Below are 140,938 nucleotides of genomic sequence, written 5' to 3' on the forward strand. Positions count from 1 at the left end.
TTTTTTTTCTAGGGTTTATCGGCTTGATATTTGCACTCTCTTTCAATGTCTGGGCTTCGTTAATTTACAATTAAGGATAAGAAGCAAAATTTTATGTTAAAGATAGCAATCAAACATCCAGATTTTAGTATAAGTAATTTTTCAATTTTTATAATCAATTGTTTGTTGGTATTAAATTTTGATTTCTATACAAGTATGTCATTTTAATTTATCTACTACTAAAATTTTTGAATGATCATATTTTTGTGATTTTGTATATGATTTGATGTTGGGTGCGTGAAATTATAATGGAATGAAGTCTAATTTATGTTGTACTTATGAAAAATTGCTAAATTGAGTGAAAAAGTGAGTAGTTTTATGAATTAGATCTTCAAAGATGAAGACACTTGAGCAATGGCAATCTGACTTGCATTTTTCTAGCTGCAGTTTCTGTTACATTAGTCTTTTAATCATATTCTTAGGTCAAAGGAACATTGTGTAATGGAATTTGACGAATGATTTCAAATAACAATATCATGTTTTTGAAATTTGGACCTTGTATTTGCATATTATGCGAAGAGAGATTAAAGAGGTTGTGATGAAATCCGAACGAGGTACAAGCAATGAAGACAATTTAATATTTTATCATTGCAAATTCCTATCTCTAATGTGAAGGATGAAGTTAAACTAACCTCCCCTGCTACACCTGTTTGATTGTTGGTCTTTTTGTCTTTTCAAATATCTAACTTGACTAATACATGGAGTAATATGTCCATTTAATGTGTAAGTTTGCTAACCTTCTTTGTTTATTATAATCACATCAGTAATTTTCTGTCATGGTTTTGTTATGCTCAGTGCCTGTATTTCCTTATTTAGGCTGTATACACTCAATTTTATAAACAAAAATGCATATGTGCCATGCTTTTGGGATTAAGAAACAAATCTCATTGATTTTTATAAGTTATAAGTTGACCTTTGTCTTGTTTAAATCTTTATGTTATATTGTTGAGAATCTAAGTCATCTCTATATTTCTATTTTTTATTTGTTTATCTTTGTCTTATGCCTTCCTTTGTTGTGTTTATATATATCTGATCAGTTCATATTTTGTCTACTAGTTAGGTAAGCTTGCTAAGCTATAAGTGGAATTAGATTTTTAGTAATTTACTCATCTAGATAATCATCAACTTAAAGAGGTCTGTAAACAAAGATTAGAATTTTCTCATTACTCTCTCGTATTGAAGTTTAGGCATCTAGATTCTAGAACATTAGAATGAGTCATAATAATACTCCGTATAATATAAGAGATTATTTATTTGGTAAAATTAAAGTCCTAAAACCTTAATAGTATAGCATGTCTAAAGCATTAATGTTTTCATCTCTAATTGAAAATCCAACGTCCATGTTGAATCAAACCTCCCACTACTAAGCATTTATTTTTCAAGGTTAGCATAGAGGATAGAAATATGATATAGCTTAGTGAAAGAGCTTGTTTCTACTCTATGTATATCCATTTCTGTCAAATTAAAATGATTAAGATTAATATAATTAATATAACAAAGTTAGTTAAAGAGCATGTTCTCACTCTACTATGCATTAAGTTATTAAATTGTTTGCCTACGACTCAACAAGTATGATAATTGCTAAATTTGTCAACAATAGTTTCATATTTTCTAACTGACTTTTAAACTAATAATGAAAGCTCATTTGATGTCCCAATTTAAAGTATTTATAGGGAACTGAGTCTCTAGTGTCTCCTTGTTCTTACTAACCAAAGATTGCTTTGATGTTGAACATACATTGCATAATAACTGGATTATGCGGTTTCTTCCTTCCTTTGTGTTGCTGCTTCAACTACTCTTACATTAGGCCACATGTCATACTGCATTGAATTAAGCATAGTTTTAGATGCAATTGTGGAGCTGCAAAGCTGGTGGAAATACATTTTGGAGTACGAAAGGAGAAAGAAGCAGCAGTTATTCATCATCATATTCATAAATTTATCTGTTGCCAAATAGCAAATAGCAATTAAAGAGAGATAGGATGCCATTACTATTCAAGATTAAATCCTTCACGGGTCATCTGTTGCTCTACGAAGAAGCTTTTAACTACTTATAATAGTTTAACGAGTTTAGTTTATATATTTTGGGGGGAAATTAGAGTATTTTTAGTTATTTTTGTATAGTATTTATGAGGGTTACATTTGAATTATTATTAATGAATGTTTGTAAAAGTGTTTATCAACTTTTGTTTAATAATATAATTTCATGAACATTATATGATTATGGAGTAAATATTTAGAGTATATAGCATTGCAAATACAGGTACAGAAAAAAAATATTGTATAGGTACCCTACATAAACAAATACCGTAGGGTATCAAATTTAGGTATTTTTTTTAAAAAAAATAGAGATAAGAGACCTGGTACCTCTCATAACAGGTGTCTTAGATGTACTTAAGAAACCTGTTGGGAAAGATAACAGGTCTCTTAGACTTCATCAATTTAAAAACTACTATGGCCAAAGAGACCTGTTATCTCACTTATAAGGTCTATTAAAAAATGCAAAGAAACCTGATCTATAGAATAGGTCTCTTTGCCAAAGAGACATGTGAGCTAGAAACCTCCTCTAATAAGGTCTCTTAGGCCTATTATGACATGTCTCTTTGGGCATTTTTGTAGTAGTGCGGCCCTCACCTGGGCCGCCGTGCCAGCACAGGGTGGCACAACCCATGCCCACCTTTATGTACAATCTATTATGTATAATATTTTTAATAGGCAAAGAAATATTACTATCAATAATAAGTCACATATCACCTCCTCTATACAAAGTGCAAAGACATTCATACAAATGAAGCTCTTCATATGCAAAATGTGTCCAAGCTATTAATTTAATTAATACATAAAATTTAGTTGTTCATTATTATTTCAGATATTAACTAGTATTTGAGTCTAGATAATGCTTCATTGGGGTCATTACATAGGGTTAACAATTAGTAAAAACTTAATTTATGGCTCAATTTATAATTCTTATAATTAAATTTGTTATTTATATTGTCATTCATTACTTATAATATATTTTTTCAAACTAGAATATAGAGTATAACATAATTTGATGGTAAGCCATTTATTGTTTGAAAGAAAAGTTACCTGTTCAAGTCTTGTATGAATAACTTTTATAAATAAGTTGATGAGATTCATGAAATGACAAATAAAAGGTGAAGTAGTGTGCCTTGTGGCAACATATATAGACTTCATAAAGGCTTTTTAATATAGGAATTTTTTCATAAAACCACCTTTTATTTTTATTTTATTTATTTATTTATTTATTTTTCATATAACCACTTTTTTAAAAAAAAGTTACAAAAGACCACCAATTTTAAATTTCTTTTTGCAACTTACCACTCTTTTTAGCCAAGTTCATCAACTGTTCTACATTGAATTGGTGGTAAGTTGCAACAAAATTTTTAAAATTGGTAGTCTTTTGCAACATTTTTTTAAAAGGTAGTTATATGCAAAAAAAAAAATAAAAAAATAAATTAAAAGGTGGTTTTATGCAAAATTTCCTTTAATATATACTGGTATTAGTAAGATTTATAATGGTAACTTTGTGTATTGCATATTTGCACTCCGGGCAAAGGGCCTGTTCACATTTACTTAATTTCAGTTCAGTTCAGCTCCAATAAGTTCAGTTCAGTTCAGCTCGGCTCTTAATTTCCATCTCTCATAAAATATTCATTTCAGTTCAATTCAGTTTAGTTCTGTTCAGTTCAGCTCCAATCAGTTCAGTTCAACTCACTTCAGTAAATGTGAACAGGCCCAAAAACATTATATTTATTACCATCATTGTGAGAAAATTATCATTATTGTATTAAATAAATAAACATGTGCATACATAGATTTCTTAATATATACGATTTGATATATTATATACTCTTAATTATACTGTATATAATAGTTATAAATTAAGTAATGGTTGTTCCTTATTAGTAGGAAGCCATGCATATATGAAATTTCTAGAATTTTTTCATTTAACAAACAATATTGACATGGCCTGGTATACTATCAATGAAATTAATCAAAACGGCAACAACTCCATAAAACAATATTGACATGAAACATATCTTAGCTAATAATTGAGATCACTGTATTTAATAGTATATCATTTTATAACATAACACATAAAATGCACATGGGTTCAATATAAATTTTAATTAAAAACTACAATAAAAAATGGAAAAAAAAAATGTTTCAACTTCCAAAGCACAAATTTTATTCCTACATGTAAATCTTAGAACCGAAAAAATATATACGATCACAAAATTAAAATTATGTATATGTAATCATATATACAAAAATCAAACTACTACTAGTATACATTAGCTTATTGTTTCTAGTTGAACGAACTACTTATTAAAGGTTATGGAATTTAAATTAAATGGACCGACATGGGAACATTTATAATTAAGCTTAAAATTTTTTGGTTCATGTTTATACTACAAATCGTATTAATTAGGTATATGAATTATAACTTTAGTGTATGATTTTCCTGGTTTTGCATGTGCAATCATAAGAAAATATCAGCCATTTGTATGATTTAAGTAGGTACGGAGTATATCATCTATTCATTTTGATCATTGACTTAAAACCGTTAAAGCTGATTAGTTTGTTAATTAATTACTAATTAGTGAATCATTAATTAGTTACGACTTAAAAAAATATACATGTAACAACTTATCTAAAGTTGTTGATTATTCATCTAGATAGTCATTGTGCCCTCGTAATACAATGGAACTGCATGTTGTGCTTTAACAATTTTTATTTTATTTTTTTATTTTATTTTTTTCTTATAGATAAATTAATTTATTAGTCTTTGTATATTTATGTACTTCCCTAATTCTAATCTATATGAAGGTATAATTGAGCTATTGCCCTTTTTTTCCTATTACATATTTTTTTTTTGTTTACAACATACATATGCTTAAAGAGAATAAAAGGCAAAATTAGTGAATAGCTTAAACTTCTTTCCCTAGTTCATGGCCTACCCTAAAGAATAAGAGGAAGGATGATTAACATATACTTCGTAGTTTGGTAGACTTGGGCCCTGTTCTTTAGAGCTGCTCTGCTCTGCTCTATCTTGCTCTGTTCTGCTTCGCTCCGCAGTGTGTGGAAGTCTAGTCTTGCTATGCTTTGCTCTGCAACAATCTGCTCGATCTGCTCTGCTCTGCGTGCTCGGCTTTACTCTGTCCAGAAGGTCAAAATAACGGGGCCTTGGTACTTTAGTAGACTACTCCACTATTTGTTACTAATTAGTTTTAGAAGGGAACCATGCTTTAGTAGATTTGTATGCAATGTAGGTTTAAAAATTCTAAAGTAAAAGATATACATTAACTAGTACTATCGCTTAATTAGGTCATTATTGTCTTGTTTAGGGATATACATCACTTAATTTGGTATCATTTCAAAGTAACTATCAATCTACAATCATATCTAATTGTATATTATAGCTACTTATACTATTGAGTTAACTAGGCTCCTAATCATGAACAGGAATATATTGTCATATATCGTTATATCAAACATTACATAAGCAATAATTAATCATATCCAAATTAGAATCTATAAGCCGATAACATCTAACCGATTGAAGGTATATGTTCATCGGAAACAATTAATTTGATTAAGCATCTATTATATCTAATTACTAATTACTAATAAATTGACTACAAATAATGAAATTCCCATTTTAATTATGAAACGGAGTAATATTCTTGTAAAATGCCTCTTTCCTACCGAACATATGTTCCCGTTGAGTAGACATGGCATAGAAATTAGAAATACAAATAATTTGACCCTACAATATGGTTGCACGTGATATAACCCATGATTCTCCGGTCTCCCCCCTTGGATTTATATTTTTGATCGATTTTTTTTTTTTTCTAATACAAAAAAATAAAATAACATACTTGTAAATAAGTAATTAATAAAAAAGACAACAATATGATGTATTGATGCCCCATAAGATTAAGAAGCATCCATATAGACCATATTAAGAACAATATGACAATAAAATCCCATGCATAAGATCTTGCTAGCCCTCTAAAATTTGTTTTGTTCCTTTATCGTCCTCTTTGTAATCACTAGGTCATTTTAAGTTTGTTAGTTTGGGGTTAAGTTAGAAGACCCTACAATATATTTGGTCTGACCCAATATTAGTAATTGTGGCCGGTACTCATTGCTTGGCTAAGATATTAAAATTGTGGTTATGGTTGGTCTATATGATTTTCGCTTGTATGTTTATTTGTTAAAGTTCAAATTACGGGATAATAACTAAAAATGTTAAATACAGGTCTAGGCTGTACGCATCCGCGAACCAAGAGAGAGTCCACTTCACAAGTTCAAAGAAGGTTCAAGTCCAAAATCATATGACAACAGGAGCAGTAAGCCGGCACCAAGCCCCTTAGGCCTTAGCCTTATAAAGTGATAAAATCTCTCTTCTTCAATCAATGTGGGCTAAGAGTTTGTGACACTTACATGTGGTGATACTTGAGACTTAAAGAGGCCTATTCTTCAACACTCCCCTTCACATGTAAGGTTCCTTTTTCACTTTGTCTCTTGTGATTTTTCGAGCTAGAGTGCTTCTTCACTCCGCCTCACATGGACCTGCTCTTGGCCTAGTAAACTTTAGCCATTTAGGGTCCCACATTGTGGGTCTAGCTTTGATACCAGATTAAATACGGGTTTGGGCTGCACCCGCAAACCAAATGAGGTTGTATTCCAGAACCATATAAGCAAATAGCCCCTTAGCCTTATAAAGTGATCAACTCTCTCTTTTTGAACCAATGTGAGACACTTACATGTAGTGATATTTAAGAGGTCTATTCTTCAACAAAAAATAAATTCAAAAAGATATGTATATGAAAAATAAGTTCAGATAATATATAAAGGATACTCGTGATCAATTTAAAACTAAACTAAGTTTAGATAAGTGGTAAATCTGAAGTAGAATTTTATATTCAGGGTTTTATTTTTACTTATTTTGAGAAAATGTGTTCAGATAAGAACTAATTAATAAGTTGAAATAATTAAGATAAGATCTACTATAGGTTGATAAGATTTGTTAATTCAATTATTACCTAAGTAGGCGAGGTTCTAATAAGTTCATCATGTAAGTTCAGTCAAGTTCAGAATAGTACGGGCCTGTTCTCATTGACTGAACTGAGCTAAATTAAATTGAACTGAACTGAACTGAACTGAATTGAAATGAATATTTTATAAGAGAATGAAATTAGGAGCTGAGCTGAACTGAACTGAGCTGAACTAAACTAAACTAAACTGAATTGAAATGAATTTCAACGTATGAGAACAAGCCCTACAAAGTATAATTTTGTGCAAATTAATGAAAATCAGTTGAATTAAACAAACCCCGAGCTATTAAAATTCCCGATTGGAAGTTTTGATACACCTACTACAACTTTCCAAATCCTCAACTTTTAATGTCTATTACTCATTCTTTAATTATGCTTTGGATATATTTTGTTTATTAGCACGATTACTCTAACATTTCACAATTCGATCAATTGTACTCCAGCACGAAACTGAAAAACGACTTTCTTCATTTAAATTTTTTTTTTTTTTTTCATAATATTAATCACAAAAATCATTATTGTTATGTAATAGTGTCAAAGTCAAAACCTATCAGCTAATATAAACGGGATTCTACCACAAATTAAAAGAGAAAATAGTGAAAAACAAGAGTCTATAAATGGGGATATAGTAATTTGAACGTGTCATATATGATGACCATTGATTGAGATATAAAATGGGTGGTTCGGGTTGAGAAGTTTACGGTCAATTTTTGGTCCCCGGTGCATGTGAAACCCTCGTGGTCCTATATACTAATTTTGCATGAGAATACTTCATAATTTATATGCCCATTTGCCTACCTATTCAATGTTTCAATCGTGCCTACTTAGCTAACTAGCTTAACTACAAATTTTCAATAGTCACAAATTTTGTTTCCATTTTCAGCAAAAATTGCTAATTAGTTTGATGATTGATACATGATGTGATGTCATTATAAATTAATACATAAACATATACTTTGTACAATGTAAGGTCAAATTTATAAATCTATAATGCACTATATTCTTCTAGAACATCCTTTCCTAAGAAGGCATATTTTTATTTGCATTTTTTCTTCATCTTTAATTTATAAAATGGAGTGATTTACACCTTGTTTCTACCCAAAAAACATCTTATTATGAAATTACTTAACATTTACGTTTACTAACAAATTATAAGTTAATTAAAGAGATAATTCTAATGTGGTTACTTATATGGTATAATATAGGGTACGAAAATAATTGCACGTTTAAAGTAAAAGGACATGAGTGAAAAGATGCACCACTTACATATTATGGGATAAAAAAATTAAGAGATGGAGAGAAACGAAAAATGTAAAGAATTTTCAGAAATAGAGTTAGTATATATTATTGTTTGTATTATTTTTCATTTATTAATTTGTTTATGGATCATATATAATCACTCTACAAAGGAAATAAAAGTTGATAGATATATAGGTAAAAATAAGCCATAAAAACAAAGCAATGTAGCAACACAAAAAGTTTATGGTTGAAGAAAGTTAAAAGATAAAACCAAAAAAAGTAGAAATTAGAAAGCATCTTCACGTTAGTTTGCATGGCAAACTTATCATCAATTTTGCCATTGTTGTACGTACGGATATTTTTGTGGCTTTTATCTTGGTGTAGAATCTTCCATAAGTAGCATCATGCAATAGCAAAAATTTTCATCACAAAAAATATAAAGAAAAGAAAGAAAAAAAAACAAAAGCAAATAATAACCATAATTTAATCCATCATGTCACCATATTTTATGGTTCTTTGTTTATTTACGTGGGCTTTGCAATGCGGAATTTGTGGCAAGTTTTACCACCTTCTATTTTTTTAGAAAAAAAAAAATTAAATATAAAATCTTTTTTGGCATTTATATTTTGGTGCAAATCTTATTTTGTCATTTGTAATGATGATATATAGGTTGAATCGCCATGAACGGAGGAGAGTGAGAGAGTAAGGAGTATGTCTCCAATTTAGCCTTTTGTAACCCAAAAGAGAAATGATAAAAATCATATAAGAAACAAAAAGGCTAAGAAAATGGCATTATTACGTTTCTTTTGATTGGTATATAACTATATATACTTGATTTGAAGATTTTTATTTTTTAGCTTTTAAGATGTAAAATGTTCATGTAAATTAATAAGCATAGTTATTTCTTATAATTGTACGTACTACAATTGATTTTTATATTATGTGACTTTATATTGTGTGGTTATTAATTAAATAGATCGAGCTGAGGTGATCCGATTTCTTGAACGAGTACATTATTTAGCTTGAGAGATGTTTAGATATTCGGTATAATCTAGATACGAAAGAAGAGAGTTTCAATTCAATTCGTAATTAAGACAATTTAAATAAAGCTTAAAACTTGTTCAAATTGGTTCAGTGTGATAAGGATTATGTATATAGCACGCTAACAAAACACAATATTTGTTTAATTTTCTTAAAACATAGATACAAATGTACTTTTAAAACGAAATTTTCAACTAATTAAAAGTCGAGGACAAACTACTGTCTCCCTGTTTTAAAAAAAATAATGGATAATTTTATGGTAGTCAACCTACCATTATACTAATTTTTATAGGTTGATTTTGATTATTTTAAATACTAAATTAATTATAAATCATTTATCTATTTTTTAATTTCATTTATCTATTTTGTAATAATTATGAAAATATATATATATATATATATTTTTTGTGTGTGTGTTTAAGAAATTTGAACACTATAGTATTTTCTTTGTAAAAATGTATTAAAAAAAACATGTATGAACACCAAATTATTAATTAAAATTTTATCACAATTAAATTTATGTCGATGTCTTAAAAAAATAATAATAATAAAAAAACCTTTACCTCTTGGTCTCTTGCTCTAAGGTATTATATATATATATATATATATATATATATATATATATATATATATATATATATATATATATATATATATATATATATATATATATATATATATATATATATATATATATATATATTTCATGTGAATTATAAATCATTTTCTTTTGCTTTCTTCTCGACTCAATATATAACGGTAAAAAATGTTCATGATTGTTAGACCGATACTTTCAAAATTTTATTGTATAATTTGGTACATGTTACTTTATTTTTTGTTGAGAGGATAGTTATTATTCAAATTGGACTACTAATCCTATTAAAGACTTTCAATAAATATATATTGTGGAGTATATATAGTTCATTCATTCAACACTATTTTACAAATTAGCTATTCATTACTATTTTAATAGTTTAGAAGCGATATAGTTCATATTTTACAAAATATAAAAATATATATAATGTAAAATACTATTGGGGATTGTCCTGCTTCCAGCTCTGCTTTCAGCACAACTCAGCAGAACAGTCAACAACTTACAACTCTGTAGAACAGTCAGCAACTTACAGGAGCAGCATTAGCAGCAATCATCAAATCAGTATTTCAGGATTTTGATGATGAGAAGCTTCTGGAGGAATCTGGATGAAAGTTAGTTATAACTTACTTCCTGAAATCACGGGATGACGTGGCAACGAATTTGTTATTAGTTTTGTTTTTCAGCTTCTTGTAATAACAGACTATATATAGTCCTATTATAGTTAAAAAGTCAATGTAATGAATCACAACTTTTGTGTGGTCAATTCTTCTCTTATTTTTCTTCTCTATTTTTCTATTGAAAGTTTTTCCTCAAAATATCTTCTTCTGTAAGAAACTCCATTGTAAGAATTTTCAATTTGATTCAATGAATGAAGAAGCTATTGGAGCAATTTTACTATTTCATTGAAGTTTGATTAAACTGTTGATTGATTTCAATATGGTATCAGAGCAGGTTTGAATCTGCTATTCATTTGATTCGTTGATTGATTAAGTTTCTTTGATTTGATTGAGGTTTTCTTGCTGCTTGAAGTTTCTTTTGATTGTTGTTGCTGTTTATATTTCTGGAAATCTATTGATTGTTGAGATTCTTGAGTATACCTATTTTTTTTTTTTTGGAAATTGTTGCTTGTTCCTCATCTTCTTTCTGGAATCATGGCTGCTGGAACACCTGTTGTTTTGACTAGTGATCCTTCGAGTGTATATTTCATTCATCCTTCTGAAAATCCTACTAATTCACTTGTTACTGAGAAATTTGCTGGAAATTGTTATAATGAATGGAAACTGGGTATGACTATTGCTTTGTCTGCTAAAAACAAATTGTGTTTTGTTGATGGAAGTCTATCTAGACCTATTTCTGGATCTGAGATCCATGCATGGGATAGATGCAATGCTATGATTACTAGCTATATTTTGCATTCAATCGATCATAATATAGCTCGGAGTGTACTGTATTTTACTTCTGCAAGAGAAATCTGGAAGGACTTGGAGGATAGATATTCTCAAAGTTCTAGTCCTCAATTGTATAATCTACAGCAGAATTTACATGATCTTTCTCAAGGTTCAACTCCTATAGCAGAATTTTTCACCAAAATTAAAGCAATTTGGGATGAGATTAATGGTGTTAATCCTATTCCAGTTTGCTCATGTACTGGTTGTACTTGTGGTATTTCTCAGAAAATCATTCAACGGTAGCAAGAAGAAAGATTAATTCGGCTTTTAATGAAGCTTGATGAGAAGTATGCTGGTGTAAGGACTAATATCTTGATGATGCAGCCTTTGCCAAATGTGTCTATGGCTTATAGACTTTTGATGCAAGAAGAGAAGCAAAGGCAGGTCAGCATGATTGATTCTGGTACTGGTCAATCCATGGCATTTGTAGCATCTGAGCAAAAGAGAAATATGCAGCATTATTCTGGACCTTCAAGGTTTCAGCAGGGACAGCAGTTTCCCAGGGGCAATTTTGTTCCTAATTACAGGAAAATTTCATGATTGTTTTGTGATCACTGCAAAATGGCAGGTCATACTAAGGACAGATGCTTCAAGATCATTGGGTATCCACCTAATTTTGGCCAGAACAAGTTTAAGGGCAAGAAAATAGTAGATAGAGTTTATGGAGATGATAGTATAGCTGATACTGAAGATAATGAGCCGGCTCATATTTCTATGGGACAGTATAATCAGTTCTTGGAGTATATGCATCAAGATAGCAATCAACATTCTCTTGCTTCAGGATTGGAGAGCAGTTCAGCAGGAACAGGACAAGTGCATGCTGCAAGTCCTTCAGCATATGTGGCAGGTACTTGTCTTATGTCCTGTTTTAATAGCAAGTGGATTATTGACAGTGGAGAAACATACCATATGTGTTCTGCATTGGATTTATTTGATTCTTATGTCAATATACTAAGATTCCTAATACAATAACTGTTGCTAATGGTAAACAAGTCAGCATTGAGCATATTGGGAATTTGAAATTCTAGAATGGGATTGAACTTAAGAATGTCTTACATGTTCCTGGTTTCCAGTTCAATTTGATTTCCACACACAAACTTTGCAAAGATCTTGGTTGTGATATTAAATTCACTCATGATACATGCATCCTTCAGGATCAAACCAAGAATACTTCCCTAGTTCTTGGTAAACTGGAATCAGGTCTATATGCAGTAGCAGATTCAGCAGGATCCAGGACAGAAGCAAAGGTGGGATCAGTTTGTTTAGCTAGTTCAGAAGAGGCTAAATTGTGGCACTTGAGGTTAGGACACATTCCTTTTAATAAGCTGCATCATTTTAATGATGTCTTTTCTTCTACAATTGGCAGTGATTGCATATGTCAAGTTTGTCCTAGAGTTAGACAAACAAGATTATCTTTTCCTAAGAGTTGCATTAAAACTTCACATAGTTTTGATTTGTTGCACATAGATACTTGGGGTCCCTATAAAACATCTACTCATGATGGTTTTAGTTGGTTCTTGACCATAGTTGATGATTTTACAAGGCATACCTGGACTTATTTGATGAAACACAAAAGTGATGCTGTAAAAATAATTGAGAACTTTGCTGTTTTTGTTCAAACTCAGTTCAATACAAGCATTAAATGCATTAGATCTGATAATGCTAAAGAGTTGTGTGAAGGTGAAATGCTTGTTTTCTATAATTCTCATGGCATTGTACATCAAAAGAGTTGTGTAGAAACACCTCAGCAAAATGGTGTTGTGGAGAGGAAACATAGGCATTTACTTGAAACAGCAAGGGCTCTTTACTTCCAATCTAAAGTGTCTGTTTCTTTTGGGGGGGAATGTCTCCTATGTGCAACTCATATCATTAACAGAATGCCTCTGAGTAATGCTGGTTTTGTCTCACCTTATCAGAAATTAATGGGTTCTAAGCCTATTCTTGATCATCTCAGAATTTTTGGTTGTCGATCTTTGTTATGCTTCTACACTGAAATCTAGCAGGAGCAAGTTTGATACAAGGGTTGTTCCTTGTGTGTTCATTGGATATCCCCCTGATCAAAAGGCTTATAAGCTCTGGGATCTTGATAACAAAAAGGTGATCATTTCCAGAGATGTGAAGTTTCATGAAAATCACCTACCTTTTCATCATACACAACCTACACAACAATTCCCTATTTTCCTTCCAGCCTATACACCTTTCACTTTTGATGATAACATAGAAATTCCTGAGCCTTTTGTGTTAGAATCAGACACTGGTATTTCTAGCACTTCAGATTCAATCTCATTTGACACGGAAAACACTCAAACTCCACAAAATATTACCTCACCATCATTTTCTACCCAAACTCCACAAAATTCCAGCACACCACCACCCATTTATACCCAAACTCCTCAAATTTCCCAAACTAACCTTGTTTCAAACCCAAAATCTGTTAGACAATCTAGCAGACCTCATAAATCTCCTTTTTGGATGAGAGATTATATTGGTATTTCTATTAATGATCAGCATTGGTGCAATATAGTAAAATTTTATGAGATGCCATCACCCTTCAGAGCTCTAGTCTGTCATGCTAGTCAAATTTCGAAACCCTGCAGCTATTTGGAAGCTTCACAGGATGAGAGATGGGTTGAAGCTATGAGGAAAGATATAAATGCTCTTGTATCTAATGGAACTTGGGAGCTTGTGAAACTTCCTAAAGAGAAGAAAGCCATAGGATGCAAGTGGGTGTTCAAGGTAAAATTGAAAGCAGATGGTTCAGTAGAGAGATTCAAGGCAAGATTAGTTGCCAAAGGATTTACACAGAGGTATGGCATCGATTTTGAAGAGACATTTTCTCCAGTTGTTAAAATGGCAACTGTCAGATGTCTTTTATCTCTTGCAGCAAGTAAAGGGTGGAATTTGCATCAGCTTGACATAAATAATGCATTTCTGCATGGTAATCTCTCTGAAGAAGTACATATGAGAGTTCCTGAGGGTGTTCCAAATCCACACTTGTTTGCAGATTGAGAAGATCCTTATATGGTTTAAAACAAGCTTCCAGGTAGTGGTTTTCTAGTTTGAATGCTGAGTTGCTAGCAAAGGGTTTTGTTCAGTCTAAGAATGACTATTCCTTGTTCATTCACAAGACTGACATTGATATAACAATTGTTGTTGTGTATGTTGATGACATAATAGTAACTGGTTCTAATACAACCACTATTTTGGATCTAAAGGCTCATTTACACAAGGTCTTCAGCATCAAAAACTTGGGGCAATTACATTTCTTCCTTTGCATTGAAGTTTGTTATATCAATCAGGGGATTGTCCTGTCTCAAAGAAAGTTCACCAAGGAACTTTTGCAAGATTGCAATTTGGATTTGTCTAAGCAAGCTAAGACACCTCTCCCTCCAAATTTCAAGCTGTTCACTAATGTTGGTGATTTCTATCTTGATCCCTTATTTTACAGATGTTTGGTTGGGAAACTCAATTTCCTTACAAACACTAGATCTAATTTGTCCTTTGCTGTGCAAACTCTTAGTCAATTCTTACAGCAGCCTCGGGTTCCTCATTTTCAAGCTCTTCATCATGTATTAAGATATGTTGCTGGTACAATAGGACAAGGCATCTTGTTGTATGCTACAGATCAGTTAACCTTACAGGGTTATTCTGATTCAGATTGGGCTTCCTGTCCCAATTCTAGAAGATCAGTAACTGGCTATGTTATGCTGCTTGGGAATTCCCCAATTTCTTGGAAATCTAAAAAACAAGGCACTGTTTCTAAGTCTTCTTCTGAGGCTGAGTATAGAGCAATGGCAGCAGCTTCTTCTGAGATTACATGGCTAGTAAGGTTGTTGCAGGAACTTGGTGTGTTAAACTTAAAGCTTGTAAAGCTTAACTGTGATGATCAAGTTGCGATTCATATTGGGAAGAATCCAGTCTTCCATGAACGCACCAAACATATTGAGCTGGGCTGTCATTTCACTAGGGACAAAGTCTTGGAAGGGTTGATTCAACTCAGTTTTGTGCCAAGTACCAATCAGTTAGATGATATTTTTACTAAATCTCTTTGCTCTCCCCAGCATTTTGATCTTTGTTCTAAGCTAGGTCTGATTGATACTCAATCATCCTCTAGCTTGAGGGGGGGTATTGGGGATTGTCCTGCTTCCAGCTCTGCTTTCAGCACAACTCAGCAGAACAGTCAACAACTTACAGCTTAGCAGAACAGTCAGCAACTTACATGAGCAACATTAGCAGCAATCATCAAATCAACACTTCAGGATTTTGATGATGAGAAGCTTCTGGAGGAATCTGGATGAAAGTTAGTTATAACTAACTTCCTGAAATCACGGGATGACGTGGCAACAAATTTGTTATTAGTTTTGTTTTTCAGCTGCTTGTAATAACAGAATAAATATAGTCATATTATAGTCAAAAAGTCAATATAATGAATCACAACTTTCGTGTGATCAATTCTTCTCTTATTTTTCCTCTCTATTTTTCTATTGAAAGTTTTTCCTCAAAATATCTTCTTCTGTAAGAAACTCCATTGTAAGAATTTTCAATTTGATTCAATGAATGAAGAAGCTATTGGAGCAATTTTACTGTTTCATTGAAGTTTGATTAAACTGTTGACCGATTTCAATAAATACAAAGACTAGAATAGACTCGGTCTACAATAATTTATTGTAGACCCAACCTTCTTGTATACCATACGAATGTGATTATATCATACGAGATGTGATTATATTACTACAAAAGTGATTATATCATTTTGAAACTGTTATGTAAATGTATAACTCAAAAAGTAAATTTATCATTATAAAAAGTATCAAATAGTAAATTACATCATTTCAAAACATGATTTTTAAATTTTATCATCCTAAAGATAATTATATAATCTCATTAAATGGTTTAATATGAAATTATATAATTCAAAATATGACTCACAAAAATATAATTATATCATCTAAAAAAGTGATTATATCATCCAAAATGTGATTATATTATTTGAAAGTGTCAAATTTTGGGTCTATGATGAATCACATTTATATAGGATTTATAGGCACGTTTATGCTAAGTTTATAGTTGCTTTTTAGGTCTTTTAGTCGCTTTTTAGGTCGTAAATACATAAGTTATTTGTTTTGTACTCTATTACGTTCCGTTTGTGTTTTTCTTAATGATTCAGGTGATTTGATAGACATTTGGACGCTTTCGTAGTGTTTGGAGTTGATTCGGATGATATTTGGATGGAAGCCGATGAATTGAGTTTATTAATTGGAGATCCCATGTTTGTGGATGTTGATTTTGATTAATATGTGCATGAGACATGAATATAGCATTCACAAGGGTCTTTATGTACTTTACGGAAATGAATTTGAGTTAGAATAGAAGAAAAACGAAGGTTTGTAAAGTGGCAAAACAGACCTTTGATCACTCTTTTGATCATAACTTGAGTTCTAAAGATTGGATTGAAGCGATTCAAATTGCGTTGTAAACTAGACTTGAAGAGCTTTCCAATGATAGGTCACATAACCAAAGAAGCTTCCTAGAACAGAAGATATGGCCATTTCAAGCTGAGAAATGCAATCAGCGACGAGGTGTAACACCGCAGGGCTGGCTGCGCCTCTGCCCCGCGCCCAATCGAGGCCACCTGATGCTACTGCCAGGCCGCGGCTAGGCCTGCGCCCGCAGGTCTGGTCGAGCAGCCCTCGAAGCCTTGAGTAGCTTCGTCGTCCCACATCGTACTTAGTCTTCGTGCCACGTCATCCTTTATCATCCAATAATATTGCAACTTATGTATATATTATTTTCTTATTTCTTTTCTTTAATTATTTTTAGATTAGAATTTAGGAAGTTTATAAATACTCAAGGGATTATTATTTTCCCTTATGCCTTTTATATCTTCTATTATTTTACGTTCTTTTTAGTTTTCTCTTTTGAACCCTAGTTTCTCATGGCATCTCCATGGATGATTCTTGAGTTTATTATTTCAATTCATTGAGGTATTTTATTTCTATCTCTTATTTTTAATTATGTTTTATTCCTTAGATCTAGTTTTAATTATTTCTTCCATGTTTGAGTAGTTTATTTCTAGGGTTTGGGAATCCATATTTATATTATGAATCTTGATTGATGTTTTTAATATTTTGATTATTAATTTCTCTAATTGATAGAGTTTTATTGTTAATCTTGCAACCTGATCAATTGTTTGATTAATTCATGTTAATAAGAGTTTGAATCGAAAGATCTTACTTTTAGAGGCTTCCCTACAATTAGCAATTCTGATTATGTTAGCGACCGTACTGCATATGTTGAATTGAGAGCGTTAAGACCCGACCGTAGGCTTAGCAATTGCTCTAGATAATTGATTGATTGAATTGTTATTGATATTTGATAGATTTAGAACTATAAACATGGAAAACCATAACCCTAGGTCTTTTTATTAATTATTTTATCCCTCTTTTAATTTAGACTATTTTTCTATCTCAATTTCGTGACATAGTTGAGTTTCTTCATACCTTAGAAGTTAGATTAAATAACCATCTCTTTGTGGATTCGATCCTACTTACCCTACTACATTGTTAGTTGGTTTTGTTAGGAATTTATTTTTGACAGGTGTCCGACAACCTAATCAGTCTACAATAATTTATTGTAGACCGGGTCCATACAAGACCAATTGAATATAAAAACTATATAATAAATAGAAAAAAGGAAAAATTGCTAAAAATAATACAACCTTTGTCCCATTCTTTTTTAATAATGCAACCTTTTGATTATTTTGTAATAATACAACCTTAAGGGGGTATTCATTTTAAGCAAGATAAAATCGAATTTTCGGTGAGTTTTGAGGTAGGAGAAGGGGAGGGGATATTCCATCCTTCCTCATCCCCACCATGAAAACTCACCCGTCCCCTTTCTTAACCTCAATGTCCACCGAAAATTTGATTTTATCTTGTTTAAAATGAACACCCCCTAAAGGTTGTATTATTACAAAATAATCCAAAGGTTGTATTATTAAAAAAGAATGGGCCAAAGGTTGTATTATTTTTAGCAATAGTTCCTAGAAAAAAATATTAAATACTCTTCCATTTTTTTCTAATCTTTTTATTTACAATTTAGGTATCAAACATATGCAATAAATATATTTTGCAATTTGTAGATGATTAAAACGTGTTATAATGCTATAAATTATCATAAATGTTATTTGCAAATTGGATAAATCTCGTGTGTAAACAAATATTTAGCCTACTTTTTAAATACAAAATCATGACCTTAAAATCAACATAGGTAATAGAAATAATTCCTCAAAGGATTGCTATTGACTTTCCGTGAATATATATATATATATATATATAATACAATATGCTGTTAGACTAAAACTAAGGAGTACAATATTATATTCAACGCCTAATTCTAAGGAACATAAACTATGGGCGTGTTCGGCAAAATATAGTTGTGAAGGTAGCTGTAGCTGTGGAGGTAGTTGTTAGATGTGTAGGTAACTGCTAGCTGTCAATAAGCTATTAGTTGTGAAGATAAATAATTTAGATATGCGTGTTCGGTAAAGTAGCGGTTGACTAGCTGTTACATATAAAAATCAATATTTTATTTTTAAAATTATAGATTAAATTTTCAACAGCCACCTTAAAAGCTACCTCTAATTTCAAAAGCTAATTTATCTAACTTTTCATTAAATCTACCTCCACCACTAAAAGCTACCCTAACCACTACTTTACCACCAAACACTCACTATGCTTATCTAATGTACAAAACATTAGGAATAAAAAAATATATTCACATAACCAAAAGATATATTCACATATATCACATATATTTGACAATGGGTTCAAATTTGACTTGGATTTACCGTCTAACCTTAATCAATACTCTCCAATGTTAGTTGATCCAACCTTAGTTTTAGTTACATAGTTTAAATGTGAAGAATGTTGGAGATTTGAATTTCATGAACGCAGATCCAAAACGAGAACGGGTTTAGTCGAACGATAAATTTTGTAAAAAAATACAAACATAATTTTTATGTTTGATATTATTTTACTATAGGTGTGTAATTTAATCCACAATTTTCAAATGTATCATATTATTCAATTTGTCCAATGTGCTATTAATTTTCAATATTAAATTCAATTCAAATTTCGCACGAACAATTTTACTTGTTGATTTAAGATGCATTACATATATAATTGTTTCATATAAAAAAATCAACATATATATTGTTTTTCTTATATAATTTGCTCTAAAATTGATAATTGGTGGTTAATTGCACATTATTTAACGTTATATTTCATAATAGAAATATCACTTATATTGTAAATATATAAGTATTAATCAATGAAAATCAATTTGCTTCAAATAAATATTTTGAATAAACGTGCGAGTATGGATGATGAATAGGACAGAACATTATAATCTAGTAGCTAAAAACTATGAAGTAACATGAAATGGAAACCCTAAAACATCCCAAATAATTTGTTCATATGTTGGGAGTGATTCCATTTAATGGTAGGGTGTTCGAAGGAGACAACGGAACAAAAGCTCAAGTCTTTTTCCCACGCAATTAAGGGCCACTTATCAGGTGGTTTTATAGCTTTTATTTGTCTTTATTGATATGCCAATGTGTTCTAATATTGTTTGTTCCAACTTAGATTTTTTATTAGTGGGCAAATTTTATGACAAATGGTTGAATATCAACCCATGATGCTATATCAATGGCAAATATACTAATTGGTATCAATAATGAAATAAAAAACGATAACAAGCAAGTATGTGTGTCACGTGTGACCTTACCCTAAAACAGTTTTAACATATTACATCATTCGGGCCAATTTCATATATTGTAGACGCTCAACAAAATCTGTATAACCATTTACGAATAAAAATTGCATCTAACCATTTCAAATTTTCGTCAGCTTCGTTTTCCTACTCCATTTAAATAAGTCAGCTTTTTTTTTTTTTTTTAATTCGGTACTACTTTCGTAGTTTTTTTAGTTGTGAAACTTTTATTTTCATAGACTCCTAGACAATTTTTAAGAGGAGAGAGATAGAGAGAAGAATAAGAAGAACCTATGTGGGTAAGAGAGAGATAGAGAGAAAGAAAAGTAAAAAATGAAAGTATTGCAACTAATTAAAAATTTCCAAAATAGAAAAGTGTAGGAACTAAAAAGAAACAGAGAAAGTATTAAAACCCATTTGGTTGTTTAACGGTTATAAATCAAGAGAATGGTAATATATTTGTGGGTATTGGGTATGTGTTACTCATACTCAATATCATGGTAATGAAATCCATTACATATGGTAATGGATAGTAATGAAATTTTGTGAGGAACATGAGAGCTTAAAAATGACCTCACACACCACTGATATACTGTACAATTTTCTCTACAAATTTGCAAATTGATGCATTACCATTTTCACTATCTATAACCGCTCACCAAACGCGTCGTTATGTTTCACTTATTTGCTGATTTCCTTGATGACAAGTTAAAGTCTTGAGACAAAATACTCTAATGACATTATAATTTCAAACAATTAAGCATTTACTTTAGATTTAGCTTACTTCTTCCATTTTCTTTTTATTACATTTATTATTTTCAAATTGCGAATTTATAGAGAAAAAAAATAATAAAATAAAGCGGGCTCATATGATATGAGAAAAAAGATAAAGAGAATTTATTGATAAAAAGGAAAAGTGATGTATCTAAATTGAAACTTTCATGTATAGATTGTAATGCATCTATAAAAAAAGGGAGAAAGTAGAATACTGTCTTTTTTTTTCTTTTCAATAATATTGTTCGAATCAAAACATATTAAGATATTCCCTCTATTTTTAAATACTTGCTCCACTTTTCTTTTTCGGCTTCTTTTTAAATACTTGCTTGATTTCCTTTCATTTGGAAAGCTTTTACAATATTTAATTTATTTCTCTCACTAAGTAGAGCCAAAATAAATTATATTTTATAAATTTCATATTCTATAACCTCCCATTTTCTCAACTACTTTTGCTTTTTGCAATTTTTTATTCTTTCGCACATGGAAAAGTAGAGCAAGTATACAATTTAAAATATAACTCAGCCATCAATCATGTAATATGAGGAGCATCATTTGAACTAAACACTAGTTTTCGATGATAAATAATATTTAGGGCTATCAGGCTATGGAAGGTATGTCGTTGCAAATGTATAGGTTTTGTGGGTCAATATGTTTTTGTCACTTAAATTTGTATTTGGGCAATAAATTTCGTTTTCATGGCACAATCACAAGTATGGGCTACACGTTACAGCTATGTTGCACTAAGTTTTAATTGGGCTACAAAGCTTGTATATGCGTATTTCTTTATATACGAGGACAATGAAGTATATCACTATCACTAAGCTTGATTCACTTGATAAGTTTTCGGATTCTAAAGGTTCCAGGTTTGAATTTTTTTGATCGGGGGTTCTTGATTCTTTGCCCTGGATCGAAGGCGATGAGTTTGTTTGACACTCAAATTGTGGGTTGAGCAAAGAAACATTTGCTCAGTACACAACATAGAAAGGTTGTCTACCATTGTGCTGGCTGTCTATTGTAGAAGGGTTGTTGAAAATTACAATTTTTTCGCGCTGTAAAGTGAATGAATCAATAGGGAAGGAAGAGTTGGCTTCTGTAAAGGATAAAAACAAAGACACCATGTTTCTTAACACGAAGTATACATGAAGAAAATTTTTTAATTAGAGATTATTGGATTTAAATACAAAAATGGCAAAAGATATCTCATGAATTCAAGGTAAGCCTAAACCAGTTTATGATCATCGGAAGGCAAAACCATATACAGAAAAAATGATGTCACTGCTCACTATAAACTAGATAAGTTTGAAAGAGCAGAATTATACTGATGTTAGTCAGTTAATGCTCATTGTGCCAAGGCTAAACCAAGTCTGAGATAGAGAAGATACAATTACAGCTCACCCCCCTGAAACATGGATTGGGGGCAAGAATACGGAAAAAGGGAGGGGGGGGGGGGGGGAAGTGATGGGAGAGTGAAGCAGCACTCGCTATACCATCACCGCTTTCCCTGCATACATACAACTATACAAGATTACACCAAGAATTTTCATGAACTGCAGCTTCACCTACAAAATGCCTGATATGTCCCTCTACTAGAAGAGTGGACGAATGACCAGCCAAAAGTTCTGACGAGGACAGTGCTTCCTGTTAGCCAAAAAAGCTGGGAATGAGTAAGGTGACCATCTAATTTCCTTTGACGAAAAATAGGGAGATTGGGACTTGAGCAGCTAAATTTAGGTTTATATTATAGAATACAACTAAAAAATTTATTAAATCCCCCAAGAAAAAGTTCGCAATCTTAGCAGTGATATTTTTTGCTCATGGATCTGTAAAGAAAGGTCCTAAAAACAATAGTGACGTATGAAAGAAAAAAAAGATGCAAATGACATGAATGCTTACAATGGAGCCATACTCCCTTATCACTTCAGTTACTCAGGCTTTTTAATCAAACTCAGAAGCACACCGGTGGAAAGGCTTGTAGCCAAAAAACCAAGAGATACTTCTGTTCCGACATGGAACCCTGAAAGAAAAGAAAAGTAAGAGAGAGAAATTAAACCATTCCTGATCAAACAATAAACATAGACAAATAATAAAAACCAGGAGACATTAGTGTTAAAACACCCACCAAAGTAATCAAGGATCATCTTCAGCCCAATGAAGCCTAGTACAACAGCTATGGAGGGCTGAACAAAAGAAATTGTAGCGTTAATTAGTATTTTAGATAGTCATAGGGAATGACTCCCTCCCAAATAAAAAATAAAAGAAAAGAAGATGATGCTCCACAGGAGCTTGGAGCCACGGAGGGGAAAGCAACAAACAATGAAAATATCCAGGGAAATAGAAATACATATGAAGTAGAAACCAAGCCAATAGTATCCTTTAATTACTAATGATATATCCATAGACCGCATTTCTATTGGCAAACATTATTCAAACTGCACAAAAGGTGAAAGAATACTTTGAATTCCTTGAGTTGACATATTTTGTTCCAAGCCTTCATCGGTTTTTTAGTATTTTATTTCCCTAATGAAAAAGCATTATGGTTATCAACATGCAGCAGATTACTAAAACAGCAAAACATAAGTCTGTATAATTCACAATAAAACAGGTCTACTGATGACAGGAAAGTTAATTCACCTGCAGGTACTCCAAATTGGCCATGCTTTCAGAAATAAGAGTATATAGCGATCTTAAACCTGTATTAAAATTAGAAGCATCAGTCATACTACTACTTTATAATTATAAAATAAATTAAAAATGTTAGCCACTCAATACACTTGGATCTTTGCATTGCATTTATTTTAGGAAATTTTAGAAAATAACACCACAAAAATAAATTAAAAAGATATAAAAGTGACACGTGTATTTGCTGGGGCCTACAAACGGTTTTTTGGACGGCATCCACTAAGTGGCGGTAAAAGCAAAATTTTGGGATTTTTGGTGGTGTAATAGTAAAAGTTTTTTTTTTGGTGGTGTTATGATTAAAATCGTGTGTTTTTTGTGGTGTTATTTTCTAAAATTTCCATTATTTTATGGTCAAATAAAGTTTCAGAGAAATTATCTACTTTGTATTATCTTTTAAACCTAGTTTGTGTTCCTCCTCTCTCAGCCAAAATTTCCTATCCCTGTATATTTTTCTTAATTTTAGTTCAATCAAAATATCAAGAAATGTCTCTTTCTTTGTCCACCCTGAGCCCAAATTTTTAATTAGCATCTTTTTTTTCCCTTCCCTTGGCTGGGATTGAAGAAGCTTTTGACTCATTCATTTATAAGTTCAAAAATTATCTCAGATTATGTAGTCCAATGACTACCTATTTTTTTGTCCATTTAGGTTCGTAGTCTTCGGACTTAAAAGCTATAGATAATTTTCTCACTTTGGAAATGATTATTCTGTCACTTAGAGTCTAATAGAAAGGTTTGATTTATTCAGACATAGCTTCCAGCAGGACCAGCACCATAGTTGCAACTCTAGTTACCATTCTAACAGACAGACACACACATACCTCAAAACCTTAGACTAACGTTGTTAAAATAGGTGGTAACCAAGGAAACATAATCTAAGCCAAGACTATATCTATATATCATCAGGTGTTCAGCACTAAATGTGCTTCTTAAGCATTCCAAGTTAAAAGTGTAGCAGAAAATTTTTAATGTCTTTAGTTTCAAGTTAATATTACTTCTTCCATTATGCTATCACAATGTTTATGTTCCAACAAAATGTTCTGCCACCTAGATAGTATAATACTCCACGGGTAAGATTCTCATGTTTCATATAATAATGAAGAAGAACCAGTAAGTGATACCTAAACAGTACATTCAAATTTTCACCAGCATAGTAAGTGGAATATTCAATGTTTTGTCTAGAAAACTAACACCAATAAATTGTTGGTTTAGCTTAATTACTGAACTAGTGAAGGACTGAAAACAAAATATCACCTAAGATAGCAAAGAGATTGGATGAAAATACTATGAAAGGATCTCGTGTTACACCAAACACAGCCGGTATTGAGTCGACCTGCGTGTAATAGATATAGGCAAACAAAATACTGATTAATTTGTTCATGATCTAAGCATACTTAACCATGAAGTTTATATGAAATTTAAAGCCAAGAGATAAAAGAAAACTTACAGCAAATGCAATATCACTCAATTCAATAACTGCTACAGTGAGGAGTAAAGGTGTGGCCTGCCCAAAATGTTTTATGCCTGTTAGAAGCCAAGTACAAATGTACAATTACTGTAACAATACAAGATAGAGACACCAAAGGAAACATATGTGCACACATTGATTAGGAATTTTTTTACTAATTATCAAGTCATCAGAACAAAATATAAGGTGAAGTGATGGGCTGAAATCTGTTCAAACAGCAAGATAAATAAAAGAAAATAACTGATTTAAAAATAAATTGGTCATCTTATCAAAATAAAGAGCAAAATGGAAAGAACAATTTGTTACATAGCTTGGCGAGTCTTGAAATAAAGCTCTACTCTGTGTTACTCATATACACACTTTAGGGAAGCTCTTTTTAAAGCAGTCTAGGATTTTGACGGTGTTGAATTTTCAGTTATAAATTAATTTACGGTATATATCATTTTTGATAGTCTCTCTTTTTTGTCTCTTCTCACTATCTACCACCAATCCACCACCATACTCTTCTTACTCACTCCTCTATAACTCTCCATCCTCACTAACAACACCCTCCTCTCTTCACTCTCCCATGTTATTCTACAAACACCACCTTCACCATCCTCTCTCCTATTTGACACCACCACCACCATGAACACGTGATCATATCTCAATTAAATCTAGGCATATAAGCAAGGGGATGGTCTGTGAACTATATTAAATTCACAAACTGTTGGAATTATTTTCAGAAGAGTTCCCTCAAAGTTGGGATTATTAAGAGATAAGAAAAAAGATTAATCCTATAGTTTTTTTCCAAACACAAACCCCTTAAATAGCTAATTACATGTTTAATGGAGAGATGACATGGATAAAGAGACATGACAGGTGCAATGACTCAATTTTTGATATGACAAACTTGACTGCCTGGTCCAATGAATGATCCATTTTACCTGACTAATGATGGGAGTACTGTTTTCCTTTTCAATGTTTCTCTATGGACGTGAAGAGGTTTAAGAGAAATAGCATTACATGATGAAACCCATAACAACGACATACCAAAAAATCAAGTCTGTAACTGTTGGCACACTTCAATTTGATTGATGTGCTCAGTATAAGCTTCCATGGATAAAGAAATTAACTAACAATGTTCATTGGTTACTGACCTTCCAGACACCATTGTCGATTGTGAAAAACCGATTGCCATCATACCTAGCTGCAAAGTTCAAATGATGAGAAATGAGATTTTGGACAACAAATCATGACAGCAAAGTATAAACTATTATCATCAGCCTTACAGGCTTACAATTATGATTTTCTTAATAAGATTTTAAGTCTGTTTGGTAACTCATTTCACGAGACTTAACTATGTTATCTGAATTTTCCTGACAATTTCAATTAAACAAGAGAAATTTCTTTAATTTAAGCGACTTAAACAGCCACTTCTACATTCTAACTAGCAGCTCGTGCAAACATCTAATGATCAACATCCTTATCTGTTTCAGTTTCAGTTTCAGTTTCAACGACTTTTGTTTAAGATAACTTGTCAATTTTAGGCCCATATCTGTTAGTATTGCCAACAAACATAGTTTCTATACATAATAGAGCCTGACATGAATTGTAACCCTACTAAGACTAGGAATCCAAACAACTTAGGATCCTTTAAAAGATTACAGAATTTGTAGTACATGCATCATTATTTATGATTCATTAAGAGCAATTATAATCCATTCAAAACTACATGTCATTAAGTGAAAGCTAACAACAACTCAATCGATTCCATTTATCTATTTCATATACAAGAGAAACTAAAAATAACGACGTTATGTTGGTAAAACAATTTCTCATCAACAAACTCATGAACAGAACTCTTGTTGCCACTGCTCATACAATAAAATCTTTGAAGCCAGGCCTACTTTTAATCAACTTCACAATAATTTTTATTCGTCCTATCAGATATTTCAAGGAAAAGAGCTTCTCAATCTGATAAATAAGTAACACTCCCCACCCCCGAATTTTTTCTTAAAGATTTATATGTATGATACTATCATCTAAAATAGTAGTAGACAAGATTGCCTATTCCTCTGATCTTCAAAACTTAAGTATACTTATTTTGATACATGGTTCGTACACTTAGAAGACAAGATTAAGCTTGAAAGTTCAGGGCACTTTCTTTTTTAAGTAGAACAGTATAGTATCACAAAAGGGAGCCATAACCAGACAATATTATTGGACACGTCCTCGTGAGCTCAGCTGAATGATTGATAAAAACTAAATGTCAAATATACATAGAACAACTGTTACCTGTGACAGGAATTACTTTCTGGCAAGTCTTCACAATAAAATTGTCCGACAAGTCTTCATCTTCTTCTTCAGCGGTAAATAACTATTTTCGATATGCGGAAAAGGGTACACCCAAAAAATAAAAAAAAAGGGGGTATCAGAATGAAAATTTTGTGCAAAGTAAGAACAAATATAAAGCAGAAAGAACTTCTTAAGCCAGCTGGGGAAAAATTAGAAGACAAATATAAGCAGAACCTAAGTAAGAGGAGCAATTTAAGCCATAGTATGAAGCACGGACCAGGTAACACTGCCACAGCCTACTCAAAGTACTGCAAGTTTGCCTTAATTTAGCATTCAGGACAGGCTTTAAGCAAGGATTCTTTAATGTTTTAGTTGTCTTAAACTATTAATATCAGCTAATTGCGAGTTTTCCCTGTTATTTCAATTATTATTGGGTAATGAGCAGTGAAAATAATTAAATTTGATTTGTACTAAGTACTTTGTGTACAGGACTATGAAAAGACCAAGAGATGACAGTTCTTTGAAAGACTGCAACCATATATACCCAATCACATGGGCAACAGTAACAAAGGAAACTATAGACTAAAAAGCTATATGTTGAATTTCTTAATGATGAGTTAAAAAACCACAACATATGCAAGGCATCTATACATGCTCATCTAAGAAAGGGAGAACTGCCAATAGAATATAATATGCAGGTACTTATATACTATTCTAACAACAGAGTATAATACGGCCAGTGCCTATTAGTTTTTGCTAAACTATCAATTATAAATTTAAAAGTTTGCATCTTATACAGATAAAAGTGGCCCTATGGTTTAGAGTAATGTTACCTTAAATGAGGAATACAGGAGTATTGCTGCTAGTAGAAGGTTCACGACTTCAAACCTCTATCAGAGCAAAACAAAATGTACAAGTTAAAACACTGTCAACAGCAAGTGAAGTTTCAAAGGATTGTAGAAAAAACCATAAAACGATGAAGAGTCAACCTGAAGCGTGGCTGTCCCAAGAAGTATCAGTGTAAATCGGAATACAATGGCCCCAGCGATACCATAAGAAAGAACACGGTTCTAGACAACACCACAAAAAAAGATAAGACATTGAAACAAGTAAAGAAAAATTCCCCTAAAAGTCTATCTTTCAGTAAGAGAGGTAATACAAGTTCTACAGCAGAATTGTCACAATGATTTTAACTGACATAACCTACAGATCACAATTAGCAGATAAGCCATACCTGGTACATAATTGGGACTTTGAAGTACTTGAAAACTAAAACAAAGACAAATAGATTGTCCACAGAAAGACTTTGCTCCAACAGGTACCTGAAAATGACTCTCGTCATACTGATGAAGATTCACAAAGTACAACAGCAAATGTGTATAGTAAAGAGGACAGAGATGCCATACAATACAAATACTACATCCGTTACAGGTTATGTGCAATGATTAGACAATTTCCCTCTCTGCTTTATGTCAAATCGTTGCACATAACCTGTAACAGAGGTAGTATGTATCCTCCATATTTACTTTTAAAAAAAAAAAAGAAAAAAAAAAAAAAAAAAAAAACATATGTAGCTGTCCTAGGACACAGGCAGTAGTTATTTCTACATTAAAGTTTAGTCAATTATGAAGCTCTGACTATCATTGAGTATATTATATCTTTCCTTTTCTGCAATCACAACCATAATTGAATTAGAATTCCCCTTTTTCTCGAATCCATCACTACTCAAACTCCAGACAAATACGATAAGTCAAGCTACCACAACCTCATGTCAATTGATTTAGGTAAGAATTGAAGAACAAAGAGGATGCATGAGAACACTAATGAATGAGAATTGTTTTATTAGCTCATCTAGCACAACATATTTAATGATTCAGATGCACAACAAGAAAAATGACTGAAAATAGATGAAGTTTGACTTGTCGGTCTTTTAGTAGTGATGACAATAACCTACTAATGTTAAAAACTTCTTACGAAAACATGTCTTTGTAGTTCCTTATAGTTAGAAGTATAAACATGTCTTTGTATCCTACTACAACACGTATAAGTATAAGCTGCCACTACTCCATACTGAAAGTTAGGAGAGTAAGTAACATAATTTAATAAGACCAATCGAGTTTCACTTATATCTGGGAATTAGGAAATTCTTATTTAGCTATGGCATGATTAGTTGTTGTTAACTTGTCCCTCCTAAATCCAATGAGAACTACGAAATCCTGGTTAGAACCCAATTTTAATTCATGCACAAGCCAAGTAATCAACTCCACACAATTTCAAAAAAAAAAAAATCAACTCCACACAAACCCAACCATATTTCCATGTGTTTTTGCCAGGCACCACCACTGTTTCCACATGTTTCACCATACATCTACCCCCAATCCACCAATAACAATAAGCATAAATTTTCTGCAAGGAGCACAAAGATTAGCTCAGAAAAACGAGTTAAATTAGTGAGCGCAATCTGATGCAAACCCCACAAATTAACCTACAATGAACAAACCAAGATAATGAAGATCTAAATTGAATCAGTAAGTTTCCTCAACTCCATTTTGTGAAAGTTATCCTTGCATTTTAGCGTGTAACAACCAAATACTCCATGCTGTCCATAGTTAGTATTTAATACTATTCATGGATCCATGTAACCTTACTGAATTTACAAAATTCTAATAAATATAATTCCTCTATTCAACTGTTAAATGGGAGATATAATAATTTTCAACATCAAAAAGGCACTTAATATTAAATTTTAAATAGCTATGCCAAAGTTTTATACTCATTAGTCACAAGTGACAACTTTTATACCAATAGTGGCCCTTCAAAGTTGGTAATGATGATTTGTAAGTATATCATTATTTAATTTTGATTTTCAAACGTAAATATCCTCACTTTAGGTTTCAGCTCACTTTCCTAATTCATTCATGACTTCTTTAGAAGTTGGAGCCCAACTATTTCCAAAGACCTTAAACCTTATACAAGTATACAATAACTTTGAACTTCCAAAAAAATTCACATAGTATTAGATTTGTTGCCTAAATACATGCATGGCTTTGAGATTATTGAGCTTGAATGTACATGTTAAGTGTAACTTGCTCTCATTACATAAGCAATTCTCAAAATCTCTTAGAAATAGAGGAACAAAAAATTGTTCATCTGTTGCCATACCCTACAGATGTACTATTTTCTGGGAACCAACCAAGCAAGTTATATCTATTTTCTGGGAGAGGACGGTAACATAAATAATTCTGAAATTTCATTTTGAAAGAATCCCACAGACTAAATATGAATGAAGGAAACAAGAACAGCAAGTGGAAAGATATAGAGGAGGCTAAGGATTTAAGTAACAGTGTCTTTGAAACAAAAATTAAATATGAAGCAACAACTAATAAACACTCTCTTATCCTATTTACCGTCCAAACAGTAAAATGAAAAATCATCAAGATCAAAATCATCAGATATGATTCTCCAATTTGGCAAGCCGTCGAGTTCTGTAAGCAGCACCAGCACTAAATTGAGTAAATTCAGCATACTTATTTTTTATGGCAGTGTGGATCACTCATTCCATTTGTATTCATATGAGACATGTAGTACAAGACAAAAAGCAAAGCCATGCAGTTACCGGGTATTGGCACATATTTATGCATTTAATTTGTACAGATTTGACAAAATGAAATTACAGTATCATACCCAGCAGAAAATTCTGTAGCTTTGCCAACTCCTTCTGTGAATCCCACACCGATACCAAATGCCACTGCTGTGCTTACCTGATAAGATGATTGACTACATTGTTTAACATAAGTGAAAGTAAACAAGGGAAAAAGTAAAAAATACTTTTAAAGATACTCACACACAAGGCAACATTTCGAACAGATGACATATAGCTTCCTTTATCATCCTTTTCTTTTATTGCACTGCCTGCAGAAGCTGACAGATGAGACTTCCTATCATTACTACTGGGATATGACTGAGTACTATCTCCATCCTGTTCTGCATGCCATTCAAGCAACAAGCTACTTCATTTACATGAAAAAAAAGGACGCCTAATAGTCCAAAGACTTTTCCACTTTTGTGTAGATACTCAAAATGTCAAACTACCAATACCATTGAAGATTCAAAAGACTTTTGAACTCGTCAAAATAAAATGAAATGATAAGCTAAACTATAGCATCAAGATTGAGGGGAGGGAGGAGAAGAGGGGACTCCAAATTAATACTACCATTCCCATCATCATGCAACTCTCCCTCTCGCCTTTCTCTTCCACTCTGCAAATTTTACAAGTAGACCATCATCTTTCTACATATATTTCCATATTATTTTCTGTCAGATAATCTATTCTTGGTAACTGAAAGTATCACAGCAAGGATTTTAAAATAACAAGGGAAAAAAAAAAAAAAAAAAAAAAAAAAAAAAAAAAAAACAGAAGTAGAGACTTTGAAAGAATTTGAGATATGATTGTCTTGTGTTGGCAAAGGGAAGAAGTTGATGGATAAAGAAACAAAATGCAGTTTTAATTAACAGCAAAACTGTATTTAGAGCAGCAACATGATCAGCAATTAAGCTTGGTTAGTGTTTTGTGAGACCACTAACATGTACATTAAAAGGGAGTATTTGACCTTTTAAAACATTTCTAAGTGAAAAGCCTCAAATTATATTTAATTGCTTTGAGTGACTCAAGATACAAAAACATCTCTCAAATGATTTTCAGGCAAGCATGTGGCTACTGTTTGTCCGCTGAATATGGAAGAAGAGAAAGTGAAAGAAGCTCAAGCTGACCTGTGGCTTGAATGGAAGCTTTTAGGGTAGGTTTTGTTACTTAAGAATACAACTATACAAGATGATATTATGTTGAATCGTACATAGGAATACAATATGATTATTTGTAGATAGAGGGAGTAGATCATAAGTATACATAGTTGCTCTATGGATGAATTATGGTGACAGCAAACAACTACAAATAGTCGATGCCAATCCCACATACCCAGAAAGGCAATAATTATGTCACATGCAATAACAAGCAAGTCGAAAAGAATGCATTGGATGGATGCCCGGGAACTCAATGACAATACCACATCCCTTCTTGTGTTCCGTTAACAAAGATCAAATTCTAATTTGTCTTAAACTACAATGTACATCAAAATTGAATCATTGTGATAACAAATAACAATAATGCCACTATATTGGTAATCAATTTATACTTTATTCCAAAGGACAGTCCATGAGTCCATGCTAATGTCTAGGTTGATGCTTGACCCCTTCACGTATATTTTTCGGCCTCCTAAAATTTAGACCAGTATTCCCTCATTCTTTAATGTTGACCCCATTTGACTTTTTTTTAACAATTTCAGATGAATATCATTGAACCACAATATCTTTAATCGCGTATGATTAAAATTACAAAAATTTAAAATATTGACGCTATATCAAAAATTTAAATAATCATGGTCACAATTCCCCTCTTCAAATGAAATTATTCGAGATCGAACATAAAGAACAATCAATTACAATAATTAATAGAAATTATGTTAGTATAAGGTAATCATTTACAGCAATCATACTTGTATAATTGTAATTTATACCGCAATTATACTTGTATAAGAGCAATCAATTACAGTAATCAATAGAAATTATACTTATATAAGGTACCTGAGGTAGTGGAAGTAGTATCTTCCTCCTTAGTACTCTTGGCATACACAACTGATAAACTATGCTTTTGCTGGGAATTCACTACATCAAAATCAATCAAATTAAACAAAATCATCAAATTAAATTCGAAACATCGAAAACGAAACTTAAAAGAGAATTACCTGAGCGAAGAAGAATAGATTTAGGATGCAAAAAGTGAGAAGAAGACAAAGAAATGGAGGATGAAATTCTAGTAGAGAAACCCTTATTGAAATTAAGAGGAATTGTTTGGACACCATTGTTGATCACTGAAGTAACTCCCATTTTTGCTGAGAAAAAAAAATCTGGGTTGTAATTTCGTAACACTTTAATTAAAAATCTCACTCATCTAAGAAAGAAGTCTGGAATTCAATTTTGGTTTTTGTGAATTTGGAGGGAGGAGGAAGATCGTCCATTTTAGATGGGGATAATTAACACAGCATGTTGTAAGGCTTGATGATTATTCTGATGCTGGGTACGGGCTGGGTCGGGCGAGTCAATGTGTCGTGTTAGCGGCTCTCGTGCTTTGACTAAATATAGGGTGGGTTCGGCGCTAGCATTTTAGGTAGATTTTAGTGATTTGGTCAAATCACTACTTGACATCAAATGTGAGTGTTTGGCAAAGTAGTGATTAGGGTAGCTTTTAGTGGTGGAGGTAGCTTTTATGAAAAGTTAGAAATATTAGCTTTTGAAGTTAGAGGTAGCTTTTGAGGTAGCTGTTGAAAATTTAATCTATAGTTTTAAAAATAAAATGTTGATTTTAATATGTAACAGCTAGTCAACCGATACTTTACCGAACCCTCATATCTAAATTATTTATCTTCACAGTTAACAGCTTGTTGACAACTAACAGCTACATACACAACTCGCAGCTATCTCCACAGCTACAGCTACCTTCTCAGCTATATTTTGCCGAACATACCCATATACTACCTCCATTTTTTAGTTGATACATTTTTGTTTTAGCACTGATCACTATTTAGTCACACTCCTCTTTGAGCAATGACGGATCCACTCAAAAAATTATCTGAGACAACAAATCGAGAATGTGCCAAAGTGTTATATTTATGTATTTGAATTCTTAGGGCCTGTTCACTTCAGCTCCAATCAGTTTAGTTCAGCTCCTAATTTTCTTCTCTCATAAAGTATCCATTTCAACTCACTTCAGTTCAGTTCAGTTTAGCTCCAATCATTTCAGTTCAGTTCAGTAAATGTGAACAAGCCCTTAGTCCTTCTCAGATTAATTCTTATTTGATTTTGTTAATTCTGTTTTCACTATCGTTAATTGTCAATTATATATGTCATATAACTTTATTTAATGAAACTAGTTTTATACCCCTTGCGATGCCCGGGTTGTTTATTGAATTTTAAAATAAAACAATTTATCTAGAATATATATGTTATATGATTTTTCTACTCATGGATTAATAATCACTTGATAATCATACTTGTCCGTTTATGGGTATTAATAACGTATAACAAAAAAGAATGGCCGACTAAATCTATGATCTCTTTTACTTTCATCTGAATATCTAGTGAAAGGTTGGTTGCATGTTAAGATTAAGAAAACGGTTATATATAAGGAAAGTTTGTCAAAAAAAAAAAAAAAAAAAACCTTTTAAATGTCTCATTTTGCAAGAAAAAACCTTTTAAAAGGATTTTTGTTAAAAAAAAAACCACCACGACCAATTTTTTTGTTAGATGAAACATCTTCCCTCTTTTCCGGCATCGACTCAAGGTTTTAGGCGTTGACTCCTCATTTTCTCTACTTGCAGCTTGTTGTTGGCTAATTTTCCAACCTTTTCTTAGCTCCCTAATTTTCCCTCTAGGGCAAATCTCCCCAAATCAATTGAAAGAAAAATTAGGGCAAATTAAACCTCCCCAAATCGAATCAATTGACAGGTAAAGTAGGGTATTTTTTTTTTCACAATTCTAGTGCTCACCCCACCATTGTAGTGTTCACTCCACCCTTCTTCTCTCTAACAAGTTGTGGGTTTAGTTTTAACATCAAGTACAAATTAGGAAAACTTATTTTGTGACCAAACGACCCATTTCTTTCTCCTTTACCCATTAACGACAACAAATAAGTGATTTTGTCAACTGTGGTAAAAGAAGCCCCAATTTTTATACTACTTGCAATAATAATTAATTTGATGGATTAACACTTACCTTAGTTAATTGTTGGAATATTAATGGCATGAGCAGATGAGAGAGAGAAAGAGAGAGAGAGAAACCCAAAGTGATGTGATTGAAGTGTTAAACATTTATGGAGAGACAAAAGAAAGAGAGAGAGAATAAAGGCATTAACTCAAGGGAAATAAGAGGGAAAAGAAAAGAGGGAGTGCAAATATAAAAAAAAATATGGGTGTAAGTAGAGAAAATAAGGAGTCAACGTCTGAATCTTTGAGTCAATGTCGATAAAGAGGGGAGAGGTTTCATCCAACAAAAAAAGTGATCGTGGTGGTTTTTTTTTTATTTTTTAACAAAGATCTTTTTAAAAGGTTTTTTCTTGGGCATTTAAAAGATTTTTTTTGACAAATTTTCCTATATATAATTACATGTGTCTTTGATATTTTATTTTTTCTTTCTATACGTCTATGGATTCGTCATTTGTATAGAAATATTGGTATTTTATTGAAAATAAAATTTTAAAAACTAAAAGTTTTATTGAAAACAAAACTCTAAAATAACTTTTTATCCTAATAAATCTATCTAAATTTCATTGAAAATAAAACTATAAAATAACTTTAATTTTTTATCATACTTTTTTTATCATAATTTTACAAAAAAATATATTCAAATAAATCTTACGTGGCATAATTATAACTAATTTTCACCTACGTGGCACGACACCTGACGAAAAGTTGGAATGCCACGTGTCGTTATCTCGTGGCCTGGCTAAAATTTTTTATGTATGATGATGATGATGGTAAAGTATACTACTTTAACCGATTAATATATATTAAAAAAATGGATATTTTGAACTAATTCCTCCGCTCCAAAAAATATTGCTCCGTATGATATAAAAAAAATTATATTATAATATTTGAAAATTATAAACTAATTTTTTTTTGAATAAAATTAAAATTCCATATGTACATCTGAAATATTGGTATTTCATCGAAAATAAAACTCTAAACTATCTTAAAATTATATCCAAATATGAATTAGGAAATTTTGTGTAGCACTACTTTAAAGATAAGGTTATTTGTGAACAACAACCCTTTTTTTTTTTAAATAAAAAAAACTACCCAGAAGATAAGCAAAGTTTGGGTACAGTAACACTACCATTAACGTTTTCCGTCCAAAAAAGCGTTAATGGGTCCACTTTTTCACTTTTCTCACTTAATTAACTCCCCTAATTACCTTCTCTCTCTTCCCTAATTAACTTCCCCTAAACCCTAGAAATTAAAACCCCAAAATTTAGACATCCTATCAATTACAATGGCCATTTAGACATCATACCAATTGCAATGGCCAATTAGTAATTGAAATACAATTGAATTCAATCTCAAAGTCAAAATAACCGAAACCTAGAACTCAATTAAACCCCTAAACCCTAGAAATCAAAACCCCCAAATTTATTTGAATCCATAAACCCTAATCCGAATCCCTAATTTACACCCTAATTATGTTAATTGTGTTCAATTAAAACTTGTATGCAAATACGATAAACAATGAATTGAAAGGAAAGTGTGAAACATTACTTGAATAATTGAGAATTTGTGTTCAATTGATTGAGTATAATCTTTTGGATTTTTGAGTGACAATGGAGGGGAAATTAATTAGGGAGGAGAGAGAAGGTAATTAGGGGAGTTAATTAAGTGAAAAAGTGGACCCAATAACGTCTTAATTGGATGAAAGACGTGGAGTTAATTAAATTGTGGATAGTTATAAACAAATAAAAAAATGGATAATTATTCACAAATGAACCTATGTTTAAGATAATTCTAGACAAAATTTCATATGAATTAATGTCATCTAGGACTTCGTTTATAAAAAAAAACTTTTAACTCAGTGCTTGTTTGACATTGTTTTTTGTTTTCGGTTTTTTTGAAAACAAAAAACCAAAAACGGGAAATAAGAAAAAAAAAAAAAAAGGTGTTCTCTCTTTTCTGTTGTCAGTTTTCAAAATTAACATGATTTTAATAAATTTGACTAATTTTTTTTCATTATATGACATATATCATACACTTTTAAAATACAAAAAACCAAAAAACTGAGGGCTTATTCTCATTGACTGAACTCAGCTGAACTGAACTGAGTTGAACTGAACTGAAATGAAATGAATATTTTATAAGAGAAAGAAATTAGTAGCTGAACTGAACTGAACTGCTGAGCTAAGCTAAACTGAATTTCAACTTATGAGAACAGGTCTTGAAAACCGCAACAATGTCAAACGAACCCCTTAAATGTGTGTGTTCGACCTTCCTCTAATAAAATTTTCCACTTTTACTCCAGCACCGGCAGCACCCTCCTGTCGTCCCTTTATTTCAAGCCTACTCTGAATTCTCCATTGAAGCGGTTTCGGAGCTTTCTCTCCTCCATTGAAAACAGCTTCCAAGGTTAGTTTTTTTTTTTTTTTCCCTTTCTTTTATTACTTTTTTTTTTTTCACTAATCATCGTATATCAATTTCACAATCTAGGGTTTATCGTTAATTCAATTGTCAGTATAGTCAATTTATGGCTCTTTCAAGGTTGATTTTTGAACTAATAACTATGCTTACAAAGTTATGAAAGATTATAACAAACGATTTTGATGCTAGAATTTGTTATGTGAAATTTATGTTGATATTCTTAACCAGAAGAAATTTATGTGAATTTCTTGCCTAATTTGATGATTGGATCAACTTTGGTTTCCATCTTGCCAATATATTGCAGGGTTTTGTTTATAACTCTTTAATGTTTGGACGGAACTATAATCATTGGATCTTTTCTGCCACGCCGAGGCGGTAGCCCCTTTTTCCCTAGCTAAGGGACGGCCTGGATAAATTTTTTCTATGATAAATATATTTAGACATTTAGTTGAGGAAGACTAGCTGAATGCGATTTATTGTACGAGTATTTATTTACGAATCTTAAGATTTAGAACATTTGCAGGAGGTTTGGTGGTGTGGCAGTGTAGGTGTATTGTGCCATCGAAAGGAGCTGAATTTCTGAGTATCCCTTAAAATTTATCTGTTGGGAGTCTTGGGATTAAGTCGTTAAATAAGGGCTGGTGTCATTTCATGGAGTTCAATCGCGGGTAAATTCTGATTACATGATGTCTTGAGGATTGTACTATTGTAGCAATGCTAAGAGTTGAAATACAGGAGAGTAGATGTAATTTTGTTGTTTCACTGTATGATTTAGAGGATATCATTCTGATCACGGTCATTCATCATCAATTCAGACTTGGGAATTTCTATTACTTGTATTGTTTTAAAAGAATTACCCCCTCTTATTAGAACCGTAGAAGCAAGACAAGTGACATTGAGCAAATCAAACACATTGTTCACAGTTTTATCATGGTAGGGCTGTAGGAGATGTTTAGTTTTGTAAGATGAGCTTCGTCAATGAAACAAGCCTGTTATTATTAAGATTTTTTTTTTTCATTAAGGAAGTTGTAGTGTGAAGTATGACTGCTTTTGTCAGTACCAACACTACGTCACCCCCCCCTCCCCCCTCTCCCCTCTCCCCCCAACAAAAGCATTTTTGAAGTGCTTCCATATTTATCTGATGATGGAGAATTACAATCTAGGGTTTTATTCCAACTCAAGATGAGGAAACTTATTCAATGGTCATGGATAACTGCTTTTGGTCCTAGATCTTTGGGATAACATTTCAGTGAATGTAAGCATATTAGTTCTAATAGAATTCAGTTTGTGGATGAGTGCTCTTGGGAATTGTATTAAAACCTATGAACGTTTGACTTCATTATCCTGCTGAAGGTTCCAAATGAGAATGCAACTATACCAAATTTATACAGAGTGAGGGTCAGAGTCTTAAATAATTTGTACTTGGATGGCGGCTTAAGATTATTTTCGCGTAAACTTGTATTCCTTGGGATTGGGACATACTCTTAAGTCTTAATGGTGTGTTCTGTTACTGAATCTGGCACATCTTAACGTAGGTTAACTTAATTTATTGGAGTCTATTGTAGCTGCTTGAATTTATTGGTACGAATGGTACCTATTGGAACTTATGTGTTTGAAGTAAGTTAAGTAAGTTATATATAACACAATTCTATGGAACTTTGACTTTATTCAGCTGTGATAAAGAAAAGATATTTGAAATGGTTGCAAAGACCTGCCATGTGCTTTAGTCTCTTAATGTGACCCGAACCATGAGATGATTTTGTGTGTTTATACAGCCTTTTTTGTTGGCAAAGAACAAGAAGTTATTTGTATAAAAAATAAAAATTAATGACTAGCCTTTTTTTTTTTTTTGCTGCAGCTATTGTTTCTAATGGGAAAGAAAAAATCTGATGATGCTGGAGGCACTTCAAGAGGTCAATCAGCTAGTTCTAAAGACGGGAAGAAAGAAAAGTTTTCTGTTTCAGCAATGCTTGCTAGCATGGATCAAAAGCCAGAGAAAACAAAAAAGGCATCTGTGTCGAGTAAACCCAAGCCAAAGGCACAAGCTTCATCTTATACTGATGATATAGATCTTCCTCCATCAGATGATGATGATGATTACTATGGCTTAGAAGAAGAGCGACAGCTGGATGAGAAGCAAAGCTCATTACAGCAGCAGACAGAATCCAAGATCATTGGTTCTTCTATAACTGATAAAGAGTTGAAGAAACGAGAGAAAAAAGACATGCTGGCTGCTCAAGCTGCTGAACTTGCAAAAAGAGAGGCCTTGAAGGATGATCGTGATGCATTCACTGTTGTCATTGGAAGTCGGGCTTCTGTTCTCGAGGGCGGAGATGATGCTGATGCTAACGTCAAAGATATTACAATTGAGAACTTTTCAGTTTCCGCTCGGGGAAAAGAACTTTTAAAGAATGCATCATTAAAAATCTCTCATGGAAAAAGGTATGGTTTGGTTGGGCCCAATGGAATGGGGAAGTCTACCCTTTTGAAGCTTTTAGCCTGGAGAAAGATTCCGGTGCCTAAAAATATTGATGTTTTACTGGTTGAACAAGAAATAGTTGGTGATGACAGATCAGCGCTTGAAGCAGTTGTTTCAGCCAATGAAGAATTGGTGAGACTGAGGAAAGAGGCTGCATCTTTGCAGAATGTTTCTTCTGCGGAGGATGGTGTCAATGATGATAATGGTGAGGATGATGCAGGTGAGAGACTTGCTGAATTATATGAGCAGCTGAATTTGTTGGATGCAGATGCCGCTGAGGCTCAGGCATCTAAAATCCTGGCTGGTTTAGGGTTCACCAAGGATATGCAGGAACGCCCTACCAAGTCATTCAGCGGAGGATGGAGAATGAGAATCTCCCTGGCCAGGGCACTATTTATGCAACCTACTCTTCTGTTGCTTGATGAACCAACCAACCATCTTGACCTTAGAGCAGTTCTTTGGTTAGAAGAGTATTTATGCCGGTGGAAGAAAACTCTCATTGTTGTCTCCCATGACCGTGACTTCCTCAACACTGTCTGTAATGAGGTTATACATCTTCATGATATGAAGCTTCATTTATACAGGGGTAATTTTGATGACTTCGAGAGTGGATATGAACAGCGTCGAAAAGAGATGAATAAAAAGTATGAGGTATATGAAAAGCAATTGAAAGCCGCGAAAAGGGCTGGAAACCAGGCTCAGCAGCAGAAGGTGAAAGAGAGAGCAAAGTTTGCAGCAGCAAAAGAAGTGTCTAAGAAAAAATCAAAAGGAAAAGTGGATGAAGATGAAGCAGTGCAAGAAGCCCCGAGCAAATGGAGAGATTATACAGTGGAGTTTCACTTCCCAGAACCCACTGAGCTCACTCCTCCACTACTTCAGCTCATTGAAGTCAGTTTTAGCTACCCTAACCGACCTGATTTCAGGCTTTCAAATGTTGATGTGGGTATTGATATGGGTACCCGAGTTGCTATAGTGGGGCCCAATGGTGCTGGCAAATCAACCCTGCTCAATCTTTTGGCAGGTGATTTGAGCCCAAGTGAAGGGGAGTCGAGGCAGAGTCAGAAGCTGAGGATAGGAAGGTATTCACAGCACTTTGTTGATCTTTTAACAATGGATGAAAACCCTGTTCAATATCTCCTTCGTTTACACCCTGACCAAGAAGGGATGAGCAAGCAAGAAGCTGTCCGAGCTAAGCTTGGGAAATTTGGGCTTTCTAGTCATAACCACCTTAGCCCAATAGCAAAATTATCAGGAGGTCAAAAAGCTCGGGTGGTTTTTACTTCCATATCAATGTCAAAGCCCCATATACTAATGTTAGATGAACCCACAAATCACTTGGATATGCAGAGTATCGATGCTCTTGCTGACGCGCTAGATGAATTCACCGGGGGTGTTGTGTTAGTTAGTCATGATTCTCGGCTGATTTCACGGGTTTGTGATGATGAAGAGAGGAGCCAGATCTGGATTGTTGATAATGGGACAGTGAGAACGTTTCCTGGATCGTTTGAAGAGTATAAGGAGGACCTTCAGAAGGAGATCAAGGCTGAAGTTGATGACTGAGAGACCTTTCCTGTATACTGTACTATATCTTGTTATAGCTCCTCGTTACATCCAATTTAGAGGCTATAATATTATAATGCTGCAATCTGGATTATCTGATTCATCCCCCATTTTTGCTTCTGTTTTGACAAGGAATGAAGCAGATGAATTTTGCAATTTTCGCTTTTCTGGTTTCCATGTATTTTATTTTATTTATTATTATTATTTTTATACTTATTCTTTACTGGATTTTCTACTGGAGTTAATTTTTTTGAAAGAGTGTTATTGTACTAGACGCACAAAGCTAGTTTTGTATCATCAAATCAATTGCTGATAGTTTTTCTTTTAAATTACTCTTCCGAATTGAATTACATGATTTACATCTGTATTGTTCTGCAAAGCAAGCACAGAATGTGCAGATATAAGAATATTTTGCTAAAAGTTCTGGAGGCTTAAGCTTTGAATTGTTACTTTAAACATCAGCTAATACAGTAATGATTTGCTATTATTGTTTTTTTTTTTTTTTTTTTTTTTTTGACAGTGATTATTGTTTACTACCTCCATTAATTATTATGTGCAACAAAGGAGACATAAAATATTTTTTTGTTGCAACCGTTCTTTACAAAAATAATAATAAAAATAATAATAATAATAAAAAAAAAAAAAAAAAAAATCTTTGTTGCACATAATAATTAACGGAGGTAGTAGTAGACGAATTTCATCATTTAAAAGATGCTTTTGTTTAGATCTTTTTATACTTGGTCTCTGGATTGGAGTAATGAGATCAACAATTCCAAATCCTAGTGTCTATATTGCACAACTTCCATCAAAGTCACTCCCGTAGGCTTGGAGAAGATAAGCTCAATTTCTGGTAGATGCGAGTTTTTAGGCGATCAAATTATGCTTATACCCAGAATTATTTTGAAAATGGAAAATAAACCCAATTCCTAATATTGAGACATAAATTTGATCAAACTTTGGACCATATCCAATTATATACTTTGTATGACATAAGATGATAAAAAATCGTTGCTCATAAGACTCACAATGAGTATGGTATTTTATTCTGTTAGTTCATAATGGGAAAATTAGTATAAATAATAAAAAAATGTAAAAATATTCAACAGGGATCTGTGGCGCAATGGTAGCGCGTCTGACTCCAGATCAGAAGGTTGCGTGTTCGATTCACGTCAGGTTCAATATCCTGATCCTAACAGATCATTTTTTTCCTTCTCCCTTTTAAAAATAACATACTCTAATTAACTTAAAGTTTAGCTCATTTGCGCTTTTTTCTTTGGCTAATAGAAATAATTAGTCATTTATTTAAATAACTTCAAGGTAGATAATTGATATTTGAGAGTTTTTCCTTTAAATAACTTAGCTAAAAAAACCCAGCTATATATGTGAAGTAAAAATAATATTAAATACATACGAAGTAGTACTTAAAATATAGTATAACTTGCTTCAAAAAAAAAAAAATCAAAAATATAGTATAACCTTTTAATAACTTGAACGAATGAACGTAGCTCATTTGCATTTTTCGGTCAAAGGAAATAATTAATCAAACAAACTAAAGTTTAATACATTTATTCATTTGATATTTACATACATGTTCTAAAGTACAAGCCGTCTCGAGTGGGTCTTGGGTTGGAGCCCCAACATTCGGTACCTACATGGTTTAAACTTTTACGTATAAAGCGTCTACAAGAGCTTATGTACACAAGATAATGCATGGCAAAATAATATTTGTAAAAACGATTATAGATTTTGACTTTCTACAAATGGCACTTGGGCTGAGGGCAAAGAAGTAAGAATAATTTTGACCATGTTTTCTTACTAGTAATACATAAAAATCAGTTGTTGTTGTGACAAGTGTGTTAAACAAAATGTTATCAGTATTCAGAAATGCAAGAAGTAATAATGAAAAACAATTCTGATCCACTCTTGAAAAATTCTAAAATTAATCAATGCAACATTAGCTATCCATTGTACTAATTCATACTATTATGCATTTCAAACCTCTATATTCAAATAATTGTACTTAATTCTTAATATATGTGTATCCGACCATATTTTAATAACAATTGCGAATTGATATTAAATGGAAGCAAAAAACACATATTATTAACAAAAGGCTAGTAACCCGAACTCTAATGCCATAGGCAAATCCAAGGTCAAAAAAAGATGGCATATATATTAAATTAAAATCTTATCAATTGGGATATTAGGAATTTCTCTTCTGCATAATAAAATTCAAAGTAGTAGTTACCTATCCTCTTTTACTAATGTGAATCGTTCGCAACTAACGAAACTAAAATGAGTTTCAAGTTGAGATGACCCTTCTAGTTTTATTTATAATGGATTAATAACAAAAGGCATGAACTTTGGGTTTTCATCTTTTCTTTGTATATAGTTAGTGTGGGGGTTACATTTTCCTCTTTGTAGTCTTCAAATTAGAGGTAATCAAATTATTTTAAGATTTGGACCATCTTTCTTGTCTTTTTCATATTTGAAATTGCAAAAGCCGTTATTTGATTTATCCTCCAAAGATTATCAATAATCCGACCTTAGCTCAGTTGGCAGAGCGGAAGACTGTAGTGGTAATCACAGCTAATCTTTAGGTCGCTGGTTCGATTCCGGCAGGTCGGATAATTTTTTTTTAATTTTTTTTTTTTTTTTTTTTTTTTTTTTTTTTTTGGGGGGGGGGGGAGGGGGGAATAACCATTACTTCATCCGTTCTTTTAATAAGTGCTCTATTTTGACCGATCCAATTAGTAATAAGTATAAGCTATAGATATTTTATATACGAAAACTACACCTTTAGACAAATTTAACCATTACACACATGACTATATTTAATCTTAGGTATAAAGCATAAACATTGGTCAAAACAATGTAGTATATGCTTAACTTGAATAAAAAGTTAACATGGAACACTTATTAAAAAATGGATGGAGTAGAAAGTTTCAACATGAAGAAATAAAAAAGTATGATTTCTTGTTTTCTGCCTTCTTTTTTTGGGGAGTGGGGATTCTAAGCTATGCCCCATGGTTATTGAGTTTCTAAGGTGTGCCTGTGCTTTTTCAAAATTACAAGATGTGCCCTCCAACTTAAGTTGATTATCTAATTATACTCTTTTACGTTAACTCGCTTTTACGTTAACCCGACATTAGTAGTTGTGTTAAATGTGAATTACCCCACGCACTTTGGAAAGAAATTTCATGTTCAAATTGGATTAGAGTTATATAAAGGGATTCACATTAAGCATTTTTTCCCCATTTTCTCATCTACGTTTTCTTCTTTCTACTTAAAACAACCATTGATATGTTAAGCTCTCAATGTATTTCTTCTTCTTTTTTCTCAATCTCCTTCTTATTACTTCTTATTAAAATTATTAACGTCAAATAACATTAAAGGGTAGCGGTTGATTAAACAACTGAAGTTAGAGGTACAACTTGTAATTTAGAAAAAACATGGACACACGTTAGAAACTCAACAACCTTAAGGGCATAGCTTAGAAAAATCCTTGCTTTTTTTAAACTCCAATTTGTCTTTGTTTGAATAATACAAAATATTACAGAGTACTTCGTAGGTTATAGGTAAAACTTTATAATTACTAGTGTTTATGCTTAAAATTATATGTAAAATACTATTACCTTAAAGGTCAAGCTTTTTATTATCTTCTATGTTGAAATTAGTTGGTACGTTTCTTTTATCACATTTGTCGATGCATAAATTTAATCGTAAAAATCTCTAATTTTTTACCACTTTAAGCAAAACTTCTATCCTTGTTTTGGAGAACAACTTCTCCTTCCCTCCTCAATTTTTTTTTTCCAAACTATGTCTGTTAGAAGCTAGGGCCCCAAACATTGACTTCTGTATTCTTCTATTGATCAATGGGATCCCTAAATACTTCTTGTGCTTATCTACTTGTCTCATTTTCAAAATACCAATCAACTCTTTGAGATCAATACTTTTACCTTTTTACTAAAAGAAACCTCCAATTTTTCCTTAATAATAAATAATAATCAAATACCAAACGAATGACTTTTATGAAGATGAATTTGTCATTGGGGAATAATAAAAAAAAACTTGAATAAATCATTATTTTGGATATTATACGAATAAAAAAATTACTTTGAAGTTGCAACAAAATTTTCCTTTGCTATTTTAACCATAAATAATGAAATTAAAATGATTAAATTGGGCATTCGTATCTACAATCTCAACAAGAACAATTTTAGAATTTTAAAAAAAATCCAAATCATCCAAGTGAAGTTGTCAATTTCTCCTGTAAGTCCCCAATTTATGTTACTCATACTCTTCATTTTATCTCAAATATTTAAGTAGAAATTTCAATACTAAGACATTGACGAAACATGTAGACACTCAGGCTAAAAAGGCAAAAGCACTTTCTTTTAACAAAATATCTGATTTGAACACTCGTATAGTCATACGCATACTAACATAGTACATAGGGCACACTAAATTCTATGGTTGAGGCAATTGGGTAAGATAACATTAACAAACATACTACTACCGTTATTAAGCTTGTATTCAGCCCCTTTTTCTATGTTTTGCGTCATAGTGTGAAGTAGGAATACTCAAACCAAAATCTGCTACGTATTTTGCAAAAGCTTAATTACCCAGAATGAGTATCAGCTCAGAAATCTGAAACTTGTCAGACCAAATTTGTAAGATTCCCATCATTTTCTCTAATTTTCTCTACTTTTTTTAGCACGTATATTACTTTTCTTTCTGTGTTGCTTGCTTGATTTAATTCTGTATCTTCTGCTTAATTTAGCACAATTTGCTTGGATTATGCCTTTTTTTAGTGTTTCAGCTTAACTTTTTTACTGTTGAAGTTCATCAAATTTGTAATTTCTCAGGAATTGTGTGCTTTCCCACTGATGGGTTTGTGCTTAGCTCGAATTTATGTAATGGGGTTTTATTACACAATGATTTATTTATTTATTTTTGTGTTTTTTTGTTGGGTTTAATTGGAAAATTTTCATTGAATTTTTTTCTTATTAGATTGAGGTTTATGATAATTTATGGAATGAGATTTAGTTGTTGCTTAATATATGGATCTGCAATAACCCCATTTGGATTTCTGGAAAACAAGGTTAAAAAAAGTGAGGATTCTTGTAAATTTGCAGAAAATAGAAAATGGGTACCTCTTATTTAAGCAAATATTGTTTGAGAGCATGTGAAATTGTTTGTTTTTTTAAGAGTAATTTTTGTTTGGTGTGTGAAATTCTGGTTGAGTAATAGATTTGCAATTTCATCAATTTGCCACAACACTTGTGAAGTTGTGATCTTGTATATGCTGTCCTTTTAGACTTTGTTTGGCTGTTCAAGCAAAATGAAGGTTCTTTATTTTGCTGGTGCTAGGTGTTCAGTGATGTCTGGTGACTGATGCAGAACGTAAGCTGACTCTACTTGTAAAAGGAGGGAAATTGAAAGGCATAGAGCAAGTATAAATATACCGGGCTCTCTATGCTACGCCCATCCTACTCGCTTTTGTTTTCAGATTTAGATGGGCATTCCCCTGCTGGCATTACATAGTGAGACATCCAGAGACCAGTTCCCTTTACTTATGGAGCGTTTGGAAGATCATGAAGGCCATCAGCATGTAATTGATATTGTTGTTGTTGATGCTCCTTCTAGTATATCGAATCAAGCAGAATCTCATGATACTGTAGATAGACCTTCGAGTAGTACACAACAAACCAGCTCACCACAGTCTTCTTCCGGAAGAAATAGCTCTGGAAACCCCTCTTATGTGGGGAGAGGTGATTCTTATGGTTACACCAGCCCATTGAATTCTGGTCTATGGATCTCAGTTGAGCTGATTGTCACTCTTGCTCAAATTGTTGCTTCTGTAGTTATTCTGTCCTTGTCAAGATATAAGAGTTCAGATGCCCCGCTATTTGCTTGGGTTGTGGGCTATGCATGTGGTTGTCTTGCAACACTTCCTATTCTTTATTGGCGTCTTCGCAATTGCAGCCGTGGTCGTGATCGATTTTCAGTTCAAGCACATCAGAGTTCCTCAGAGAGTGTCAATGCTGAAGCCACTGTTTCCACATCACCTCTAAATCAAGAAGTAAATAGCCATGACAATTCACGTATAGTTTCTAGAAACAGTCAAATGAGACGAAGAATTAGTGTACGGTAAGCTATTTCTTTCATTTCCAAAGGCAATCTTGGCTGATGGGGCAAGAGCTAAAATATGGTATGTCTAGTCTTGAGTAGTTTCTTTATTAACCTTAGCTGCCGTCACACCAAAAAGATGCTTATCAGAGGAGAGAAAAGAGTAAACATCTATTTGATTGAGTTAGTAGCCCAGTTATGATGAAATCTTATTGTTGATGTCTTGTCATAAATGATATGATCTGCACCGTTCTGATTTGGTTAATAGAGCATATGTGTTCTTAGATGCAATCTTTCTTTTAACTGAAAGTTCCTTTTTCTGTTACATGCATTCTAGTCCAAATTTTTATAATTATTGACGACTAAAATCTTGGAGGAAAATCTTCACCAAGTGCAGTAGGGCTAGTTATTAGGGAATTTTTAGTTTTCTAGAAAGCATAACTATGCTTTTGATGAGTGTTTCATTCTTTGGTGCTGCTACTACTGCATGTAGATATCACTGTTTCAGCATGTCTTTTTTTGTTTGATTGTTTGTTTGCTTGTTTTAAAATGACCAATTCTCTATTATTTGAATAACCCAAAAAGTGACCGTCCTTAATGAGATAAAAAAGAATGTGTGCATTTTATTTCATTACAAAGTATTTGTTAGAGAAATTTTCCCTTATAGAACAAGGGGAGGACAAGAATAAATTGGACTGCACTAGTCACTTGGATTTAACTGGTTGTTGATGCCAATGGTGAAAGAATTACAGAGAAGGGGGGGGGGGGGGTCACTCGCAATATGAGATACTGTAGTTAATCTATACCAATTTTCTGAAGATCTAATTGGTAGTTTGGTGTTTAGTGCTTAAGACAGGTGCCCTTTTATCATGTGCTGACTGCTGACTAAGTTAAACCATTTACAGTGTGCAACATATGAAGTCTATGCCATTTTGATACTTTGCATAACATCCATGTTCTCCATGTTTTAAACTCAAATTTGTAATATATAGAGAACTAGGATGACTGATGCTGGGTTATTGAGTTCGTGAAAACTTTCATGATAAATTTTTGGCTTGTACTTCGGACCTTTCAAGCTTTGAAACATCAAGGCTAAATTGCTCAACTCTTTTGTGGTTGAATGAGTAGTGTATGTGGTGGATCGAGGGATTCACTGATAGATCATGGATGTAAGGAAGAAAATTCGAAAGGATATCTATGTGACTGCCTAATCTGTTTATTTTCTCATTTTAACTCTGTTGCTGAAAGACAATGATTAACAGAGGCAACAATTTAATTATTGTAGTAGTCCAGGAGACCTCTTTCCTTTGGTGGATTGGCTTTTATAGTAGTCAAGCTGACATCATAGAACTTTGAACTAAGAAAGACTGTTTTCATATGTGAATCTAAGTCTTTTTTCCGGATTACTGTGTCTTGCAAAAGCTTGAAAGCTTCAGGTTGATTATTTTACCCTTATGGTCTTCCAATAGGGTGGAGTTGTAAGGACTTAAATCTAGCCTATGTAGGTCATACGTGGAGTGAATTTTTTTTTGAAGCATTTCCAAATACTATTTTATGGCATATGCATCACGAAGTGAAGGGAATGGTAATGATAAAATAGCTACAGTAAAAAGAAAAGAAGAAATAGTAAAACTCAGAGTGGGTAATAAGGATATCCAGTCAATAAAATAGCTGGCCAATATCTAAACTAGGATGAATATGTAGCCTATAAATTTCCATGTCTTGGGTAAGATATTTGGTCAATTTCTTTGTAAGTTGACATAAAATGATTTCGTCATTACTAAATAAGAAAACTTTTCATTTGCAGACTCAATGGAGTAGTGGATCACTTCAAGATGGCCTTGGACTGCTTCTTTGCAGTGTGGTTTGTTGTGGGTAATGTGTGGATTTTTGGGGCACATTCCTCTCCCTCAGTAGCTCCAAAGCTGTACAGGTACATAACCGTAATTAGTTTCCATTAATCTTCTACATCTTTATACCTCATGTGAACTAAGTCTTTGTGCCCTATGCAGGTTATGTATAGTCTTCCTTACCTTCAGCTGCATTGGGTATGCGCTGCCATTCCTATTATGTGCTACCATATTCTGCTGCTTGCCCTGTATTATTTCAGTGATGGGTATTCGAGAAGATCTCTCAAAACCCAGAGGAGCAAGTATAGAAACTATTGATGCTCTACCGACCTACAAATTTAAGTCAAGAAAAAATGGGAGCATTGATGATGAACAGATATGCTTGAAGGCTAGCAAAGATGACATTTTGGCTGATGGAGCTCAGAATGAGTGCGTCATATCTGGAGAAGATGCTGTAAGTGTCGTGTAATTAGTTTCATTCGATTCAATTTTAATGATTTTATAATCATGGCTGGGGTTAAAGAAATTTGGATTAGGAAGCTTAAAGTAATTTGCTAATCATCTGGTTGATGGAGGGACAATAGGAGAATAAATAACAGGATAAGTTAAATGTTCTTACTCTGATCTTTTGAAGGAATGCATATGGGTAGTAATGACATAGAAGTTAATTTTACATATCCATGCCACAAGGTCACAGATCAGTGATCGTTCACATATAAGTGATTTTACATATCCTTACCACTTGTAGATTGACCGTGTAGCACTCAAAAGGAATTTTTTTTTACTATTAATGTCATGTTCCTCTTCTTCTTTCGCATCCTTGAGCAAATGTTTCCAATTCTTCTTTCTGTTCAATAATCGTACAGCTTGTCTGTTTTGTGAATTTTCAGCTTAGAATTAGCTACTCATGGTTTCTCTCTTAAATTTGGATGCAGCTTTGTTGTATATGCTTGGCAGCTTATGTGGACAATGACGAGTTAAGGGAACTGCCTTGCACCCATCTCTTTCACACCGAGTGTGTGGACAAATGGTTAAAAATCAATGCTTCATGTCCTCTATGCAAACTTGAGATTGGTGAGGATAGAACTAGGGCCTTGTCATCTGGCAGAAACAACAGCATGCGACAAAATGTGGATGATGAAGGCGATCTCAGTTTAACCTCCTCCAATAATCCGTAGTGTCAGATGTTATATACTACATTATGTAATACCAACCTTCCTTTGCTTGAAAAGTTCAGTATGACCAGTTTTCAGCTTTGTAAAAATTTGTGATTAATAGTACAGAGAGAGACTGGTCTCGAATATATTGAATGAGCTTGGATTACATTATGAAAATGCGACTTAATTGTCTCAATCCGTGCATTCAAAAGTTTATGATCATTTCTTGTTGATTGAAGAAAGTTTGCAGACAGCTAACGAGAGCCTAGGCAGAGTCTGGGAATTCCATCTATCGCCATTATTTCTATGAACTAATTTCTTAACCATTGCTGTTACCTCATTGCATCTAGGTTTAAGGCGCTGGGGTACGTTCATACCTGAAGAAGACCCGGGCCGTGCAACCTTCTTTGTACAATCATACCTCAGGTAAAGTTCAGGCACTACTAATGTCACTGAACTGCTACATCATGCTTTACGCCTTTACCTATAATATAAAGGACAGAAAAGTATAATGGAACATAAAATATACTCCATCTGTCTTAGAATAATTAACATATTGAATTTTTTTTCACTATGCATACATTAACTTTGACTATACTTTTTTTACTAACGTAATAAAAATAATCTTATACAAAATACATTCTAAACCTAAGATGAGAATATTCTATAGATATTGTCTATCAATCATGAAATATATCGTTAGATGGGTATTAATATAAAGTTTTATAATATTTTTTTTTTAATAATTTCTATTAATATTTATTTATATAAGAATAAGATTAAACTGATATATCAGCATTTGTGCACAGTTTTAATTGTGTCAATTATTTAGGGACACATGGAGTAAAGAACTAACACAATTGAAAATACATAGATCAATTAAATGAACATAGGGAGGAAAACAATTATACCCATATAAATAGTAAAAGATCATAAACAACAATCAACTCATCAATCCAACATAAAGAACAATCAATAAAAAAGAACAATCTAATTGAAAGAACATTCAACTACAAACAGCCTTATACTAGTGTTTTTTTAGTCCTCATGAAGTCATGCTTTTTAGTTGACAAGTTTCTTTTATTACATAATCCAATGAACAAGTTTAATTGTTAATATCTCTAATTATCGTTAAAAAATATTACAAGTTGATATCAGGTAATTATATGTTGAGACAATTCTAACACGATCACAATAGGTCTAGCAGAGGAAGAAGAGAAAGAAAAAGCTCAAAAGAACAAGGAAAATTTGCAAATTGCAGCCATTTAAATTTTTTTGTAAATTACAGCCCAAAAGTTCATATAAATTGTAAATTGCAGTCCGATTCAACTTTTTCATTGGTTTACAAGTTGAAAAATCTTCGATTAAGGTTTTAGGGGCCATGTTAGCCCTTAGGGGTCCGAATTGAGCTTAGAATTAGCAAAAAAAATAACGCAAGTATCTCGTTTTGCGTAATAAAAGTGTATCGATTTGTGGAAAACTGTAAATATGAGACATTTACGTTATTTTTTTGCTAATTTCGAGCTCAATTCGGGTTCCTAAGGGATAAAATGACCCCTAAAACCTTAACCAAAGATTTTTCAACATGTAAACCGATGAAAAAATTGAATCGGGCTGCAATTTACAATTTATACGAACTTTTGGGTTGCAATTTGCAAAAAAAATAAAATTAAATGACTGCAATTTGCAAAATACAAACTTTAAATGACTGCAATTTACAAATTTTCCAAAGAACAATAACAATAAAATAGCGGCTTTAACACAACAAGTAGCTGGAGGATTAAGATGCCCACCACTTTCAAATTCCAACCTTTCAAAGTCCTTTTCACCCAAACACGCTCTTAAGCCTCGATTCTCCCCTATTATCAATTGCTTGATTATTTTGTGGGTTAAGATGATTAATTGTTTTGCTATAATGGATTAAGTTTATTGCAATTTTAGATTGTGACAGAATTTGATTTTTGTTTAATTGGAACTGTTCCGTGTAATTAGAGTTTTTTTTTTTAAAAAAAAAAAATTCTGTTCATATAAATCTATAGATTTACCAACTTTTGGGTGATGAATATTTGTGTTTTACAGTTTAAGTGATCCGATTGTGTGAACATGTCATTTCTTTTCTTTGTACGGGATTAATAGTCATGTATATGTTAGAAAATGTCCATAAGAGTTATGTTACCTATCTGAAGGCAATGTAAATTAAGTGATGTGGTGGGGATGAATGAATTCAACAATAATGAGGTTGTAAATTCATGTCATATCAATAATTATGCAAGTTTAAATAGGATGTCCATAAAAGTAATGTCACCCTTCTATAATAAGTAATAGGATTTTTTTGAAAATAACACCACAAATTTTACAAAAAATGGATTATAACACCACAAATTCTCAAACTTTAATTATAATACCACAAAAAAATCCAAAAATTGGATTTCACCACCATGTAACGGATTCTTGGATGGAATCCGTTAGTGGGGTCCGTACAAGACACGTGTCAAGTGTCTAGTGGTTTAAATAAATATTAAAAAAAAACCTAACCTTGCCCTCCCACCACCTCTGCACCACCGGCCTCAACCGCCAATTGCCGCCGGCATCCACTGCCTCAACAAAATCCGACGAAACCAACGCCTTTGACCACCGATCCACCACTTCGCCCCCTCTCCCTCCCCGAAAACCACCTTAAGCCCTCCAAACCACCGCAAAAACCATCTCTAATCGCCGCGAAATCCACCCTCATTCCCGATCTGCCGCGAAATCCACACCCATTTCCCCAGTTTTGCGAAATCGGCGGTCGAAATCGACCAATCGAGGGCTTTCGTGGTCGATTTTTGGCCGTTTTGAGGGTGAAAGGTAAGGGATGGTTAGTTTAAAGTCAATAGATGATATACATTTTTTTTTTTCAATTCCCTCAATGATATACAACTGTTTGTATTATTAATAGTAGGGTTGTTCAAATTCGGGTACCCGAAAGATTTCGGGTAGTTAGAGTACCGACCCATGTCCCGACCCGAGAAAAGCGGGTACCCGGATTTCCCGGGTCGGGTCATAGGGTACCCGGTTTATAAGGTTTTTAATTATATTATATATTATATAAAAAAAAATTAAAAAAAAATCAAATAACATTACAACTACAGCATCAGTATAACTTCATTTATACAAAGGTTACAAACCCAACTCAAACCATCAAAAGATTGTAATTCAACCTCACTAGTACTCTGTATCAAATTAATTAAAATAAAGCTTCACCCAAACAATACAAAAATTGATTTACGATTGAATTGTAAACACCAAAACCCACATTAAATTGGGTAAACATATTTCATTCCTAACCTAACAAATATACTCCACTTATATGGCTGGCAACCTTGTAACCTTCATTTAGATCTAATAACCAGTGAAAGCAAAGTGGGCTCGAGGAGCAAGTAAGCACTGCACTGCACCACACCTATTGCGGGTAAGGCGACACGAGATAGATAGTCGAATTCGGACTTCATTCAATGATGGATTGATGGGAATGCATGTAAGAAAATGGGTAAAGATGCAAAAATAGGGAGGAAAGATGGAGGGGCTATGCAAAATTAAAGAGAGCCAAATAGGGAGATGACGGCTATGAATGAAGAGAGAGAATTGAAAGTTAAAAATATAAACCCTAACCCAATAAAAGTCCGAATCATACACGGGTCAGTGGGTACCCGCCACTTATAAAAGTCGGTCCATGACCCGACCCGCTATTTTTTTAAAAAAATTAAAAATACCCGGTAAAATTAAGTCGGGTCAGCGGGTTATCGGGTCGGGTATTTTTGAACACCCCTAATTAATAGGTATAACTTTGTCAATAACACTCAAGCCCTACAAATGCTCACATCATTTGCAAATTACTTTTACGTTCGTGTTTAGAATGCAGTAAATTAGTTGTATACAATTAAACGACATTATGCAGCACAAAATAAAGAGAGATCGATGGCATGAATAATGTCTTTTACCAACTGTACATTGTCTCATTTAGTAATTTATGTGATTCCTTTTCTTCATAAGTTATTTTACATGTCAAAAGTTAATGTAGAATTGTTTTATTTGTATCAAAAGTATAAAATTTATGTGATTTGAGGCAATATGCAATATGCTACATGTATATTCAGATAATATGTAATTTTGTTAGGCTTTTAATCTAAAAGCTGTTGAGTTATTATCACAAAAATCTTATGACATTATCAGTTATTTGATTTCCATGATAATTTTTTCTAAGCTGTAATATTACATAGAAGAGACATTTATACTGCTCTATAAGATATTGGAGTCATGGGTGATATTGGAGGATGTTGGTGGATTGTTCCTACAATGATGTCCAAACACCAATAGGTTTTATAGTTGAAGACGGTGGAGGAAAGAATTGGCTAGATAATTCTAAAACTTCATTCACATTTTTTGTAACTATACTGTTCTAGAAATTGCTAGAGTCATTAGGTACTTTTAGTGGCTTCCAATTTCCTTTCAAGTATGTTCTAGAATGGTCTTGCATTATGACCAAGAATTAACTTTACTTGATTAATCCACTTACAGTCCATGCATGTACATACATACATTCCACCAACAGGCAATGAATGGCCTAGAAATGTTGGGTCACACCCAACAATCTCCGCCTTGGACCAAATTTTGTACGCACTCAATTCAAATATTAACTTCTCTTCAATGTTACTCGTATTATATCTTGACAACCTTGTAAATGTCTCTCAGTTGATGTTATTTGTGAACATTTTTGTGCCGTTGTAACGTTGTTGTGTTGCCAACTTTCAATTGTTTAAAATAATATTGACCATTTTGTTGAAATCATTTTGCTTTAGTTCTCTAGATAACCAAGTCAATTATTGTAAACATTTGACTCACAGTAATGTGGAATGATGCATTTCTTTTTTTTTTTTTATGGTTTTTTGCAACCATGGGAAAATAGAGTTCTTGTCCAGAAAAAAATGATTTTATTGTCAGTTTTCAAAATCATGATGTTTATAATATATTTGACTAATTATTACACTAAAACCAAGAAATTGGTAACTACAATATAATAATAACGAACGACTCTATCTTTTTTAAGATCTATGTGGTGTTTTTTCCCCCTAAGAGTCAATTCTGATCTCAGAAAACTTGAAAAGACAATCTTAAATCAAATTTAGCCTTAAAAAACTAGAAAATATCACAAAAACATCCTTAAATTGTTTAGTAACAAAGTTCATAATTGAGAACAAGAACACTTTGAGCATTGTTATTTTTGTATGTAAGAGCCTCATATCTTTCAGCTACATAGCACATATTCCTGCAGACTGTTTTAGAGCCTAAAATTTCAACAAATGCAGCTTAGAAACCTTAAAACTGCATTGCTTCAACGACGCTTAGCTCTTTAAGGAACATCTCCTGTGTTACTTGTAGCTCTCTAAAGGCATCCTCGATTCTCATTCGATCTTGAGGTGACTCTACTGAACACTTCACGCCGATGTCAATGAGAGACCATACACACTTAAGATAACAGTCTTTTCTTGCCAAAGCTACATATTGACTTCCATTGCTTGCAACATTATCATCAAAAAGCTTTGGGTCGATAATCTCTGTGAATTGGTCAGACAATGCTGATTTAGCATACTTATGAAGGTCTAAATCTCCCTCGAACATCTTATTTGTGGGAAATATACTGCTCATCATCTCTATCAACACGATTCCATAGCTGTACATGTCACCTTCTTTTGATACCACGCTTCCTAGGCCGTACTCTATCCAAAACAGAATGTTTCAAAAGTCAGATCAGTAAAAATACTAATAATAACTTGTGAAAAATGCTTTTAAGTTTTCCTTTACTGATTTTTACTCAACTGAAGTGATTTGCATATCAAAAACTCATTTTTCGCGTAAAATGAACAGAATGGCCTTAACAAAGTAGTGTAGTTACCTGGAGCAGCATATCCAATTGTCCCTTTAACTGCAACTGAACTGCTGTTATATGTGCTTACATTCGAATGAAATGTAGCTAACCCAAAGTCTCCGACATGGGCAACCATGTCGCTGTCAAGGAGAATGTTGCTTGGTTTTAAGTCGCAATGAATTATAGGAGTATCACAACTGTTGTGCAGATAATCCAGTGCACAAGCAACATCGATGGCAATGTTCAATCTTTGGAGGAGGCTAAGGGGTTTCGTATGCTGTTCAATGTGAATCCATTGTTTAAGGTTTCCATTTGGCATGAACTCGTAAACTAATGCCTTAAAATCATTGCCTTGGAAGTCTGTACTCGAGCAAGCAGTGACAATCTTAAGTAGGTTCCTATGACGGATATTTTTCAATGCTTCACACTCTGCCATGAAACTCTTTCTCGCGCCTTTCTGTTCAAGGCTGATAACCTTAATGGCTACAACCATGCTGTTTTCTGGGTCAAGGACTCCTTTATAAACAGAACCAAAACCGCCTGCACCTATTAAGTTTGCTTCCGAAAATCTGTCAGTTGCCTTCAGAAGCATATTATAAGATACTTTTGAGAAAGGCTCCTTCACATTCAACAATGATCCCTGAGATAGCCTGCTCTTTTTATTCCTAATACACATCAGGAAATATATTGCTGAGATTATCGACACACCAACAACTAAAGAAGCTACCGCGATAGTCAGGGTCACAGCAACAGACAGTCTACCCCTCCTTTTAGAGCCTCTTGCCAAGGTAGCATTGGTTAAACATTTTGGCAAATGAATTTCAGGAATCCCTCCACAAAGCTTTTTATTTCCCAAAGTTGTCGCGGCACTTGTATTTGTGAAAACCCCTGTTCTCGGAACCTCTCCCTCTAAATCATTAAAAGATACATCTAATCCTTGTAAAGAAAAATTAGACAGGAAATCCGGAATTTGGCCTGACAGTCTGTTATGAGATAAATTTAAGTACTTGATACTAGTTAAAGACTTGAAAGATTGAGGAATTGAACCAGTAAAGAAGTTTTCTCCCATTTGAAGTTCAAGAAGGCCAAAGCAACTAGCAAGGCTAGATGGAACCTTTCCTTTGAATGCGTTTCTTGTTATGTCTAACACCACTAAATTCCTCAACTGACCAATCTCCCCAGGGAAGACTCCTTGCAGACGATTATGATCCAAATGAAGTTCGAGTAACATTGAAGCATGGAACAGATGAGGAGATACTAGTCCACTGAGGTTGTTTTCTGAAAGTATCAAGTATAATAAATTTGTGCACTCTCCTAGACTCGAGGGAATAGTTCCCTCAAAGCTATTGTTATCCATATATAACTCACTCAACCGCGATAAATTTCCTAATGAATGAGGAATATCTCCAATGAGGTGATTGTTACTGCAGGAAAAGTGTTCTAACTTGCTAAAATTTTCAATCTCAAGTGGAAGATGACCTGTTAGTTCATTGTCTGACAATTGTAGTCTCTGTAAGTTAATGAGGTTGAACAGTTCAGTTGGAATGCTTCCAGTTAGATTGTTTTGTTGAAAATCTATCACAGAAATTTCTGTTGAAAGATTACCAAGAAAGCGCGGCAGAATGCCACCAAATCTGTTAGAACCACATTCTAACAGACTTAACTGACTACAGTTAACAAGAGTTTGTACAAAACTCAGATCATCAGGTTCTCCCGTCCCCAAATAGTTCAAAGAGATATCTAGCCTTCTAAGATCGGGCATGTCTCGAGCACTAAACATGAATTTTCCTGTGAAATTGTTAGAATAAACTGCTAGAACCTGAAGCTGAGTAAGGTTAGAAAGAGACAGAGGAAGAGTACCATGGAAAAAGTTGCCACTTATTTTGAAGTATGCAAGTTGAGGAAGTCGAAACCCAATATCGAAGGGAAGAGTCCCTTCTAGTCTATTAAGGTCCAAATCAACAACAAAGAGAGATGAAAGGTTGTAAAATGACGAAGGAATGGTACCTGAAATCTTATTTTGTGCAAGACTAATGTAAACTAAATTTGTTAAAACTCTTCCAATGTTGTCAGGGATGCTTCCTTCAAAAGAATTGAAAGCTGCAGACAAATAGCTTAAGGAAGTCATGTTCGTGACAACCGTGTTGAGGAGGTCACCTGTGAATCGATTTTCCTGCAGTATTAAGTAATTCAAGTTTGACAGACGGCCTAGTTCACGAGGAATGCTTCCTGTTAAATGGTTTCCTGCAAGACTAAGTCCCTCTAGTTTGGAGCATTGAGATATATTGGCTGGAACTTCTCCTTCGAAGGAGTTCCTCTGTAAAATTAGAGACCTTAGACTAAGAAGATTACCAATTTGAGGTGGTATATGACCTTGGAAACTGTTATTAGACAGACTCAGATTCTGAAGGAAACTCAGGTTTCCAACAGAAGGTGATAAGGTTCCTACTAAACCATAGGAGACAAGTCGTAAGCCAACGACTCGTTGTGAAGGTGTTGCATCACAAGTTACACCGTGCCATTGACACATAGAAATGGTGGTGTTCCAAGAATTCAGAACACCTTGAGGGTCATTAGTAACTTGAGACTTGATTGCTAAGAGGGCGAGACGGTCTACTGAAGAATTGGCAGAAGTAAGGCATGAGTTTGGTAAACAGAAATAGAACATGAAAACAACAATGAAGAAGATGAGATTCATGACTGATATATGGTTTCAGACTTTCAGGTCAGTATGTGATTATATGATTATATATACATACACCGATACAGTTAGCTTGGTAAGGTGGTAACTATATAATGCGGAGAAAAGATAAGTAATTGTATAATATTGATACAATAATATGTCAGGTGTTGACTCTTGACTCTTGACTCTTGACTAGGGTAATGCAATAATGTGTAGACTAATTGGATTATTAGTCATTATTTATGCCAAAAGAGAGAAACTTTCTGTGAGAATTCGAGGAAAGGAGAACCTTTAGAATGTTAGTGCCAAGTTAAGTTGAAATAGTTTATTTACTTAGTGTGAAAATTGATTGAAACTTTTGCAAGATATGAAAGCACTGACTAAAAGTTATAAAATGTGCATTAAAATACAAATAAAGTTTGTTTATTTTCTCTACCTTGACCAGTATTGAAATAGTTTATCATTTTCAATTGATCTCTGATATAGTGATATCAGTTAGTTCACACGGACTTTATATTTTGTTTTGCAAATTGTCATTAGTTAACTAATTAATTATTTATTGGCATATGCTTATATACATATATGTACACACTTCCAATTGGTATTAATTAAGTAATTTCCGATGTTTTTATTATATAAATAAATATGTACTTTGTACAGACTAACCTCAAAAGAAGACTTTAAGGAGCTCATCAAGAAATTATCTTCTTTTACTATTTCACTGCAAATTGATACGAAGTATTAGTTATAAAAAAAAAAAAAATAAATAAAAAAAAAATGGTTGAGCTTTTGAAAAATGTGAAAAAAAAAACCCACAAATTTTGTATATGAAAAGTAAAGACAAGGTTCACACATCACACTTGAAACAAGAAAGAAATTACAGAATACCAATAAAAGAGAGTGAATTTGAAACACCACAAATACGAGTATAGGACTATTGGTCTATTGCAATTATAGTGAAACAGAGCAAGTAGGCGAGCAACAACCGCCATAGAAAAAGGCAAGAAACAAGCACATACCTAAATAAGAATTCTACTAAGATTATAGAATTGACCAAAAAATTTCACATGGACTGGCGTTTAAGCCGTTTATACAAAAAAGATAATTTAGAATATCTGAAAAACAATACAACAATTCGGAGTAGTTCATCTCCATCTATTTTTTGATGATCACAAAAAGGAACCCTGTAATCCAAAAACTTCTGTAACCCTCCAGAGTTCCTTGAAAAGAAGAATCAAACTCCAAATGTGGAGTATGAAATCATCATAACCCAAAAGCAAGGATCTCATTGAAAGCACATCTTGAGGGGCAAAAAATGAAAAAATCCTAGTCATAATGGACCTAATTATACACATTTGCAAGGCACATTGATAATCGTGTGGTGCATGACTTGCACATGAGAGCCCAGACCTTCTTCTGATGATTCAATAACTTAAGACATGCATATCAGGCAGGAATAGATTGTCTTTGACTCCACGGGAACACGACCCCCTTTTTCTCTCCCGACATTCTGACCCAAGTCATGTTTAAATAGGCATCTCATTTACTCGTAGATCAGTCTGCAAACGGGTGTTATCATGCTCGTTAAATCTTCAGGTCTTCCAATTTCCCATTTATTGTGACAGAGCCAGTATCCAGATGATTTGCAGCCCCATTTTCAGAATTTTCGCAAGAGGTGTTTAGATAGGCATTCGAGACAGCAGAGCTCTTGCAGCCTTCAAAATACACAGAATGAGGAAAAAATTCGGCACATCGTGTCTTCCATCCTGCAACATTTAGATAGCATATTGAAGATTAATAAATTTGACCAAGGAAACAAAAACAATCAGTCACATTCAAATCGCAACCCGTAAAAGGCAAAAAATCACAGCTCAAGATTTCACGAGATGATAAATTAGATTACATAGGTACAGATATGTATGCCTGGAAAAACTGACTGATAATCCAAATATCTCTACACAAACCAGAACTGTACACATGTGCCAAACCCACAACATTCCAACCCTGCCCAGCACAAAAATTAATGTGACTATTGACAATACATATCCAACCACACCCGAACCAGAATCAACAGCACAAAAATTAATGTGACTATTGACAATACATATCCAACCACACCCGAAACAGAATCAACTGGAGTTACAACTACAATATAGTGCACAACACATGATGAAGAGTAGCCATTCCAAAAGAAGATAAACTAAAAGTTGTCTTGTGTCTGAGACACAATTATAAGGCACAAGACCATGGACAAACAACTCGAAACAATAAAGATAAAAAAACCTACTTTGTATATCACTGCATTCAAGTAAAGTGTATATTCAAGACATGAGGCACGACTCCAAGGTTATCTAAGTATCAACAGACGACAACTAATGAGAACAATAATTAACCTTCGCTGTTTTTTAAGCAAAACCAAGTTTTGACAGAACCATTATGAAGTTGAAAAAAAAAAAAAAAAAAAAAAAAAAAAAAAAAAAAACTTTGCCAACAGCTCATTATTGCAGATAATGTCAATGTTTCATCTTTTGACTTTCAAGTAAGATAATTTTTTCTAAGGTCCTGAACCCAAGTACATCAGAAGGATATACCAAACTTATAGCTTGCAGACTTAAAGCCATTGTAAACCATCTTCATTTTTCCCCCTTTATTTCCGGGAAAGAGGACTTCCAACTTGAATCATTTAAGTTAAAGTTTTGCCCAAATCAGACGTTACAGAGCTTACAGCTATTTCCAGTAGACAAAATTCATTAAGATTCTTTACAAAACTGCTCATGAAAAATTTGTCAATACAGTCAATATTCTAGGACTAAATATGATGCACAACTTTGACAAGAAAGGCAATAATACTAGAAAGGCCACAAAATACTTACTGGATGCAGCATCATTATCAACCAAAACACTTTCCAAGAGCTTGTGAACGGCAATACAGTCCTTAAGCTTCCACTGCCCAACACGGCCAAAAGCTCCATTTCTGTAAAAATATTAAGTTTCAACATCAGCCTACAAAGTTCAAAAACAGTACTCATTTCATTTCAAATTATGTTATCTGCTTCACGGTCTCTTAACACACATGAAAAAGATAAAACTAGTAATCAAAAATTTAAATCGAAACAAAACAAGATCACATATGATAATGCTTTTCCCTATCTGGCAGTGAGAGGAAACATATAATGAAAAATTTATGAATTCAATTTTAAAAATTCAAATGGAGCGAGTTAATTGAGATTGAGAGAATGATATTGGCACTTAAAACAACATTTACAATATCAAATGAGATCACATTACATCGAAAGCACATCATCTGATGACTCTTCAATCAACTTAACAGCCTCAGACTTTTTACTTGGTTCCAAAAGATTAAGCATTTCTGCGACTGCTGCTCTGTGCATCAAGGAATCTGCAGTAATAATAAATGTCAGCACATATTGCCAAAAGGTCCAAAACACGGGAAACGAGAGCAAGAGCCAAATATCTCCAGAAGCACCTTTATGCTTCGTCAAGAACGACATGTTTGCATCCATCAGAGATTTCTCATGCACTTGACTGCATTAGAAAGCAATGAAGCAATTAGAATGAATAAGGATAAATTGAAAGAATTTATCCATGGCAATACAAACAATTTAGAAACCTTATGGATTGACGCTCTGCTTCTAAGACATTCCAGACAAGCCGCTCGGCATCAGAGGCAGGAGCAGGCATAGAGCTCACCTTGTTGAAAAATCTAATCTGTAATAAGCAAAAAACTTCAGCACTCAACCAATACGGTAATAATTAGAAGGACGAAGACACCCACCAACGCAAACCAAGTTATGGAAAATGAAAGGAACAGCCAAAAAGAAATAGAGAAAAGAGCATACCAAACAGCGATGTGAATCTGGGTTTTCAGCATCCAACCTTAACAAATTCTTTACAGCCTTTAAAAAAAACAAAAATAAATAAAAAATCAATCAAAGAGCAAAAAAAATAACATTTATTATATTATAATGCCAAATTGCCAACCAACAAACGAAGGTAATGTTATGACATTTGAACAAAATGGCAATATAATAGTGTCAAACTAAAGTGATTATTCCAGTTAAGAGTTGTAAAACTTAAGTGTTCAAATCCAAAATGCAGACAAATTACCTGCAAAGCAAGTAAAACCTTCTGCTTCCTCATATTTACTTCAAAAGAAAGCAAGTGCGTTTCTAAAGAATCAGCTGAATTTTTCTGCAACAGCTTCAGATACTTTGTAGCTTCCATCATTGTGTCCTCGACCTACAAGAATAAATTGTTTCAATGCAACTATACAGTAATTATGCAATTATACTTTAACTAAAAGGATTTACAAATTTTAAAACTACAATTCCTTGGTTACTTAAAAAAAACAGCAGCCATGTGGGGTTTTGTTCACTCTCATTAATATTTAAAGGTATTAATGTTTGAAGTCATGTATTGGCAAATATTCCTAAAGACTAAAGCAATGTGTCAACTATGTTAACACGGAGGAAACATGTTTTTTAGAAAAAGTCTCAAAAACAATTTTTAAAAATTATCAAAACCTGCAAAAGTTTCTCTCCATGAGGATCAGGATCCACTGCTTTAACATGTTTTTTTCCAGATTTCGAGACATTGCTTGCAGTTGCTTCCTCATTTTTACTTTCCGCCTCCTGAAATTAGACAGAAATTAGATTGGCATTCAAGGGACAAGAAGGATCCACAATCATCATTAAGTAAAAGACACATACTTTCTTAGCTCGGGCTTCAGCCTTTCTCTGCTTTTGCCGCAATTTCTTTTTCTGAGCAGGAAGCAATTTTGACATCTCCTCATCTTCTTCAGTTGCTGACTTGGAGGGGGCATCAAACAGCTTAATGTAGCATCTGCAGCCACCAAAAAATAGTCAACACCAAACAAACAAACAGGAAAAGAAAAAAAAAAGGGTAATAAAAAAACTTGAAAAGGTCAACCATCATAAATTTAGATTATGCATCAACTTGCAAAGCCAAATCATATAGAGAAGCTAATATACATTTTGATGTACTAGCATAGAGCATTATGCTGAAGAAAAGTAATGAATTGCAGAAACAGAGTTATAATTCATGCACCAAAAAAATTAATATCAAATGAACATCTGAAGATCTAATCTTTCCAGCCTTCTCAGAAATCAACTTTTGTATGCAGTAACAACGACAAATTCACAAGACAACATACAAGATGATTTTCCACCACCAAATGTCTCATTTTTTTCATGAATTTCAGAAACACTTTATAGGTGTATTTGATTTGCAATGGAAAATTCATGTTAGGGATCAAATTTTGCTGTATTGGGCATAGGCATTATGCTGAAGAAAAGTAATGAACTGCAGAAACAGAGTTTAATTCATGCACCAAAAAAATTAATATCAAATGAACATCTGAAGATCTAACCTTTCCAGCCTTCTCAGAAATCAACTTTTGTATGCAGTAACGACAAATTCACAAGACAGCATACAAGATGATTTTCCACCACCAAATCTCTCATTTTTTCATGAATTTTAGTAAAACACTTTATAGGTGTATTTGATTTGTAATGGAAAAATCATGTTAGGTATCAAATTTTGTTGTATTGGGCAGAGGCATGAAATCTTTTACTAATCAATATACATTCCAATACCATCATTTATAAGAGTATCAAGCCCTCTAGCAAAAAGATTGATAGTACACAAAAAACAAACATTTGGAAACGGAACAACATGAACACGCATTACATTTGATACTTAGCAGGAGCACCTGAGCTGAAAATCTTTTGGCCATAGATTGTAGGCAAAGGGGAAAAAAACACAGAAATCCCCAATGTTAATGATAGACAAAAAAAGTCAAAATACATATGAGATATAGCAGGGTATCCACCTACCCAGTAAAATAAATTATTGACCCAGGTAGCTGCCATATAGAACACAATTTAGTACGTAGCTAAATCACCTCGAAATGCTTTTCAGCAAAGGCTCCAAAAGGTGTTTGTGTGTGTGGGCGAGCGCACACGTGGGGTGGGGGGAGGGGGGGGCACTGGTTTTCAACTTTTTGTGTTCCATAAAATATGTGTACATCCATATAAAATCTGTTCCACACGTTCAGGAAATGTAAACTGACAGTGACCGAAAAAAAAGATTTGACAGTCAGACCACTGAACAGCAATCTCAGTACAAACTTAACCACGGCATTTAGAGGGGGGGTGGAGGGGGGATGAGAGAATCACCTGATTGCCCCAGCTGCAGCCTTTTGAAAATACGAGTGTGAATGCAATCGGTCCTGAAACTTCAGCATTTCCACATACGTTCTCAAAGTCATTTTTCTTAGACAGTAAGAGTGGAAATCAAATTGATCCTCAGTTATATCAGCATAATGCTTCTCCACGGCTAGAAATTTTTTTAAAGAACGTCCAAGATCACCTTGTCTGAAATAGCTCTCACCAGATGCAAGCTCGTACCTTCCATACACGATCAAAAGCACAATCAATATCTTTCTCATATATATAAATTGCATTGAGAATTATTCATTGAATACCAAATACGTACCACATGCACTGCATGTCATACAAATTATTATGCTGATCACCATCTTTTGTGAACAAGACAGCTGTTTTCTCAGCTAAAGTCACCTATATATATGTCCAACAGATGGAAAATATAAGAAATGGAACTAACACAAAAGGTCCAAAAAATTGTTCGGCAAAAGAAGAAAACGAAAAAGAAAAGCGCAGACCTGATCAGCTTGCAGCATACGCTTGACACATTCACTGTTTACATAGCGATCAGCAAGATCCATGCATCGGGCTTCATCTGCTAAAGCAGCAGCTGCCTTCAAGTCACCAGCATGCTTCAAGATTCGGCTCTGTGGAAACATAGCATACAGTATAAGCAAGGTAGCATATAATTGTACAAAGTTCGGAGAATAAAGATGAAGGCAGTACACTTCTCAATTTAACAAACACGAGTCATTGATCACATAATGAGAATGTGATACATACGAGAACAGGACTACAAAAGGCAAGCTCAAGAAATCTTAAAAAGGCTGCGGGAGATATGAACGAACCTTAACAGAGTAAAGATCAATCACTGTAGGGGTGTGATTTATCGCTTCATCAATTTTTTCAAGAGCGGTGCTGTATTGACTACGTCTATCGTAATGCTGTAAAAGCAACAGGTGAAAAAGAGCAAATGGACTTTCAGAAAGTGTAATAGGGATAACTCATTGTAAACTGTAGTAACTACACATTCAAAAATGTCAGAAAAGCATACCTGTGCCACCAAGAACAAAGTCCACATGAAGGTAGAAGGAGGCTCTTTTTCGGTTCTGTAAATTACAGAAGCTTAGCAGTCAAATTTTCAGAAATACAGATACAATAATCAAGTTTCTCAGAAAGATAAGCAGAAAAATCAACACACACAAGACACAACCATTAATGTTATGAAATACAATGCTGCCCAGGGGTTGACCAAAAAAAAACATTTTGGCTAGAGCAAACAACAACATGCCAAAATAAAATGAAATAAATTACTACCTCCGTTACATATTAGTTGCGACTTTCACCTTGACACGGATTTTAAGACAAAATTTCATAATAGCTGATTAATGAATCAAACAGATAATTAAGGATAGGAGAGAGAAAGTGAAGGTAATTAAAAAATTAACCACCACCACCAACAACAGCCACCCCGCAACCGTCGCCCAACAGCAGCCACCCCGCCATCGTTGCCCAACAGCCTGAAAACACCTCCTCTCAGCCGGAACCACCCAGAAACCACCCACTCGCAACTTCTAACAACCTAGAAACCACCCACACGCACATTAAACAACCCAGAAATCACCCAGAAACCATATTTAAGTGTAGATCTGAGGAATTTTTGAGGTTTTGAGAAGATTTCGTGACGAACTTGTGGGTTTTGTGAGGATTTCGTGGGTTTGAGAGCGATTGTGAGGAAATTCGTGACGAACTCGTGGGTTTTGTGAGGATTTCGTGGGTTTGAGAACAATTGTGATGAATTTCGTGGGTTAGATCAAAGTGCAATTGTAAGGAATTCGTGGGTTAGATGTTAGATTGAGGTAGGAGAGTGAAATTCATGGAGGAAGGAAAGAGAAACTCTTGGAAGAAGAAGAACCACTCATGGAAGAAGAAGAACCCAGAAGAACTACGGTATTGAAATTTCACCAAATCTGGAAAATAGCAATGAATTGGTTTGATTCATTAAATGAAGTTGGTTCCATTTTTTTTTGAAGGGTGAATGAAGTTGGTTGGGGAATAATTAATTTGTTGAGAATCATTAATTTAATGACTTTGGGTTAATGGTTAAGGTGATCAGATTATAATAGGTAATTGAGATTATGATTTTTTTAGTAAGGGTAAAGTAGTAATTTTATATGAAAAATTTTACCAAAAAAAGAAAGAAATAGAAAGTTGCAACTAATAGGTAGCACCCCTAAATGGAAAAAGTTGCAACTAATATGTAACGGAGGTAGTATATGACATGCCTCTTTATCCAACCCAAGGTACAACTACAGAGCAGATTATTACAATACAAACTCTTGTTTGCTACTTATAAAAAAAAGCACCTACCATGAGAGCATATCAGAACTTTCAGAAGTGCTCTATAACAAGAGGCATATAGAAGTCAACATACCTTCCAGGATAACCTCCTGTTTTCCTGAGTGAACCCTCCAAGTCCAATACCAACTTTTCAAGAATGTCTACCTGATAAGTAGAGAAAAAGGCAGGATGATATATAAGAACATTAAACAATCTGACCATGTCCCTGACTGTCCTCCATATAACAAAAGAAAAGGGTGGAAGGAGAAATAGATCACAAGAAAATAATGCATTTCATTATGTCAACATTTTGAAACTATTCTTAAGTTAGTTTCAACCATATTTTTTTAACAACAAATTATACTTAAACAAATGAAAAATTAAAAAAATAAAAAATCATTATTTTTATGTAAAAGGTTATTGGGTTGATCTCTATGTATATATTCAAGTAGTATATAACAACACGTGTTTTACTGATAGGCAATTAATAACATTAATAGTCAAAATTTTGTCTGACGACATGACAAGTGTGAAAGCCAAAATGTACAAAGCTAAAAATTAAAATACATAGGAGAACTGCAACAATGTCAGACACATTCACATCTGTCCAATTTCACATCACTTTAAAATGTATACTGACCTTTCCAGGTTGATCATACAGAGGAGACAGATCTGAAAACAAAGAAGGAACACCCTGCAAGCATCAAATAACAAGCATGGATTAATATGTTGAAATTACAACCAGATAAATAGAGGTAGCAAAATTCAGAATACCTTGGTAAGCAAAGGCTGGATATAGTTGTCTGCAGCTTCTTGAAACTTTTCCCCTTGCAGGAAATCAAGTGGAATCCGCTGGTAGAAAATAAAACCAGTAAAACAAGAAAATAAGCTTCGCAAAAACAAAATTGGGGAGGCCCGAGGGAGGAGCATGCTAAACTCTGAGGAATAAAAATAAATAAAGAATAACAAATAAGAATCCATCCAATTAAATCAAAATAAAAGGCTTATGAAATGAGAATGTAACTCAAGAACGTTATATTTTTCTGAATAGAGAAAGAGGTAATCAAATATTTGAAGAAATTAATAATTATAAATTCCTAACCTTAGCGGCAGATGACCATTTATATTCTTGCTGCAGTGATTTATACAAAGCATCGAGTTTCTCTATCTCTTCAGAAGTGTACTGTCCTTTTTCTGAATATAGTCCAAGGCATCTTTGCAAACCTTCATAGTATCTAGACCAAAAGAGAGAAAGAAAGATGAATTAGCCTCAATCCACCTTCCTAGCAAACCCCATTTGGCAGCATAATAGAGATACAATCACAAGATATTATAAGGTTCTGGATATTGGCAGAAAATGTTTCACATCTCACTTTGAACAATTGAGCGAGCATTTTTCCACAACTACAAACAATTAAATATGATTATTCATACAGAAAACTAGCATGCAGATTCCTATACAAGTCTGCATGTGTTTTAAAAACAAGTTATGTTTCGCTAATAAACAAAAGACATGAAATAGCAAAAAAAACCTATAATTGTCAGGATTCATGGAGAGCAGCATTCTGTATAGTTTCGCAGCTTCTTCCAGACGATTAAGTTTCAGCAGAAGAGAAGTTTCCTGCTCTTTGTAAGATAATCTATCAACCTATATCCAAGCCAACAAAGAAAAAATCAAGATTATAGATCAACACATAGAAACTATACCAGGACAAAAGTCATATTATCATCTCACGATTTTGATTTCCTTCCGCTGTAGTTCTTCATGAGCTCTTTCCAAGGATCCACAATCTTCCAACAGAGACACCTAAAGAAATGAAATTACAAATTTGATTAATGTCATTGCTTAACAAAAACAAGAACATAAAACTAAAGGCAGATAGCACAAGAGCAAGCCAGCAAATGAACTCTGTTATTGGAAATTGAACTACAGGTGAATCATGGAGTGTAGAAATAGTTTATGTGTTCCATATGTTACGTATACTCCATCTACTCCCTCAATTTCTAAATAATCTTGCTTCGATGGTGATTCTCTCAAAAAAAAAAATCAAAACAAGAAGAAAATTAGAAACGAGAGAGTAGTCCTTAATAACTTAATTCAGCTACTATTTTAAATTGAAGTCCAAACATTGGATAGATTAAATTATAAAACACATAGGAATTCTTCTACTAGAATTAAGAGAAAGCATAGATAAAAAAGAATCAAGTGAACCTAAAGTTTGGGATTATATTAATAGCTCAGTTCACCATAAATAAATGGACAATAAGCTTCTAATCTAACATTCTAACAAGACCAAAATCTTCAAACTGTCATAACAACAAATAAGAACATCAACACCACAAAACGTTATACTTGCACCATTCCACATAAATCGCTACATTTAGATACACTATTCACACAACCCTAACATAGTCACGTAGGATATTGTGAGATTCGTCTCAAATTATACTTTTAATATATCACTTTTTAATATTTTTACTCAGACATATATTAAAGATATTAATAGTTAAAGTGTGCGTTGGGAAGCGTAATCTCTACAGGTTGCAAAAAAGATGAAACAGGGGAAGAATATTTTAAGGATACATAAGAGCTCAAAGAAAACACAAGTATCTAAATGACATATAAAATTAGAACAGAAGAAAAATCAATAATTGGGACTGCATTCATGTTAACATTTGCACAGACTATCAGAGTTCATAGCAACAGTTGGACACGCCTAGTTTTTAGGTTGTATTCACACTCCTCAAAAGTGGACTCCACAACAGTGCCTAACAAGCACACGTCCTTGGTTTCTACTCTTTGTTTTTTTATAAAGATAACACTCATGTCCAACAAGGGTATGACACAAGTACTGGAACGTAGGTAAATCAAAAGTTTGCTTAAAGAGCTGCCAAGTACTTTTTCAGCAAGTAAGAAAAGCATTTATCATTGGTTATTAAAATAAATAAATAAATAAATAAATAATACATTGCAAGGGACGCCTCACTTGGAAACACACACATCCCCCCCCCCCACCCACCCGACCCAAACAAAAAAATATACTGTTAACATTTAGGTGCCAAGCATGTCTTTTGTATGACATAGTCAGGTACCTTATACAGCAGCATTTCACTATGCTCACATCGTTCATTATCTGGTGGATAATCATCCTCCAGTGTTCCTTCATATGCCTCTAGAATTTCAATTGCTTTTGATGCACTACAATCCAAAATTGAAGAGTAAGATTTAGAAAAATGCAGATATTCAAGTTTCAAGAACTTCCAATAAATCACATTATTGGATTATACAAGTACATTATAATATTTTCTTACAGATGCACAAACAGAATGAAATGTGCAAGACAAGGAGACGTTTAAATGATTATCAGTAATATTAACCAAGTCAATCAGTGAACAATTCACCGAAACAAAGAAACTTCCATCTGATACAAAAGTACAAAACACACTAACAATTGGTCCTATTTCGCAGTCCTACATCCTAGTAAATTCATCTAATATTTGATCCTGTCAAACAGGTAACTATTATAAGGGCCCATTAGTCCCGCATGTTATTTTACTTGGAACCTTCATGCCCTTCATTGACAATTGAATTGCTGCTGAATGCCTAAGCCACCAGATGAAGGTTTAACATCAGTAGACAATTTAAGCATCTTGCATATGAACAATCAGTATGCCCTAACACAATAAATGCACCCTCGACTACATTGAGCTTTGTTTGGACCTTCCAAAGAAACCATGTCACTAGGTATCACCTAAATGTCTTGCCAGAAGCGCATCGCAAGTATGTGGACCATATACAAAACATTGTCGACTTCAATCGGTGCACCAACTCAAAACAATAAGCAACATCACTCATCAGAAAAGGTAATCCAAGCAAACATTACACGCTAGCACTCAATCCATGGGAAGTGGAGAAATATCTTTGACTTACAGGGCCAATTTTAAACCACCTAGGGCCATATGAGCTTTTTATAGCAATAATCTAAATCAGAGAGAACAGAATCATCTTGGATTAATAGAGTCCAGCGCTTGTACAAATCAGTTTCCTCCAACTACAAAGACCCTAAATTTGCAAACCTCATACTTAATCAAGCTAAAACTACCTGGCTTTCTCAACATGGGAAATCTGAAGAATGAAAAAACTTCTTGGTCACCTTTAATTTATACCTTATAATTCATTTATCTCCACCAACCTCTTGCAGACGAGATAAGTAATTGGCAAGGAGTTTAACTATGCAAAATGCGTAAAATTTACTAGGTATACCTTTCATGCACTGATGCACCGGCTCACCTCATAAAATTAAAATAAAATAAGTAAAGTAAAATAAAAAAGTACCAACCAAAGGAAACTAGCAAGTGGGTACACACAAAAGATCATACTTGCACATGTCCACAAGGAATTTTAAAATATTGAGAAATTCAAGATAAAATTTATCTCAACTACAAAGTGCAGGGCTAAAATGCCAGGTTAAGAACCAGTTTCTAATTGGACTCCAGAGTCCAGACAATCAACAACCCAAATATTGAGAAAATCAAGAAAGTGAGTTATGGAACAAATCAAAAAATCGCCTAAGGCACAACAGACAAAAAAATTATCTCCTCATGGTCTAATTACACTTGCAAAAAAAATTTAAAATAATCCAGCAGCATTCTCCTTAATAGAAGATGTTAAGAAAATATTCAAACGATGGAATAGTCCTATAATCCCTCAGTTACAAATACCATCCCAAACTACATCAAAAGGGCACAATTTTTTTCACAGATATTAACCAGATGGAAAACCAACTTAAGAAGAGAAAACATATATACTTTGAGTTTAAGTGGTGTGCAACTGCAAAGCCAATCCAATTCATGCGATGATTGGGTTTCAAGCTCAAAAGCCGCTGCCTTGTTTCCACAAATCCTGTCAAGTCACGCATTTGAGCCTGCAGGAAAATCAGCAAGGAATGCCTTACAATTTTACAGAAGAAAAAGAGAGAAAGAGATACATATATACTCAATGTGACTAATGAGTAAAGACTTTTATTCTTATCGATTTTAACAATTTGGCTATACTCATAAGTATTAAGAAGAGGTTACTGAAGGATTCTTTAGTTCCATGTCTTACATATACATACCACAAAACCTAAATAACAGATCATTGCTCTTAGGATACATTAAACTGACCCATAATACTTCCAAGAGAGTGGCCAAGTCGTAAGAATTCTAAAGAAAAGGAAAACAGTAAACAGTATATCACCTGCAAGAGAGATAAATCCCGCAAAATCTCAATGTTATCAGGATCAATCCTCAGGGCATTTCTGTAACATTTAATAGCCTCCCTGTATTCCCTGTCTGAGCGATACAGAAGGCCATACACATGCCAACAAACATGACTTTTGAGATCATTCTGCACCAAGAGATGCATTAAAATTACAATCTTACCCAATGAAAACAAGACCAAACCATAAAATCCACTAAAGGAAAACTAAGAACACACATGCTAACCTTTAATCCAAGTCTAACAAGTTCATAAGCTTCTGCTTTACGGTCCATGCAATTCAGAGTTAGCCCTTTCATGGACAGAGTCTCTGTTAACCATTCAAAGATAGACCATAAGTTTGCCATTAGGACCTACAGTCTTGAAACTAAATTACAGAACACATTTATTTAGAATTTATCATACCAATAAAAAAGGGAAAAAAAAAAAAAAAAAGCAACTCCCCACACATAAACATAGCCCATTCACATACAAACACCCACATTTCAGTGTATTGGCAGTGAACTGCTTGATCTACCAGGAAAGAGTTGTGAATAGCATCTTTTAGGGAAAAAAAGAAAAAAAAAAAAAAAAAAAAAAAAAAAAAAAAAAAAAGACTTTTGAGTGATTGGGAAGGCTATTACTCAAGTAAAAAAGGTAAGAGCAACAGGTGAAAGTATCATATGCATACACAAAGATTATCACCAAAAAGGAAAAACAAAAAATCAAGTTTTCTCACAAGCTCGGAAGAAGTAACTTGAATTAAAAGCTAAAGAATTTTTTTGGGGAGGAAGACGTGATCGATGATCACCATGAATAATTAATACCACGGCGGCACAGCCTCATGTTCATTGATCACACTGCAGCAACATGAGATGCAAGCCTGCCTTGGATGGCATGCAAGAAAGGGGATAAGTGGATAACTACCTATGAACCTGATGTTATAAAACCCACACAAGCTGCCATCTAAAATTTGATGCAAAAGACGGAAGCTTTATAGTTTTTCAAAACAAAGATGCCAACTTTGGATCAAGGAGTGTACTCTGAAGGAAAGAAAAATCATTAGTGGAACAATTCCCAGGAGTCCTCGCAATCTTTAAAGTTAGAGTATAACAACTTCACAAATGATTTGGGTTTTCTTAGTTTCCTTGAAACATAATAAATTGATGTCTCAGGTTGAACAGAATCATGAACTTTCAAGTTTCAACAGTCTAACCCAGTTTTGAAGGGAAAAATGTGGTAGAAGAGCCCCTCGACAATAGAACTTCAAACAAGCGATCACAACAATATATCAAAATCAAAGCACCTAACTAATGACTCACTGTCAGCTGAATTTGCTAATTTAATAATATTATATATACATGGAAGATTCACTTTACCAGAGTCAGAAACTTATATGACATAAGATTTTTACATACCTCCATGGTCCGGAAACTTTTTCAGAATGGCATCCGCTGCCTTCAATCCCTTCTTATACTGCTTTGTTTCATAGGATTTCTGGGCAAAAAATTGAGCAGAAAATAAATTATGATTATAAATCCATAAGCAGTCACAATACTGTATTTAAGACCTTCCAAAATTTATAAACAAACAGAAACTCAAGAGCTAAAAAGGTTGAGCCTCAAATGTTAAAACTACTGACTACATATACACATAATAAACCCAATGCCCCCTAGTCTGCCAAGCTACATCACAAGGGAAGGAATACATGACAAGTCTTACTCTTTATCTCCTATTACAGTAAACAAGACAATGCTTGTAATTCTTAACTGTGAAGAATTAACGACGGAAAATTCGCAGAAAAAACAAGTTCTACTTTATAAAGCTCGAGAATAACAATCAGCATAAGGATGGTTAATTCCAATTGATCAATTCACCAATTCCAGCAGTGTGTCATTGGACCACTGACACCACTATGATGAAACAAAATTCTACATTATCATCTGTTTCCCATTGTTAAAAAACAACCGGCATTCGTATTGCTAACATTAATTAATAGCTAGAACAACAAATGTGATTATCTGAGTAATTAAACCAGTAGTCAACAAAGAACAACATCAAGCTAAAACCCCAATAATTAAATTTAACAAAAATCAAGCACAAAGCATCAAAATCAATAAGAAAAAAACAACAAAAAAAATCCTAAATTTAAGCCATAAATATTCCAAACAATTGAATACTAATCTAGGGTTTAAGGTGTGGCGCAGAATATTCAATGACGCAAATAAATCAACAACAAAACAATTGAACCTCGATTAATGAAAAGAGTTGAGCAAAAAGAAGAAAGAAATAGCGAAGACATACAACGATGAGCTTGAAGAGATTGGCTTCCTTAGGAGGAAGTGAAGCGCCCATTTTCGGCTGCGATTTTCCGAGGTGAGAGAGACGATGAAGGTGATGAGAAACAGTGGTGGATTCGAAGAAAAGCTTGAAGGAGTTTTAATGGCTGCGGAAGAGAGAGAAATGGAGGAGAGAGAAAGAGAGAGGTGGCGTTTATCTGCTGCAACCCTACTGAGGGTGAGAAAAGGGGAGAAGAGAAGAGAGTGAGAGAGAGAGAGGAGGATGGAGAAAAGTAGGGAATAGGGACAAGCAAAGCAATACTTGAAATTTTCTTGGTTTTGAGGGTAAAATTGTCATTTCAATTGGAGAATTTGATTCTATAATACCAAGTGTTCGGTATAAATAATTTCAGTTCGGTAAAATTAATATGGTGTATAATAATTTCAGTTCGTATAAGTTGGTAGAGTACTTGAGTATATAAATTGATCCCGAGCTACGACTATTAGGTTAAACTTTTGGTTGAATTAGTCATTTAACATGATTATGGTATAAGAGTTCACTTGATGAAGTAGTCATGTGTTCAAATCTCATAAATCAGTCTTTTAAGTGGGATTCATGATGGGTATCGAGGATTCGAGGTAGGTGTTTTAATAGACTATACCTGAAAGTTAATTAACAATGGCCTTCGGGACAAAAAAAAAAAAAAAAAAACCCTAAAAATATATATTTTAGTTAAAATCCCAAAACCAGCTCGAAAAAATCCCAAAAAATCCATTTTAGCCTAACAAGCCCTACACTTTGTGTGAGTCTGGGCATTAGATTTTGCACTAAGGCCACGCCCGACTTGAATGTTGATTACATTTAATTGAATTAGATTTTTCCATCCAATGGATCTTCGCCTAAATATGATTCTTAATCTGAAATATTTGTTACTTAGTGTTGTTTGGTTCAATAAAATATTTGTTATCTTATTAATTTATAGAAAAACCACAAGTTAGGCTTTCAATAGGTATTTTTTTATTATTATATTCATTCAATTCAACAATGCAAATTTTTGGAACGTAAACCCATTATATTCATATTGAACTCATTGTCCAATGAGTCTTGAAACAGCTTACAGCTTAGGGGGCTTACTAAATTTAGATTGGGATATCATAGTACTTTCATATAGGATGATCTTAAGAAGCACCTAATCATTGGACATTTGCAAGCACAAGTGAACCATGCCCTAGAAAGGGGTAGAGAGTTCACTCTAAGAATTCATCTCTCTCCAAAACTAGGATTCATTTGACAACGTAATGAATACTACCAAATTTATTGTATCATCAGAAAAGTGTGTCTAGTATAATGTGCACCATCAGTGATGATGTCCGTGTAATTGAAAACTGCAACTTGTGTGGTTAAACTTGGTAAAAGTTTTGGTTTTAGAGATTGATATGAGGAATGTAAAAGCTTTGTTTAGTAAGGGATTAGTTATAGTGTATAGGCATAGATAATTTTAATATGAACATCAATAGACTATGTTACCTCGTCCTTTTTGCCCTTCCCTACCTACAAAGGAGGGGAGGGCAAAGTTGAAGTGTAAATAGGACATCCCAAGACTCTCATTAGTTTTACTCTTACTTCCTCACTTGAATATATAGGACATCCATCACTAGTAAATTCATAATTATAAGGATATTAAAATCTCAGACAACAAGAAACGTCTTAAAAGGTAGATATCTTTCATTTTCGTACGCGTAAAAGTTATAAAAAGTAGAGTATTGTAGGTCCATCATAGGTAAATCTGGAAATGAATTTTCAAATGTAGGATAGAGAGATTACCTTTTCAGCCAGCTTCTTTTTTTCTTATTTATTTATTTTTATTTAATATTTTTTTTTTTTACATATAGAAATAGTTTTTAATCACTAACAAGTAACAACAACCGCTTTTGAAAAAAAAAAAAAGTAACAACGACCATATACAACAATTAGAACAAGTCTAAATGTACAGATCCATGTTGGCATGCTACACAATAGTGTATATGACACCACAAGTCCACAAGTAGAAAACAACAATATATTCTAGTGTCATACACACAATTTCAGGTCCTTTATAAACTAGGTATCTTGGAGGCTATACTATTGTAAGCATCATTTATCTCATCTTCTGTCATCTCAATTGTTTCATCACTGTCATAATCCACTGAGTTACCAGCTATGTCATCAGCTGAGACAACCTGTTTGCCTTTTCTTGTATTACGGCTGGTAGACTTTTGCTCTCTGTTCTTCTCACTCGAACCATCAGGCATCTCCTTCAGTTCACCCTCGTAGATCTTCTTACACGCAAGAGCCTGCTTGTGAAGATCAGCCTTGGAAATTGAGAAAGAACTTTCAGCACCCTGCACTTCTATCAATTCTTCAACTGCCCGAGGGACAATGTTCCACTGCTCAGTCAAATGCTGTAAATCCTGGACTCCAAAATTAAACAGAAAACCACTGTGGTAAGACCAATAGGAGGAAATAATATAGCAATAAATGTCGCGCTTTCTGGTTTGCAATGCTGCAAGAACTACTGAATTTGCTGAATATTTCACACAGCAAGCTATGCATACCTGCTCTTTGTCAAGCAAGTCTATGGCTTCCTCTAAACAGATCAAAATTCCTTCAGCAGCTACATTCCTTATCTCACTCGGCTCAGGCTGAAAGGTAAACAGTATAATAAAACCAGTTATTGAAAGTCTGAAAAAAGATGATATCTGCCCAATCACAGTAAAGAGTAAAGACGCAATTCAAACACAACACGTATACTCGTATATTTGTCTGGGCAGTTGTGGCTAGAAAAACAAAGGATTCTCGCTTGGGGTTATTAGCGAGTAAAAGGGAAATTTTCCTCAACATTATTGCTATTTTTGATATTTCTGTCTGACTATCTCGCTTACATTTGACTTTTACAGATCTAAAACCACCAAACTTAATAGCTTTAACCTCATGACGGCACATTATGAACACTCAAAACGATACAAAGAACCTCTGCTACTTTATTGCACCCTCAGAAAGAGATTTTTGTAGTTTATCAGCCCAATGTGATATGTATTTCAAATTATGCGGTTCTTATTCCCTATTGTTGAGCACCTCCAGAAAAAATCACTTCCAGTGCAACTTTTTAGTTTAAATTAAAAGGATTGCTGGACACTACCACTACATCGATTCCCAAACCAGGCTCATGCCAGCACATGGCACTGATAAAAATCTATATGTTTGGTTATTAATGGGACATGCATGCTTAATCTAAGGTGGAAAATATTTATATCAGGTTCTTTTTTCACCTTAAGCAGACAAAGAGGATTATAGTGTTAAAACTATACAGTTAGGTGGAAGAAAAGGGGGGGCATAATTCACAAGTTTAGGGGTATACATTGCTCAAAGCTAGACATGAAGATTATCTTGAAAATTTTACAAAGGTTTACCCCCCCCCCCCCCCCACAAACAAAAAAAAAAAAAAAGAAGAGAAAGAAAGAAAGAAAAGAAGAAGAAGGGTGAGCATAATAAAACTAAATAAATAACACTATTGTAGTTGTACAAAAGGTCTCAATGCAGAAGTGCAAGTATAGCTGTATAGGGGATATCATACACACTGTACTTTAAAGCTTTGAAAGGTGGAGAATATATCTGAACAACATTACCCGGATAAATTTAAAAGTGTTAAGTATGTCTACCTATCGCAGTCACCAACAAGTTAAAGTTCAAGAGTTGCAATACAATAGATAAACAGAAAAACATAAACAAAAAACAAGTGTTTAAGGGTAAATTGATAGTTGATACACTTGATAGTAATGCTATGGACAATTCCACCACAAAACCAAGCGAAGTAATACAAGTTCTCAACAATTTTCTGCATATTTCCTTCCTATCTGATCCACTCTATATATAGGCATATAGCCTGCTGATTTCCTTTCCCTCTAACAAACTCACTGAGCCTTCCCCAACCTACTATAACTGACTTATTTACATTTCGCAAAGTGTCCTTTCCTTTATACCTGATGCACTAGTGAGCACTACAGCAATCTGGACATGGAGAAACGACCCTAAACTTTGGACAAAGTACAGGGACATGTCAGTGTCATACAGCATTCATGAAACAATTACTGATCTAGAGCACGTTGGCATGTGCTTTCCACCATTACATCTACACAAGCACAAATAGATTGACTTATTTGCTAACTTTGCTAGAAATCTAATGGCTGACCCATTCACGAGCATATAATTTTCCTCCTCTTTTCTCTATGATATTTTATATTTACTCCAATAATACAGTAATATATGGTCCAAAATAGTTGAGGTGTCCAAGTGAAGACTGAAGTGTCTTGCAGAAATTAGTCCCAATCTTATCTCCCGAAGGACACAAATTAAAAATAAACAAATAATTGCTTTGATAATTTGATTTCTTAAACTGCATTAAAAGCAAATTAATGTACCTTCTCTTCCTGACTTTCAAGCCATGTGAGAGTCCTGTTCAAATCATCAACTGCCCATTTCTTCACCTTGGAAGCAGCAAATTTTTCTCTAAGACCTTTTGATGCATTTTCTCTCAATCCCTGCAGCAATGGAAATACATTTGACCAATGTAACTGAAAGAATATGTTCACATGCTGCCTGAAGCCTAGCAAGCAGGCATTACATGCAAAATAATACATGCCAGCATTGTCAAGAAACTGTGAACAGAACAGCAGCTAGAACTTGTATGACTAACCTTTGGTGAGCTGGGAATACTAGACTCAACTTCAGGTCGTTTCACTTCATGATTACGAGATTTATTATGTCGGGATTTTTCAGAAACTGCAAGCAAACAGAATATTAGCCCCCAGAAGTGCACACACTATCAAGGAGCATCAAGCTGCAGTTCAATCAGGAAAAAGGCATTTTAAGCTTCTAAAAGATTGTAGGAACTGCCTAATGATTATAGGAAGCAACAAATGAAACAATTCATTTATTGGATGATCCATAATATCAAATGCTCTGATGAATTAGAAAAACATTCCATAATGGTTATGCAAACTCATCATAGGAAGGACTAGGGAAAAAAAATAGCACAAGCAAAAAATACAGCAACAAACAGAAAATGATAGCAATGAGGTTTCTGTTCCTAGCAATGTTTAGAAAATTTCATAAGCAGGATGCTGTAATTTTTTATCCCAATTCCCTAGCAAGCGTACTAGTACATGAGAGATACAGGACCAAAGGAGAATCATCCTCAAAAGCTAGCTATAGCCCTATATAAATCCCACATCAGCCCCCTCATATGACTGATGTGTAACTCAAGTCCCATACTTTGCAATGGACCACAATGGGCACCTATGTCTCCAGTGCAGCTTTAAGTTCAGCCTCAACGGAAGAGCCCAAGAAAAGGCTAGCCACAAAACTAAAGTTCTTGTCTGTACTTCTGCAAATCTCAAGCAGCTGGAGTGCAGCAAAAGGCCCTTCCAACTCCACAACCTAGATTGGACTCTTATTTCACATTAGCTGACACTTACACGTATAGTCAGTGTACTCATTTATTTGATCACTTAATTATAGTAGTTTATAGCTACAGATAAGAGGGGGCTAGATAAGAAGATCACTAGCATAAATTATGGAAACACAATCTTCATCTAGTCCTCAATGCTGGAAATTCCAATGCTTCACACCCTCTTTCCAAATTCTGTACACGGCTATGTGAAGTCTAAAGTTTAAGGAATATTCACCATTAAATGACTGAGAAAAATTAAGACCAGTCTGAGGGAAGGAGCATAAACAAAATGGAAAACTTAACTGTGGCAGCATTTCATATAAGTTGATCAGAACACCTTTAAATAGAAACAAACTTAATCACTCCACAAGAAAAAATCGTTGCTCTCAAACAGGACAGGTTTACACTTTACAGGCATGTTGTCAAAGCCTAAAGTTTATATGTTTTCATACCCTGAAGTAAACACTCAACTGTACATTATAACTTCAACTTTCCATCACCACTCAACTGTACATAATAGCTTCATCATAAACAAACAATTTCAAGTTGCAACCTCGATCCCCATTTAAAAATAAAAAACAACTCCACACAGGCACAAAAGCTTATCCAAGCTGAATCACGCACATAAAAAGCAAAATCGTCTTCTTAATAAAGCAAGCATAGACAAGAGCAAAGAAAAAAAAAGGACGACAGTCAAAAGTCTTACTTTCTGAATATGCAGAGTATTTTTGAGCTATTATAATAGAATTTTTCAGCACCCAATCTTTCTTACCATCTCAAGTTTTAGTTCTTTGCCTAATATGCTTAAAAGAAGAGGAGGAATTCATAGTACCTTGGTTTCCTGTATGAGTTATGTTGCTTTTCCTCCAAGGATTACCAACATGCATAAGATAAGTTTCAATGTCAACCAGCTTCTTCTGGGTGTAACACTCTGTTAACCAGTCCTAAAAATAAACACACTGGAGCATATAAGATTAACAACTTGTTTAGAATTAAGATTAAATCAAACAAAAGCAAAAGTGAGAACATCACATTATCTACCTGTGTCCTAATTCAAAATCCCAAGTCTTATGGGCATGGGTTTTAAGAAGAGCAATTATAAAAGAGTGGGTAGAGTTTATTGTTTTGAGGGAAGGTGATAAAAAAAATAGGGACCCAAAATGGGAAGATAAGAAGACTCAAAACAACAGTTTAATCTTTTGAACCTACCCAAAATGAATTTTTGAGAAATAGGAAGTTTAGTACACATAATTTGTGAAAAATGGGAAGTTTATTGGGGGGCAGAGGGAGTAACACGTTAATATTGAACAATGCAAGGGCCATCAGGAAACAAAGGTTAGCATCACCCTGATTAGATGTAATACAATCATCTCACAATTACGTATTTTAGTTCATCTGTTTTCCATTTCTATTCTGTTCCCTATGTAACTTAAATGCTTTGATTATTGATTCTTGCGAGTTGTGAGGTCCTGTCCTATAAGTCATGTAAATTTGAAAAAGTATTCCACAAATTCATTATTTATCACCTTGTACTATCATTTAAGTTGGGTGTGATTCTACGATTGATGGTTGTGATTATATGATTGACAAAGAAAACAGATCAGCTTCAAGTGAAGATACAAGTTTCCGTCCCCAACCTTCCTGATAACCTTCTCCTGATCAAGATGTGACGTGTTAAAAAGGGGTTTTTTTCTTTTTTTTTGGAAATTTTGACAATTACCACCTTCTGTTATGTCCATTTTAGCAATTACCACCTTCTATTTTTATTTTTTTTTGAAAATTACCACCTTCTATTTTCAAAAACATCAAAAATTACCACCTTCTTGCCTCCCAACTACCGCATGACGTCATTTTGGGCCCATTCTTTCCCTTTCCTCCCTATTTCCCTCATATTTCTCATTCCTAACTCGATTCTCATCCCTCCTTTCACTTTTTTTCCCCCAAACAATCAAAAACACTTCAATTCACTCCACCAAATCAAAATTGACGAACAATTATTGGTGGTTTGGGGGAAAAAAAAGTGAAAGGGGAGATGAGAATCCAAATAGGAATGAGAAATGTGAGGGAAATAGGGAGGGAAAGGAAAGAATGGGCCCAAAATGACGTCACGTGGTAGTTGGGGGGCAAGAAGGTGGTAACTTTTCATGTTTTTGAAAATAGAAGGTGGTAATTTTCAAAATAAAAAAAAATAGAAGGTGGTAATTGCTAAAATGGACATAACAGAAGGTGGTTATTGTCAAAATTTCCTTTTTTTTTTTTTTTTAAAAACCTGCTACAACACCACCACAGCCACATGTAGGCAAAATGTTATAGGACTAGAAGTGAGAAGATAGTACAGGCAACCATCCAAATGACAAAATTAGCTCCTTCCAAGGCAGTAATTCAAAGGAAAAAGCATACCGTCTTTCACTTATTGACACTTATCCCTTAACAAGACCACTGACATTACCAGGCAACAGAAAAAAAACCCTACTGTCACATATAATAAAACATGTTAAAAGGCAATACAAGCAAGATGAACCAACACAATAGAAATGAGTAAACCTTTGAAACAATTGTTCCACCATCTGCCTCAACTTGTCGAAACTTCGGGGTATTCCGAAATGCACAAACCAAAAGAGTGCATTTAGAATTCCAGTCCTGCTGATATTCTGCCCCCATTTCTAAGGCTTGTGACCGCAATATACCTCGCTCGGGATTAACAAAGCCTGACAGAGCAAAAACCACCCCTTCCTGTCCAAATTAAAATTAAATAATCATTTACTCTCACACCTAACTAAAATTGCATCATGTGGGAATATACACAAATCTAAGCTCCAAACATAACTGTAAGCTTACCAAAAGCTTAGAGAACTCCAATTTATTTGGACCAACTGAAGATAATTTCTCCTCACCGTCATCATTCACTCCTTTGCCTTCCTCTCTTGCTCTTTTCTGCAAACTTTTCACTTGACTATCATCATCCATCCTATCATTAACTTGTTTATCACCATTTCCATCGTCTCTTGCACTCATCCAAGAAGGCAAGGCTCGCTTCGGATTCGTGGCAGTGCCACTACTGGAACTCGCCTTCGAAGACGACATTATCAAAATCACTCCCCTACTATTCAAACTACTTCTAGTAGCAGTCAATCACTCACTGATGAATCAACTCAAAGTCTTGAATACAACCCACATACAAAACCAAAACAAGCACCTCTATGTCAACATAGTCCTGCATTATTGAAATCAATATTTCATATTAATAATTATAATAAACCAGTTCAAATCAATATCAATTTCAGGTCTAAGTCATGGCCACGCAATTTCTATTATACACCCGAATATACCATACCTTGTGCCCCACCCAACAAAATCATCTATACTCCAATTTCTGAACCAAATATAAACAAATTACCCAATTCCTTAAAAGGGTTTTAAGATAAACACTTAAATCGATCAAAACAAACAGTCAAAATCAAGAAATTCATCAATAACTACCCAAAAAGTAATGACAAAAAGTTGGTACATGCAAATATGCAATCAAAGAATTAAAATTAAATGACTAACATGAGCAATTTAGGATTAATCTATGCTACAGTGAACATAAAATACATCATCAGAAATACTACAATCTCAGAAATGTGGGAGGGAAGAGTTGTACCTGGTTGATTATTATGGAGAGAAGAAGAAAGAGAATGTCGTTGAAACTTGTGAGATGGTTTTGCCTATGCTTTTGCAGGAGGAAGGTGTGCGCAATGGCGGGTTTGGGTTGGACCGTTAGAGCCTTCGAAATGGGCTCTGGGTTATTTGGGTGTGTTTTTCCGGTTGGTGAAGGTCGGTCTCAAGACCACGTATATATTCATGGCCCTCGTTTAAAAATGAACATTTATTATAACAAAATGAATGTTAATGCAGTATGATGTTCATTCTTATTAAGTAAATGTTCATTTTCATTCCGTATGATGTTCATTCTAAAATTATTCCGTGGAGACCTTGTTGCTTGCCCGATTGAATAGCCATTGCCATTGCCATTGCAATTGTCATTGCCTTACCTTCAACAATTTCTATTGACCACCACGCCTTAACTCTTCTTGTGTCGGCAAACAAAACATTCTCATCATGATCACGAGCAACGACTCCCAATACCACCCAACCATCATCACACAAAGTAGCATCTGTGTTCAGCTTGATGACCCCGTCAGGCAGTGGAGACCATCTTATCGAATTTGATTGCTAGGATTTATGAGATAGCCCATAGACGAGCTTGCTACACTTTCCATGCTTTTCAACGAGTTTATAAACTTGTTGGGCTATGATGCAACCTGGAGTACTCTTGTTTTGAAAAAAGGTGGTTATTCCTTTCCCCCACACGCTCCAAGCTAGGAAATGTCATTTTTTAATAGTAAAATGTTCAATTTTTTTTTTTCTGGCACATGTTTAATTGTTTTCTAGTGAATGTTCATTTTTGTAGCGCATGATCAGCCAACTATGGCGAGTCACGAGACCAACGAAAAATTTGCGGTGTTATTCACGATCTGATCTAACAAATGTTTGGAAGTTGGATCATCTAGTATGACTGTATGAGACTATGAGCCATAGGAACACATCAACACTTGTTTGAAAGAACTTTATATGATATCTCGGTTCAAATACAGATTTGTCCGTGATTAAAAATATTATCATGATAGGTTTTATTTTTCTTTAACTTTTGATATACAATTTTAAAATATATTGGGTTTTTTTTGTTTCCGCTAAAATCTATGCGTATTGGTTAATGTGACTAAAAAAATATATCAACTAAAAGAATGCAATAGAAGTATAAAGCATGTATCAAAACTTCCAAATATCAATTTATTGATGATGGATTGAATGAATTAAATTATATAAAAGCTCCATAAGTGTGTATAAAAACATATTAAATTGGTATAACAATGTATCATAATTTTATTCTGTCAAAAAAAAAATGTATCATAATTTTGTAAGGTATGTTCTCTTTGTCTTGTCTAAAATTTTACAAATACCAAAGGTGATCAACATTGGCTCAATCCACTAGTCCGACCCAAAAATAGAGCGGGTTTGGGTAAGTCTAGAAACACATTTTTAGTCAGAAGCTCGAACCCATCCCGTAAAAAGCTTGGTACTTTTTGCAGATTTGGGCACGACATATTATAAGTTTAGCCTGCCCCGATTTTTTTATCACCTCTAAAAAGTACGGAGTACAAACTTACTGTAGTGCACCGGCAAAATTCAACATGAGTAGAAATATAAATGGGTATTTTCTCTCCTCTTTACAAAAATAAATAAATAAATAATTACAAGTTGTACATATTATCATATAACTAATATATAAAGCTAAACTTTTAGCCACAACGAGACAACGACACTTGGCGTTCTAACTTTTCGCTAAGTGTCGAGACACGTTAGATAAATTTTAATAAACTTTATAAGAGAAATAAGTTAGTTTATAATTCTATTTTGATAGAATTTTAGGATAAAATTGTTACTTTAGAGTTTTATTTTCAATAAAACTAGATGTAAGCCCGAGCGATGCCTGATTCTAGTAAATTATTTTATTTAATATAAAATTTTGTATTTATGAAGATCATTCATTAGATATTTGGATAAAATTCCTAATATCATAATAATTTTTTTAATTTTAACACTAAAGTGAAATTTTGTTATTTTATTTATTTTATGTGGCGCTTGAATTTAAAATCCCAACCTTTATTCATTAATTTTTCTTCGGCGACAATTTAAATTTTTAATTCAAAAATAAATGACAATTTTTTTTATTGGTCAAAATAAGTCCTTTGTATGTGTATTTTTTAATTATTTTTTTATTTTATATATATACTCATTATGTTTCAAAATGTCAGTTCCATTTAAAATCTTTTAACTTTACAAAGTTATAGGAAATCTTCTAAATTTCTATATATATATATATATATATATATATATATATATATATATATATATATATATATATATATATATATCAGGACAAACATAGTCATATGAGATTTAGTTTTATTTGTTTCGATGAATACATTATTAATATCTAATTTTTATAATATTTGATAGGGAAAGATTAAAGATATTTGCGATCAAAGATTTACATCCATATATGTAAAAAAAAAAAAGATAATTGTAGACACCCATTTGTGTCTCCCCAAAACCAAACCAAACCCGGTGATGAGTACCTTTCACGTCGAATCATAATCGAATGAAGTGAAAGTGTGGAAAGTTTAGTGTTGCGGATAATTTTAATTTCTTTTCTCTTCTCTCTGTTTTTTAAAACTTATTTTAAGAAAACAGCCAATCCAGTTTGGTTGGTCCATGATATGGGTCCAATAGTAGTGTAGTTGGATAGGACTTGACAAGAGCTTTCCAACGATATATTATAAGCCCAATTCCGATGAATATTGAAGAAGTTATGACCAATTTACTAAACTGGGCCCGTTTTGAACTTTATATGCGGCCCAATGATTTAAGGCAGGGCCTAATATGATTTATCATTCCTAATGCAATTAGGAATGGTTTTAGTCTTCTAGATTCTTCTAGAAGGTTCTTTTCATTCCTAATTCAATTAGCATTGATAAATTGACTTTTGTTGACTTTTCAGAGTTTTAATTAAAATCAAAGAACATATTTTGAGGAAAAAATACGATTTTATCCTCCTGTACGGCCAAATTTATCTGATTTTAGAAAACGCATCAAAAACAGGATTAGCGCCTAACGCCAGGCATTGGCGCCTGGCGCCAATGGCCAATTCCTGGCGCCAATCTTGTTTTGCGTGCGCCAGACTCTGTTGTGATATTTTATCTTTTTGGCTGATTTTCTCTATAAATAACGTATTAAAAACTCCGTTTTCAATAACCAATTCTCATCAACATTCATCTATATTCATCAACAACCAATCATCAATTCTCTTTCATTCTCTTTAATCATCCATCTCTTTCTTTCTCTTTTCTAAACTCGCTTTTCACATACAAAATTCCGCATTCGCAAGATCTAGAAACACCTAGCCATATTCGAAGTTGTCTTCGCCCTAGACGTGAAAGGTTTAATTTCTGAGGGTTTGGTCCCAAATCTCTCTTTCAAATATTTAATTTAATTGTTTTGTTTATTATTTTCCTTGAAGCTACTAACGTGTGTATTTTGTTATTAGAAAGAGGTACGAGGCATCAAAGTAAGTGCTTTAATGGTTAATTGATTTATTGATGTTATGATATAGAAATCATGTATAGGTTGATGTTATGATATTCCTAGTATCATGTCTAGGGTAATTTTAATATTAAATATGGTTGCTATGATGTCTTTTATGTTCATCCTAATATTTATGATTGTTAGTATCATGTTAGGGTCAAAGATTTGATTTTCATTGCTTAGTGACATGCTAGGGTTTGTTATTAATCTTGTTAGTATCATGCCTAGGATCTTGCTATTATTATTATGCTTTAACATGATTTATGATTATTTTTATAATTGTTTTTATTATTGCTATAATTATTATTATTATGAACATGATTATTATGATTACGATTATAATTATTATTTTGATTATTTTATTTATTGTCATGATATTTATTATTAATTTATTATGTTGCTTGATATTTTATTGTTATTGCTTGATCACGCCTTTTATGCATGTTTAAAGGGAATTTAATACTTGTAATCACGCTTAATAAGATAATTCGTAATCCTTTTAGGTTAATTTTGATTATAATTCAAGTGATCGCCAATAATAGATTTATTTGTGCATTAAAATTCAACCAACATAGATTAAACGGGTTTAGGGTTAATCCTTTTGATTGCATGTTAATTAGAAAGCGCACATGAATACGATCAGAATAAAGTAGAGGCCTATTATTAGGGCAGGTTCAATCTCTTTTAGGTTGGATTTGTACCATCATCCCCGAACCCTTATTTGGTTCTAGACCTTATGGAGTTGACGATCTCTTGGATCGTTAAGGGGTGTAACCTTCACCTCGTGAACGGTTTACAAGTTCCTAAAAAACTTGTTGGCGACTCTTTTACTCTATCTTCTTCCCTTTTGGACGCCACCGTACTTTAGTGTATGATCACAGTGGGGTTCAAGCTAGGGGTTTAACGGTTGAAATTATTCCCTACAATAATTATTAACTTTTCAAAGTAATTTAAATTTTAATTAGTCATTATTTGTTGTTTTTACCTATGTGGTAAAATTCTTAAATCTTATTCGTCAGTTTTGCTTAGGTGGCGAGTGAATTTTTAAAATCTAAAATAAATTATTAATCTAATTTTTCATTGGTTAAAATAATATATTTTCTTATGTGGCGCGTCAAATGCTCCCGAAAAATGCCTACTTTATATATATATATATATATTAGATTCCAATATTTCAAAGATACAAATTGAATTATAATTTTGTTTAAAAATTTTCGATAAAAAATAGCAAATGGTCACAAAAGCACATCAATTCCTAACTAATTTTGTATCAATGATATATTTTAAAATTCGACATATAGATTAAAATTTATTTTCAATAAACAACCCGGGCATCGCACGGGGCACAAAACTAGTATACTTATAATCTTATATCGTTCTCTTCTTCTTCAACTCAACTAGTGAATTTATAACAATATGCCATTACGTGTGTTCAGTATTTACAATTGGTTATTGGTGTTGTCTTGCCACAATTTAATGTACTAAAACTAGAGTTGTTGTCACATACTTCCTCTGACTTTTAATAGTTGCAACACGCCTTTTATCATGCTTTTCAATAAGTTGATAAAATTAGGTAAACGAATTAATTAAGATATGAAATTTTAACTGTATCAACTTATCTCTTTATTCTTATCGGTAGTAAAATTTTGTGATTTAATTTATCTGTTTACCTAGACTAATATCTCCCTTAAAATGCATGTCAAAGAGGTGTGTTGCAAGTAAATAAAAACGGAGGAAGTATGTATTATCATGGGGATTTCTCATTAATTTTTATCCTTGGCATGAAGGTAATAGTCATATGGGCCGACCATTGTGCTTGTGTCGTGCTTGTGCCAAATTTTAAAAATGATGTTCATACACGACCATGACCCATTGCTATACCTCCATTATACAATAAACTAGTAGATTTTACAAAGAAATGAGAATAGATTCGAGGAATTTCACACCGAATTTACACAACCCCCATTTTGAGACCCATGACCAACTTTTACCACCAATAGTATTGTACTAAGGGTCTATTCTCTTACGTTGAAACTCAGTTCAGTTCAGCTCTGTAGGGAATAATTTCAAGCGTTAACCCCTTAGCTTGAACCCCACTGTGATCATACACTAAAGTACGGTGGCGTCCAATGGGAAAGAAGATAGAGCAAAAGAGTCGCCAACAAGTTTTAGGAACTTATAAACCGTTCACAGGGTGAAGGTTACACCCCTTAACGATCCAAGAGATCGTCAACTCCATAAGGTCTTGAACCAAATAAGGGTTCGGGGATGAAGGTACAAATCCAACCTAAAAGAGATTGAACCTGCCCTAATAATAGGCCTCTACTTTATTCTGATCGTATTCATGTGCGTTTTCTGACTAACATGCAATCAATAGGATTACCCTAAACCTGTTTATCTATGTTGGTTGAATATTAATGTACAAATAAAACTATTATTGGCGATCACTTGAATTATAATCAAATTAACCCTAACAAGATTATTAATTATCTTATTAAGCGTGATTACAAGTACCAATTCCCTTTAAACATGCAATAAAAGGCGTGATCAAGCAATAAATAGTAAATATCAAGCAACATAATAATGATAATCATCATAACAATTATAATCATAAAATTATAATCATAATTAAAGCAATTATAAAAATCATAATAAAAAATAATCATGTTAAAACATAATAATAGCAAGATCTAAGGCATGATACTAACAAGATTAATAACAAACCCTAGCATGTCACTAAGCAATAAAAATCAAAGCTTTAACCCTAACATGATACTAACAATCATAAATATTAGGAAGAAAATAGGAAGGCATCGTAACAATCACATTTAGCATTAAATCTACCATAGACATGATACTAGGAATATCATAACAATCTAAACATGAACTCTATATCATAACATCAATAAAACCATTAAAGTACTTACTTTGATGCCTCGTACCTCTTTCTAATAACAAAATACACACGTTAGTAAGTTCAAGGAAAATAATAATCAAAACAACTAAATTAAATAATATAAAAAGAGATTTGAGACCAAACCCTCAGAAATTAAACCTTTCACGTATAGGGCGAAGGCAACTTCGAATATGGTTAGGTGTGTCTAGGTCTAATGAATGCGAAATTTTGCATGTAAAAAGCTAGTTTAGAAAAAGAGAGAGAAAGTAATCAAGGAAAACTTGATGAGAATTGGTGAATGAGAGAATAAGAATTGTAGGTGAAAACTGGTTTTAGATGATTATAGATTAAAACTGGTTATCGAAAACGGAGTTTTTAGTACGTTATTTATAGAGAAAATCAGCCAAAAAGATAAAATATCAAAACAAAGTCTGGCGCACAAAAAACTGAACCAGCGCCGTTGGCGCCAGGCGCCAACATTAGCGCTAGCCCGCCAGGCGCTACAGCTGGCGTTTGGCGCTGATCTAGAAAATTACGCGTTTTCTTAAAATAAGATAAAAATTGTCGTACAGGAGGATAAAATCGTATTTCCCTCAAAATATGTTCTTTGATTTTAATTAAAACTCTGAAAAGTCAACAAAAGTCAATTTATCAATGCTAATTGAATTAGAAATGAAAAGAACCTTCTAGAAGAATCTAGAAGACTAAAACCATTCCTAATTGCATTAGGAATGATAAATCATATTAGGCCCTGCCTTAAATCATTGGGCCGCATATAAAGTTCAAAACGGGCCCAGTTTAGTAAATTGGTCATAACTTCTTCAATATTCATCGGAATTGGGCTTATAATATATCGTTGGAAAGCTCTTGTCAAGTCCTATCCAACTACACTACTATTGGACCCATTTATGGACCAACCAAACTGGATTGACTGTTTTCTTAAAATAAGTTTTAAAAAAACAGAGAGAAGAAAAAAGAAATTAAAACTATCCGCAACACTAAACTTTCCACACTTTCACTTCATTCGATTATGATTCGACGTGAAAGGTACTCATCACTGGGTTTGGTTTTGGGGAGACGCAAATGAGTGTCTACAAACTCCTAATTTTCTTCTCTTATAAAATATTCAGTTCAGTTCAAGTACGTACTAATTTCCTTCTCTTATAAAATATTCAGTTCAGTTCAGTTTAGTTAAGTTAAGTTCAGTTCAGCTCAGTTAGTTTAACTGAGTTCAGTCAATGAGAACAGGCCCTAACTTTTGAAGTGTTAGATTAGAAGTGTTACTTAAAAGTGATTGTGTTTTATACACTAGGTGAAAAAGGCATTTGGCAGCGGTTCAAACCCGGTCTAAGGCACCGGTTTGAACCGCTGCCTATGTGAGGGGTGCCAAAAACCAAGTTTTTGGCACCGGTTCAAAATCGGTGCCATAGGGTGGAATAGGAACCGGTTAACCGGTGCCAAAAAGGCCCACTAAATTTTTTTTCAAAGTTTTTGGCACCGGTTAACCGGTGCCAAAAACCCCAAAAATCAAATTTTTTTTTGCTTAAAAATTAAATAAACTAAATTAAATAAAAACACAAAATATAAATCAAACATCACAATCAATATAAACGATTTGTTTAATATATAATCAATAAAATTTTACAACATAGATCAATAAAAAAAATTACTAATAAATCAAAAAAATTACAACATATAAATAAATAAATAAATAAAATACAATATAAATAAAAAAAAAATAAAAATTACAACATCACAATCTAAAAATCCCCATATTCTTGATTCTTGGTTCTTGGATTATGTATACCTGCGCCAATTAAAACATAAATAATCGAAAAAAACCCAGAAATCAAAAAATCAAAACAAGCTACGAAAAAAAATAAAAAAAACCCAGAAAAAAAATCGAATAAAAATCGATTAAATTAAAAACAAAATCGAAAAAAACCCAGAAATCAAAAAATCAAAACAAAATCGAAAAAATAAAAACAAAATCCCAGAAAAAATGAAAAAAACCCAGAAATCATAAAAATAAAAACAAAATCGAACAATAAAAAAACCCAGAAAAAATCGAAAATCAAAATCAAAATAAGACAACGAAAGTAAAAATTGAAACACAAAAATCGAAAAAAAAGAAAAACAAAAATCAAAATCAAAAAACAAAATCGAAAAAATAAAAACAAAATCCCAGAAAAAAAATGAAAAAAACCCAGAAAAAAACCTAGAAATCATAAAAATAAAAACAAAAACGAACAAATCAAAAACCCAGAAATCAATTAAAATAAAACAAAAACGAAAAAAAATTGAAATTGATATCGAAAAAATCCAGAAAAAATCGAAAATCAAAATCGAAAAACAAAATTCAAAAATCAAAAATCAAAATCAGAAAACAAAAACCCATAAATTGAGGGAGGAGGAGACGTGTTCTTGGTGCTCTCCGTGGAGGTGTTGCATGTGCTCGCCGTGGTGGTCTTCGTGGTAGCTTTGGGAGAATGAAGAAAGGGAAGGAGGGGAGATGAGAAAGACTGATGAGAAAGGCGAAGGAGGAGATGAGAAGAGGAGAGAGAAAGAGTAGGAAAGAAGAGGAGGGGAGAAGCGGCGAGAATAATAGGGTTTAGTATTAATATGGCCGATTTTTTTTTTTTATTTTTATTTTTTTTTTTAAGTTTAAGCGGTTTTCTTTAAATTAAGGAGCGGTTCAATTGGCACCGGTTCAAATCGGTGCCCTTTTAGTTTTTGGCACCGGTTTGGTCTGAACCGGTGCCTTTTATATTTGTGTAAAATGGCGCCCAAATTTGGGCCGGTTTAGGGCACCGGTTTGGCCTGAACCGGTGCCTTTATGGGGGTGCCTTATTGTATTTTTCTACTAGTGATAGTTGACTTATAGTAAGGTGAAATATTAGTTGGTTTAATCTTAATTAAAAATCCTAACCCACCAACCATCATTAGGCCTCTAGTATCTTACAAAACATAACTAAAGAAAATACTGCATTAGCAATCATCAATATATAGAATGGCATTAATGACCTATCGACATCAATTAAATTGTTCCTGCTAAAAAAGTACTATTAAATCATAAACCTAAAGATTTTGTCATTAGTTTTCCCTTTTTTTCTCCTTTATATGCATGACTAAAATCCATCATAATTGGTATGAATTCACTAACGTCATAAACACACTCACCAAACTCACCTCCCATTTATAATAAGCAAGACAAGCAGTTATGTAAAGCTGTAAACATCAAAACAATTCTCCTACCCTACCATACATAATTACATATACTGATTTTACATATATTGTTATTTGTCCATACCATCCTTACCATGTTGCAGTTACATGTAAAAACAAAACCTATACGGTCAATGCTTTACCCTAGTCAAAGGGCACGAAAACAACAGGCTCCACCACTTCGAACAAGGGACACTTTAAGGGTGGGGATTTATTAATTTCTTAACACTAATCGACTCCTCACCTCCAACTTTTAATGACCTAATTGAACTGACGTAAGACCGTAAGAGTGTGTTTTATTCACCCGATTCTACTTATCTGAACCTACCTGAACTTATTAGACCTTATCAAAACTTATATTAGTTATAATTTGAACTTGAGCAATCCTTATCAGAACTTATTTTTCCTGAACTGAACTATTTGAACTTATTAATTCCGAAATAAGCGAAAATGAGGTAAAAAAAGGACCAAGTGTTGGAATGCTTGACACTCCCTCCGTTTTTAAATACTTGCTCCATTTATCTTGGACACGCATCCCGATGATAATCTTTGATCACTATTATCTTTAATTATCAATAGGTATAACTTCTAACAATTGAAAATTAATATTCTATTCATTGAGATGATTCCAACAAGTACCCACACGATTATATTTTTTCTTATGTATAAATCACAAACATTAATCAGAGTAGGGTAATGAATAATGCAAAAAATAGAAATGGAGCAAGTATTTAAAAACGAAGGGAGTAAGTGCTAAGACAAGTGGTATTGTAAACTGTAATTACCTGTCACCTTTGTGAGGTTTTGGTTTGATAGGATACTTTTTCTTACGATACTCTATAGTTAAAAAAAAAAGTAAAAGAAATACAAGTAGGTTATAGTACGTGGCAACACTATACTGGTCCCTACTCTCCACTGCATGCACCCACAAAAGCTCAATTTCCAAAAAGTACCCTTCCCTCCTCCCTCCATAAACTGCATTTAACAAAATCATTTGGCGTCCACTAAGCTGTTCTTCTGTCTTCACTTTTTGGCGGGGAGAAAAGTGAAAAATCCATTAATTTTCTTGAAAAAAATTTCCCGCTGACAAAAAAAAAAAAAAGAAAAAAATTAAATTAACAAAAAATACAAAGTAGTACCATCAAAAGGAATGACAAAAGAAATTGTTAGGGTTTCTCATTTCTTGTTTGTTATGTGGGCTTCTCTTTCTTACCTCATTATAACTTTTGTTTAGTTTTTTGATACTTTAGGAGAGTGAAAGTGACATTTTGGAAAAAGGGTTTTGAAAATTTTTTGTGGGGTTTTCTGGGTTTTCCTTTGATTACTCAACTTTGCAGAAAGATTAAAGCTTTATTAGTGTTAAGTGCTGGAAATGTAGTAATTAAGGGCTAATTTTTTTTTTCTTCATGGGTCCCTTGTATTTAATTCAATGCTGGTGTTGATTGCTACCCACATTAGTGTCTACTTTTTTCTGGGTTAGTGACATTTTTTAGTTGAGATTTCTGGGTTTTTTTTTTTCATTTTTTATTTTTCAATGTTTATTAATTTTTATTTTCTAAATACTTTTCTTTTGACAGCACAGAGATTTCTGGGTTATTTTCACCAAATGTGGGAAGTTTGAAGAAGTTGCAAGTTTGTTGATCTTTTTGATTGTTTGTTGGCTCAAAAGCTTCTGTTCTGGTAAGAAAGAATTACCCCTTTGCTGTTCTTTTTATTTTATTTTATTTTTATTTTTTGGTGGATTTGGATTTTGTTATAGATCTTTGATAGTTGCATTTTACTTATTTCAATTTGTAGCTTGCTTTTTTGATGAATAGGGTTTGAAGTAATGCAGTGTTTGGTGCTTAGTACAATGTCAAAAAATGTGAGGAATTTGAGTATGCTTTTTGTTTTTTACAATTTCAGGTGAAAAATTAGCTTAGGGGTGTGGAGGTAGAATGATGAGGCTTTTTAGGTTAGTTTTGATGTGTTTATATATGGTTTCTACTATGGGGCAGCTTCCGTCGCCGGATATTATAGCATTGCTTCAATTTAAGAAGGGTATTAAGCATGATCCTACTGGTTATGTGTTGAATTCATGGAATGAGGAGTCCATTGACTTCAATGGGTGTCCATCTTCTTGGAATGGGATTGTTTGTAATGGTGGGCACGTTGCCGGGGTTGTTCTTGATAACTTGGGTCTGTCTGCAGCGGCAGACTTGAGTGTATTTGCTAATCTTACCATGTTGGTTAAACTTTCAATGGCAAATAATTCCATAAGTGGTAATATTCCTAGTAATATAGGCTCATTTGATAAGCTTCAGTATTTGGATATCTCAAACAATCTGTTTGCCGGCTCTTTACCATCAGGAATTGGTAGTTTGGCTAGCTTGCAGAACCTTACATGTTCTGGAAACAACATCTCCGGACCTATTCCTGATTCTATTTCGGGACTCACTTCACTTGAGTCTCTGGACTTGAGCCGGAACTCCTTGTCTGGTCCCTTGCCTGCTTCATTGACTAAGCTAGGAAGTTTGGTTTATCTAAATTTATCTGACAATGAGTTTCAAAAGAAGATTCCAAAAGAATTTGAATTGCTTTCAAGTCTTGAGGTGCTTGACTTGCATGGAAATATGCTTGATGGGGATCTTGATTATGAGTTCTTGCTATTCTCTAGTGCTATGCATGTCGATTTGAGTAACAACCAACTTGAGAATTCTGGTTCGAAGAAGGAGAAATTCCTGGCTGGTGTGTCTGAGTCAGTCAAGTATTTGAATCTCAGCCACAACAGGCTTACTGGATCGCTAATTGGTCAAACTCAGCTCTTTGAAAACCTGAAGGTTTTGGATTTGAGTTACAATATGTTTTCAGGAGATTTGCCTGAATTCAACTTTGTTTATGATCTTGAGGTCCTCAGATTGAGCAACAACAGGTTTTCCGGGTTTGTTCCTAATGATTTGCTGAAAGGAGATCCTGTTCTTCTTACGGAGTTGGATTTGAGTGGCAACAATCTCACAGGTACTATTCTATATATCAAACTTTTGCTTTAGCAATCCTTTGGTTCATAATTCTTTACTTTATGATTTAACTCATAATTGTCCTTTAATACATGTAATAATAATGCTAATCAATTTCTTCTATAGAAAATATATATTGGTATAACTTTTGTTCTCTCACTGTCATTATTGTCTCTCAGGTTCAATTGGCATCATCATGTCTACTACGCTGCGGACACTTAATCTGTCTTCAAATGGTCTGTCTGGTGAACTGCCACTGTTGACTGGAGACTGTGCTATCCTTGATTTATCAAAGAATCAACTTCAAGGGAACTTGTCAAAAATGGCAAAATGGGGAAACATTGAGTTCCTTGATCTCAGCCAAAATCGTTTAACAGGTCCTGTTCCTGAGACGACATCACAGTTTTTGCATCTAAACTATCTCAATCTTTCCCGTAATTCCCTCAGTAGCCATCTCCCAAAAGTTGTGACTCAATTCCCAAAGCTTAGTGTTCTGGACCTAAGTTTCAATAAGTTAGATGGACCTCTTCAAAGTGATTTGTTAACTATGCCAACCTTGCAAGAGTTACATCTTGCTGGCAACTCTTTTGTTGGAAGTATTGAGTTCTCTCCTCCTCCAGGCCAGTCCGATCTTCGAGTGCTTGATCTTGCTGATAATAATTTGGGTGGCTACTTTCCAGACAGATTTGGGTCGTTAACTGGTCTGGAGGTGCTTAATCTTGCTAAAAATAATATTTCAGGTTCACTACCAACTTCTATGAATGATATGAGTTCACTGACTTCTTTAGATCTATCTGAGAACCACTTTACTGGCCCTTTGCCTACTAACTTGTCTAGCAACCTTCAAAACTTTAATGCATCATATAATGACCTCTCTGGGGTTGTTCCAGAGAATTTGAGGGTATTTCCCCGTTCATCTTTCTTCCCTGGAAATTCTAAGCTACAACTTCCCAATGCGCCTCCTGGACCAGAAAGCTCTGGTGGAAACTCCAAGAGGAAATCGATGAAGACCCTGATTAAAGTGATAATTATTGTTGCATGTGTGGTTGTCTTTTTCATTTTGATTTTGCTTGCTATCTTCATACATTACATTCGCATCTCTAAGAGACCTCTATCAGAAGATTTTACTAAGAGAGATGTCCATAGGAAGATGCCACCAAATCCTGCAGGCATTGGTGGGAGGGAAAATCCCCAGAATTTGGTTGTTTCAGCTGAGGACATTATCACCACTACCAGGAAAGGATCCTCATCTGAGATAATGAGTCCTGATGAGAAAGCAGCTGCTGTAACAGGTTTCTCTCCATCCAAAACTAGCCAATTATCTTGGTCACCAGAATCTGGAGATTCTTTTGCTGCGGAGAATCTATCCAAACTTGATGTTAGATCACCTGATCGGCTAGCAGGTGAGTTGTATTTTCTTGATGATACCGTATCTTTGACACCTGAGGAGCTGTCAAAAGCTCCAGCAGAGGTTTTGGGTCGTAGCAGTCATGGAACTTCTTATAGAGCTACATTAGAAAATGGTATGTTCTTAACCGTGAAGTGGCTAAGAGAAGGTGTTGCAAGACCAAAGAAAGACTTTTCGAAGGAGGCTAAGAAATTTGCGAATATCAGGCATCCGAATGTTGTTGCATTACGAGGGTACTATTGGGGACCTACACAGCATGAGAAGCTCATTCTTTCAGACTATGTTTCACCTGGAAGTCTTGCTAGCTTTCTTTATGGTAATAACTTGTGCTCTCATCTGTATCTGTTTGAAAATGAGTTCAAATCCCTAGCAATGAAGGGGGAATGGCAGAAATGAATATCTGGAACCCTAGATAAATTTATATAAAAAAAAATAATAAAATAAAATTCAATAATCATGTGATTTTTACCTGTGTATCTTAGCTCCCTTTTCTTTACTGTAGCATGCATTTTCTTTCTTCTTACAATGGAACATAACTGCATTTGTTGCCAGGTCTTACTTAGTATATTGCATATGATCCCCTGACCTCGGGTTCTATAAGTTTAGTAGATTGACTACCTTAAACTTTTATGTAAAGTGGACTCTGGTTTTGAAGAAGGTAAATTTGGAGTAGTATAAGATTATGTGTTGGCGTCTTTTTCCTCATTTGACCCTTCTCTTTCTGTGATGTGTATGGTGTCTATATGAGATGAAAAAATGCTCAGGTAATTGAGTCCGATGGAGATACATAAGGTCTTGCTGTATGAAGATCTACTACCTTTGAAAATTTTATTATTCTGCATGGATCATGTATATTCGGGTTGATTTACAATCTACAATTATGCTCATATTCATTGCTGCTTACATTTTTCTCTTGAATAAGTATGCAATACTTCTATGTGCTTAGATGTCTTCTACAAGCTTATGCAATAGTTGTACATGGTAACTCATAATTGCTGTCCATAGAATATCTGTTATCTTCTGAATTATTGATGACTACTTTATTTTTTAGATCGACCAGGGAGAAAAGGTCCACCATTAACTTGGCCACAGAGACTAAAGATTGCAGTAGATGTTGCTCGTGGTCTGAATTATCTCCATTTTGATCGAGCTCTTCCTCATGGTAATCTAAAAGCAAACAACATACTATTGGATGGTCCTGAGCTCAATGCACGAGTCGCGGATTACTGTCTTCATCGCCTCATGACTCAAGCTGGGACAATTGAACAAATCCTCGATGCTGGTGTATTAGGATATCGGGCTCCAGAATTGGCTGCTTCTAAGAAACCATTACCGTCTTTCAAATCTGATGTTTTTGCCTTTGGAGTTATATTGTTGGAATTGTTGACTGGAAGATGTGCTGGCGAAGTTGTCTCTGGTGAAGGGGGAGGTGTTGATTTGACAGACTGGGTTCGGTTGAGAGTTGCTGAAGGACGGGGCTCTGATTGCTTCGACTCTGCTTTGACTACAGAAATGGGAAATCCTACAGTAGACAAGGGGTCAAAGGAGGTCCTTGGAATTGCTTTACGATGTATACGCTCAGTTTCAGAGAGACCAGGTATCAAGACTATTTACGAAGATCTTTCATCCATTTAGTTTGTTTGAGGTTTTAGTTTTTTTCTTTTCTTGGGAATTTTGATTTTTAGATCTTCCTGGAATTGGGATATGTTAGTAGCCTCAGTTTTTGAGTGTTAGTTTTGCTGTAGGCGGTGGGAATTGTTTTCTTGAATGATGGTTGTACAAATGAGCCATCATTCAATGTTTGCATATTAAGATTATATGCCCATATGTAAAAAGAATTGCAGATATCACATTGCAAATATCTTATTGGCAATGTGAAAGCCTTTAACCTGTTAATCAAATCTCTTGCTTGATTCCGAAAGTTACAAGTTTAACTTTTCTAACTATGGCATTACAAGAGCCGAAACTTTTTGTTACAATCCAGCTCCCTTGTTTCGTTATGCACTTGTTTTCTTATTGATAGCCGAAACTTTTTGTTACAATCCAGCTCCCTTGTATCGTTATGCACTTGTTTTCTTATTGATACTGTAACGCAATTCTGAATTGAAATCCCTGAAGGCCTGAAGGTTTTTACGGCATTGGTCAAGGACCTCTTCCCCTTCAATGTTAAAGGAGGGGACATAATGGATTTGCACTTAGCAGAGAGGGAGAAGTCAGTTTAATTTTCAGCTGAGCTATGATTCTGAATCGGAGAATAGTTATGTTATTATTTAGTGCATGGTGTAATTCATGTATGGGTAATTCATCAGTAAAATCTATGAAAATTCACAGGCAGAGAACTAGGTTGGACTTGTTCAAGTCACATGAAACTATGAAAGTTCACATTCTTCATACTGTCAACGAAATTGCCTATGCAGTATGAGGTCCTTTAACTGCTGCCTGTTACTCTCTAAGTGATTTTATGTGCAACCTGTAAAATCTTAGTACTTGTAAGTCATAAGACACGTAACAAGTTTACCTAATACGGTAATAGCCACCCATTCGAGATCACTAGTTTGACAATAAATTATTGGTTCATGTATGTTAGATTGATCAACATCTTATAATGTTACAAACATTTTAGTTAAAAGTAAAATAATATAGTACTAAAAACACATCTTGTTAATGAGCGTATTGAGATGATAGATTATGGAGTATAATACTAAAATGGCCAAAATGTATAGTAAAGTGTCCAAAGATAATTTTCATTTTATTTGGGTGCAAGAGAGGTTAGGCCCTGAAAGAAAATTAACAATTAAGAAAAACCAAGGGGATCGTACGGCATTGCCATACCTATTACATCTTCATGCATAATACTACCTAGAGATAAATAAGAATTTAATCAACTTTTAGATATGATGTTTTGGGATACTCTTTAGTTGGCTAGCCAAAATAATTTTTTTCATAGAAGTTGTATTTTCTTTATAAAAAATGTCAAATGTTGGGTAACTATTGAGAAAATAAAACTCTTTATATAAAATGAGTGTATATAGGACAGTTTTGCAATGGCTACAATAAAATTGTAGCTATTGTAAAAAACAAAATCTACACCATTGATTATCATTACGTAAATTAGGACCGTTGATTTAAGTTGACTAGAAATATATCCCAAAAAAAAAATCTTAAACAGCTTTTCATTATTCCTCTGCAAAATAAAACAATACGAAAGCTTTCATGAAAAATTTCTGCCAAGTATGTATAATCAAAGAATCCACTTAACATAATCTTGGCTTTTGGGAGAAATTCATAGGGATATTCATGGAAATTTGGGGGAGTTTTGGAGAAATTTTGGTACATTCTATTCTACAAACAATCGAAAGCAAAATTTGTGAGGTTTGTAGCCGAATTTCGATCATAGATTATGAATTGGGGATAAGTGTTCGAACTTTTGTTACATCAATTAGTGCAAGAATAAGTAGGGAGAGTGGTGGAGAGCAGTAATTAAATAATTTTGAACTGTATGATTAAATTAAAGTTGGAACAATCAACCTTGGTTATACTAATCTCTGCTTTATGTCAAATCGTTTCACATAACTTGTAACAGAGGTAGTATAAAAACTTTCCAATGTATAAAATCAGATTCCTTTTTTTAAGTTTAGTTGGGAGTTTTCCATTGATTATTTAGTTATACTTTAATCTCCATACTTATTTAATGTAGATTAAGTTGAAGGTTGAAAGTTGGATACTTAGAAGTTAGAACGGCTCATGTATCAATGGCAGCAAGCCAACAACAAGCAGTTGTTGTTGTTTTTTTTTTTTTTTTTTTTTTTTCAGTTTTACTTTTTCTTTTCTAAAATAAAGTAGCTTTTGAAATTAATTAATTTTGTTTTAATGTAAAGTCAAATAATAAATGGACAAGATTAAACTTTAATATTTAAACGGTTGAGATTAAAAGTAGTTATAATGGCTACAATTTTTGTGTATCCGTTGAATCAATCAATTACATACTACTAAAAGCGAATCTTAAGACACACTTGTCAATGTATTATTAAAAAATTTCCCGCCAAAAGTACCTTCTAAAAAAATTATTGTTACTTAAGGAAAAAAAAAATTATATCTAAATTATGACATAATTTGTTTTATATAAAATATAAATTTTTTTCTAAAAGATTAAACTATCCATTATAAGTTTATAATTTAATTATTATATGTTTTTAAAATATTTTTTCTTGCATGCTTTTATTTTTAATATACTCTATATTTTTTAATACTCAAGTGATTATATTTAAAAATATAATAAAATTGTTAAAAATATTTAACATCCGTGCATTGCACGGAATTTAACCTAGTAGTCTAATAAAAGTCTATTGATTTTCGTGCTAGACCAATAAACAATTGTTTTCTCAGCAAAAGCTTTGACATTGGGCACATGGGCTTCAAAAAGAACACTTCACGCCGTTATTGCTCCATTCATCTATCTTAACTCAGCTTTGAGGGTGAGTTAAGCTCACTTTTGCAATTGTCTTCATCTTTATCACGAGGGAGAAACAGAAAAGCAAGCTCACATAGTACATGAAAATGGCTTTGTAAAACCTTTAATGGAGGAATCGAAAAGCATGAACAACTTCAATGGAGAAGGAAGACAAACCTTGTCGTTAAGGGTTAACCATGCCCCAATTTCTCTAATTTTTCTAGGGTTTTTCGTTTGATTTTGCCGCAGGAAAGGTGGAAGAGGATGAAGAAGATAGGGGACAACAAGTTAATAGGTAATGTCAAGCATTCAAGCATGGAGCCATGACGATTGGTTGTTTTGTATTGGTGATTTTGATTTTTAATTTTTTTAGATTCGGAGTTGCAAAATTCCAGTTAGTGTACTATTGTTAGAGTTTTTTCTGGCCCTTGTAAAAAAAACCAGTCAAGTTTTTCGTTCAATTGAAGAACAAAATTTTACATGAATTGAAGAAGAAACCAGTCAAATTGAAGAAGACGCTTACGTGTCGCTGAATATTAAGGGTAATTTACGTCGTTTCGCGCCTAAAAGAAGACGCTTACGTCGTTTTTCTTGGTTTTTTTACAACCCTTTTAATGGATATAACAATTTCAAGATAAAAATTGTTGAAAAGTTACATAACCCTTATTAACGAAATTCTTTTAAAAAGGGGTTATAAATAAATTTGGTAATGGGATTTAGCAAAATAAAAAGGGGATGTAATAGTAATTTAAAATCTTAGATGGGAAAAATAAATTTAAAAACACAAAAAACAAATTTAATTAAGATTTTTAAAGAGTTTGTCAACAAAAATAAGAATTTTTGGGCTAAATGTCGCCGGAGTTTATTGTTTTTACCAAATTGTTGCATATAGTTAGCTTCTTTTTTTTTACCAAATTGTCGCCGAAATAAGTTTTTTTACTAATTTTTCACAAAGGACCTTTTTTATTTACCAATCTGGTCAATTAGCCAATATATACCCATAATGCCACAATTATATTCTCGTACTTCACAGACTCACAGTACTCCACTTATTATACGCATAATGTTAAAATTTAGTCAAAGTCCATCGAATTCAAAATAAGACCATAACTCTTAAAATAAAAAAAGGAATAAAAAATCAGGAAAAACTTCCGCCTTATCACCTGGTGATTAAATCTAACCCTCCCGCGTCCCGCCTTTCTCAAAATTTCGAAACTTCCCCAAAAATATGGTGTCACTCTGCTAGGGTTTACCTGAAGAGAGAGAAAGTGACAGTTCGTCGATTTCATCCCCAAATTCTCCAGAATTCAACTTCAATCACCCTAAATTCGAACCCAATTCAACGCAGATTAAGCGCGCAAATCATGGGAGTAAGTAGTGAAACTGAGGGTTTCGAATTAGTCGACCCACTCGTCGACAAATCCAGTTTATCTCTCTTCCCTCGCAGCTTCAATTCTTCTTCATTATCATCTTCTGCCACTATTTCAAACCCTAATTTCTCCATTTCCGACGCTTTGGACGCTCATCTTAAAGCTAGAGTAAGCTACTCAATTCAATGTCTTCAATTTGATAATTTATTGTCATTGGGTTTGGATCTGAATGCCAACTTGCCAATTGTAATTCTAATTTTGTGATTATCAATAGTTTTGAATGGTTAATGATTGTGATTTTTTTTTTTTTGTTTGGGAAATTTGGTTTTTAGGGTTTGATTTGGCTGCATTTTTGGTTTCATAGAATTGGAGGGAATTATAATTAAAAGAAGCTTGATGGGTTCGAAATGCCTGAAATTAGTTGGATTGTTTGAATTTTCTTGTAATAATGTTGTTTTTTGTGCTCAGAGATGAACATTTATGGGTTGTTTGAGAATCATTTTAGTTATTACAGATTTTCTCTTATGGAAGTTTAAAAAGTTGGATGAGGATTATTCTTACTTGAATATAGATTAATGTATATAAATTGGGAGGTTTTGTGGACTTGAGTAGTATTGGATTCTGCTTTTGAGTTTTCAAGCGCAACTTATGAACTATGGTATGGCACGATAAGCTGGGAACTGGGTGCATTAAAAGAAATGTTTCCGACAATAAAATCAATTGAACAGTTAGTTTATTGAGTTGGCATGGCACTTTTGTTAGGTTTCTGACTGGATATGTTACGGCGTTGTTTGGATTAGATTAGATCTATTATCTTTCGACTTCAAAATGACCTATTTGTTTCATTGTAAGGCCATCATATTGAAAGATTTGAAACTTTATTGCTTATCGCAGTGACCTTGCATGGGTTGAAATTTTGTGCTGTTGCAAAAATTTCAGTATCAATGGTCTGGACAGTGAAAGTCATGAAAATTTAAAAATGACTGCCAGTCTTTAGAAAAACAAGGAACTAGAGTACTTGACAATGTCGTCAAATAGTTTTTCCCTCGTTTCCTGCTCTGCTCTGTCTCTCTCTTTTACTTATCTTATTTTAAATTATATAGATATCATAATATCTCGCTTTTATGGTATGAAATTGTAAGATGAAGAGGTATAGTGCTCTTTATCTTCTGCTATTTCCAACTATTGACTTGGACAAATAAGATTATCTGCTGCCATAGAAGGGAATGGTATGCTTCAGCACATCTATATTGTAGATGTATGGACGTATTATGTTTAGAAGGGAAGGCTCTGGATTAACTGTTATGCACCCTCCAGATTGGATGGCGGGCTGACTTAAGAATCTGTATTCCTTATAATTTTATTATCACTGATGAGTAGTTTGGTACAAGCTGAAAAAGTTATTATATTGATGTTGCTTTGCTTTCAGGTATTAAGTAGTCCTGACAAGCTGTTAAAGCAAACAAAGACCATACTAGAAGAAATTGTTCTCACAGAAAAACAAAAAGTTCCTCGAGAGAGAAGACTTGCTCTAGGACTTAAGCGGGCCAAGTTTTCTGCAAAACCTATTCCAAGGTGATGAATTAAATGCATTTAACTTCCTTTTAGGCAGCTGTGATCCCCTCCCTCCCCCCTCTATTGCCTCAAGATAATTCATGCCTGTAACAGTGGCGGACCCAGCCTTGGTTCCTGCTGGGTCACGTGACCCAGAGGATTTTTTTTTTTTTTTTTTTTTTTTTTTTTTTTTTTTTTTTTTTTCTCTTATGGGTGTCCTTTTCTTAAAAATTATTTTTTGATATAACCTAACAATGCAAACTTATAGCATAATGGTTGGAGTGGTTGAGACAAAGACCAATAAGCAAGTGCGCATGTCTTGAGTTCAAGCATTGCTGCTTGCATTTTTTTGTATTCCTTATATCTTTTTGTTTCCTTCTTTGTTTCTTTTTTTCCCCCCCTTCCTGTGGTTATGTGATTTATTGATTTTCATGTGATTATTGATTTTTTTTTTCCTTTTTTCATTTAATTCACTGTAGCAGCATTAGCTATTATTTGATTATCATGTGATTAATTTGATTATCCTTCAATGTTGTTTTGTTTTGTGTTATTAATACATTACATTAAGTGGTTTTTCTTTTAATTTGTGTTGTATATATTATGTTTGTATAATTAACTTGGATATTTGTATTTTTGTAAAATAAAATATTAACTTGGGTGTAGAATGGGCAAGTTGCAAAAAGATTGAATTAATCTATTTTTTGACAATATTGGATTGTTTAATTAAATTAAAATCGTGACTTAATTTTCATAAAAAATGTGTGATATAACAAGTTACTTTAGTCTCAACTCTCAATATGCATCCTCCTCCTCCACAAAATCATCCTCTATCACCAAATCCATCCACCTCGTGAACCGATAGGTATGCGGTCGATGGGTGATGATCGAGAGGTGACAGTGACCCAACACCCTAAAAAATCATGGATTTGCCACTGGCCTGTAATGCAATTATAAGTTGTACTGTGGGATGTACTCTTGTTAATATTGTCTTTTGTACTGCAGTCAGCCTGCTGCGACTTTGGATTTTAGCATAGACGTAGATAAACTGAGTGATCCAGGGGAATATTTCGCAGCGTTTGAAAGGATGGAAAGTAAGCTGCTGTTTTCAATTGACATTAATTTAAGTTCTCAATTGCATAAGATTTTCAGTTCATAGTGCATTCTATTGCTGAATGAATTATAGATGCCAAAAAGGAAGTGCAAAGACTAAATGGCGAGCCACTCTTGGACTTGGATCAAAATCGTATATCTTCGGCTTCTAGTCGTCGCCGGCCTGGCCTTTTGGGGTTAGAACTTCTGTTCTTTTCTTGTATGTGCTTATGTGAACTTATGTATCAATGCAATATGGGATGCATGAATGCAACTATATTTGTCTGTTACAGGAGGTCAGCCACCTATGCAAATCGTTTTCGCTCTTCAATTTCAGTTGCTGAGGTTGATGAGACCCTTTTGCCTGCTCAAGAAACATTTGATAATGATATACGAAGCCCTGCTCACAATGATGTCGTTCCAGATGCTAAAGTTATCAATAATTCACCAAGTGTGAGAGAGCCTGGTGGGTGTTGTTAAGTTGTTATGAAACTGTTAATGCTGCTTTGAGATTTATGATTATTTCATTGTTATTTCTAACTAGGATGATGAATAATCTCTTGTCATTTCTACAGAATCCAAGTCTACGACAATTAGCAAAGTCAGTAAGCTTGATGAGCTATTGTCTTCTAATTATGAAGGATTATATAAGGATGAAGTAGAGAATGTTCTCCGAGACAAATTGCAGATAAAAGATGTAGATATTGGTAAAGCTTTCTTTCCCGACTGGCGTGTTCAGCTGCGTGAATCTTTGGCATCAAGCTCAGCTTTGCAAAAGAAGGATGATATAGTAGCTCATCTATCTGGTAAGAGTAAAGCTGCCAGAATTGGTGACCAAGTATCTCCTGCAAAATCCAGAAGTCCATTGGCATCTATCTCATTGTTGAACAGACACATTGCTAGACGTAGTCCATCAATGGACCAATTTTCACCCCTTCATATTGATTTATCACCAACTGAGGCTACAGATCGTACTAGTGAACCAGATATCAGGGTCAATCAGGCTGGCCAATCTGATGAGGTTGATGCGAGGGAGATCTCGCATGAATTTAGGAGGTCTACAGCTCATGAAGAAGAAAACAATGCAGTTTCTGGTGATGGTACTTTTGTCTCTGTAGCAAAGGACGTAGATCCCATTAGCGAACCTAAAGAAAAAGAGGATGTTGTTGGGCAATGTGATCCAATTAGTAATAGGACTGATTCATGTGAATCTGGAAGGTCTCCAGTGCATGTAGAAAAAAACATAGCGGGTTCTGATGAGGATAGACCTGCATTGACGTCTAATGATGTAGGTCCAACTAGTGAGCCCGAAAGACACGAGGATGAGGTTAGTCTCACTTTGGAGCTTGATGATTTGTTTGATAAGGTCTTTTAAGCTCATATAAGTTAGAAATTTGATTTGGAACACTTTATTAACAAGCAGGTGGATGCAACCCTGTTATCTGTACGACAACTCAACTTCGAGGGCCTTGATGAGGAGAAATCTAGCTCTTATGGAGGTAACTAAATATTGGAATCATGTAATGCATGATGCATGTATTCATTAGCTTTTGTTTGTATAGCATAAGTTTTTATTTGTGTCTTTGTGTGCACTGGATAACATTCGGAGTGCAATGCGGAGTATGTATTTCATCCTTTCATGTGATTGGTTGTCTAATTGTGCACTGAATGACTTTGAAAGGGCAAATCGGGAAGGTGAAGGATGTGTTTCATACTTTTCTGGGATGGAGGGAGTAAATTGCATGGATTGATTCCTCTTTATATATGTTTATGAAAAGATGCTATTTGCAAAATGCTGACAAGTATCTAGCCAGCTTGAGACTTGTAGCTTCATTCTCTTACCTTGAAGTCTGAACTGATGTACTTTCCACTAATGAGGCTTGTGATCTGATATCAGTGTATAGCAGTAGTGATCTGATGTCAGAGTGCTTTGGTGCCAATAGTTACTGATCTTGACTGAGATCTGATTCCCAACAGTCAGAATGTATGCTTGAATCTTGCAAAAATGCTAGCTCTTTTCTGTTCAAGGTGGTTTTGTATTCATATTGGAACAAGTCTCGTTGCCTTTTTTATTTTTATATGAGGTCTCTTCCCTTAATTGGGAATAATTTGAGGAAGTTGGTGTTTATTGGTTTAGAAATTGCTTGAATCTTGAAAGACCTTTAAATGCATTGGACTTGAATGAATATTTGAAAGAGTTAAAACTATATAATGCCTACAAAGACAACTTGTGTAGTACTTGTGCAGATCAGTCAGACTTTCATCCTTAGTGACATTCCTCAACAACTTGTTTTTGTGATGCCCTTGATAAATGATGTCCATTGCAAAGGTTTATTCATTTATTACGAAGTACTATTTTGTCATTGAAAAATGTCATTGTTATATTAGAATAGTGATGTACTAATGAAGATTCCATTCATTATCTTTACATGCTTTCCGGGTTTATAGTGTAAAATTGCTTACATTTTTGTCATTTTTTATTTATTTATTTATTAATTTTTTTTGGCCTTCTTCCTCCATGTATTGTGCTGCTCTATGGTGAACATGCTTAGAAAAGTTTGTTTCAGATTCTGGGTCATAACTTTAGGCTTTCACATTTTCTTTCTTATTTTCTGATGAGCAAACTAAATTGTGGCAGTTGAAAAAGGTGGGACTGGCGAACCATTAAATACAGAGAACATTGCTGTGGAAGAGCCTACTGAGGTAGCTGTTACTTTTACTTTTTATTTATTAATTTATTTTAATTGTGAGCTAGCATGTAAAAAGTACAAACTAGAAGGGCTATTTAGAATTCTGAATTTTAGCTCCATGTACATGAATCATAATATAGTAGAGGGTGCAAGCCACTCATGACTGATAATTAAACCCTTGCAGCTCAACAATTCATTATAATAGAATCTCTAACACCGATCACTGCTAACTTGCACTGGCAGTATTAGCAGCTTTTACCGATGGAAATGGCAGTGTACATGGCCTCTTGCCAAATCCTTACTGAATATACTGAATCATTGAACACAGATCAGTACTGGACTACTGGCCTGATAGATGCTTCGAACAATGACCCCTCATCCCTCTTTAGTTTTCCATTCCTTTTTTTCTTAAAAATAAAAATGCGGACAACCAGTTCATCAAACTGTTAAATAGCTATTTGCTTTCTATTGTGAAATACTGAAATATTTGTTAGTATTGATGAGGAGTCTTCATTAGCTCTTCCACATGTATGACAGGTAATATTTTGTGTTTCTGTTGTTTGCTGCATTTCTTTGTTTGTTGGTGGTGGTCTATCAAATAATAAAACACCCAAAGTACCTAAATCAGCTGGATCACCTCTTATCCATTGCTGTTCTGTTGTAAGGAAATGTACTTTACCTATTGAATTGCAGGCTTCTGCCAGATCCTGGAGGTCATTTTTGCTTCTAATTATTTTTTTCTTCATTTGACTCTCTACTGGGGGTCTTCAATGTGTGATTATGTGCCTACTGGCCTGTCCCGTTAATGGCAGTTATATAATACTTCTGCTCATTGAGGCTTTTTTCAGCTTTTGATTGTGAGTTTGTAGACTTTGGACCATATTGCTCTATTGGTTTCCTAATTTATCTTCTTTTGTATAACAGGAAACTGTGAGATCTTCCAAGAAGAGATTAAAGGAGAAGGAGATATCAGAGGTACCATCTGAAGCAGTTGTTGCTGAGGGAACAGCGGAGAAAGGACAGCAAGCAAAAACAAAATCAACTCAATCGGAGGCGTCTATTTCTGGAGAAGCTAGTAATAAAAGAAGAAAAGTGGAAGGTGCTCGCCCAGGAATCAGAAAAGAGACCAAGGAGCTTCGTAGAACCAGCTTATACTGTATGTACTTGTGCCTCATCAATAACTGTTTGTTGCTATTGAATTTGTTGAATTGTCATTCGCATTGATTTTTATGTCTCATTTGTGTTTATTCTCTTTGCAGATGCTGGTACGAAGTTGGAGGCTGGAGTTAGGCGTAGTACAAGGATAAGAATGAGACCATTAGAGTACTGGAGAGGTGAACGGTTTTTGTATGGACGTGTTCATGAGAGTAAGTTTCTGTTTTCACCAAATGATAAATCAAGTTCATCAAAATGGCATATTTTCTTGCTTCGAATAGTTCTATCGTAAGTTAGGGTTGAAACTCATCGACATAGAAATGTTAAAACGAGTTTTTGAAATTTTACAGTTTTTTTTTTTTTTTTTTCTCTCACCAAGTGAAGATCCAGAATCCTATGCTGACTGCTGAGCTTTGTATCTCATTTATGATGTCAACTTTATAAGTATTGTTATATAGCCTGATTGTTCACGTTTGATCAGAGTTCCTGTCTGGTCTCAGTCCTATTTTTGCAGATACATTCTAATTATATTCACACATTATAGACATTCGTCTATAAAAATCTTGTCTAATTCCCGAACTGGTTTTCAGGTCTAGTGACTGTGATCGGAGTGAAGTACGCCTCTCCATCAAAGGATGCAGAAGGACCTGAAGTCAAGGTGAAGTCTTTTGTTTCCGATGAATTCAAAGATCTGGTTGAGCTGGCCTCCTTACACTGAAGTAGCCAGAAAATGCTGGAGTTGTATTATTTGTAATGTAATTTACGAACTTTAGTTTATTTTATCTCCAATGAAGATGACAGTTAGCTTTCATTGACTCTCTTTAATGTTCGCAACTCGTAATTAAGATGGCTGATACTTTGTGGAGTTAACTGTAACCTAGAGAAAATCGCAGGAAGAAAGTATGAAATTTAGCGTGGTAAGTGAATGTCGTGAGGAAACGGGTGTAATTTACTTAAATGAAACAATTGGTAAGTTAATAATATAGATAAAAATGAATCAAACAAGGTGAAAGTATAAAAAAATTCTCGCATCCTCCAGAGGCATTAACTATTTTTCCTCACTTGTCCATATTGTGAAGTTTTCTTTTTTGTTTTCAATCTTATCATGAATAAGTTATCTATTGATCAAAATATACTTTCTTTGCTTGTCTAATCTATCAAGGTAAGCCGAAATTATGTTATAGCGCATGTTTATACCAGTATATGATTTCAACTTTTATAATTGATTGATAAGGGCTTGTTCAATTCACCTTATTTTCACTCATTTCAGCTCAAAAAAGTTCAGATAAGTTCCGTTTAGGAATAATAAGTTTAGATAAGTTTGAATAAGAAAAAATAAGTTCGGATAAGGGTTAATGGGTTATCCAAGTTCAAATTACAACTAAAAATAAGTTTTAATAACATTAGAGATTTGGATGAGTGAAAATCAAGTGAATTAAACACCCAAAGTTTGCAGTTGTATCAATTATTAATCTATTATAGTGATTGTAATATCCATTAGTATTTCTCGTTAATAAATACTTCATCTGTTTTTTTTATAGTTGCATTACTTCTCTTTTTATGCTTGCCGATGTATGATTTTAATTGTTAATACCTTTAATTATCAATATAAACATTTGATATTAAAATTAATATGAATTAAGACGAATCTAATAAGATCTCACATGACTATTTTAACATAACTTTAAATCATCAAAGTGAAACACATGAATGTGTATACGTTAAACTGTTGCAACTATAAAAAAATCAGAGGAAATATATGCCTATATTCTTTCTTCGCAAGTCCATTTCATTAAAGTAAAGCCTAAATTGTGTTATAATGCATACTTTTCATATGATTTTAACTTTCATTATTTTATTGTTAAGTCTGCAATTGTATTGAACATTGATGTAGGGTTTGAATGTGAGATTATGATTAATTAATAGAATTGTGGATTTGATAGTATAAAAGTTATGAAAAAGGGGAAGAAGTCCCAATACATACACGTATGTGGTTTTATGGAGTACAAAACCACGCTATTCAATATTTACGAATCATGTTAACTTTAATTAGATCCACTTGTTTAGTCTAACACTTGGTTATTTTTTTCTGCTTATATATGTATAAGATCCAATAAGCAGATAATACCAATCAAATTTTTTATTTTCAAAAATAAGGTATTGGTTTTCTTAGTAAGATTTGAACCCCAAATCTTGTAGGTTCGAATTCAACTAAGTGAGGATATTTGTGGATTTGAGGTTTGATCAGGGTCTAAAAAAGAAAAAAAAAAGTGTATAATATCAGTATGTTTTATCAATTGATAGTTTGACATCAATTACATAATATAAGGGTTACTTTTTTTTTTTTTAAAAAAAAAAACCCGAGTTGTTTTTTTTATTTTTTTATCATGCAATCTCAGAGTTTTTTTAATACATACAAATAACTGAATAAGTGAGAAAAGTCGATGATCTTACATAGTCAATTAGTCACCTATACGTCTCTAGTAATATAAACCAATAATTGAAGAGTTTGATGTTCATCCATAATACTTAACGGCACTTACTTTGCTTGGTACTATATACTTCGTATGTTCTTTTACTTATCAATCAAAATTAAAAAAAAAATATAAAAAATTATATAGTACAGTAATTGGTTTTTTTATTTTATTTTTTATTTTATTAATTTTTTTTATTTATAAAGACTACAAAAATAATTTTGACAAAATCCAAATGAAATCTTTTGGGTCCACTTGGTAAGAGAAATTAATTTAATATGGTAAAAGCTTTCCAAATAAGGAAATAAAGTAAGTATTTAAAGGTCGAAAAAGAAAAGTGAAACAAGTATTTAAAAACGGAGGAGGTATAAAACAACCAATATGTAGTAAACAAGTATACATCAAAACAATAGACTTTAACATTGAAATATAGGATTGGAACAACTCATTGCAAACAAAGGGAAAAATGTCATTTACCACCTTTGTTCACAAAATTTTAACTCAATTATTACATGTGATCAAAATAACACAGCTTTAAGAAAAAAAAAAAAAAAAGTAGTAGCATGTAAATCTAGTTATATGGAATGCTTAATAAGGAATCCAACCCAAACGAGCTGTAAAAAATATATACTAGTGTGTGTATTAATAAAATGGTGTCCTAGTCTTAGTATCCTAGTTTCGTACATCAACTTCCTTGCTACTACTCCGTACACGTATTTCAGAAGATTTGTCCTAGAAATTATTTTCTTCGTTGTTTCATAATGATAGTCTCATATGAAATCAATCATATAAAATAAGAAAAGAAAATATTTGAAATGTAACATTAAAGTACAGAATAATTAATAATTAGTTTACTTTATTTAAGATTATGATTTTTTATTTTTATTATTTTATTTTTATTATTTTTATTTTTGGGGGGAAAGCATAAGTCATAATGCATAATTCAAGGTAGAGATTTCCTTACTTAAAGTCATGCAATCAATCCACAACTAATTAATTCTAAAAAAAAAATAAGTTAAAAATGGAACATATTCATTATGAGTAGATCTTTTTAAAATGCTCAAAATAGTATATGGGACTAAATATTATAGAACGGAGGGAGTATAATTTTCTTTCACTTGTTCCCTAAAGTTTGATCTTCGTAAATATATTGACAGAAAAATCTTCTATTAGTAACTATTGTTAAATCATCTTTAATGTCATTGAAAGTTTTAAACGTTATCATAAATAATTGAAACTTTTAAAAAAACCCCTTGAAAAATCTTTGTTGACAAACAATTTTTTCTTGAATAATTGTCACTAATAGTTGTTCAAAAACCATATATCATGTGTATTGAAAATAGATTATTAAGCAAAATTGAGCTATGTTATGATCTATGCATGAGAAGAAACTAAGAATAATCAATTTCGATATAATACTTTTCCCTCTTCAATGGTTGAAGTTTTTTAAAATAGAGTAACAAGTGTATACTAGTATGTAGTAAGTTAGCTTTTGATGGCGAGAGCCAAAGACCTCGTTAAATTAGCTTTTATGGCAAAAAATTAATCTAAACTCGGTGGATATTAACTATCTTAGTTGGTTATAATGTTAAGGTTTAGTGGTGATCAAATACCGTAGATTTTATCATTTGTTATTCGATGTTATGTTAAATTAGCTAATATGTTTAGGGTTTCTAACAAAGTGACACTTGATTTTTAGTTTATTAGTGAGTGGGAGATTTCTTTTCATTATTAAGGATATAAATACCATCGATTTTGTTTAGTTATCAATAAAAGCTAAGATCTTGAGGTATCCTGTAATCTTGTTTTTTTTTTCAAGTGTTTATACAAGTGTTGAGACTTGAAGTGATACACCAGACATGGGATCGAATCACGAGTCACGATTATTGACCACATTGTCTCTTAGAGCAACTTTAATGGCAAGCTAATTTGACAATTAGCTTGCCATGCCACATAAGCTTTTAATCTAATTATTAATTTAGCTATTTTTTGCTTCAATGACTAGCTATTAGCTTAGTAATAATCGTTGGATAGAAAATACATGGAAATAGCTTAATTGGTGTAATGAACATTTTATTTTGGCAAGTTTAATTCCCAAGCTAATAGCTATTGAGTTTTCTAGCTCCAATGGTAAAGCTAGTAGCTAGGGAATTATTGAAATTACAATCACCTCCCTAGCTACAACCATTGAAGTTGCTCTTATTGATAGTCCCTTATGACTAATTTTAAGCACTAAAATAATACTCTAGTTTCATTTGCTTTTTTCAAGTACCATTAATGTTATTCTTTATATTAAAATTCTCTCCAATTTGCAACAATATTTGTGCAAATTTAATTTGTCCATGTAAATTTTGTTTTTTTTTCATGTACTTTTATGACTTTTATTTATTTCTCACTTTACTTTTTTGCATACGCAATATAAATTTACTTTTTCAATGTCCTTTTACTATATTTATTTATTTATTAATTTCCGTGAAAATTGCCCATAAGAGACAACTCTATCCCTTTTTTTTTTCAAGGGATGGAGGAAGTAATTTGTTCGGCACAAAAAAATTGACAAGGTTTTTTATTTGGCCCACCAAGCCATGGGTCAATTATTGGCCCTTGAGCCTTTACAATTAAGATAATTGCCAAATTACCGTGCTAACAACGCAATAATAGGAACATTAAAAATAGAAATAGGATATGATTATTTGAATTATTTTATGGGTAATGTTATACGTAGCCCTAAGGGCTATATATAAGCATTAAATATACTATTGGAAATCGTATAAAATTAAGAATTCATAACAAAAACACGCATAAATCAGTGTTATTAGTGTTTATATTTTGATGATTTCTTAACTTTTTACGATTTTCAAGTATAAATTTAATGCTTATATGTAGCTCTAAGGGTTATATATAACATTTTCCTTTTTATTACGGAGTATTTATTTAGGAGGAAAAGAAGAATATTTGATTTATTTATTTATTTATTTATTTTTTTTTACAAAGGTTTAAACAAACTACATATTAATAGAAAAGCAAATTGAAAGTTGCGCTGCTTCTGCTGCTATTTGGTGAGCTCGGTGAACCTGCCTTCTATCCGCCTTATGAATGTTGCAGTGTCTGAAAGAAGCCCCAAGCAATTTGATTTTGCGAATGATCCAGAGTAAATTAATGTCACCCTGTCCATCACCTCTAAGGAGAGTAACAAGATTATAAGAATCAGTGAAAATGGCGAGTGACTGAATATCCGCGCCTGAAGCCCACCGAAGTCCATACAAACAAGCTAAAGCCTCCGAATGTAATGCCGAAGTACATAGCCCAAAATTACTGCTGATGTGGATTTAAACCCCTTAACTTAATAAAGAATCTAAAATCACACAAGTAACACAAGCCCTTCGAATTTCCTAAGAAAATCGAACAACTTAAGAATAACGAACCGGATATGACTTTGAAAACGACCACTCCTGGAACGAATTCAACGCCTCTCAAATTACCTAGACCACTCCTGGAACTAAGTACTTTGATGAACAAAACTTAGACTACTCCTAGAACTAAGAATTGAACGTTCTAATTATCAAAACAACTCCTTGAATTGAAAACTAGCAAAAGAATTTGTAAGCAATTAAGCAAAACAAACAATAAACTTGTATTGAATTTTCTGGTTTTGGTTGTGTATACAAAGCCACGAAAAATCCCTTATTTATAGACTAAACTAACTATTCCTAAGTCTATTCGAACTAGGAAAAAAACCCTAGCCTTGATCCCCAAGTATCCTAGATAGAATAGGAAAACCAATTCTAATGGAACTAGGAAACTAGTAATAAGACTAGTTCTAATTAAACTAAAACTTCTTAAAACAATTCCTAATTGACTTAGAAATTATTTTAAACTAAAATAACAGAAATTAAGAAGATTCCTAATTGCTTAAACCAAGAAAAACCCTTTCAAGTGAAAGGTAAAAACTTGCAAGCAAAAACTCTAGAAAAAACTAAGTTAGGAAAATCTTTCTTTTCGTACTGCCGCCGAACCACCACCTCACGCGCCGCCATCATCGACACGCGCCCCACCGCCGTGTAGCTGGACTCAGGCCGGAGCTAGGGAGCCGGCGCGTGGCACCCAGATCGGCGCGTCGCCGCCGCTGCCGTCGTCGGAACCCAACTGGACCTTGACTTCTTCTTCAATGGCTGCGCATGTTAACCATTCTTGATTCTTTACTCCAAGCTCGAACCCTATTGGCCTTAAAACCAATATGATTGGCTCTTCAAAAGAATTTCCCTCTTGATCCACATCATTCTCCCCCTCTTCAAAAGAATTTGTCCTCAAATTCGCATCATCCATGTAAGGAGAACAATTCCATGAAACCATCCAAATTCGACGAATACAAGCCAAAAGAACTATTACCTCAACGCTAGCAATTTTAAGCAATGTAACAACATCACCACGAGCAAGGCAATATTTTAGAAACAACCAATTCTCAATTTGGTCCTTGGTCTTCGAAGTTGACCATAAGAACACTTTAGGCTTCATGATATTTTTCTCATGTATGACTAACAATTTCTTCTCTTTATGCATGCCTAATGAATCCACCACTTCTAAAGAAACCATTAAATTATTATCTTGATTCACGAATGGCTCCTCAATAGTATCAAAAACCTTTTCCGACACCACCATTGGTAGATCATTATGAATAATCTGATCTTGAACAACGTCACACACAATTGGAACATCAATTGTTTCACTCACCTTTTCTTCGAGCTCTTTAGCACCTACATGTTCCTCTTCCTTATCCTTTTGACAATCTTCCTCCATCTCTTTAACTTTAACGCGGCATGGAATAATAGTTAAAGGAATAAGTTTGAACCTCTTGTTTCCCACCTTGACCGAATATGTGTTGGCCACACCATCATGTTTAACATGTCGATCAAATTGCCATGGTCTTCCTAAAAGAACGTGACAAGCACTCATAGGAATCACATCGCACCATAATTCTTCCTTGTAATTGCCAATGGAAAAATTCACCAAAGCTTGTTGTTCTACATGAAAACCCATAGAATTATCTAGCCAACCCAACTTATATGGTTTTTCATGATCTCTTGTAGGAAGTTGGAGTTTAGTAACCATCTCTGTAGACGCTACATTGGTACACGAACCACTATCAATGATCACCCTACAAGTTCTATCAACAACTTTGCATCGAGTATGAAACAAACTATCTTGTTGACCTTGAAAAATAATTTCTTCATGTAAATTCAGTCGCTCCATAAGCATATGTTTGTTACCAAAGCCAAAATCTACGTTATCATCTTCATGTTTTTTCTTCTTTTTATGACCTTGAAGTAACTTTGCAAATTCATCCATAGATTTGCTCAAAGCTTCCTCCATAATTATAAGACAAAAACAGACTTAAAAGACCCCAAAACACACAGGAATAACCCTCAAAAATCGCAACACAACTTGGAAGAAAATCGCACACAAAGAGCAGTAAGTATTAAATCGGACCAAAACTGACACAGTTGCGGAAAACAGTCCAGTTTAATAGCACACGAACTCGAAAAATTCCGAAATTTCACAGGCAGAAAGTAGACAAAATTTCACCCAAAATCAAAAAAAGAATCACCTGAAAAGACCTTGTAACGAAGGAGAACGAGCCTTCTGAAGTTGACAGAAAAACTGGTTATCCGAGAACAAGTGCGATTTGATGAACGAATTGTTGAACGATCAAAACCCCTGAAATCTGATACCAATTTGATGTGGTATCACACAAGCTCTGATACCAATTTGATGTGGATTTAAACCCCTTAACTTAATAAAGAATCTAAAATCACACAAGTAACACAAGCCCTTCGAATTTCCTAAGAAAATCGAACAACTTAAGAATAACGAACCGGATATGACTTTGAAAACGACCACTCCTGGAACGAATTCAACGCCTCTCAAATTACCTAGACCACTCCTGGAACTAAGTACTTTGATGAACAAAACTTAGACTACTCCTAGAACTAAGAATTGAACGTTCTAATTATCAAAACAACTCCTTGAATTGAAAACTAGCAAAAGAATTTGTAAGCAATTAAGCAAAACAAACAATAAACTTGTATTGAATTTTCTGGTTTTGGTTGTGTATACAAAGCCACGAAAAATCCCTTATTTATAGACTAAACTAACTATTCCTAAGTCTATTCGAACTAGGAAAAAAACCCTAGCCTTGATCCCCAAGTATCCTAGATAGAATAGGAAAACCAATTCTAATGGAACTAGGAAACTAGTAATAAGACTAGTTCTAATTAAACTAAAACTTCTTAAAACAATTCCTAATTGACTTAGAAATTATTTTAAACTAAAATAACAGAAATTAAGAAGATTCCTAATTGCTTAAACCAAGAAAAACCCTTTCAAGTGAAAGGTAAAAACTTGCAAGCAAAAACTCTAGAAAAAACTAAGTTAGGAAAATCTTTCTTTTCGTACTGCCGCCGAACCACCACCTCACGCGCCGCCATCATCGACACGCGCCCCACCGCCGTGTAGCTGGACTCAGGCCGGAGCTAGGGAGCCGGCGCGTGGCACCCAGATCGGCGCGTCGCCGCCGCTGCCGTCGTCGGAACCCAACTGGACCTTGACTTCTTCTTCAATGGCTGCGCATGTTAACCATTCTTGATTCTTTACTCCAAGCTCGAACCCTATTGGCCTTAAAACCAATATGATTGGCTCTTCAAAAGAATTTCCCTCTTGATCCACATCAACTGCCGCCTCTAATCCTCTGATCCGTTACATCCTGATTATCCATGCACCAACCCATCCCTGCTATATTTGAATTTAGATACAAGCAGTTATTTTACATATACTCCGTAATTAAGAAAGAATGAAAGATTATAGAAATTGAAAGAAAAGGAAAAGGAAACGAATTCAATGACATTCTTCGTTCTATATCACTTTCACTAGTGAGCAATTGTCTCAAAACTCTTATGCTAACAAGGACGTGAAAAGGATTGCGATTATATATTTATTTAATAAGGAAAGTTAGGCCATGATAATATTATCATATCAACTTCCAATTGAGAACTACCTGGAGAATTATATTTGTTATAGATTTAGGGGCGTTTGATATCAAATTAGTAAAGGTAACGAATTGGAAACAAATTAGGGAGGAAAGGGTAATATATCGTTACCCTTATTAATTGTTTGGTATCTTTAAGAAATTAACACCATAGATTGAAAATAGCAATCAATAAATAGATCAAAAACTTAAATAGGAAATTTAATAACTAGCGAAATTTGTAGCTTTCATCGATCAAAATTGGGATTTTTTTTTGGAGATCTGTCGTATGAGAGCAAGAGAGGAGGGAGGAGGTAGAGTTGTCTTTTTGTGTTAGAGGAAAGAAATGGGATTTGTTTTCCCAAGTTTTACACTGAAAACAAATTGGTGAAATGGGTTAGAGGAAAGAAAGAATTATTTATTTATTTTTTTACTAAACTCATTGACCAAACATGTTCTAACATAAACGGTAACACAATTCCGTTTCCGATCCAGCCCCTTAAAGTAACATGATTAGAATTCTCTGCTCTCTTAACGTTTGAAAAAAACAAAATTGGCTAGTGTGTTGTGTGTTTTTATATTTAAAAGAATTTCTACGTTTGCTAATCATAAAGTAACTTCTTCTTGTTAGGATTTTTATTGCTTTAATTGTAAAGGGCATATGTGAACCGGATAACCAATATAATTTGAATTAATATATAAGGAATATTACCTCCGTTTTATATTATTTATAACGATTAGACATTTTTCTTCTCTATTTCATGTCAAATCGTTATAAATAAAATGAAATGAAGGTAGTACTTTTTTAAGAATTTGATCGGGATCTCTTTCCTTGTTCTTCTTATCCATGGCCTAATATTAAAATGTGTGATGCCTATAATACCATAAATTAAGCTCATGTCTTCATCCTATTGTCTTTTTGCATGCTTCTTAAGAATTACGAAATAATTCATTCTTTATTAGGAGATCATACACCACTTTTAATCTAAGTGATTTTTTTTAAATTTTTTTTTTTTGGAATTTTATTGCTCAACTATGTGTATACTTTGAAAAATTGAAAGGGAAATAAAGCATGTTGCTTCGACTAAATTATTCCATGTAGTATCCAAGTGTATAGAATTGTTATTCATGTCATTGTCGATCTTAAAATTATGATAACATACATCTTCTTGTTTGTATGTGACTCTTCAAGAATTTAAAATAATGTTTATCAACAAATTATTATTGGGACAAATAACTAATTTAATCCCATCATTCCCTTTTAACTTTGTCTCTTCACTCTTGTGAATTTTTATTACAGCAAAGATAAATAACAATTTCCCTCATCCCCTTTTTATAGGAAATAATCCCTTGAGTATTCCATTATTGGAAAGTGTATAAATACAAGGTCTACACAAAACACTAAGCTATGATTAAGGAGTGAGAACATAAGCATAATAAATACAAAGGGTGAAGGGGAGTGAACCTAGAGAATACACACCTAGAAAATACACAAGTATTTACATAGTCTAATACACCCCCGCAGTCATAAGGGAGGTTTATGAACGCTTAGACTGTTTCGGAAATCTTCAAATAGAACTTGAGGGAGACCTTTCGTGAAAATATCCGCAATTTGATAGCGAGATGGGACATGAAGAACACGGACTTGACCAAGAGCAACTTTTTCACGCACAAAGTGGATATCCATCTCGATATGTTTGGTTCGTTGATGTTGAACCGGGTTGCCAGAGAGATAGACGGCACTCACATTATCACAATACACAACCGTCGCTTTCTTGATAGGGCATTGAAGTTCAAGGAGTAGGTTGCGCAACCAACAAGATTCTGCCACAACATTAGCAACACCGCGATATTCGGCTTCCGCGCTTGATTTAGAGATGGCGGGTTGCCTTTTTGCAGACCATGAGATGAGATTGTCGCCCAAGTACACACAATAGCCGGAGGTGGAGCGGCGGGTATCGGGGCAGCCCCCCCAATCCGCGTCAGTGTATGAGATGAGGCCGGAGATGGAGGAGGGATGGAGATGCAGACCGAAATCCAAAGTGCCTTGGAGATACCGAAGAATGCGACGCACATCATGCATGTGCTCCTGTCGTGGGTCGTGCATGTATAGACATATTTGTTGAACAACATATGAGATGTTTGGGCGAGTGAAAGTCAAGTATTGTAAGGCCCCGACAAGACTACAGTAAAGAGAAGGATCATCAACAGGTGGGCCGGAGGTGGAGCTTAACTTGGACTTGGTGTCGACGGGGGTAGCTGAGGATTTGCAAGAGGACATGTTGGCACGGGCTATGATATCTGTAGCATAAGATTTTTGAGAGAGAAAGAGACCACCCTTGTTCCGGGTAACTGAGATGCCGAGAAAGGAACTCAAGGGGCCGAGGTCGGTCATTGCAAATTCCGAACTTAGTCGAGTCATGATGGAGAGACGGAGAGCATTAGATGAGGAAGTAAGAAAAATGTCGTCAACATATAGAAGAATGTAGGCAACATCTTTACCATGAGAATATATGAAGAGAGAATTATCTGATTTACTGTGAGAGAAGCCGATGGTGGCCACAAAGGAAGCACAGCGATGATACCAAGCCCTAGGCGCTTGCTTAAGCCCATATAGCGCCTTGTTGAGAACACAAATATGGCCCGGTTTATTTTTGTCACGGAATCCCGGTGGTTGATGCATATAGACAGTTTTGGCAATATTTCCATTTAAGAAAGCATTCTTGACATCCATTTGATGAATAGACCAAGATTTAGAAATCGCAATGCTAAGAACCGTGCGGATGGTAGCTGGTTTGACAACCGGACTAAAAGTCTCGTCGCAATCAATCCCAACCTGTTGATTCCTGCCATTAACCACAAGACGGGCTTTGCGCCTCTCAAAAACACCATTAGCATTCTTTTTATGTTTGAAAATCCACATACAAGGAATAACATTCACATTAGGAGGACGGGGCACCAACTCTCACGTCTTAGTTTTAATAAGAGCATTGTATTCATCGAACATGGCATTTTTCCAATTTGGATCCGATAAAGCGGAAATGGGATTTTTGGGCAAGGGAGAGGGGGAGAGGACTGACAATTTAGATCAAAGATAGGTTTGGGCTTAAATATCCCATGTGAACTCCTAGTTTGGACAGACAAGGGAGGATGAGGAGGCCTTCGATGCTGCTGGCCCAAAGAAGGGGGGGGGGCGGCAGTGGTAGCATTTGAAGTGGGCTGGGCCTCTGTGGGTTGAGCGCTGATGGGGGAAGTAGGAGAGAAAAGATGAGTGTTTTGGGCTTCTGTGGTAGGAGAGCCGTAAGAGATTGAGGGAGAGTGAATTGGAGTGGGCCGAAAGGGAGTAGGGCCCAGTTGGTGAGAAGGTTGGGTTAGAGGAGTTTGAGCCGTAGGAGAAGGAGGGAGATGGCGGGCTGGAGTGAGCTGGGTCGTAGAGGAGATAAGAGTGGTGTGGGCTGGAGTGTGCTGGGCCGTAGGAGATAAGGGAGGAATAGGAGAGTGGGCCTCTGTAGAAGGGTTTGTAGGATGGAGAATTTGATGGGCTAAGCTAGGATGTAGGCCATCAGTAAGAAAATCATAATCAGAAGGTGTTGGAGTGTTAATTTTGGCGAAAGGAAATTGATTTTCATCAAAAATCACATGACGAGAGATGAGATTTTTTCGAGTAGACAAGTCATAGCATTTATACCCACGATGATTGGAAGGGTAACCTAGAAAAACACAAGGTGTAGAACGAGATTGGAGTTTGTTTATTGAAGTAGAGGGAAGAAGAGGGTAACAAAGGCATCCGAACACTTTTAGATGAGAGTATGAGGGATCTTGTTGGTATAGAATTTTTGTAGGAGAGTCATAAGCTAGGAGCTTAGTAGGGAGAATGTTGTGGAGATATGTGGCCATTTGAAGGGCATGATGCCAAAAAGAAGGGGGCATAGAGGAGTGGGCTAAGAGAGTTCGGATGATGTTATTGATGGTACGAATTTTCCTTTCGGCTTTCCCATTTTGTGGTGAAGTGTGAGGACAAGTAAAGCGAAAAACCATACCATTAGACTCATGAAAATATCGAAAAGAATCATTGTCATATTCCCCACCATTGTCACATTGAAAGCATTTCACATTACGTTCAAATTGAGTGTGGGCAAGGGCATTTATTTGGGAGAAAAGAGAAAACACTTGTGACTTTCTCGCAATTGGAAAAGTCCATAGGAAATTAGTATAATCATCCAAGAAAAGCACATAGTAATGATGACCGGCACTACTTAATTTAGGGGAAGTCCAAATGTCACTATGCAAAATGTCAAATGGTAAAGTAGTACAAGTAGTAGATGGGTAAAAAGGGAGTTTCACATGTTTGCCAAAAATACAAGAAGAACACACAGTAGAATTCAAAACTCTATTACATTCAATAAATTTGTTCTTCTTAAGAGTGCTTAAAATAGACGACCCGGGATGGCCTAGGCGATCGTGCCACAATGAGGAAGGAATGGCAGCAAGAGCGGTGGGTGAAGGGGCGGTAGACATGGTGGAGGTGAAGGGATAGAGATCGCCCGAGCTATCACATCTCATACGAATGGTCCCCGTCCGAAGGTCCTTCACAGAAAAATCAAACGGATCAAATTCAATTGAAACTAAGTTATCACTAGTGAATTTACGAACGGAAATAAGATTTTTGATAAGGTTAGGGGCGTGAAGCACATTGTTTAGGGAGAAGGGAGGGAGGGAAGCATTGCCATAGCCATAAATCGGGATGCCACTACCATTTCCAACAATAATGTTACGATGATTGCTCAAATTAAAGTAAGACGAGAGAGTACCTTGATGAGAGGTCATATGGGAGGTAGCTCCGGTATCCATGTACCAATTGTCGTCAGGTTGGTGCAATGAGAGAGTGTGTAAAGCGGACTCGACGTCGGTGGGAGCATAGCCAACGGAAGAAGGGGCTTGAGCACTAAAAGCTTGTTGTTGTTGTTGCGGTCGAGGACCCAAGATACCGCCCTATTGATTTCTTGGGGTTGCTAGTGGTCGCTGCCAGGAGGAGGTAGGGTACGGGCACGGTGGGGCGGCCCAAGGAGGGGAAGACCAAGCGGCCCAAGGAGGATAGTGCCACTGTTGAGAGTTGTTCCATTGCCAAGGAGGAGATTGTTGATGTTGCTGCTGCTGTTGATTGTAGCCACGACCACCACGCCCTTTGGCGTTGCGGCCCCCATTATTGCGACCTCTGTCGTTGCCGCCGCGGCCTCCACCGCGAGTGCCCTGTTTTTGGTGGTTGCGGGGAGTGTGATTAGGGCCAGAGGACTGATGCTCGGAGGAGTTGTCCCCCGTAACAAGGAGCGCAGAACCAGCAGCAGTAGCCTCGTTGGAGGCTTGAATGGCTTGCCGAGATTCTTCCAAGGTAAGCATAGATCGAGCTTTTTGAAAAGAAACAGGGGGGTCTGATTGTTGGAGTATGGCAGCGATGTTATCGTATGCTTTGGTGAGACCACGGACAAGCGTGATAACAAGACGGTGGTCGGACACTTTCGCCCCAACATTTGCGAGTTGATTCGCAAGCAATTTGATGTGGGTACAATAGGCAGAGACATTTGGAAAATTGTTTAAGTTGACTTGAGAAAATTCAGATTCAAGTTGAACGGCACGATTGGTTTGATTGTCCTGGAAAACGTCTTTTACTCTCGCCCACGCCTCCGCGGCGGTGGAATCCGGAACGAGAATGGTGTTGAATAAATCGGTTGATATAGTGCCGTATATCCATTGAAGGATAATTGCGTCGATACGATCCCACAACTCCGGGTCAGTGGTGGCTAGGGAAGGCGAGGCTTCGGCTGTGTCAGAGGGAGGGAAGATGTGGTCGGAGACTTGATAGGCACGGGCCTGAATCTTGAAGAGTTCGACCTAAGAGGTATATTGAGACCGATCGATTCCCAAAGTAATAGGAATGAGAGTTTTGATGTTGTTAACTGCAAGAGCAGGGTGAAAGGAGGAAGGTTTTGGTGCCTTTGGAGATTCACCCATGGTGAGAAGAAGAGATAGGATGCGGCTAGAGAGAGAAAGGAGGGGAGATAGAGAGAGAAACCAAGCCTGATACCATATAGGAAATAATCCCTTGAGTATTCCATTATTGGAAAGCGTATAAATACAAGGTTTACACAAAACACTAAGCTATGATTAAGGAGTGAGAACATAAGCATAATAAATACAAAGGGTGAAGGGGAGTGAACCTAGAGAATACACACCTAGAAAATACACAAGTATTTACATAGTCTAATACTTTTAACTCCGTCTCTTCATTTTCCTGAAAATTTTTAAATAATATTATCACAGTTTTACCCTTATTCGTTCTCTACACATGAACCATTTTTTTCATTACTCATTTTTACCCTATAAGACATCCAAAATTTTAAATTCTAATAATAAAAAGAATTATTATAAATTACTATATCATGACCAGTGGCAGATGAATCGGACAATATTTAAGTGGGTCCCTCAACCCCACTGGAGCATGAAAAAATATTATTTTTTTCCTATAAAATTTATTTTTTTTTCAAAAAATTACTTGTATTTTTAAAAAATGACCCCATAACAATATATCAAATGCATTTTGATCTTGTTAAATATATTTTTGAATCCTTCACTAATCATAACTGCATGAGTATGAGACAATAAAATATATCAATCACTTACGAATAATATTTGAGTAATCCTTAATACTATATACACGACAATACTTTATCAGTATTAAGTGTTTCGGGTGAAAACAATGGGACCTTGCCGAAGGTCCGCTGAAACGGAGAAGACTGGATTCGGTCCAAGTTATGTTGGGGCGAAGGTTTCCTGCACAGTAAACACACGTAAACTAGCCTCGGGGGTGTTGCCGAGGAAGGCCCCTCCGATGCTAAAGTCAGTACAATGTGTCGAAAGAGAACACTATGCAAGAGAATTAGTTGCTTGAGGCTTTGCTTGAATATATGAGAATGTATGAATCTATGAATATGTGAATCTGTGAATGAATATGAATGTATGAATATTGATGGCTTTTATACCTCTTCATACATGGAGAGGTTGGGCCTTAGCCCAATTGGCTTGCTTTGAGGGCTGACCTTTGACTTTAGCACAATTGGAGAGTTGAACCTTGACCTTGTGCTTTTAATTGGATCATTTAATGCCTATGCCCAATTGGACTAAATTGGACCCAAACAACTTGCCCCCCAGACCCGATTTGGAAGGATGACGGGTCGGGTTTGATTTAATTCAGAAAAGGAGGGAAGTAAATGATTTAATTAATCCAAAAATTTGAATTTAAACCGAAATTAATGAGATAACAACGGTTAAGGCGGATGATTGTGGAAGTTGGACGGATAATGGGCAGTTTAATCGCAAGGTCGTGTGTTTAACGGTTACTTAGTAGGGTATTTAAGAGAAATTGAAACGCGGACTCCCCGTATCCCATTCCTGGAGATATAAACAAAGGCGCGTCATCTCTCCTCACTTATTCACCAACACAAACCCAGAATTCTCGAGAGAAACCAAGAACCCGCATCAAAACTTCGCAAATTCCCCGAGCATTTAAGCTTAGAAACTGAGACTTGCCACTACGAACTCGTAAATCGGCAACTTTCGCTTCAGATTAAGGTAAATTCCTTTGATTTCAGTTTATTTTTCTTCGAATTCGAACTCCTTCCCTTTTTTTTCGACTTTTCTCTTCGAAATAATCAATGGCAAGAGGAGTTAGAGGTAGAGCCCGTGCTCCAAGAAGAGCAAGGCCGATTCCCGATCCTAGGAACAGGATTGGGACCTGGAATGGACAAAGGCCAGAGTCTGACCCTGCTGAAGGGATTAGGGCGACTCCCATTTCCTCGGCTCCTCCTCAGAGAACGGAGGGGCCGAGCGCTTCTGGACGGGACGATGAAGTTCCCGCTGTCCTTTGGGATATCCTCCCCGGGTTTTCAGAGTGGGAGAATGCCGAACAATATCGGTTTGCCGAGCAAATTGAGTTGCACTACGGCATTTTTGAAGCTGATGGGTATTGGTGCCGAATGCCCGCGGCATCCGATAGAATCCATCGTCCACCCCCAGGGTATGTGGGGGTGTACACAAGACAGCTTCAGTACGGGCTGAGGTTCCCTTTGGACGTATTCGTCCGAGACTTGCTGATCCATTACAATATCTCCCTATGTCAATTAAATCCCACCAGCATCCGAAGGGTGATGACATACTTATGGGTCTGCAAGTTCTTCAAGTATGTGCCGAACCTGCACTGCTTCAAAAAGCTTCATCGGCTAGTGCCAAATATTCAAAGTGGGCACGGAAGCCATGGTTCTGGGTGGTACCGGATTGAGTCCCGGCCCCAGTACCTAACCATGTGGCCGAACGACTCTTCAGACAAGGACTGGAGAGGTCAATGGATTTGGGTTAGGGCACCCACAGATCCGGGCCAGCCTTGCGTCTTCAGCGCCCCCCGGTACCTTGCTGAGCCTGATCCCGACATGGGAAGTCTAGGTCCCCCCGCAGATAACGGGCCGGATCCGAACCTTGATCAACAACATATCTTCGGCAAGCTGCCGAACCGGGGGGGCAGCGGCCGAATGCAGCATATCCCGGAGACTTGGCTCCCCGATACGCATTATGTTTTCCAAGAGAACATGCTAGCAGCTGTTGGCCTCAGCCGAAAGTTTAAGGATGGTAAGCTTCTTCGGCTGGGGCCGAGGCTTTTTAATTATCTCTTTTTCTTCTCTTACTTCGCTTTTTTATGCTGTGCCACCCTATCTGAACTGACCTTTCCCCTTTTCTTTTTCAGAGCGGGACGAGACCAACGTTGGCATTAACTACGGTCGTCTTGGTGTCAACCGAGAGCGAGTTGTAACTGATCGGGCCCCGTCTATCACTGAACCGAGGCATAGGGAAGTTCATCTAGACTCTTCCCACTTCCAAATTGAGGTTGTTGCTCTGTATTAGAGGCAGAAGCCTTGGTGGAAGAAGAGAGACCCCTGGTTTCAGCTGCTGGACGAAGAAGCTGAAGCTGCCCGTACAGCCGAAGAGGTTGCACGGGTTCTCGAAGCTTGCGAAGGAGGAGAAGGGTCCTCCAGAGCTGCTGAAGAAGAAGCTGCAGCTAGGGCAGCTGAAGAAGACGAGGCTTTGCTGAAGACCTCGGTGAGCTTTCAGACTTAACTTTGTCTTTCTTCTTTTTTTTTTTTCTTTTTTTTTTACTCACATTCTTCCTCCCCCCTGTCTGTTATAGCCTGAAGAGAGTAACAGACATAGGAAGGGAAAGCCCCTGTTCGCCCCGAAGACCAAATACAAGAAGAGTCTTCAGACTCAGACATGGACGAGCAGCCTCTTCAGAAAAGGCGCCGAAGAATGGCCATCATCGGCCCTCACGACTTTCTGCGGAGGCCGATGACCATCGGCGTTGAAATAAGGGAACCCGAGGAAGGCAATGGATCGCCGAGGGTTCCCCGGCCACCACCCCAATCACCTCAAAAGACCCCTCCGCCACCTCCTGAGATGGAGGTGGATCAGAGAACTCCCGAATCTAAGGGAGGGGTCCAAGAAGCAATTCAGGAGAGTGCTGCTGAGCACAAAAATAAGGATGCCGTGATGCCCAGTGCTGAGGGTTTCACGGCAGACATTGCAAGAGAGGTTGAGGCTTTCGTCCTCACCCCTGAAGAAGAAGAGGTCATAGTAATTGACTCTTCTGAGAAGGATGATGCTGAGCCATCCAAAGCTAAAGAAGCTCCATCGTCATCCTTTCCTTCTTTCCAGACTCTGCAATCTGGAGAAATGGGTTTCTCGGCCCCCCGAATTCCAATCCCAGATCCCATCTGGGACCTCATATGGGGTCAGAACCGTGAAGGTGCTGCAGCCTACTTCGGCGATTTTGCTGGCATGTCCGAAGTAGATAGGGCAAGAATCTGGTCGCTGAAGGCCACTACTGGGATGGGCGAATCCAGCAGATCAGTTCCTGACCCAGCCAGGTCTAACCAACTGCTGATGATGCAGGTGATTTTCCTTGCCTTTATTTCCTCTAAAATTCAGCTCTTTTTTTATTTACCTTTATTATTATTTTTTTTTTTAATTTGTGCTCCTGTTTTCAGTTCATGCACAATCAGACTCTCACTGTAGAGCTGATAGATACCCTACAAGATAGGGTAGATGCTGCTGAGCACGACAAGAAGGTAGCTGAGGAGGAATTAAAGCTTGCTAAGCTGAAGCAAGCAGCAGCTGAAGAGAAGCAGCAGCAGGGTGAGGAGTACGAGAAGAGAGCTGCTGAAGCCCTCAAAACCTTCTGCGACGCTATGGAGAAGGAAGTTTTTCCCCCACTGATGGAAGGGGAAAAATTCCTCCAGGAGCATATGGGAGTAGACGTCTCCAAATTCAAGGCTGCCGTTGAGAGCCGTATTCAGGAAGGAGCTGCTGCACAAGCTGAAGTGCAGCAACGACTAGAAGCTCTTGAGGCCAGTCGAATGGCTGCTGAAGAGCTGCTCCAGGCCAGAGATGTCCAACTCTCAGAGGCTGCTGCTGCTGCTGAAGCTCAGAGAGCTAAACTCCATGAGGCTGAGGATCAACTGATGGCCAAAAAAGTTGAAGTGGCCCAGGCTCAGACAAAGGCTTCCCAAGTTCAGCAGGAGCTGAATGAGCTGAAAGGTTCCTCCTCCAAGCTCGCCGATGAGCTGAAGAAATCCAAGGAAGACTTGGAGGAGACCCAGAAGAAGCTGGCTGATGCTGAGGCTCTACTCAAAGTCCGTGTCTATACCCAAGAGGAATATGAAATGGGTTTCAGAAACGGGTTCAGAGTATGCCGAAGAGTCTGCCTTCATGCTGAGCCGAAGCTGGACTGGTCCAAATGTGCTGAATGGGTCCAGAATCCCGAAGACCCTCATATGAAGTATGCAACTCCAGTCGAAGCTGAAATTCTTAAGGCTGAGGAAGCCGAAGAGGAAGCTGAGAGAATGGAGTTGGAGGCTGAACAGAGGGAAAGGGAGGCTCGGCAGAGTGCAAAGCCTGCTTCTTCTGCTGCTGGGGCTGAGGCCACCATGGGGCTCAACAACGCTGATCAGTCTGATCCTCGGGCTGAAGCATAGGAACTCGGGCAGTCGTCTTCAGAATCTTGCGGTTCATCATGCGCTTAACTTTAGACTTGCCGCTTTCTGAATTTTTTTGCCTTGTTTTTTGCTTCAGCTTGCCTTGTCGTACAACAGTTTATTTTTTTGCTTATGTACGTATTTCGGCAGCTGTTATTTTCCGCTTGTGGGCGGCTGCCGATACAGTTTAATTGAACTTGTAGCTCAATTTCTGAGCATAAATTATCAATTTGATGCTCTTTTCTTCAGCTGCTTTGTTTTTGAATGCTTTACTGTTTCTTTCATTTTGCCGAACATAAACTTGCACTGATAGTGCTTCTTGGCCCCCCCAGAAATTGAAGTATGGCTTCAGCTGAATAAACAATTTCTTCATTTCTTTAAAATGGGTATCCGAAACACAGGGCCAACTGAAGGCAGTGCTTCTGGAATACAAGTCTTACTGAAGATTGACTTCAGCTGAAAATTGGATATCCGAAACACAGGGCCAACTGAAGGCAATGCTTCGGATATTAGCTTTCTGGGATACAAGGCTAAGTTAAGGAAATATCCCAGAATTGTCCATGGACTCATGACTTTGGAGAACAAATCTTACTGAAGTTGGACTTCAGCTGAAAGACCTGTGTTCTTTTAAAAGATGCATATCCGAAACACAGGGCCAACTGAAGGCAATGTTTCGGATAATGGCTTTCTGGGATACAAGGCTCAGTTAAGGCAGTATCCCAGAATTGTCCATGGACTCATGTCTTTGGAGAACAAGTCTTACTGAAGTTTGACTTCAGCTGAAAGACCAGTGTTCTTTAAAAAGACGAGTTTTGTCAGCAATCTGAAACCCAGTTACCCGAAGGCGAAGGTTTCAGACGAGGCTGATTAAAAAAATTTCAACTGTTGCTGTTATCCTTGATTTTCTGTCTATCTTTGAAAAATGGATACCCGAAACACAGGGCCAACTTAAGGCATGTTTCGGATAATGGCTCTCTAGGTACAGATCCTTGGGCCGAAGCACTTAGGCCTTTCGGCTTTTTTGTGCTCGGCTCTCTTTCTTTTTCTTTCTCCTCCTCATCCTTGTCATCTGGGCGACTATTGGATGGTTTGAGGTAGTTGCACCTTCGGGCGTCCTTTTGGTTGCCCTGTATCCTTTCGGGGAAGCCGGCGTCTGAGACGTAAATCATCAGCTGATGATAAGTTGAGACGACCCCTTGGATCTCGTGAATTATGGGTCTCCCCAAAATCACGTTGTACACTGAAGGAGCGTCAATTACCAAAAATTCAATCATGACGTTCCTGGCTGCCTCATCGCAGCCGATGGTGACAGGAAGTGTCACCTTCCCATCTGGATAAGTTGAAGCCCCGTTGAACCCGGATACCGGGTAGGGTACCGGCGTAAGATGCTTGGGCTTCAACTTGATTTGATTGTAGGCCTTTCGGAACAGAATGTTTGCTCCGCTGCCACCGTCAACAAGGACCTTACTGACGTCGTGGTTGGCCACCGTGGCGATGATCACCAACGGATCCTCGTGAGGGAACGTAATCCCCCGGCAGTCGGCGGCTGTGAACGTCATGTTCGGCACCGGCGACTGGGGAAATTGAATGTCAGCGTTGTTCACCTGGTGAGTCAAAGCTCTAAGGTGTCTCTTGTGCTCCCTCCGAGAGTATATTCCTCCCGAGATAACATTGATCGGAGGGAATTTCCCCTCCGGCTTTTTACTGTTTTTCCGGGGGAAGTCGAGGTCTTGCCGAGAGTCCTTTGCTGACTTCTCGGATTCTTTTTTCTCGCGGTGATCCGCGATGTATTTTTTCAAGTATCCCTTCCGGACCATGTCCTCTATCTGGTCCTTCAGTTGGATACACTCCTCAGTGTTGTGTCCCGAAGACTCGTGGAACTCGCACCACTGGTTTTTATTTTTTCGCTGATACCACTCTGGGAGTGGTCTCGGCTTTCGGTAACTCTGCTCCTCCTTCGTCACGCTGTAAATTTTGGCGCGTGGAAGAGAGAGCGGAGTGTAGGACTCGTATCTGCCTGTGTATGAGGTGGATCTTTCCTTCTTTGGGTCGCTGGCCAAAGATTGCTCCGAGGCCTTTGACTTTCCCTTTGCCTTATGGCCTTGGCCTTCAGACAAGGGTATTTGCCTTTGTTTCCCTCCCCCAAATTGAGGTTGGGTTTTCGCTTTGTTCCATTCTTCGGCTCGGATGAACTTATCCGAGGCATTCAGAGCTTCCTCTAAGGTCTGCGGGGTATGCATGACCATGAAGTCTAGGAACTTTCCGGGCTGAAGGCCATTCTGCATTGCAAAAACGGCTAGCCCCTGGTCCAGCTGAGAGACGCTGGATGACTCGTTGCTGAAACGGGTCAGATAGTCTCTGAGGCTTTCGGTTTCCCCCTGTTGTAGACTCATGAGCTCTGCAGTAGTCTTCTCTCGGCGGTTTGCCGTGGAAAACTTGCTCCTGAACTTGGAGGACGGATCATCCCACCCTGTTATGGAGCCTTGCCTTACTCCCTTGGAGATCCACGCTTGCGCGACCCCCTTGAGAGTGGTTGGGAAATATTTGCACCAAGTCGCCTCGGATCTGGGGCAAAGATGTATATGAGTCTCATACAAGGCCACGTGATCCTTCGGATCCGAGGTCCCGTCATATGTGATGTGCGACGGTATTTTAACCGTGGGTACGCGCTCTTCCAGTATCCATTGCTCGAATGGTGAACTGGCGGGTAGCATAACGGCCTTGCCCTTGTTCCTGGCCGAAGGGACCGCGCTCCGCCCTCTTAGAGAGGTAGGAGTGGTTTTCGTCCCTGGCTGGGAAGTCTGGGCCTCGGCTGCAGGGAACGAGAGGCGACTGCGCACGCTCGGTTCCTTGCCGCCGAGTCGGTCAAGGACGCTTCGGCGAACAGTCTCAGGTTCTCGGTGAGTAGATTCTGGCCGAGAAGCTGAGCTGCTGCTCTTATGCGCTTCTGGTCTTGAGGATGAGGATCCTTTTAAAAATTGAGGGTTCTTTTTCCTCTCTTTTTCATTTTTCCAGGAATCCTCTTCCCACTCTTCCAGTTCCCGGAAGGAAGGAAGCTTCCCACCATCATGGTCTAACTTCCTCCGCTGATGCCGGGTATGCGGAGGAGTTCGATCACGAGGTGGTGGCATATTTTGTGCCCTCATCGCCTCCATGAGCACTGCCAGCGCTCTTGCCACCTCTTCCGAGCTGGGCCCCGTCAAAGGGGTCCTCGGCCGAGTATGGGAATGAGGGCGCGCAGCCGATGGTTGGCTTTGGGGCACTGAATGTGTCCTATGATCGGACTCACCCCTGCTAGACCGAGAGTGACTCGGCCTATAATGAGAGTCATGAATTACGGGAGAAAGGGAATCCTCCTTGTATGATCCTCCCCCCCGAGCTGGCACCCTTGGGAGAGTTCCGGTCCGGCGAGGGTGATGGTGTAGGGGTTTTAGGCTTTTCGCCCGCTCCTTGACGGAGGCTTTTGCTCTTGCGGTTCTTAGCCATTGCTACTAAGATAATTGCAAGATGATCTTGGTTAGAAATTTGGCTTAAAGATTTTTGAAAGTCTTCCCCACAGACGGCGCCAAATTGTTTCGGGTGAAAACAATGGGACCTTGCCGAAGGTCCGCTGAAACGGAGAAGACTGGATTCGGTCCAAGTTATGTTGGGCCGAAGGTTTCCTGCACAGTAAACACACGTAAACTAGCCTCGGGGGTGTTGCCGAGGAAGGCCCCTCCGATGCTAAAGTCAGTACAATGTGTCGAAAGAGAACACTATGCAAGAGAATTAGTTGCTTGAGGCTTTGCTTGAATATATGAGAATGTATGAATCTATGAATATGTGAATCTGTGAATGAATATGAATGTATGAATATTGATGGCTTTTATACCTCTTCATACATGGAGAGGTTGGGCCTTAGCCCAATTGGCTTGCTTTGAGGGCTGACCTTTGACTTTAGCACAATTGGAGAGTTGAACCTTGACCTTGGGCTTTTAATTGGATCATTTAATGCCTAGGCCCAATTGGACTAAATTGGACCCAAACATTAAGTATACAAGATTACGTATGATTGTAATACTCTAATACCTAATTAATTATTACAAGAACAATATATACATATATGGAGCAGCAAGAGCCAAAATGTTTGTGGCTATCTTAACATTGTGACGTAATACTGCTTGCCGTAGTTAATCTTCTAGAAGAATGGTGCTAATCATCTAGCAATAATCCTTGATTAAATATTAATTAGTTATTGACTTAACAAATTAATGTTACTAAAGTTGACAAATTTCGACATTTTAATAAATATGTATTATAATATACGCTTAATCAATAACACGAAAGTATTATTATATGTATTTCAACTTTACAAATGTACAACCATTTCATAAATTATTGGTTCATTTGGTAGTTAATTTAATAAAATGTTTTTCTTTTCGTGTAAGGTTGCTCGAATATAAATTGAAATAGTCTTGGATATATCTAATTATATATCACTAACTATTGTGTAAAATAGCATGATTGACTAATAATATTTTCTCATTTGAATTATTAAGAAGACAAATATTTCCTTTGTTTTCTTGAGTTCCACTCATATATTATACTCCGTTGATTTATGATAGCATGAATTTTGAATTGATGAAATTAATAGGTGAATTTTCTAAGTGAGAATACTCCCAAAGTAAGTTGTTGTTGACTTCTTGGTGTTATTGTTATTTCTAAATCATATACATAATACATTTCATAAAATCATAAATACACATAGAGGTGATTTTAATAAGATTTATATTCATCCTTATAAATAAATTATAAACATTAGTTAAATTAAATTTGTGAATAATTTTAAAATTTAAAATGCTAACATTATTACGAGTATTTAGAAACAAAGGCTGTATTATACGCTTACAATATTTAATACACGTTAAGTTAATACTACGTATTACAGTACTCGTATAAATTAGAAATCAATTAACTAGGTAGATAAATGGTAAGAGTAACATGTATGAAACGTATCTAGAAACATTCCTCCAAAAATTTATGCATGAAAAAATAATAAAAGTACATAAAACCAAACGTATGTTTAAGGCCTTTAAGCTATCAACATCTGCTATAATCATCATGCAATATTATAAACATATACTTGTATAATCTTGAGTAATCTATACTCTACAGTACTAACTGAAGTCAACTAGCTCTTTTATTTTTATTTTTATTTTTTATTTTATAATTTGAAAAGATTAGAAAGAATACATCACAAATCTAATTATGAAGTTAAACTACAAGCAACTTATCTTCTAGAGTAAATTTACAATTTTAAAATACACCTCTTTATAATTTTTCAGAATTGCTGGGGTGCAAGCTCAAGAATTGGTATGTGTTCAATTCGGCAAAAATAGTTTTTTTTAGAGAGCCACAAAGATACCGGGTGAGAATCGATTTCAGAATCTATCTTGAAACCGAAAGGGGAGCTCTAACCATTTGAGCTATCCCTCACTCTCTCGCAAAGATATTGTAAGTTGTGAGATTAATTATTAGTTGTAACATAGGAGCATTTGTTAGATGTTGATTATAAGCAGTTGGCTAGAGGTATTTGTCAAATTAGTTGTTTAATGTATATGTTTTGCACAAAAATATTAATTGAAATTGTAAAGATTGAATAATTAAGGCGTCTAAAAATGGTATTTGGTAACTTTTATTTTGTTAGCCAAGACTAGCTCTACAAGCTAAATATACTACCCCGTATTATATTATTTGTAACGATTTGATATTTTTTTTCCTCTCCTACTTTATGTCAAATCGTTGTAAATAATATGAAACTATGTATCAATAGATTTTGTTAGACATGTTAAGTTTAAAAAGTCACAACAAAGCTACTATAGACTTTATAGCATGGAATTCCTTATACTTCGTACTTTGTAGTATATATTATGAATCTACCATGTTAGTACATACTAAAGTTTACTAAAGTTTGATTAAGGTGAAACTAATAAGAATCGAATACAAAAGTAGCTAAGGATTAAATTATGCCACTTTGGGTCGCACGATTGTGCACTTGAGATTTATACGAAGTATTATGGCATTATCATATATTGGTCAAATTACTATATACTTCGTATAAGTTGTTTCTTATAAGTATAAAAACATATTCCCGGGCATAAACCATTAGTTTGAGTTTTTTTTTTCATTGAGTTGGTTCATTAATGTAGTATCGGGTAGCGTGACACAAAGGTTACGGGTTCAAATCTCATTTACCATCACTTTCAAGTGAAATATTAAACGCTGGGTATGAGAAGGGTCCATACTGTGTGCATCCACAGGGGCGTGATAGATATAAAAACACATTCTTGAACCTCAACCATCAGCTTAAGTTTTGATTGAGTTAGGAAAGTTTCAAATTATTTCTACATCTAATCCTTTGAGAGTTTTATAATTTTTAGGTCCCAAAGTAATTTACGACCTAATTATTTCATAATTTGTATTAAATTTTGTCTATTCATATCAATTACAACAAATTAAGTATCATGCCAAACATTATCAAATATGTCTCAACATATATGTTCAAATACTCCTTATCAAAAGTTAATGAATTAGTTTCCTCAATTAACTGAACTTGTTAGTACTTAACTAAAAAAAGAATTCATGTTCTTCCCTCATGATTCATGCATGCCACGAATTAGGTAAGATATGTGCATGTAATTTCCCACATTTTCGTTTATTTTGTCCCTTAGCTTGCGTCCTAAAGTTCGACAAATTAGTTGATGTTGCCTTTAGAAAGTTACAAGCCTTACAAGTGCATAAATATAGGCCATAAACAATTAATATCAAGTAGGAAATAGAATATAGGCCAGAAAACAGGGGAAGAAATTTCTAGAATTAAAATCATGTTTATTATTAATTATGTTATGTTAATTAAATGTCCTAATGAAAATTAAGTAACGTAGTATAATTTGGCCAAATTTTACCAAGTGTAGCAATATATCCCCTCTTCATAGTACAATTATTTTGCAATGTTTTGGCTCCAATGTTTTATGGTGACGATGCAAATAAAACTCATATATTATAACACTATAAACAGAATGTTTAAACAGACATGATAAGAACTAGAGTTTTTCTCTATATCTAAAGAGATGTAGACCAATAATCTTTTAATTCTCTTAAGGTGATGCTTTTCTCTAGAGGAATCTCTAAGATTTTAAAAATACTATGAAATTATTCTTTTTCAGCTTACCTTACACCCCCTGCTTACAACCCTTTATACGGAGAAACTAAAGTTACAACTCAAAAACAAATTTCATCCATTATTTTTAACTTACATAGCGAATAGTGAAATTTCTTTCAAACGTGGTTACAGAAAAAGGTGTATGCACTAATTATTGTTGTCTCATCCACCATCATCTCTTGTAGGCCACCTTCAGTATCTTTGCTTTCTACGACAAAGTTATCCTACATGGGGTTAGCACTTAGCAGCGAGTCCCTTTTCTATGCTGAATTCTTGGACACATTTGGCTTTATATGACTAATCTCATGTTACAAAGATTTCAAACATGTGTTCTTTTTCTTCTAAGGATTAGATAAGAATTTTTCTGCTTCAATCTCTTCAAGATAACGATGATTCACCATGTAATATTCATTTTTCTAAATGATTCTTCAACCATTTTGGTGCTACTACAACTGTATTTTCATTTAGTTTAGGATTTTTTTTACCTTTTTTGGCTTAATTCAGATGGGGTATTTGGTTATCAGATACATACACTTGAACAAATTTTGAATATGCGAAGAACTCACATTTCCTTGTAAGTGTAATATTATTTTGGCTTTATTATTCGAGTCTTTGATGCCTCAAGTTATTTAAGGTAGAAAATTACTCCTACTTTATATTGCTCCTATCTACATATATTTGCATAATTTTCAATTAACATTTCTACTGCTTCATAACAATATATTTCAAATTAATTATATATATACCAATTATGGTTTAAATTTATAAGACCTTATAATATGAATCTACACATCAATATTTTGTACTAATAACAATTATAATACTCTGAAGTACTAGCTAGATGTGGGTCCAATAATTTATTTGAACAAAATGAGTAATACTCGTGGTCAATATCTATGTAACATCATACGAATAATTATGAAATCAAAACATTATTATATATTTATTCACCACCATATCCTAAAAGAATTTTATTTCATTGTTATCTTTATCAAAACAATTCAATCAATCAATATCAATTTCATCCTCACTTTCTTACCTTCTAATCTTCTATCCATTTCTGTCCCACCGATCGATAGCAAAATGGTAAAAAAGGATCGCAATCGACTGAAATAGCACTATCAATTTTTACATCTTATCCAACAAATTATGGAACTTTTTTCCACCCCGTTTGACTAATTTGATTTATTGTCAATTATTGCATTATAATCAAATTCATTATCTTGTATACTATTTTCAATCCATTCTAATTTTTCTTTGGGTAATGCTATGCATATAAGCATTTAATATGCTTTATTTTTAAGTATTAAGTTGGGAATTTTTATCGACAATTCATGTGTAATCAGTGTAATAAATGTTTATTTATTATCTTTTCTTTTTAAGGGTTGCATTTTTTTTTTTTTTTTTTTTTTTTTTTTTTTTTTTTTTTTACATTTCGAATGTAATTGAAAAACCATTGGCTATACATATAAAAGTAAAAGTTACTTAAATTACAAGTAGATAATGTTATTTTATTTTTATTTACATTGGATTAATCCGACCTTGGGATCGGAATGTCCTTGATCTTTTTCAAAATTCACTCCCAAGGTTAACCTTCACTTTCCATCTCCCTACATCTTCTTGTGAGCAAGCAGGATCAAACCTAGCTAAGATAAGCTTGTTATGAATGAGATAAGCTAGGGATATATATAGAGTGAACATAAGTATGGTATATTCTAGAGTCTCTTTTAACTTTACTTCACTACACTCAAATTTAATGTCGATCTTGACATGATGTATATAGCTAGGCCCTATTCTCGTCAGATTATGTTCAATTCAATTCAGCTCCAATAAGTTCAGCTCATTTCAGTTTAGCTCTTAATTTCCTTGTCTTATTAAATATTCATTTCAGTTGATCTCAGTCCAGTCAATGAGAACAGACCCCTAGATCAACTAGCTTGGCTATGTTAAACTAGATATATAGATTGAGTACAAACTAGTTTGGTTCAATAACATAATATATGATTCGAGTTGAGGTTGAAGTATTCTTAAGTTTGCGAGTTTAGATGGCAAATTCAGTTAACTATTATTGCGAGATCAAACGAATCAAATAGATCAAACTTTTTTCCTAGCCCCTAGCATGAAATATAAAAACTGTTCGTAAATAAACCACTCTATTTGTGGCCATGTATGTCTA

General features: G+C 34.7%; 11 protein-coding genes and 2 non-coding genes across 15 annotated transcripts; 9 read left to right on the forward strand and 4 right to left on the reverse strand.

The window, feature by feature from the left end:
* Positions 1–11,149: 11,149 nt before the first annotated feature.
* Positions 11,150–11,689, forward strand: LOC110703103. Its single transcript, XM_021880859.1, has one exon. It carries the CDS (start codon positions 11,150–11,152, stop codon positions 11,687–11,689), a length of 540 nt encoding a protein of 179 aa, XP_021736551.1.
* Positions 11,690–13,906: 2,217 nt separating this feature from the next.
* LOC110703318 (uncharacterized mitochondrial protein AtMg00820-like) lies at positions 13,907–14,483 on the forward strand. Its single transcript, XM_021881102.1, has one exon. It carries the CDS (start codon positions 13,919–13,921, stop codon positions 14,453–14,455), a length of 537 nt encoding a protein of 178 aa, XP_021736794.1. The 5' UTR covers positions 13,907–13,918; the 3' UTR covers positions 14,456–14,483.
* A 65-nt stretch (positions 14,484–14,548) lies between these two features.
* On the forward strand, positions 14,549–15,645 carry LOC110703104 (uncharacterized mitochondrial protein AtMg00810-like). Its single transcript, XM_021880860.1, has 2 exons — positions 14,549–14,561; positions 14,624–15,645. The coding sequence occupies exons 1-2, from the start codon at positions 14,549–14,551 to the stop codon at positions 15,643–15,645; spliced, it is 1,035 nt and encodes a 344-aa protein (XP_021736552.1).
* Positions 15,646–22,131: 6,486 nt separating this feature from the next.
* Positions 22,132–33,554, reverse strand: LOC110703319 (thylakoid membrane protein TERC, chloroplastic-like). Its single transcript, XM_021881104.1, has 15 exons — positions 33,218–33,554; positions 33,057–33,137; positions 31,261–31,400; positions 31,101–31,177; positions 28,651–28,738; positions 28,406–28,486; positions 28,250–28,306; positions 27,417–27,498; positions 26,279–26,328; positions 25,119–25,175; positions 24,926–25,004; positions 23,627–23,685; positions 23,115–23,172; positions 22,889–23,009; positions 22,132–22,633 (listed from the first exon to the last, which is right to left on the reverse strand). Exons 1-14 carry the CDS (start codon positions 33,357–33,359, stop codon positions 22,918–22,920), a joined length of 1,143 nt encoding a protein of 380 aa, XP_021736796.1. The 5' UTR covers positions 33,360–33,554; the 3' UTR covers positions 22,132–22,633; positions 22,889–22,917.
* A 3,907-nt stretch (positions 33,555–37,461) lies between these two features.
* Positions 37,462–42,019, forward strand: LOC110703320 (ABC transporter F family member 4-like). Its single transcript, XM_021881105.1, has 2 exons — positions 37,462–37,639; positions 39,510–42,019. Exon 2 carries the CDS (start codon positions 39,522–39,524, stop codon positions 41,688–41,690), a length of 2,169 nt encoding a protein of 722 aa, XP_021736797.1. The 5' UTR covers positions 37,462–37,639; positions 39,510–39,521; the 3' UTR covers positions 41,691–42,019.
* Positions 42,020–42,796: 777 nt separating this feature from the next.
* TRNAW-CCA lies at positions 42,797–42,868 on the forward strand. The gene has a single exon. It is a non-coding gene; the product is annotated as a tRNA-Trp (tRNA).
* Positions 42,869–44,230: 1,362 nt separating this feature from the next.
* TRNAY-GUA lies at positions 44,231–44,318 on the forward strand. The gene is given in 2 exon segments: positions 44,231–44,267; positions 44,283–44,318. It is a non-coding gene; the product is annotated as a tRNA-Tyr (tRNA).
* Positions 44,319–46,149: 1,831 nt separating this feature from the next.
* On the forward strand, positions 46,150–51,025 carry LOC110703321 (E3 ubiquitin-protein ligase At1g63170-like). 2 transcript variants are annotated; one of them, XM_021881107.1, is made up of 6 exons: positions 46,150–46,363; positions 47,064–47,464; positions 47,558–47,843; positions 49,630–49,755; positions 49,835–50,126; positions 50,608–51,025. In XM_021881107.1, exons 2-6 carry the CDS (start codon positions 47,209–47,211, stop codon positions 50,848–50,850), a joined length of 1,203 nt encoding a protein of 400 aa, XP_021736799.1. In that variant the 5' UTR covers positions 46,150–46,363; positions 47,064–47,208; the 3' UTR covers positions 50,851–51,025. The 2 variants fall into 2 exon arrangements, with proteins under 2 accessions (XP_021736799.1, XP_021736798.1); XM_021881106.1 differs by having other exon boundaries at positions 47,064–47,843.
* A 4,708-nt stretch (positions 51,026–55,733) lies between these two features.
* Positions 55,734–59,491, reverse strand: LOC110703322 (putative receptor-like protein kinase At3g47110). The gene is made up of 2 exons (XM_021881108.1): positions 56,762–59,491; positions 55,734–56,585 (listed from the first exon to the last, which is right to left on the reverse strand). The coding sequence occupies exons 1-2, from the start codon at positions 59,430–59,432 to the stop codon at positions 56,185–56,187; spliced, it is 3,072 nt and encodes a 1,023-aa protein (XP_021736800.1). The 5' UTR covers positions 59,433–59,491; the 3' UTR covers positions 55,734–56,184.
* A 942-nt stretch (positions 59,492–60,433) lies between these two features.
* On the reverse strand, positions 60,434–75,780 carry LOC110703323 (N-terminal acetyltransferase A complex auxiliary subunit NAA15-like). The gene is made up of 26 exons (XM_021881109.1): positions 75,507–75,780; positions 74,621–74,699; positions 73,451–73,533; positions 73,203–73,352; positions 72,773–72,888; positions 71,057–71,162; positions 69,699–69,770; positions 69,496–69,611; positions 69,066–69,198; positions 68,738–68,815; positions 68,604–68,657; positions 68,058–68,128; positions 66,678–66,732; positions 66,472–66,567; positions 66,142–66,270; positions 65,955–66,037; positions 65,636–65,866; positions 64,148–64,280; positions 63,962–64,069; positions 63,546–63,677; positions 63,278–63,334; positions 63,049–63,146; positions 62,905–62,963; positions 62,706–62,817; positions 62,291–62,391; positions 60,434–61,183 (listed from the first exon to the last, which is right to left on the reverse strand). Exons 1-26 carry the CDS (start codon positions 75,555–75,557, stop codon positions 61,002–61,004), a joined length of 2,685 nt encoding a protein of 894 aa, XP_021736801.1. The 5' UTR covers positions 75,558–75,780; the 3' UTR covers positions 60,434–61,001.
* A 1,672-nt stretch (positions 75,781–77,452) lies between these two features.
* LOC110703324 (DNA-repair protein XRCC1-like) lies at positions 77,453–84,787 on the reverse strand. Its single transcript, XM_021881110.1, has 8 exons — positions 84,614–84,787; positions 83,809–84,184; positions 83,515–83,703; positions 81,803–81,914; positions 80,215–80,300; positions 79,940–80,059; positions 78,077–78,163; positions 77,453–77,932 (listed from the first exon to the last, which is right to left on the reverse strand). Exons 2-8 carry the CDS (start codon positions 84,052–84,054, stop codon positions 77,576–77,578), a joined length of 1,197 nt encoding a protein of 398 aa, XP_021736802.1. The 5' UTR covers positions 84,055–84,184; positions 84,614–84,787; the 3' UTR covers positions 77,453–77,575.
* A 10,208-nt stretch (positions 84,788–94,995) lies between these two features.
* LOC110703326 (probable LRR receptor-like serine/threonine-protein kinase At4g20940) lies at positions 94,996–100,604 on the forward strand. 2 transcript variants are annotated; one of them, XM_021881111.1, is made up of 5 exons: positions 94,996–95,754; positions 95,857–95,959; positions 96,185–97,276; positions 97,455–98,999; positions 99,735–100,604. In XM_021881111.1, the coding sequence occupies exons 3-5, from the start codon at positions 96,217–96,219 to the stop codon at positions 100,316–100,318; spliced, it is 3,189 nt and encodes a 1,062-aa protein (XP_021736803.1). In that variant the 5' UTR covers positions 94,996–95,754; positions 95,857–95,959; positions 96,185–96,216; the 3' UTR covers positions 100,319–100,604. The 2 variants fall into 2 exon arrangements, with proteins under 2 accessions (XP_021736803.1, XP_021736804.1); XM_021881112.1 differs by having other exon boundaries at positions 95,862–95,959.
* Positions 100,605–103,918: 3,314 nt separating this feature from the next.
* Positions 103,919–111,912, forward strand: LOC110703327 (centromere protein C-like). The gene is made up of 11 exons (XM_021881113.1): positions 103,919–104,671; positions 105,933–106,078; positions 107,060–107,148; positions 107,241–107,343; positions 107,440–107,612; positions 107,722–108,473; positions 108,570–108,645; positions 109,785–109,849; positions 110,761–110,992; positions 111,096–111,203; positions 111,582–111,912. The coding sequence occupies exons 1-11, from the start codon at positions 104,498–104,500 to the stop codon at positions 111,707–111,709; spliced, it is 2,046 nt and encodes a 681-aa protein (XP_021736805.1). The 5' UTR covers positions 103,919–104,497; the 3' UTR covers positions 111,710–111,912.
* Positions 111,913–140,938: the final 29,026 nt, after the last annotated feature.

This window comes from Chenopodium quinoa, unplaced genomic scaffold (assembly GCF_001683475.1).
Source record: "Chenopodium quinoa cultivar QQ74 unplaced genomic scaffold, ASM168347v1, whole genome shotgun sequence".
Classification (NCBI taxonomy): domain Eukaryota; kingdom Viridiplantae; phylum Streptophyta; class Magnoliopsida; order Caryophyllales; family Amaranthaceae; genus Chenopodium; species Chenopodium quinoa.

Excerpts from the sequence above, each read along its gene's own strand:
- LOC110703103 (XM_021880859.1), top strand. The coding sequence starts at position 11,150 with ATGGCTGCTGGAACACCTGTTGTTTTGACTAGTGATCCTTCGAGTGTA.
- LOC110703318 (XM_021881102.1), top strand. The coding sequence starts at position 13,919 with ATGAGAGATTATATTGGTATTTCTATTAATGATCAGCATTGGTGCAAT.
- LOC110703319 (XM_021881104.1), bottom strand. The coding sequence starts at position 33,359 with ATGGGAGTTACTTCAGTGATCAACAATGGTGTCCAAACAATTCCTCTT. Across the intron at positions 25,176-26,278 it reads TCGACAATGGTGTCTGGAAG|GCCACACCTTTACTCCTCAC; the intron begins GTCAGTAACCAA and ends CATTTTGGGCAG. Across the intron at positions 25,005-25,118 it reads TGAGTGATATTGCATTTGCT|GTCGACTCAATACCGGCTGT; the intron begins GTAAGTTTTCTT and ends TATTACACGCAG.
- LOC110703320 (XM_021881105.1), top strand. The coding sequence starts at position 39,522 with ATGGGAAAGAAAAAATCTGATGATGCTGGAGGCACTTCAAGAGGTCAA.
- LOC110703321 (XM_021881106.1), top strand. The coding sequence starts at position 47,209 with ATGGGCATTCCCCTGCTGGCATTACATAGTGAGACATCCAGAGACCAG. Across the intron at positions 49,756-49,834 it reads GTAGCTCCAAAGCTGTACAG|GTTATGTATAGTCTTCCTTA; the intron begins GTACATAACCGT and ends TGCCCTATGCAG. Across the intron at positions 50,127-50,607 it reads TCATATCTGGAGAAGATGCT|CTTTGTTGTATATGCTTGGC; the intron begins GTAAGTGTCGTG and ends ATTTGGATGCAG.
- LOC110703322 (XM_021881108.1), bottom strand. The coding sequence starts at position 59,432 with ATGAATCTCATCTTCTTCATTGTTGTTTTCATGTTCTATTTCTGTTTA. Across the intron at positions 56,586-56,761 it reads AATTGGATATGCTGCTCCAG|AGTACGGCCTAGGAAGCGTG; the intron begins GTAACTACACTA and ends TGTTTTGGATAG.
- LOC110703323 (XM_021881109.1), bottom strand. The coding sequence starts at position 75,557 with ATGGGCGCTTCACTTCCTCCTAAGGAAGCCAATCTCTTCAAGCTCATC. Across the intron at positions 72,889-73,202 it reads GGGATTTATCTCTCTTGCAG|GCTCAAATGCGTGACTTGAC; the intron begins GTGATATACTGT and ends ATTTTCCTGCAG. Across the intron at positions 68,816-69,065 it reads AATGGTCATCTGCCGCTAAG|CGGATTCCACTTGATTTCCT; the intron begins GTTAGGAATTTA and ends ATTTTCTACCAG.
- LOC110703324 (XM_021881110.1), bottom strand. The coding sequence starts at position 84,054 with ATGTCGTCTTCGAAGGCGAGTTCCAGTAGTGGCACTGCCACGAATCCG. Across the intron at positions 80,301-81,802 it reads AACTCATACAGGAAACCAAG|TTTCTGAAAAATCCCGACAT; the intron begins GTACTATGAATT and ends GTTTGCTTGCAG. Across the intron at positions 78,164-79,939 it reads TTGAAAGTCAGGAAGAGAAG|CCTGAGCCGAGTGAGATAAG; the intron begins GTACATTAATTT and ends TTTACCTTTCAG.
- LOC110703326 (XM_021881111.1), top strand. The coding sequence starts at position 96,217 with ATGATGAGGCTTTTTAGGTTAGTTTTGATGTGTTTATATATGGTTTCT. Across the intron at positions 97,277-97,454 it reads GAGTGGCAACAATCTCACAG|GTTCAATTGGCATCATCATG; the intron begins GTACTATTCTAT and ends ATTGTCTCTCAG. Across the intron at positions 99,000-99,734 it reads TCTTGCTAGCTTTCTTTATG|ATCGACCAGGGAGAAAAGGT; the intron begins GTAATAACTTGT and ends TTTATTTTTTAG.
- LOC110703327 (XM_021881113.1), top strand. The coding sequence starts at position 104,498 with ATGGGAGTAAGTAGTGAAACTGAGGGTTTCGAATTAGTCGACCCACTC. Across the intron at positions 106,079-107,059 it reads TCTGCAAAACCTATTCCAAG|TCAGCCTGCTGCGACTTTGG; the intron begins GTGATGAATTAA and ends TTTGTACTGCAG. Across the intron at positions 108,646-109,784 it reads GAAATCTAGCTCTTATGGAG|TTGAAAAAGGTGGGACTGGC; the intron begins GTAACTAAATAT and ends AAATTGTGGCAG.